The sequence below is a fragment of the Glandiceps talaboti genome, chromosome 2 (genome assembly GCF_964340395.1).
Source record: "Glandiceps talaboti chromosome 2, keGlaTala1.1, whole genome shotgun sequence".
Taxonomy (NCBI): Eukaryota; Metazoa; Hemichordata; class Enteropneusta; family Spengelidae; genus Glandiceps; species Glandiceps talaboti.
In genome coordinates, this window is record NC_135550.1 from 18,159,549 (window position 1) to 18,303,727 (window position 144,179).

General features: G+C 35.4%; 6 protein-coding genes across 8 annotated transcripts; 3 read left to right on the plus strand and 3 right to left on the minus strand.

The window, feature by feature from the left end:
* Nucleotides 1-3,359: 3,359 nt before the first annotated feature.
* On the minus strand, nucleotides 3,360-26,805 carry LOC144449103 (E3 ubiquitin-protein ligase TRIM9-like). The gene is made up of 7 exons (XM_078139565.1): nucleotides 26,003-26,805; nucleotides 15,793-15,888; nucleotides 14,792-15,025; nucleotides 11,438-11,594; nucleotides 9,549-9,688; nucleotides 8,702-8,840; nucleotides 3,360-6,915 (listed from the first exon to the last, which is right to left on the minus strand). Exons 1-7 carry the CDS (start codon nucleotides 26,750-26,752, stop codon nucleotides 6,389-6,391), a joined length of 2,043 nt encoding a protein of 680 aa, XP_077995691.1. The 5' UTR covers nucleotides 26,753-26,805; the 3' UTR covers nucleotides 3,360-6,388.
* Nucleotides 26,806-27,337: 532 nt separating this feature from the next.
* Nucleotides 27,338-34,907, plus strand: LOC144451280 (L-2-hydroxyglutarate dehydrogenase, mitochondrial-like). Its single transcript, XM_078142086.1, has 10 exons — nucleotides 27,338-27,629; nucleotides 27,851-27,975; nucleotides 28,335-28,486; nucleotides 28,860-28,991; nucleotides 29,338-29,500; nucleotides 30,190-30,224; nucleotides 30,686-30,850; nucleotides 31,531-31,688; nucleotides 32,024-32,155; nucleotides 33,165-34,907. Exons 1-10 carry the CDS (start codon nucleotides 27,493-27,495, stop codon nucleotides 33,358-33,360), a joined length of 1,395 nt encoding a protein of 464 aa, XP_077998212.1. The 5' UTR covers nucleotides 27,338-27,492; the 3' UTR covers nucleotides 33,361-34,907.
* A 1,112-nt stretch (nucleotides 34,908-36,019) lies between these two features.
* On the minus strand, nucleotides 36,020-83,316 carry LOC144453857 (uncharacterized). 3 transcript variants are annotated; one of them, XM_078145230.1, is made up of 13 exons: nucleotides 83,211-83,316; nucleotides 68,478-68,639; nucleotides 67,687-67,714; nucleotides 65,374-65,493; nucleotides 60,549-60,763; nucleotides 59,104-59,208; nucleotides 57,973-58,038; nucleotides 54,797-54,889; nucleotides 54,282-54,407; nucleotides 53,447-53,589; nucleotides 41,997-48,257; nucleotides 40,271-40,600; nucleotides 36,020-38,086 (listed from the first exon to the last, which is right to left on the minus strand). In XM_078145230.1, the coding sequence occupies exons 2-12, from the start codon at nucleotides 68,532-68,534 to the stop codon at nucleotides 40,525-40,527; spliced, it is 7,290 nt and encodes a 2,429-aa protein (XP_078001356.1). In that variant the 5' UTR covers nucleotides 68,535-68,639; nucleotides 83,211-83,316; the 3' UTR covers nucleotides 36,020-38,086; nucleotides 40,271-40,524. The 3 variants fall into 3 exon arrangements, with proteins under 3 accessions (XP_078001356.1, XP_078001355.1, XP_078001357.1); XM_078145229.1 differs by lacking the exon at nucleotides 83,211-83,316 and adding an exon at nucleotides 69,205-69,488; XM_078145231.1 differs by lacking the exons at nucleotides 36,020-38,086; nucleotides 40,271-40,600; nucleotides 83,211-83,316 and adding exons at nucleotides 41,119-41,160; nucleotides 69,205-69,488.
* A 1,943-nt stretch (nucleotides 83,317-85,259) lies between these two features.
* On the minus strand, nucleotides 85,260-91,938 carry LOC144451432 (vesicle transport through interaction with t-SNAREs homolog 1B-like). Its single transcript, XM_078142273.1, has 7 exons — nucleotides 91,738-91,938; nucleotides 90,960-91,018; nucleotides 90,051-90,161; nucleotides 89,011-89,088; nucleotides 88,191-88,364; nucleotides 87,783-87,844; nucleotides 85,260-86,455 (listed from the first exon to the last, which is right to left on the minus strand). Exons 1-7 carry the CDS (start codon nucleotides 91,835-91,837, stop codon nucleotides 86,368-86,370), a joined length of 672 nt encoding a protein of 223 aa, XP_077998399.1. The 5' UTR covers nucleotides 91,838-91,938; the 3' UTR covers nucleotides 85,260-86,367.
* Nucleotides 91,939-100,336: 8,398 nt separating this feature from the next.
* On the plus strand, nucleotides 100,337-101,355 carry LOC144445064 (uncharacterized). The gene is made up of 2 exons (XM_078134617.1): nucleotides 100,337-100,965; nucleotides 101,122-101,355. The coding sequence occupies exons 1-2, from the start codon at nucleotides 100,339-100,341 to the stop codon at nucleotides 101,353-101,355; spliced, it is 861 nt and encodes a 286-aa protein (XP_077990743.1). The 5' UTR covers nucleotides 100,337-100,338.
* A 36,361-nt stretch (nucleotides 101,356-137,716) lies between these two features.
* LOC144453842 (uncharacterized) lies at nucleotides 137,717-139,926 on the plus strand. The gene is made up of 3 exons (XM_078145209.1): nucleotides 137,717-137,796; nucleotides 138,561-138,671; nucleotides 138,982-139,926. Exons 1-3 carry the CDS (start codon nucleotides 137,725-137,727, stop codon nucleotides 139,159-139,161), a joined length of 363 nt encoding a protein of 120 aa, XP_078001335.1. The 5' UTR covers nucleotides 137,717-137,724; the 3' UTR covers nucleotides 139,162-139,926.
* Nucleotides 139,927-144,179: the final 4,253 nt, after the last annotated feature.

The following is a 144,179-nucleotide window of genomic DNA, read 5'->3' on the forward strand; positions in this document are numbered from 1 at the left end:
ATTGTATGAAGGAATGTGAAGACGACGCCTTCTCCTGGATAATCATATTTCACAGCTTAACACCGACTAATGGTTTATCATTGACAAGTATATGGCAAACTAAGCATAATAAAGTTTCAAAAGACACACATACACATATACACACAAACGTAGACAGACGGACAGACAGCCAGGCAGTACAGACAGACATACATACATACATACATACATACACACGCGCGCGCTTACGAGCACATATACGACGCGACATACATACACACATATGTGCACAAAGACTACTAATTCAAACTGTACAACAAGCAAACATTGTACAACAACAAAAATTATTTTATTTATTTTCTTAGTAAAAGCTATTAGTACTTTTTATGGTTTAAATTATAAAATATTATATACAATGGTGATTTATCTCTGGTTGTTGTGGTCAACATTCATTTCCATAAAATGATTAATTTAGTATTTCCCCAAATATCATTAATTACCAACATTTTAAATAATATATCATAAACGTATAATGACGTCCAATGTATCTGAATGTATTAAAGATTATTAAGTGATACATCATCAGTCAACAGAGAACCTATTTGTCTGAGAGTTAAAAGGTTAGTAAGTAACGACGTTTTACATGTATGCAATATTAAAGTTATCAATCTAAAACAAACTAATATCATGGTAATTACTTTATGTAATACGTGATATGCATAGTAAACATTCCTCGTCATATTATAACCCAACCAAAATTTTCAATGGAGAATATAAACTGTAATACATTGAGTGGTGATTTTAGAGGTGATGCTAACGTAACGTTGCTTTTCTACAGGACTCCGTCACCAAGGGAAGTGGTGGGAGTGGGGATATGGTGGGGGTGGGGTGGGGTGGGGTGGGGTGGGGTGTGGCTAGAACGAGAACATCTCTACTCCTTTTTCAGACATGAGCAATAGCAAATGACCTACCACTATAAAGATGAGTTTTCAGGCAGGATTCAAGCCGCTGAATAGTCTAGTGAAACCCTTGTCCGACTCCTGGACCCCTTTTCGTCAAAACAAATGCAAAAAGTACAACGTTTACATGTAAGGCTCGAACGACCAAAAAGTAAACCCCATGGACAATACAAGCCTACATAGCTTCTCACCAGAGTATCTCCCTCCCCCGAGTGGACCATGGCACCAAGACAATTAATTAATTAATTCATTCATTCATTCGTTCGTTCGTTCGTTCGTTCATGCATTCATTCGTTCGTTCATTCGTTCATGCATTTGTTAATTCATTCATTCATTCATTTGTTCATATGTTCATTCGTTCATTCATTCATTCGTTCATTCATTCGTTCATTCATTCATTCATTTGTACATTCATTCATTCATTCATTCATTCATTCATTCGTTCATCCATCCATCCATCCATCCATCCATCCATCCATCCATCCATCCATTCATTCATCCATCCATCCATCCATCCATCCATCCATTCATTCATTCATTCATTCATTCATTCATTCATTCATTCATTCATTCATTCATTCATTCATTCATTCATTCATTCATTCATTCATTACTTCATCAGAACTTTTACAAATTTAACGTGTCATTGTATTTTTCGTGTTGACTGCGTAATTTCACCTTTCGACAAAATACGGCATCGTGACATATTAAACTATGTAGGACACTTGTCCAGTATGATCCTTGCGGGTAAACTAAGTTTATTGATAGGGTTTTGTCTGAAATATCAAACATTAAACTATATGCCAAGTGTTACATCGTTATGCTCATGTAAGCAATTTGATTTTTATGTCTAAAAAATATGACAGCCTATCTATTGTGAGGATTTGTGAATTCACCAAGGTCACTTTTACATGTTATCCATGGGTAATATAAGAACGGCACGCACATACTCAAGCACGCATGCACGCACGCACAATTCCTGTATACAAATATGGGGCATATGTGGTAAGAAAAGTACTACATACCAAATATCTCTTTGAATATTTTGTTTGCATATAAACAGGGAAGTGGTATTTTGATTGATTTGGTGTCATGTGTTGCTCATGTTAATCTGTGTTGATCTATTTGTTGTTGTTGACTTGTTCATGTTGTCATTCCACCGGCATTAAAATTTTACTATTCTTGGTAAAAGTTTTATAATAATGCCACTTTTTAAAATGTTGCATAGTGTAGAACTTGTTATGCATATACAGTAAGTGTTCAGCAATTTTTTCCCCTTGTGAAAAGTCTCTGTGATGGTTTGCCACAAGAGGGCGCTAGACTGAAAAATTCTCAACTTGTTTTGCCTTCATTTGAGAGCTTGAGAATGATCATCATTAATTCTTACTGGTGAAAAAAAAAATTTTAAATTTCAATTCAAAAGGACTTTTGCCCTTGTGTGATGACTGGTCCATTTCTGGTAAATGTTGATTAAACTCAGAGAATACTTTATGTATAGTATAAATAATAATACAAAATCTAGTACTTTCTCACACTATGCTCAAAGGGATTTTACAATTATGTTCCTGGCATAGGCCAATAACAGCTGCCTCTAGAAGAGCATAGGACTAAAGCTAGCATACAGCAACCTAAATATCCTATCCTGTCTTGTGTCATTCAGTTTTGTTGTAGTTCATATCTTTACCCCACTCACAAACAAATTGTAGCAACGAGGCTCAACAAATTTCACACAGATTTCAGTCTGACCATTTGACCATCGTGACTCTACAATCTATTTTGACACATGTATTATGTTAAAGGTTAATCAACATTAGAAATACAACACACACACACACACACACACAGACTCATGCATATACACACATACTTACACATCACACACATCATACGCACACACGCACACACACACGCACACACAAACACATGCACACACACACATCAGAGAAATCTACTTGTCAGTATCAATGCTTTCAATTCTTTACTGTCAGACTTTTAAAGAAAAAGGTACATCTTCTCAAAAAACATTTACTGCATGCAGCCTATGGCATAGTACTCTTTGAGCCATGCAGTACTTATATACTAATCTAGTCTACTTAGAAATGTGACTATCGTAAAATGACAATATACACAATGCTACAGATTACTAATTTCACTTGTTCTGCACAAATCTAAACACTTGCTATATCTCCCTACTGTGTTTTTAACAGGCAGAGCTATAGACACAAGGTATGCTAGGTGTATCCAATGGTGTGTGTGTGTGTGTGTGTGTGTGATGGGGGGGGGGGGTTAAGTTCAGGTTCAACTAAACACAAGGTATGCTGGGAGTATGTTATTACATGTGTGTGTTTATGTGTGTAGGCAGCTCAATACTGAGAACATACAATGTGTGTGTGTGTGTGTGTCTGTGTGTGTCTGTGTGTGTATGTATGTGTGTGTGTGTGTGTGTGCCCATGAGTGAGGTACACTCGTTTTATGCATTACAGAAAAAATACATGAAGCATTTACTTCATCTAAATATTAACTTGGCTCTACCACTGAAAAGCTGTGTAAATTGCAACAAAGCTTGCAAGGATTCAAGTAAAAATCAAGATCTCAGTAAAATTTCTCATTTAAATCCAGACAGTGCATCATTCAGGTAAATCACATAAAACAGCCTTACAATTTTTTTTTTGTTAAACAAAGTGCACAGTCAAGTTATAAGGACCTAACAAGAAATAATCACCATACTTTATTTACTCTGTCCTTCATAATATTTCATAACATTTCTTATTTCACTTCCTCAAAATTAATTAATTTGTTCCAAAATTGTCGTAAATCAAATTTCCACAAGTTATGGTACACATGTAGATGAAAACTGAAAGCCTACAGGTGGGTGAATAGGTGGAAAGCTAAAGATATGATAGAAACAACTTTACATTCCTCTCAAACAGCTCATGTTCTGCATATAGCCTTCATTTTTCTGTGCAAATACACAGGATTTAATGAAGGAATGTGCCGTCAATATTTCAAGTCAACAACTCAAGTTAGTGTGAATATTTATACCAATCTGGCATAAAAGTGTGACATGATCTTAAATGTTGTAGGAAATTCCTCATCATCCCTTTCCCCCCATAATTTACCACAATATTTCTATAAACATTTCAAAAAAAATATGCTGCATGTCAGAGGATTTGACCCTAGTATAAATCAGTAGAAGTTATTTTGAAAAAAGACAATATTTTGTAACGGCTGCAAATAATTTTGATTACAATGCGTTTGTTTCTAAATTATAAAGATCATGTACACATATTCACCAATGTTAAAATAATTTTTGTCTGGAAGTTGGCATAATTTCTTTAATTTCAATTTTTTTTTATCAAAACGGGTCTCAAACCAGATTTAATACTTTTCACGGATTGTATCATAAATTTCATGTTATTCACTTAGCAATTTCCATGTTTCTGGCATTATTTGCTATCAGTACCATTACTTTAAATTTTTTAGCTGTCATGCAATTCACACACAGATGCCTTGGAGTACCATAATACAATAAAAAACTGGTCAATACCAAAAAGAATGCCCACACAAAATTTTGTTTCCAAGAAGAATTTTACATGATTTACAAAATGTTTCCCCCCCCAAGTGTAACCTGACGTCATGCAAATAAAGTGAACAGTGATTTAAACTTGGGAAGAGGGAAGAGTAAGAGCTTACTGTAGTCTACAGGTTTATCAAACGATAATAAGTCTTACATTGCTATTTATTTCTCCATTCAGGCATTTCAGGTAAGTTTAAAACAGACAGAATACAGCAATATAATGAACAGCTGAGTTGAGATTCAATGCCATGGATAACACTAGACTACAGAGGGCAGTAGCTATGGTTAATACAGTATTTTTAGTTGAGATTCAATGCCATGGATAACACTAGATTACAGAGGGCAGTGACCATTGTTAATACAGTATTTCAGGTTTGAATTTGAGACTCTAAATAATCTGAGATAAATATTGTAAATCCTTGGAGAGTGTAGTACCGTTGAAAAATAGATGTGTAAAAAGACTGGTCAAGAACCACGAAATGTCAATCTTATTTTGGACTTGTCACCTGCAAATACAAGTACAATAGTTTCTTGTATACTAAAATGTAGCCAATGTACAAAAAACGAGTGTTTTATTTGCATAGCTTTGCTGCAATGTAAGGTAAATTAGTTTTCTCCTCTAGTTATCCACCAGGTTTTAAAACACCAACAATATCTCATACCCCAAAGTTAAGTTGCAGAAAAATGCAAGTGTCTATTTACTATATTTGCAGAGGTCGGGCTGATAGGAATATCAATATGCATAGGTAGATGCGGGAAATAATGTTGCAATGTGAAGAAAAATGCTTGGATTCCTTCCAAGTATAAGCAAAGCACCCATGGAGTAAGTTTTGTGTGATGGATGATAATTCACCTCATAATATGAACACTAAAAGTGCTGATTTTTCATAATTCTTGAGCTATACAAAAATAAGTCAACCACACAAACTCTTTCACGTCAAACCATTCCTTACACATCTTATATATGAATGAAACAGTTACGTTGGGGTGAGGGTGGGGATTTTCATGGGTTTCCATGGTTTCCTCAGAGTTGGACATTACATCAGAAAGAAACAAACTGCTGGGAATTCAAATAAGGAGAGTGTTTACAAAAATAAGTTCATACCCCATGTACTGTGAGACAGTAATGATAAAAAATATCTGTCTTTGATTATTTTTGTGTTTTTCTTGATAAAATAATCTCCATGGAAATCTTTGTTTGAGTGGGTCACAGTGTGATAAAAATGGTTTGTTTGTCTTTTTAAACAGTACATCAATCCTTATACTGATCATAGATACAGATACAGATGAATAGAATAAGTAACGTTGACTTTGTCTGTTCCTGGATCTAGGAATGAGACAAATTTCATTCCTAGACATGGTTAGTGTGGGTTATTGATTAGAGTAAAAACACCCCCAATGATCCCCACCAACTGTGTTTACTGATACTTGAGAAGTTGATTGTCAGTGTCCAGGTTTATGATGATACAGGAACAGATAATTCAATATTGTGAGTAACTTTCATCGATATAAATGAACTGATCTGAGTGTCATGATAATCTATATCAGAGGCATCCACTGTTACAGTTATTTTGTGTCAGTGATCTTGTTTTGTTTACCTATTAACTTCATCTTTGTGTGAAGTGTTTCCTAAGTTCACTTCATACAAGTCAAGTCAATGCTATTCATGCCACAGTTGTATCTTTGCATGAAGTCCTTCCTAAATTCACTTCATACAAGTCAATGCTATTTATTCCACAGTTGTAGATGGGATTCCTAGGAATTACTGATCCAAATCGAACAAGGGTAATTGTGGTGTCCATGTCATCATTGTAGAATGATGGTCAGAATTCTAATTAGTATTTGAAAGTGATTAATAACACTTCTATTTCTGTCACTCTTCTTCCTCCGTGTCTGTTTCCACTGGGATTTCTAATCCAGAATGAACAGTCACTTGTACATTTCTATTCAGACTAATAGCAGGAAAGAAAACACCATGTAAATCTCGGAAAGTAATTGGTCCGTGGGGTTTATCATTCAAGTAAAAACACAACGTGTGTTTCTCAAGATCAAGAAGGACTCCTACGACTGATTTCACCCCAATACCACCCTCTGTACGATCTGAATGCTCATTGTTGTGAATAAACCAACTTCTTGAATTGTCAATGTAAATAGACCACGACTTGTCATCTTTCCCTAACATTGTATCTTTGGCTACGTCGTAACGAGCAATGCCAAATGCTGGATCGGGGTGGTTGTCATAGCGATCAATCACTATTTCCCAATAGTGCACACCCCTGGAGAAGCCTACGTTTCCAATGACAACCCTGTCGTCATAACTGTTGCACGTCACCGTCATGTTATCGTTGTTAAAGATGATGTCAGGATGGGCTGTGGACGGCTCCAAGGAAAACCACGCCACTGGAAAGTCAAACAACAAAAAATATGCACATGAGAAAAAGTACACCTAACATATCGATATACATTTTGTGTACCCTACACGGGTTTGTAACCAACACAAAATTGTGCTAAGTAAGATATGGGTTAGCAAAGTAAGTATACGTTTAAGGTTACGTTGATACAATTATTGTCAGTGGATTTATCCAATGGAAAGCTGGGCTTACCCAGTAGTATTTCCAAGCTATAATTTCAATAAAATTCCTATGAACAGAATGAAAGTGCTCGTTATATTTTTGTAACCAGCTAAGGTCAGCGAACTTTTTTTGCTAAAATACCATCATGACATCACCACACTGATGAAGTAATGGATATTTTAATGGAATTCCCCAATAAATGTCTACTTCGGAGTACGAGACCAAGACTGGCTTAATGGAATTATAATAGATATACACCATTATACTTCCAAGCTACTGACATCATATTTGCATTTCATCATTTCAATTTACCTGTCAAACGATACATCTCCTCGGTAAATATCACTTTGAAGTATGTTGTAATTCCAATATCTATTCTTTACTCTTCATTGACATTACATTTTGACTTTCTAACATTCAAATTGAAATCATACTTTGACCTTTGACCTCTATGGTGATTGGGAGAATGCAACATTTTCAGATTCTTAGACTATTTGCTGTAGGTTATTCTGTCAGTCATTAGATACAATGGTTCATGATGCATCTCTAGAGACAAGCTATTACAATGTAATGACATCCCTGTTGGTTTAATAAATCAACTAAATAGCTTTGATTTAAAGAATTCATGAAATGAAGTAAAACTCATTTCTAATTATCGTATGCCTATTCAAAGAAAGATAATCACACTTTTTGTCAATAAAGAGTATTTATATATCAAAAATACATGTAATAATAGTAGAGTATATTTTGTTTGACATAGTGTATGCAATGATAATGAGAAGTGATACATATAATGATCTAAGGTTGTGGGTTGGATGGGTGGGTGGTGGTATGTATGTTTTTACACAAACAAAATGTCAATATTGATTGGTTGGGGTGGGGTGGGGGTTAAAGGCAGGATGGTAGTAACAATACTGTACAACAAAATAATGTTATGTTTTTTTTTGAAATTTTGGTGGGGTGAGAAGGATGGTGTTATGTATGTTAGTACACAAACAAATATGAATTTTGGTTCAGGTTTGGAGGAGGGGAAGAGGGGGGGGGGGGGGCCACTGTGATAAGAAGTGAGTTTGTGAGTTGGTAGTAACAGAACCATACAACAAAATAATGAAATGTCTTTCTGGAATTAAATTCAGACTTGCTTTCGACATTTCCATCAACAGTATCACCAGAATAATAAATTGAAAGAAACGAGCCAGGAATAAAATACAGTGTTATCTCATTCAATGGTTTAGTTAGTATATTCTACAGGGAGCCTGATCAATTCACATCGCAGACAGACTGTCTCTGGCAACAGCTTCAAACATTTTCAATTTTGTAAAATAAATGAAACACTAAGCAATGAGTTCTACTGGTATAAAGTAGTGAAAATTAGACTATGGGACTGCTGGAATTGAAAAAAAACAGCAGCAAATTATGCTGTCTAGACAAATGAACATATTTGCTTGAATGATTACTGATATCATTCCCCTTGAGCGTTTCTGGCTACCGACTTGGTTTACCATAACCATGCATAAAAAATTACTATCCACGTACGTATGTAATTAAATACTGGAGTTCAGGGCCATGTGAAATGTGACAACTACATACAGCAAATTAATAAATTTCTGTACCTTCTGCTGTTTGTAGACACACAGTTTCACTGTATGCGCCTTCACCAGCATGATTGTATGCTTTCACTCTGCAATTGTACATACTATCAAAATGCAGACCATCAACTGTACACACTGTCTCTCGACCACAGTACACTTCCTGCAGAAAAAAAAAAATCCCATCGAACTCATCTATCTTTAAATTGTACATGATTTATGAGATACCAAATAGATTGGTACATAAATGAAGGCTATTATTCCCTTATAGTAGTATCATTATCTATTGTATTCTCATAAAGGGATGACATATTCCTTCTACAAAGAATACTGTGTGACTGGTCATTAACGTTCAGGTAATGTTGATGAAATCTCATCTCATCCATATGTGATTTGTTTTTCTAAAAGCAAAAATCAAATGCTGTCGGCTATAACTATACTCCACAACACATGCTGCTAACAGACTTTTTCATGTTGTTTCATACAAAAGATGATAAAATGACAAAGACAATAAGGAGAGAATACAAGTTGACACAGGCTATTGCACTATCTATCAATTTCACACAAATTACCACAGCTCAGATACACATTTTCGCCCCAGCCTTTCTATAAAAATTGTGTGTGAGATTGGTTGGTGTTACAGTGGCAAACATGGAATCATCAGACATAGCTGGCAAGTTTACAATAGCCAAATACTGTATTTTACAGTTTGGCGCATTTATAACACATTTTCGACAACCCTTTCATTTCTAAGCATCACCATGACTACAGTAAAGGTAGCGTTTCTATTTTCAGAATTTCTAGTAATAAATTACTGGTCAAATATTTATTACTCATACTAACTGTCAAGGTCAATTTAGTTTAAACTTACTCTGAATTCCCCTTGGCAACCATCATCTAATTCCAACACAAAACCTTCCACCCAACTGATAGGATCGGGTTGCCAGGCGATGGTCACACTGTTATTTTCAGCACTGCATTGATCTGTCAGAATAACTGGTGGTCCAGGTGCTATTGGTTCAAAGAAATGAAAAAGGAACATATTTCAATTCTTCTACTTGATGAATAGTGTTATCCTAGTTGCAATGTTTCAAACTGGTTGGTATGACAGTTTAAACATACGATATGGTGTTCTTGTCTGTGTGATTGTTAAAACATACAAATAATGTACACGTATATTGTATTCCTGTCTGTCAAAACTGACAAAATACATCATCCCCCCCCCCCCCCCGCCACCTGCTTGCGGTCAAGTTTATCATAGCATCACTACAATATTTTCAAACAATTTCCTTTAATTTGGCCACAAAATCAAAATCACACTTGTCACTGTAAAAATCATTGTAATATGTTTGTAATAGTTTATTTTTAATATTTAATATATAAAATTGTGATTGCCATTTTAAATTGATATCATGCATTTGTAATATTGTCGCAATTATCATGAAATACTGGGGATAATTAAAAACCAATAATGGTACATTTACAGGTCATCATATGCTAATTTTTGCTACTCGTTAGATTAAATAACAGTTTCATGTAATATGCATCATTAACTATCAGTTGAATGTTTTGATCCAAAAAATTCTATCATTCGAGAGTTTCTCATAAATAAATAAACAAACACATCAGGATGACAATTTAATATTCCACAAATGCAAGTCATTGTAAAACCCCCCCCCCACCACCACCACCACCATCACCACCACCCACACACACACCTTTCCAGTTCATAAATAACATGCTATGACTAATTATTAATATTCAACGGACTATTTATAAATTAGTCAGTATACATAATTATTTCTTAATTATTTCATGACACAGCAAAGTTGACAAGGCCGGCTAACTGAATAGCTGTCATCTATACAATGACCTGACTCTAACTACTGATTGGTGTAATGTGTAATGTGTATATAACTACAACTCATAAAGATATGGTGACTGAGTGTTCGCAGTCTTGTATGTAAAACCAGTTCATTTTCTGCAAGCTGGCTGGCAGCTAATTAGTTTGAATGTTTGAATGAAACAGCTGGCAAAATAAATAGTTCAGCAGCCCTACATAATGACATCAACCATGTGTACAGCTAGGCCAGGATACCCTAACAAAGTGGCTATCAAAAAAGACACATCTTCACAAAATAATAATTTGGCTTGTACAAATAGCAAGACCTGACTTGTTGTACATAAGACAAATTTTAGCTTTTCTGGGTTGATTCTTTGATATCAAAAACCAAATAAAATTCGCAACAATATCTGATTTTAAAAAAATTTCTTTCGTAAACCTAAATTTGGATTATTTCTGAGAATAATCTATAATTCACTGAAATATTATGGTAGTGAGTATATTTTAACTACATTTTTTTAGAAGCCCAACAGATATTTCTTAAGCCCAAATGTTAGAATCCCTGGTTGTGGATTACCACTTATTAGTGAAGCCATGTTAAGATAACATAGGTCTATTTTATTATTCTGGACCAAGTCTGTCTGTACTGCTATTTTTTCACACTAAAATTTTCATCCGATGCCAAATTTGTGATTGTATGGTGTAAATTGACTGCATATATCAAAAGAATTTCTCTTAGAAATCTACAAATAACTTCCTGCTGAACCTAAAGCCTTTCAATATACCAGAGTACTCAGGTGATGATGATATTTTAAACCATTGTACTAACTGTTACATAAAATCTACCCTATAGCTATTAATCAGGATAACGCATACATCATTACTTCTACTAATTCCAGTAGATCTATTGTTCATACCTTTCATTTGAATGAAGTTAAGCTGTTCAATGGCCTGTATGGCTGACGTATTATCTAAGGTAAGATCATATTCTGCGACTACGTGATGTTCTAACAGCATCTCTTTCTTCCAAGACTTCTCAGTTGATTGAATTCTTTTCAACAGCGAGTTGGCAACCTGTCATAGAAAACAAACGAAACAGACAAGTCTTATTAGTCAGACTCATTCTTTTACTTACGACATAAAAAGTTGTCTTTGATCAAGACACTCCCAGGGGTGTTATCCTGTAAAAGTCTCTTTGTGTCTCTTTGTGTCATTGTGTGAGAACAACAGAAACACTGACAACAATAGCATTTTACTCTTAAAGGGGTAAACAAAGGTCTGGCATTTAACATTAAAGGGACACGTTTCATACATAACTTTAGGGATTTTCAGTGATCACTTTTGTTTCATACTGAGGTATAATATTATTCATTCCAAATGTTAAATGTCTTTTTTGTGTGTTAATTCCGAACTCATAACAAAAATAATTTATCTAGTATACTTCGGCTAAATCACTTGGCCTTCTTCAGCTGTCTGAGTGAGTTAGCCAAAATATACTAGGTAAAATATGATTCCAGAGCAAAGAAACAATGTTCTTTGGTTGCATGTTGAATGGTGTGTAGCATCTCGGTACAGTTCTAACTGGATACAGTAAGTGGATATAATATACAATTGAAATGATGACATAATATCTTAGTTACCAATAAATTCAAAACATACAAGTCTCTTTGTACACATCATTTCATCACCTCTAGCATACAGTGCATGTTTCGATTCTACACAAGTTTAATGTCTATCATGTCATTAGTGTAATTTTATTCACAAATATAGGTCTTCACTATACCTGGTCATTGACCTATTTCATTGCACTCAGTTATAACACAGACATGTCACGTATGTTAGGGCCGGTCATTTTAAACTGACTGTGGGGAGCTGTGTCTTGGAGTTGCTTAGACTGACCCCCACCCCCAGCTCTAATGACCAACCCCCAAATTAAGATGTCAAATTCCCCACATATCTTTAGGAAATCTCTGAAACAATATTTAGTAGAGCAGTACAGGTGATTAAATTGTAAACCTACAGATGTATAGACTTTTCATTTATTGTATTAGACTTTTCATGTAGTAAAAATGATTTTTGTGTGTACATGTATATATGTATATGTATATGTATATGTATATGTGATATATTTTTTTTTTCTCCCAGTTATGTTTTCAGTCATCTTAATGACTGAACCCTCTTAATGTTTTCATTCGCAATATACAATGTCGGGGATCAGGCTAGACTAGCTGTAAGCTATTTCTTGACTCCCCATTTACCCTTCTCTCTTTTGATTTTTTTTTGTTACCAATATTTTGTAATCAATTTTATACGCTTATTATTATATTATTATTATTTTCCAAATGCCTCCCCCCCCCCCACCCCTCCATGCATATTTATAACATACCATCGTCTTTGTATGTAAAGTGTGTCTTTGTATGTAAAGTGTACTCAGTCTTACTATAATGATGTTACTATACATGTAACACCATATGAATGTAATTGAATTTAATACATGTATAGTACAATTTTCATAATTTCCTAAGGTACACTCAGTACACAGCATAATTCGACAGGAGACAATTTCCATGCAGTTAATACAACTCTTTCTACAAAAAATAGTCTTTACAAATGTAGCATATGTTAACAAAAAGCAACATAAACTAATTTCTGATAATGCTACCTATGGTACATATACTTGTTTGTGGTATTATACACTGCAGTAAAACATGACATAACAAACATGTGTGGAATCCAGTACAACTCTCAGTGCAGTGTATTAACACCAATTGTACATAATGGCTTCCGTTAATACATTCAGATGTAGTCAATACCATGATGCTTCTAAAATTTCATTTAGAACAAGTTTTTATCTTGAGAAAGACAAATTGATTAAACCACAAATGGCCAGTTCAAACATCAGTTAAAACTGCTGTGTTTGCTGATCAATATACACCCTGTGTGTGGTGCATTCAATGAACTTCAACAAAATGACAGAAAGCTAATCCTAACCTAATATACAACTCTTGATTTTTTCCAAAGTGACCCACCCACATTTCAAGTAGTGTTACCCCCCTCCCCACTTCAAACGGTGTTTTCAAAATGACCCCATCAAAACCATCACCCCCCCCCCCCTCTTCCCCATATGTGCAAAGATGGAAACAGATAAGTAGAGAGACTGGATCACTAGGACAATAGAGCCCAAAGCAACTCACTTTAACTGACAGAGAATATTTGCAGAAATGTAAAAAAAAAAAAAATACCGATAGTAATGAAAGACATTGACTATTAAACATTTCATGCATTTCACTGTTTGACATCAATTTCACATTTGGCTTTTGATTTAATGGTATGTCTGTCTTAGAAACTACTTTTTTTTCTTATGTTGGCCAACTTAACCTTACATAAGTACTTTAAAGTATTTACAAGGAATTACAAATCCTCTACACACACTAAACACGCTGACTAATTCATGTCACCTCCAGGCTACAATTTGTGGTCAAATCTTGTCATACCACATTGTTTAGCAGCATTAAAACAATTCAGTAGGGGTCTACAAAAACATTACATTTATCTGCAATATTCCCCAGTAATTCTGACGTCTGTTTTCTTTGAGCAATATCATTTCATTTCAGAGACATAACATTGAAATGGTTGGGATTGATAACACAAAAGAATAACAAATGATGTGCTGTAGTCTGAACCCCCTGGGGGGTCTTCTTTCTCAATCTGAGAAAAATCCCTCTCCAACTAGAATGCTAAAAATTCTCTTAGCTGTCATTGCAAATAATCTGTCTGTGTGTTCGTTCAGAAAATGAAATTAACAGGATTAATTAATGAAATAGGATATCTTGAAAATTAGACAATGAGTGTGGTAATTGACCAATTAAGTGTCAATGATATCAGCAGTTCTGGTAAGAGTAAACATGGTTAAGTTTTGTACAAATATTTTCTGATAATACTGGTCTGTTAATTGATGGGCAAAAACTAAGACTATAAACACTGCAGAAGCCTAAAACTTAAAAGGGTGGCAAGCTATTTTATGGATGATGATAATAATCATACACTTTGACAACTGGCTCAGTCTCATTCATTCAATATTCAGTAAAGTAAACATTGTTCAGTTTGATAAAAATGATCAGCACTCATGAGTGATATTTGTTCAAGCCTCCAGCTGTACGTCAGGTGAGCAAAGATCACTGGCGTCGCACAACGTTTATTTTCACATGACATGACTGCTTTGATCGGTGGCGCCAAATTCATGTTTATTTTAACACAAAATGACAGCTTACCAGAAGAAATGAAGCAGGGTCTGTTTCCTTCATAACCTCTATACTGTATTCCAGTAGCCCTGTGGTTTGTCTCACTTTACTGGTACATTCGCTGATGTGATCTTTCACCATCTTCACTTTGAAGTCTCTTTCATGTGCTACGTCACTTAGGAGTTGTTCTTTCCTCTGCTTTATAGCTTCTATTAACTGGTCACACTGAGCTACTAAACTGGCTTCAAATTCAACAGTGCTCGTCTGGGGATGTGGATAAACAAAATTTGACAAGGTTCAGGGCTAACAAGTTGACCACTACATTTCATAATGTTTCAGGGCTAACAAGTTGACCACTACATTTCATAATGTTTCAGGGCTAACAATTTGACCACTACATTTCATAATGTTTCAGGGCTAACAAGTTGACCACTACATTTCATAATGTTTCAGGGCTAACAAGTTGACCACTACATTTCATAATGTTTCAGGGCTAACAAGTTGACCACTACATTTCATAATGTTTAGTAACAATTCAGAATGTATCAGTTTGGCTGTCACTACTGACAATCCACAAAACATACACACATACGTAAGCACTTATTGTGACTGTTTTATAAGTAATGTTTACTTCTATTTTTACCAGACTAATAGTAGTAACAAAGCCAGCTCTTTGTATGTTTTGCCTAGCACTTGTGTGAAAGGTTTGGTAGTGTCAACACAATTATAGTTCAGCCTAACGGACTGCACTATGCACATCTAAAATGATGTATGTCTACTGTATATATTGTACATTATCACATTTAACAATCTTCATAACATTTTAACACTTTCATTTTCAAGTTATAATAAACTACTATCAGGTTGAATTTCTGAGTTGTCTTCAATGGATCTTTTTTTTTTTTTGAGGAAAGTGTAAAATTTGAAATGCGAAAGACCTAGACATTGTTATTGTAGATCACTGATAAAACATTACATGTATCAAAATTAAACAGTTGTAATTGTGTGTTTGCATAATTTTTGCAACCTACCTGTATGTCGTCAATCACTTTCCTCAACTCTGAGATGAAATCTTTAGCTTTCCTAGCTTTGTCGGACAGAGAGGTCAAGGCCTGGGATAAGTCCGTCTAGGGAAAAGAAAAGCAAAAATTTTCAAATAAACTTGATTTGAAAAATGTACAGAATATCAACGTGTGAACAGAATAAATATCAGGAACAAACATGATTGTGTACATTCACAAAATTGAGATTACAATTACATTGTAAAAAAAAAAAAAAGGATGATTTACAAATATTGGGTGAGTGTACTTGGATCAAATTTACGCTGGAAACCAGATCATGTTTAGCACACAGCTCAAACATTCTGACACCTTACATAAATAACATTCATAAAATTGAGGTTATAGAAAAAATTTGGAAAATTTACAAACATCTGCATTGTGTACTGAAAACTGTTCAGATCAAATCTAATCTGGAAGGCAGATGTTTAGTAAACTGCTGAAAACATTTACAAAATTTGACACCAAACTGTACAACATATATATTTCTGTAATCTGGATTTCATTAATGCTGAGGGTACCGTAATTGTGCAAAGTACTACTGCTACTTACTACCTCAGCCATCACAGACAGTCATTCAAAAAAAAATCTTAAGAATTTGGTTTTAGAGCAAAATGTGTATTTAACGTAAAATGAAGAAAACATACTAGCGCCATAGAAATATTAGTAATGACAAATATGAATATATCACACTTCTTGGTAAGTTGTATAGATAGCTGTATAGGAACACCTTTCTCACGTTTTCATCCATTTGTATGTAATTCTTGAATCAGAAAACTGCATTTCTTTGTCCATTATGTTTAGTTATTGTTAGCTATAAATTTTCGGCTGTGGCATATCTATGAAATTTAATGAGCCTGGCCTGGTCTTGTTTATAAATCCATTAGCACAGTGGGATGCTATGAGCATTTGCTGTGAAAATTTGTCATGCAGTTTAGTGCAATATCTACTAGGCTTCTGTCACCAAAGTTTTGTTTTATGTACTGATCATTTTTAGTAGGAGTCTACTGGAATTACTACTGTAATAGTACCACACTGGGATAGTCAACTGAGCTGTCAAAACTAAATTTACTGTTTTGAGATCTGATACCCTGCACAGCATCAGATTAACAGCCTAGCTGCCTATCGGGTCCCGCTGGGATATCCCAGCTGACAAAGACAAGCAGCAGATGACAGTAAAGCACACACCATAAACATAAGCTAGTTAAATTCAACCTTGGTAGGTCCAGGGATGACATGAAATAATGTTTACATAACCTCAAAATATGGCTGAAACATCTCTCCTATATCACCATGGAGGGAACAAGGCATGACATTAATAGTATACCATGCAGACTGACATGACTCTCGATTTTCACTCATGAACTACTTTACACAAATTCAAAAATAATCAATTTTCAATGTAGGGTAAAAATTATCAGGCAAGAAAATACATGTGCATCTATCACATCAACATTGGTATCTCAGTTTTATGACACAAATGAAGTCCACTGTATTTTTCCTGTTAAAAAACTGAATATTGGTTCCTAAAGTATACCCTTTTCAGCTGTAAGAACAGGAAGAAGGGACAGGGAGAAGACTTTATGGAGTTAAATTTAAATTATTATTAGTCCCTGAACCTAAAGTAGAAGTACAAATAACATACGTATATGTAGTTTAATTTATCAACAGACTCAAATAGAAATACCATTTAAATTAGTACTTCCCTAAGACATACACATACCATCAGTTGGGATGCAAAGATTTGAAATTCTAGTATCAAGTATAGTGTTCTATCTGAACAAGGTATAAAAAACTGTGCCAAGCCCTTGCCTTGTGTCATTTCTGAACATTCTCTTGATATAACCTAGCTATACATGTAGATGTAACCCAAATCACACCCATCAAGTCCCCATTTTTATGAAAATAGTGTCAAAACAGCCACCAAATCTATGAATTACACTCTTCCAGGTATCCAACAGAAGCAAGGGGTCTTTCATCATTGAGAAATTTCCAATGGAGAATATACTGGTATAGAGCTCAGTGTGTAAAATGGAAAGAAAAAAAACGCCAATATTGGAATTTGTAGTCCTGATAATTAAATTTCATAGTTTTAATACACAAGCTTTATAAATTATAGCAGTTCAGAATTTGACATTTATTATGACACTGAAACAACCTGCAGTATTTCACTGCAACACAGATCACATCAAACCTGCAGCATTTCACTGCAACACAGACGACATCAAAGTGAGTGACAGTCAGCATCAACAAAATAGACATTTTGACTAAGTAAGTTTAGTCAAAGTAAGCATAAAATTACCATATCATTAAGACTGTCTGTTCTCTATGCAGACTGCCATTTCCTTTGACATGGTCTATATTGCAGTAAAAATGTGTGGATCTGTGTGAATCCACTCCAAGATTTTATGACAAGGACTGCGAGTAATGTATGTATGAGTCATCAGCTGAAACCAGACAAAAGGGACCTGCGTTAAACAAAAGTACCATCTTTTCTTTGTAACCTAATGTATCCTGTATTCAATCCATCACCATAAAACATATGACATTCAATCATGAAGTAATGAAATGTTATGGATGCAGAAGTTCTGTATTTCCAAAGAAATACGACACTCGTCATTCCAATTTAAGGTGTTTTTTGTTTAAAAATACTGTACACATCTCTTCTATAATGTTTCTTTCTAGGTATTAATAGAGACAGCAAGGTCATCTGTTAAAGATACAAAACACCAAACTTAGTTTTTAGGTTTATTTTATTGTCATGTATTTGTAATATCCTTGTGCTATCCTCTTTTTTTTTTTAAAGAAAAGAAAAATTACAAATAAATGTCTTGAAAAGGGGCAAAGGTTTAACCTCAGCAAATTACGGGGAATCTGGTAGAACTCGCATAGATATCTATACATTCATTGTACCATAATGTTGTTGGGGAACCCTGGTAACAGAGGGGAGGGGGGGGGGGTCTAGTAAAACTTGTAAAGATACATGTATATCTATACATTCATTGTACATTGTACTATAATTTTGGAGGGTAACCCTGGTAACAGAGTGGGGGAATCAAGTAAAACTACTTGCATAGATTCCCATACCTTTATTCATAATTTAGATGGGGAACCTGGATAAAATATCTAGGGAATTCATGTAGATTACACCTACTTACAGGCCATTACAAAAACCGTCACATTATGAGAATTTCAAAGTTCCTGCATGCATGTCAATCATTCCTGAACAATCCGGAAGACAGCACATTTGGGTGGTAGTAATTAGTGGAAGTATCTCGGGAATGCCTCAAGTGACATTCTCCCATAATTATTACAACTGGGACTACTACAATAAGAATTTCTACTCAATCCATAGAAAATGACAAGTGTTATCAATATCAATCCAAAATGTCATTAATTTGTGAAGGAGAGACTTGATAGGTGAGTTGAAGTCTCATTTCGAAATGGATTTAAGAAATACAATACAGACATTGCGCTGAAAACCAACATACACTATTTAATAACGGTGGAAATCACAAATTATTGGCAAGTGGAAAATACCTGTAGATACAAAGGAGTATTTGAAATAACGATAACACAATAGTAATGGTTTCCATGGATACTATTCTTGAAGTCTGTCAGATCAGGCCAATTCTGAATGGATTCTTACAATGTTCACGCTCCCTTACATATCATACCTATTCAAAGACTCCTGGTTTCTTTCTATATCGAGATCCCTTTTTATAAAGTACTGTAAGAAAACATAGATTCCATGCTACTCTCTAGGACTCAGCCCTTCAGATGAGATGAAACCTAATGCAACCTTCCAGTACAAAGATATACATACAATCTCCATATGGCATCATGAAATTAACAATTTGGGGCCCGACTGATTTTCTCGAGCTCTTTCCTTTTCAAGTGCAAAGTAGACATTGATTCTGGAATGCCAGCGGTTACTCAGGTAGATATTACCTAATCACAGATCCCTGCATGATACCTTACAAGTCACACACTAGTCAGACATTGGCCGTATTACAGACATGTCAAACCTGCTTCCAAACCACCAAACGTAATTAAATGACAAGGTATATATATATATATGTATGCAGGGTTCATCTTAAATCACAGTTTGACTAATTTTCCTTATTATATTTTTACGTTAATAATGCCATGCTGTAATACATGCTGAGAGAGTTAAATGTGAAATCAGACTACTAGTCACGCAATGCCAAATTTGAAAGTAAATGACATCGGTGACTTTAAGAACTGAAGGTCAAAAGCTCTCTATGACATGTCACTTTCAAATATTACATTTACTTATTAAAAAGTGAAAACATGAATTTTGTCACTCATAATTTGACTCATTGAGAGCCCAGATAATCATTTCATCAAGATAACTTAGTTATCATCAACACCACCTCTTTGTGTAATAAATGAGCTACTTTATCTTGTTTGAAGTGAGCGGTGAAAATGTAGTGTGCTGACATCTTAAGATGACCCTAAATAATCTAAACTTGCCACTAAAATGATAAAAAACACAGAGAGTTATAATTTGCATTTCATCCCCGGACTCCTCAAGTCTTGAATAATCATAAATTGTACTGTGTGTATGAGTCATTCTTTATTTCACAAGGACAGTTGTATCCAGGAGGGAAAACATATACATGTACCATTGATTCATAATGCATGAGGTATTTCACGATGGCGCCAGTCATGTCTTCAGGATTTTCAAATTCAATATCTGTCTGTCATTCACGCAAATATGGACTTTATGAGGATGTAAATCCATCACTTGTAAATTTAATCGTCTTTTAATTAATTCAAAAGTAATTTCCTGTAGGATTACAGTGCTAAGTATTTAACAGATGAGCCATTCTGTTCTTGAAGTCTGTGTTTTATCAAAGTTAAGTGTGTTACTTTGGTCAGTTGTTAAACATAAAAATTAAACATTTAAAAATTGCCCAATAATAGCCTCCAAAATTTAATAAAAATCTATGGGGAGTATGCACCATTATATTTCAAAGGTAACAGACTATGCAGTGTTTTCCGCGACACTTTTTGCAGCTATTTTGGAAGAGCAAGTTTGTCCTCTAATGTATAAAGAAAAGTTCATAGTGAGTGACCTCTATTTTGATATTATTATTTAGATTGTATTTTACTCACAAGATATATCCTATATCAAAATGACAAGCGGAAATTGTTCCATCAAAGTTTTCCTGATAGCATGTGACCTAGTTTGAACTTAATGTCCTGTGCTAGTAGCCGTGCTAGGACACCCCGCTGACCATTCTGAATATATGTATGTTGACAACTTGTGCCAACACACAGCAACCCTTCAGTATCCTGAGCCATCCTGAATAATCAGGAATGTACGTAAAGTGCACATTTTACATGATGAATGATCAATTCTAATCATAATTTGCAAATTTTCATGTTACATCAATTTGTGTTCTTCATGAGAAAAGAACATTTTTTCCATTTTTTCCCCCAAAACTGTAGATAATTGCCTAATGCAATTCCCACAGGACTTGTTGGATCAAGAAAGTGTCGGAGTTTTACTATATGTATAAACTTACAATACATACATACTGCAGCTATTTACACAGACGGTCACAGTTTTTGAACGTTTTGAAAGCTTTGGCCTTGCTCTTTTAACACTCTGATTTGAATACTTTGTGAGCCGACACAATAACACTTCCTTTCATCAAACAAACCCCTTTTAAAACTTATATGATACTGGTGAAACCCTATATACAATGTGTCTACTTCATTATTCATATATATATAATAACGGTGTTTATTAATGTAAACATTGAGAAATACAAATTGAAACATAATGCAATCTATGGGTGATCTCTAATCAGTTTATTTCTGAGATTGAAGATTTGTTTCTCTTTGTAATGGATTTTATGTTATTTATTCATAAAGCGTCAGTGCAATTATTTTTAATTATCCCTTGCAGGCAAGGAGATTGCGCTGACTGAGTTTGAATTCTATAGAAATACATGCATATGCACTTTTGAAGGATACATGTTCTACCCACCTGGGGGAAGAAAATTTATCAAGCCACAAATGCCTTAGTTTGTTTTATCCCACAAAAGGGAACCACATCTCTCTACATTATACCAGTCATCACACTTTTTAAACAGACTTCCTACTGTACTGGATTCTGTATCCTGAGGGCTACAACAACCTTGGGACAGATAAACTTTCAGTCGTTTTACAAACCATTGATAATGGTGAAGATGGTTTAGAGGCTTGAAAAACATAGCAGTGAATGAACTATTAATTGTCTGAATTTAACAAAACACACACACACACACACACATACACACACACATATGATACATACACACAATTAGTATACATACATACATTGTACATACTGTGATACATAAACACAAATGGGAACTGGATGATCTTAACAAAACTCAACTCAAAGGGTTTCCAAAAGCTCTGACTAGCTTTTGACCTGTTAAAGGAGCATCATCAGGTCACTACTGTGATACCATGACATTGATACATACATACATACATACATACATACATACGCACACACGTGTGTATACATACGTACACATGATACCCATTTTTATCCTTAATACATTTCCCCACACCATTTCCCATGTTAATACTGACAACTGTGCCAGTGTTGTGACATATGTAACTTAGTGATTGCCGATATCAGTGCTTTCAAAACTGACACAACACAATTAATGTTAAATCAAAGCTTTAGTATGTGTGTATAATCATTTCATCTTACATGCAAATGCTTGGGCATGACAATATAGCAGTTTAGGGAAAAAGTGTTGATGATCATGAATGAGTTAATCTTTATCTGAAAACTGTGACAACAATGAGTGTACCAAGGAGACTTAATTTTACCAAGTTTTCATACATACCCTTGATCACTTCCTTGCCTCATACAAAACTTTGAAAATGAATGCCTTAGGTTAATCATAGACAGTAGTTAAATGTACTAATGACTAGTACTGACAAAAACAGAAAGGATTTACCTTTTAATTCTGTGACCATCAAAAGCTAATGCCCGTTGTAGTTTTATTAATTCAAGGGTAATTTTCCCCCCAAAGGCTATGTTTTAATATTTACTTCCACCAGATGTTTGCATTTCTGCACCATTGCCTCTTTACTATGGTTAAAAATTGAAGGAAAAAAAATCACAGATGGCATTGCGACTTTGTTTTGTGTCTTTTTCTCCTGTTTTCAGCAAAGGCTATTCTGTACATCCTGTATAAACAATGACACATCAATAAGGTGACAAAGACATAGCCAAGTACAGGCCAATCTAATCAATACCAGGTTACAATACACTAAACACAATTAACGACTAATTCATGCTTTCACATGCCGTAATATGTACAAACAAATGACACAGTTTTCTTTACTCTCATAATACCACGTTCATGCACCTATATCACACAAAAGTAAAACTTGACAAACATATTCAAAAAAACCCTTTTACCATATTGATTATTTGACATGTAATTTAATACAATGATTAAAATCATACATTGGTGGTGCCACTTAGTCCCAGTTACTATATATTTCCTTTAGTCATCCTTTCATGGCCAATTATCATTCACATTTAATTACTGATAAAAATCTATGGGAATCACCGATTGGAGAGTCATCATTGGTGTTAATAGTCCCCTGATACCACCAACTCTGACAAACTTCACTGAAAAGTATATTTTTTGGTTGGAATAACACAATATGGCATGTATTTACTCAGGGATGAATGGATGGCTTTTGGTTGTGACAAGTGGAAGTATGGTTATTTGTGTGAGTGAATATGAAAGGAAATAATAGTAGATTTAGTAACCATTAACCCACTGCAAAGCATGTAATATGTAACTGATCTCTCTAAATCTACTCAATGCTACTGTTCAACTCAGGCTGAAAGTAATCCACGAACAGTTTGACATACTGTACCAAGTGTACATTCACACTCAAATCACTGAGTCTGTATACATATAGTGACTAAACAGACACTGCATTTGATTTCACAAGCAAACTAATTATAATATTTAAATTACATGATTGAAGTATATGTCAAGAATATTTTAAGACTAATTATTTCACACAGAATATATATACTTTGTTCTCTAAGTAGTGATATATGTGAGACAGCCTTCACTTCAGTCGAGAATTCAATTCCAGGCTGTCTTGTGTGATATAGACACCAGACTATGAATACCAGCTGTTTACTGGAGACGAATGAAACACATTTCTGAGAAAATGTATTTGAATAAAAATATGACCAGATCCATCCAAAAATTAAAACTTCAAGTGTTTTGGTATTTATTTCTTAATCTGTGATATTTCACAGATGGATTAAAGTGAGGACCTCCTTGTCAGAAATGTTGGCCAATACATGCAATATGCATAATGTATGGTCTGTGATGTCAAAGCTGTTCTGACCCAGACAGGGAGACACTCAACTCATCATGTCATGTTATACACACCCCATACTAAGACCCTTGGCCAGGAAACTCATTAATTATATAAATATCTGCCAAGAGCAGCTCCTGAATCAAACAAATGTTGGCTTATGCCTGGTTTGTGTGATATTTTCATTGTAGTTATGTAATGAGAAACTGGGCTTATATATACTAGTAGTATATTTTTAGACGAGCAAAATCCTGATAAAAATTCAATTACTTCATCTACAAATTACACTAAATGTATGGTGATTGGGCTTGTAATATCATTACAAAATAATCTCTCTACAAGGGGTTGAGAAACTTTCACTGGTGAAATGTCAAAGTATATTTATATCAACATGACAGGACAAGTGTTGTTTGCTTTACACGTATTGACATCTGCCACCATTTGTATAGCATTCAAGCACAGGATATTACTCATATTGAGTGGATGGCCTTACTAGCCTATACACACTTTGGTTGCTAGCCCCTAACATAGACAGTTTCAACAAATTTTTTCTTTAGTCTTCTTTGCGTATGATTTGTTACTGCCATGACAAGAGCAACCATTGAGAACACACTCATTTTTTTCTAGAGCACTATAAGTATAAGTATAAATACAGAGTCCTTGACACACAACATTAATAATCATGTCAGCTAAGATGTAAATTTTTTATGTGTGATGTTACAGTCAACTGCGAGGGATGTGGTATTGTGTAGTATTTTTATATGACCTCATTCAAGTGGAATGTGCTAGTGCCACTAGTACCTGCACTCAGGCAAGTATATGATGATTCACACTAGCACAACAAAACACAAAGTCATACAATTTTTGATGTAAACTCCGACCATTGAAATTTCATTGTGATTTCGCTCCTTCAACCAAATGCTTCACACATATTCGTGCTACTTTTAGCAAAGCCGTATTGTGACGTGAATTAAGCCCACTAGTTGAAGCAAGTACAGTGCCCACTGTTTGACCTTCCTGACCCCAGCACAATGCCCATCTACTTAAGACTTTATTGGTATGCACTTCACACCAGTGCTGCGATTTATACCTCTCTACCCATCATCACTTCTACTGCTTGCAACATCACACACTCTCCCTGGAGCACTTTACACAAGACTACAAAGTATTGAAAGAATCTGTCTATGGCCAACAGATGGTTATTTCTTATAAACAAATCCACTGACCCCAAAAACTGTTAGTCATTTGGACCATGGACTGAGTAACCAACTTTATTATTATGTACTCTTCAACTTTCATCAGACGAAAAGTAAACTCCTTTTATTAATCTTTCATAGATATACAGTGAGACAACATTTCAGTGCTTAAACACTGTTCTACCAGTGGAACCTGTTGCAAGATTACGTACACAGAAAAACAAACAAAAAAGGGACAAACTAGCACAAAAAATTACAGAGGCACAGTGTACTTTAAAAAGATATCCAATTACATTACCAGACAACATTCTTAAGATCTGGGTTCGGAGCCGATCTTAGATAGGGATAGATTGTTCCATAGAACATCACCACTGAAGTGAAATGCCTGTTTCCCATATTCAGTTTTAACTGTAGGGATGCTACCTGATCATTTCTGTGAGGTAACTATGTGTAATACCTGTTACGAATTTGTAGACGAGTGTTGCCAGCTGACGCTTCCATCTAAAATATCCGTTACAATATGAATAATATTTACCGTTATATTATAAATATAATATTTGTATTTCACACAAAATTTACACATAAAATTGTTTTACCTTCAGAGTTTTTGCCATTGCTCCTAGTGCTTTCACATCATGGTTATAGTGTTTACCATCTTCAAGACATTGATAACAAACTGGCACTCGACAGACGACACAGAACATGCTGAGGGTTTCTTCAACATGTTCACCACACGTACTGAGTCTGTTGCCTTTCGATTTGCCACCACCAGGCAGGCTTGATTTTCCCGAAGCTGAATTGGGAGATACAAGATTGTGTTTGGCTAAAGGTCCGCGGCTTGGGTGACAACTTTCCCGACATTTCTCGCAATAAAACACCTCACACTGTTCACAATAAACAGACGCTTCCATTGGGTTACGTTCACAGAGCTGACATTTCACTTGTAAATTTCTGCTTTCACTGTACCGTGTTACAATCGATTCCAAAGTTCGGTTTTTGGGTAAACCGTTAATTCCCTTCTCTCTCAAGAAAATGTTTCTGTTACATACAGGACAAGAAATTTTCAGACACAGGCTTTCTGAGTGAGGAAAGAGTTGATTGCGAGAATTGGCTGTACCACAGTAATTTACACTCACACCACTATCCGTTTCACAGCTATACAAACTGAAGCGATCAGATTCAGGACACTCGGGAAACGTAGACAAATCATCGGCTTGAACAGACAGTGGTTGTCCGTAACTCTGGAGGCTTTGAGCACACGTTACACACAGACTGTGAGAACATGACAGAACTACCGGATCGTTGTATAGGCCCTGGCACACTGGGCAGCGAAGTTCTTCCTCCATAACTAACTTTGATCGTGTCGACGTTACAACTTGCCTACCGTACCGTCTGCCGCGCTTTGTGTCACCTTTCCATCGCTTTCATGCATTTTGTGAATGACCTGACGACCCTTTCAATATAGAATAATCCATTACGCCTATAGGGGTGTCATACATATTGTAACTTGTTTTCTTACTTACAATTTGAGCTTGCCGACATAAAATAATCATGTTTTTATGTCTTTGTATATATTGAGGGTTTAAGTATTGACTAAGGGAAAGCTTTGGCATTTTAGTTTTAGTATTTTGCTTCCAAATATTCCAATAACAAATTGATACATCTACTGTATAATGGTATAAACCAGACCCGCCATGTTCATACAATTTTATATGTAAATCATTTAGCTGAATTAATAGTAGTCTAAAAATGTATGAACCAAACTTACAACATCCACCAACTAGAGAGTATACATATAACAATATAGAGTATCGATATTTGTGGGTAGTAGCGTGCGTTTCTTTAACATTTATCGAAGTAAATTGTAACAACGTGCGAATGTAAAAACATGAACCGAGCTAGGAGGTCCATCAGCTGGGTCTGTGAACACTTCGGTGCGTGTTCAGGGTGCATGATGTTTGTTTCTCTGATCAACATCCGATCCACTTGAAAATGAATGCATAGCACAATTGCGGTTTAGATCTGTCGCACCAGCATATATTAGTGCCTTTAATTTGCATGCATTCCAGTCAGTAAGGTACCAATCATGATGAGTTCGGTGGGTGTGTTCCATTGTGTTCGTCGGTCACTCAGGGTCAAGCAGTCCTTCAGATGTCTTCCTCTTCTTCACTCAAAACTTACGAGTAGTACTCAAAAATATGGAGAGCGCCCCCTCTCGACAAGGTAAGAAAGTTAATAGCTTTCAAGAAAGTACCGTTTTCCACACAACTTGTTTATTTGAATTCGGATGAAAAATTGATATTGGTAATTTTACACATGCATGGAAATGTTTCTGTCAATAAAATATGGATAAACAGAAATAGACAAACTTATAAAGAAAACTTTTTTTTTTAAAAAAAGGTGATTTTATCTGTAATATCCATGTTTTAATATTCTATTTTCAGTTCAACATCTGGTTATGATATTTGTATTGTTGGAGGAGGAATAATCGGCATGGCAACAGCAAGAGAACTAATACTTCGACATCCAACACTAAAATTTATTGTTGTTGAGAAAGAAAATGTCCTTGGTAAGTTTTGACTACAAATCATACTGTCCAACTTTCTGTAAGAAGGTATCAACAAAAACATACATTTATATCTGTTTTGATTACCTGATTGATTTACAAAATACAACATTCAACTTTTGGGTCAAACATCTGTTGTTTTGTCCCAATCTTGACCCCAGACATATTTGTCTGTCTGCCTGCCTGGCTGCCTGGCTGGCTCTATGTTTGTTTGTCTGCTTGTCCATCTGTCTGTCTGTCTGCCTGTCCATCTTTGGTCTCTCAGTATCATCAATAAGACAAAGACAAAGAGTACACCATTCCAAAACTGTTCCCACGTTCAGTGTTCATCTGGTTTATTTTCATTTTGTTGTGGACTGCAGCTGCCCATCAGAGTGGCCATAACAGTGGCGTCATTCATGCCGGTATCTACTACCAACCAGGGTCACTAAAAGCTAAGCTATGTGTGGAAGGATTGCAACTTGCTTACAAGTATTGTGATGAAAATAACGTACCTTACAAGAAATGTGGCAAGGTGAGAATCAAAAAGATATCTCAAGTCTATGCACTGGCAAAGGTTAAGATACACTGGAGTTAATATTTATAGTACAAACAAACAAACATAAACAAATAAATAAATGAATGAATAAATAAATAACTAAACACAAACACGCACCCACACACTTACATACTCACAAACACACACACACACACACACACACACACACACACACACACATTCACACACACAAGCACATACATTTGATTATCAAGTACCTCGTTTCCTATAGTTTCCAAATTATAACAAGCTCCTATACAGTGTCACCATTCATGGCTTGACTTTCATGAAAGCCAATGTTGTGTCAGAACTGATTCTAATCTGTAATCACTACTCATTCTGTTGACAGCTTATTGTTGCTTTAAATCCTGAACAAGCCGCAAGACTTGATGGTTTGTATAAAAGAGGACTAGAGAACGAGGTGCCAGGCTTGAAGTTGATTGGTCCAAAAGAAATCAAAGAAAGGGAACCATATTGTAGGGTATGTGTGTTTTGTCACTCTTTTCTCATCAGTATACTCAATATGGACAAGAAGTCTATACACCACACAGAAGTCTTCAAACGTCATTGTTTGTGTAGGTTTGATGTAATGAAACAAGGCCTTTGAAAATATTGGTATGATTTTTGGTTCATAACTGAAGTGCATGCTCCCCCCACACCCCCCCCCCCCCCCACACACACCAAATTATTGAGTTCTGACATTCATAATATGAAGGGTCTACATGCATAATAAGAAAATGCTCTGTCTTACATCCATGGGGGGGGGGGGGCATGATATCTTAAAAAGCTTTTCCTCTGTGTAACATATACACTGTGTCTATTGATAGGGTTTAAAGGCAATAGATTCACCAAATACTGGTATTGTAGACTGGGGTGAAGTCACCAGGTCGTATGGTAAAAATTTCAAAGATATGGGAGGCAGTATAACTCTTGGAGCTGAAGTAAAAGGATTTAGTATGACAAGAGAAAGTCCAACTGATTCTAAAGAAGGTAATAGAATCAAAGTATTGCAATGAAGTGATGTCAAATGAAGGCTGTAATGACTATGATGACAGTTTTTCATCAAAGTTAGAGTTTAGTTGTATAACTATCCAATGTTATGATGTCAGTCATAGTTTTTTCTATTGGAGAACATTATATTGAGAAACATAGAGTGGTGGAGAAAGTAGTTGTATCACAGAAAAGTAGAATAAGATAAATATATGCAACCAGAAGACAACATTATACATGTAACAGATATTTTGTATTATTCATTTCTGCAAGATATGCCCAAAGCTGTCTTTTCTCTTTGCATTGTAAAATGCTGTTTGTTTGGCACAGTCGAGATCATTTTTTACTGTGTGTGTGCTCAATGTATATTTGAATAATCACTCAGTTACACTATATGAAAGTCTGACTTCACAATAAAATCAAATAAAAGTTTCAAGTACTTTTAGATGATATAGTGTGATGTACTGTAAGTTATCTGGAACATATAAACCAGTTCATGAAGTATTATACAAGGATAAGGTAGAGTGAGGGATTCATCTTTGGTGGCACTCTTACTAACCATAAGATAAACACCTTTGTAATGAGAGACAGGAGTGTACATAAAAAGGAATCTGTCAGTCTAGCAGAAAGTATGAAATCAAGATTTCAAGAAAATAATTTGAAGGTTTTTTTTTACTGTTGATTAATAGGTATGAAATATCCTGTCACAGTCACTACAAACAAGGTGAGTCAAGAAATATTTTAATAGTTAGTAAGATATGCCGTGACGGAGCACCCTCACACATTCAACCACTTTCAGGCTGATGACAGCACAATGTAAGACAGATTGAATTCAGCTAATATGGAGTAAAGTTAACATTAAAGTAGGAATACTAGTTTTAGTGCCTGGTGGATAGCATTGGTTATGTACAATCTACTCTCAGCACAATTTTTCCTTCCTGAATTTACCTCACTATTGTTTCTGTATGTATGTATATTTACTGACAAATGTACAAATTTATGTGTTTGAATCAGAAAATTTTCTCACATAAATATAAAGAAAAGTCTTGGAGTGTGTTTCTTTTACTTATTTCATATTTCAAACCCAATTCAACACAATGTTGACATGTTTTTCTCCAATGTCCAATAAAAAAAATACAACTAAAAAGACACAAATCCAACTAATGTTTTGTCTCTTGTTTATAGGGTAATATCCAGTGTAAATATGCTGTCGCTTGTGGTGGCTTACATTCAGATCGTCTGGCTGAAATGTCTGGTCGTAGTTCAGTACCTAGAATTGTTCCCTTCAGAGGAGAATATTTACTCTTGAAACCAGAGAAAAATTATCTTGTTAATGGTAACATATATCCTGTAAGTTCAGCTTTCAAATATTGTACACTTGAATCTTGAATCAAATTTATAAACTGGAATGACAGTGTAGTAGGCACTGTGGACTCGGTTTGGATTAGGACTAAAAATTTAGATGTGAAAAAACAGTTGTCTGGTAGAGCTGTAGAAAAAGTTGGCCTTGTACAAAAGAGTATATCCTATATAATTTTTATGGCTCTACTGATATGACAGCCTAGGATTTAACCAAAATCCTTTAAGGATGTCTTCAAACCTAGGAAAAATGTTTTGTTTTGAATTTTTGTGATGCAAGATTTTCATTAAAAAGAGAATGAATACAGCTTTATTGGCCGACAACATTCAGTGCAAGGAGATACTCACTCAGTTTGGACTCTGTCACTCCCTTTGCATGACTGGTATGATACCAGTGGTATCATTTATTTTGTTCCGTATTATGTGTTGTGGAGTTTCATTAGCAATGTGGAATTTTTTGTTGTGGGCCAAAATGATAAAAACTGGGTTTTCTTGTGAGTCACCACATAGTTATTGGGATATGCAAACTGCCAAATTTTGGTGCATCACAATAAAGTAATGTGTCAGTGGCACATCAGATCAACAGGTGAGTGTTGAGTTTAGATTTTTGCTATCTAGTTTGTAGACACCTATGATCTTTATACAATATCTTGTTTATTTTCCCAATTCAGGTACCTGACCCAAGATTTCCATTCCTGGGAGTTCATTTTACACCTCGTATTGATGGATCTATATGGCTTGGTCCTAATGCAGTGTTAGCTTTCAAACGTGAAGGCTATACATACACAGATTTCAGTCCATCTGATTTAGCTGATGCTCTCACTTTTAGGTGAGGTCACTTTTTTCAGTGTTTGTTTGTTTGTAAGACCTTGTTTCCAGAATAGCATTACGCAAAAACATTGGATAGCCACTTGTGATAGTTTGATGTGGATAGTCACTATACATCATCCTCTGTTCATACTGTGCATACTGGACTTTGAATAATAACCATCAATTGTAAATTTGTCATAATTTGAGAGTATTCGAAATTTAAATCTCTACTTTTGTGATACTCAATCACCTAGCTGTTGATATGGTTGATAGAAAACATACATGAAACGTTGACTCTAGTGTTTTACAAGTCTTAGCTTGTCTGACCTTCAATATTTTGGTTTTTTTGTTCAGTGGTCTACGGAAACTGGTCTTTAAACATTTTTCCTATGGCCTTGGAGAGATGTACAGAGGACTAAATATTAATGCCCAAGTCAAGATTTTACAGAAATTTGTTCCTGAGCTGAAACTGAGTGATGTCACAAGGTAAAGTAATAGAATTAGTTAGAACATATGACCAGGGTTGTGTAAAACTACAAAATATAAAAGAGCTGTTTGTTCCAAAATTAAATAAAGGATTTGGCATCAGTCTCAGACTGTAATTTTTGCCTCTCTACTAGCAAACATGGGTGTCAATAAATGTGTCACATTCCTGTTTAGTTACCTTCAGTCATTTTTGTATGAATTGTCTCAAAAGGACACTCTACATAGAAAAATGAGGGTTTAAATCACACACTGGTAGAACATGAAGCAGACAACAAAATGTGGTTAAACTTGAAAACTCAGAGTTCCTAAAAAAATATTTCATCTGAAATGAAGTTAGCAGAACCTTTTACCAAATTTTAACATGCAACATTGGGAAATGATGAAAGTTTTCATAGGAGGCAATAGTAACACTCAATACAACTTTAAATGGCCCTCACTTCTGGTTCAAAGCTGCCTTTGAACAGCACCCCTAGTGGCCAAACTATATAATCTTTTGTCTTTCTCATAACCATACTTACAAGAAATCTTAGCATTGAGTCTGACTCCTTTGATAGAAAAGTAAAGCCATTCTCATATTGTATCTTACACAAGATTACAATCAAGCTATTGTTTCAGAAGTTCTATGTCAAATAGGTAATTAGTATTCACGTCTTGTTGACAGCCTATAATACGCTGGAATGAACGTTCTTAGAAAGTTTGCACTCTCTAAATGAGATCCTCAGTGGTAATACAGTATAACCAACAGTAATGGCATATTCTGCAAATATCTATACATTAATTCTTTTTTAAAAAATGGTAGTCACATGAGAGTCTTAACGCAACACAACAAACAAAATTCTGTCCTGCCCATTCAACATTTTGGCGTTGTCATCGCATAATAAATTATTTATCATACAACTTACAAGATAATTATGTTCAATATTCTGTTATGTAATCCTTAGATATGGTTTTAAATTATTGTGGTTTCATTATTTTACTACAACACTCTTTGTCTTCGATACTTCATTAGGGGACCAGCTGGTGTTAGGGCACAAGCGTTGGACACAGATGGCAGCCTGGTTGATGATTTCATATTTGACATAGGCAAGAAAGGAATTGGTAGTAGAGTACTGCATGTCAGGAATGCCCCTTCACCTGCAGCGACATCGTCATTAGCAATCGCCAAAATGGTTGCTGATAATATCGAAAACACATTTGATCTGTAAGCTGATATAAATCTAGAAATGGCCGACACTTCTATGGTTGTCTAGGTAATTATATGACACGAAGCCTCTGTAGCAGGAATGATGTTCAGTTTGCAGCCCGTGTGGAAAGAATGGTTGTCAGGACAACCATCCTGTCGACTATGGAGGCTCTGTGAAAAAGAAAGATGGATGTTTATCTTCTGCTTCATATAGTACTACTGCAGCCAGTGTATGACCAATTATTGTATGCAATTAGTAAAAAAATGTTTTGTCTACATACTGAAAATATACTCGGATGATAGTCTGTGTATCCAAACAATAGTAGTTTTTGCATAATAAAAAGCCTTCTAGCAGTACTATAGCTTGAAATAAATGTAAATTAGACAATGAAATGAGAAGAGTAGATAAATTATTAAATCTGAACTAGTTGTATAGAAATCCAATCCAAACTTGAAAACCAGCTGATATTTTGGGATTAAACCTTGATTTATAGCCCATATTATGAACTAGAATGGGCTGTTGAAGAAAAAAACATGACACTGTGTTAGTGGTGCCATACCATGTTAATTATGAAAAGCGCCCTCATAGTCCATTTGTGACACTGCAACTGTGCAATCTATGTAATGTATGACAATGCTAGACTCTGACAGCCTCACCACTTTTGCTACTTTCGCCATTTGTAGATAGTCTTATGTAACCGTTGAGGGCTAGATTGGACTTGTAGTTTATAGTTCATACTGATAAAGTTTATAAAATAATAATGGAAAAATGTGGACCACAGATGGTCATATTAAATAAATTTATAGAGATAATGAAGTGTCTCTTTTTCTATACCTTCAATTAAGACTATCACAGCTGCACTAACCCCTCTACCTCATTCAGCTGAACATGTTAATATTTTGGTACTCCAGTTACAAAGTTGTTTGTTTCTGTTAAGTAATAACATCTCAGCTACCATGACAACACACCAAGAGACATGCATGTTCAGAGTGCAGCCATTTTTACAGTCTAAGTATAGCGCCCTCATTTGGGATTGTGAGAAATTTTTATCAAGGGTGTACTTTAAAGATGAAGTTGTATGTATATGGACTGTTGCTGTAATAGTATCAAATTTCCTATTTGTTTGGGAAAGTGGAAAATTTAGGACAACTTGGCAGCTCATGTGATAGTAGGTTACATTTCAAATGGTAGTTTCACAATTATGGTAAATACTGGGTTTAAAGTAAGAGCAGAGCTAAGCAACACTCGATAGTTATAGATGTATACTTACAGAGTGGACAATTAAAATTTGCTATGCACTTTACAAATATAGTAAGTAAATAATATATTCAAATTTTCTACTTCATGAATACTATGCATGAAAGCTTGGAGAGATTAGACAGGGTAAAATGGAATGGTTAATCATTTCCGAGTTTAGTCTACATACTTGGATTATGTCATCCCTATGTAGATCATTGTTTTACACTTGATAAAGTGACCAATAAAATTTCTGATTGAATAATATAAATAACGTAGTTGTTTGAGCATTAACTGGCCAGACTTGACAAAACATTTACATATTCAGAAAGGATGGAAACACAGTTCTTGAATTGAAGGTGATGCTGATTGCATCTTTACTGCATTTCTTATGCTAAGGAAATCAAGAGAAGTCATTTCTATTAACCGTAAAACAGAGCAATGAATATTGGCAAGTTTGGCTCAGAAGTAGCGTGAAAGTTATTTTTTACGTATATGATGACATGTGGGGTTGCGAGTGGTTACATATGCGGAACCAATGACAAGATCTTTCAGACTAGCTCAGAAGATACCTGCTATATGCCGAGTGAGGCATTATGGGAAGTCAACAAATTTAGGAGTTTCGCAATTGTTTCAAGAGTGGTTTAGTTCCCAACTTTCTTTGTTTCCCAGAATGCCTCATTCTAGTGTACAACATACCTCTTCTAAGCAATATTTGATCACTCTTTTCAGTCCGTAGTGCAGGATTTGGTGACAATGACTATTGTGTGTTCCCCCAAGCACAAAGAAGTGCAGCAGCAAAGATAAAATCAGCCTTGCCTTGTTTACATCATACATATTTCAACAACCAACAAAAAATACACCAGAGTTACCACTACTTCAATACATACATTTACATAATATATACTGCAAAAATTGTATACATTTGCAAATTTATTTCATGTGCAGATAATAATTTGAAGAGCTCAGTAACCCAGGTAACGTCAGAACTAAACAGGAATATACAGAATAAACTGGTAATAGGTGTCATTTTTTTGCCAGCGTTTTCTACCCCATCAAAGGGTTCTGGAGATTCATTTCATGATTTCACATCATATAAATTTCATATGATTGCCAAAACCACCAAATTGAAAGAAGTTGCTTCACATTCATTGTCAAAGCAGAGGTCCAGCGTTGCCTCAAGGGCGTTAGCAAATATGCATATGTATTAGATGAACAATTAACATGACTTTATCTTAAGGTATGAATATTTATTTGAAGGTAATAAGTACTAAGGAGTCATGAATATTTATGTGATGTACATTCATGAAATGATTCTCCAGAACTCTTAAGTTTATGAAATGCCTTTACTTCGTGGAATGGCATTCCTATACCCACAGAACAAACACCATAGCACACGAGACAGTTCAACTTTTTAAAACAATTTTATTTGTTAAATTGGCTGGAGTATGAAACAGCAGTAAAAGCCCTTTACAAGGCACAGATTGGCATAGCAGTTGAAGATTACAACAGGATATTTACACTGTAAAAAAAATACAGCTCTGTCTTAAACCATACTGATACTTTGCTGATTGCCTTTCTGACAGCTTTCACTACTGTAGGTTTTATCAAATCATCGTTATTATTATCAACCTAAAAACTGGGACTATTCACGAGGTGGAATTTGGTCACTGAACTAAAAAAAAAAAAAATAAGAGCCACAGAAACTCAACTGAAGAAAAAGTAATGCTGAGAAAGGTTGAATGGAAAATAACCAACAAAATCAAGTACAAATGTAATGTTGAGAATCTAAAAGAAAATGAAAACTACATGAAATGTTTTTGGTGGGGTAAAATAATGGAGCATTATATTCCAAATAAAACTTACAAAATGTAAAAGATATGAGGCAGTTGTTGATATCTTGATACACTATACAAGTCAACAACGTCATATCAAAAATCATCTAGATCATTTATTCTCTCTAATCTGTAGATATCTTCATCCTTGTTTTCATTCCCATAGTGATTGATGCATTTACACCTCCTATGATCTGACATGCATATGCACGTCTACTCAGTATCAATGCAGCCAGCTGATTACACATCAACATATTGACATGCCAGGGGAACTAAAAACTGCAGTAAATATAATATGTCTTGGTGGATATGTTCAGAATGACAGACTGCCCTAAAAAATATATACGTCGGCAATATGTAAATTTCATTTCACCCTTGTCACTTGCAGACTTTTAAGCGAAATCTACAAAACAATGAGGTGGATTATATGAATGATACACAAAAGTGCAATGGTGGGTGCAATTTGTACAGATGGCCGTATGACTAGACGGATGGATGAATGGTTTGATATTGTCTGGAGATTCAAAAAAAAAATAAATAACAGTTGAACATGACAACTGCTAACTTGTCAGTCAATAAAATCTTAATTATAACACCTGCTATAGACACTTGTTTACAAATAAATAAACCATGCATTTTTTATAAGTTATTAAAATATTAATGACTTTACCATTTGTAAAAATTACTAAAACTACAAATGTCTGATGTGTTGAATCTTTTTTGTCCAACGACCAGCACCTGAATTAGCATAAATAGCTTAAGATTCCACTTAAAATGAAAAAAAAAAAAGTATCCAGAGTTGGAAATCCACAAAATCCAACTAACTAACTGTACTTCATTAGTCATCTTGACCAATCATTTTCATTCTTACATTTGCTTCTCAGTTGCCAAACAGTTCAATGGCCAATCATCTTCAATCTTAAATTTCCTTCTGTTGCCATAACTGTTCAATGGCCAATCATCTTCTACCATTACGAAGTTCTTAAATACTTAGTATTCAAATTATATAATTACAGAAATTAACAGTTTTTCTGTCTATCTGTTTATTTGGACACATCAGTGTCTATTTCATGAGTTCCGAGAGTGTTGGCCACAGTGAGTTTATAAAAAAACAAATACATTCTTGTAGCAGATAGCTGTCTCTCACTCTCTGAGGCTTTGAACCCAGAGACTATAAATACCAGCCACTTAAACTACTGAATCAATGAGATCACTTAATTGGTGAAGGGTTGTTCCAGTCCTGATCTGATGGGTGAGAGGAGTGTCCTTCCAGCCTAAATCTAATGGATGGGTCCTTCCTGTCCTGAGCTGAAGGAAGGGAAGAGAGCTGTTCCAATCCTGATCTGATGGGTGAGAGGAGTGTCCTTCAAGTCCTTATCTAATGGATGTGTCCTTCCAGCCGTGATCTGATGGAAGTGAGGAGGGTTGTTCCTGTCATGATCCGATGGGTGAGGGACCTTCCAGTTCTGATTTTATGGGTGGGAGGAGCATGCTTCCAGTCAAGATCTGTTGGCAGGGAGGAGGGTCCTTCCAGTTGTGTGTGGCAGTATGTAGTCATCTTGTAAATAATCAATGGATGATACGATTTCAACACCAATTATGGTGGCACGGACACAAGTCTCGTTGGTTTCTTGTCACATTTGTTCAGATTATAAAAGACATTCAGTATGGATGTCCTGATGGAAGGAAATACATAGACAGATATTAAATTACATTTGAAAGTAGAAGAACATGCCTTATACAAACATATTGACGAGATAACAACTATAAATTACTTGGACAAAGTAGTAAATATAATTTATGAAGTGCTAAAAATAATTAGTATTATCGAAACAGGCACATTTATCATTTAACTAGCTCTCCAGGGGGCTTACTGGAAATGAATGAACAAATAATGAAACTAATGTACATTATAAATATTTTTTTTCTGTAGGGATGCTCATTCAAACCATATTTGTTTCAACAATCACGGGCTGGCTGCAATTCAACATGGTAATCTCCATTACCCACCTCTAAATCATCATGATTTAATCATCTCCATCACACCCCATCCCACATTCACCTCCAAATCATCTCCATCACACCCCATCCCACATTCACCTACAAATCATCTCCATCCCACATTCACCTCCAAATCATCTCCATTCCCACACCCATTTCCAAATCACCTCCATCCCAATCCCATCCCAATAACCACCACAGCCTAACAACCCCATTTCCCCAAATCCACCCTGCAACAACCCAATCTCCAAATCTGCAAATCACTCCCATCCCATCTCCCAATCTACACCTTCCACATCCTCATCCCAATCCCACCTTCAAATCTATTCCCACCACATAACATACATTTTTGTATTACTATGATACATGTAAAAGTAAATGACAGTTCATAGTTGACCTTGAAGCGAGACAGCAGAGCAATGTCAAGGTTACATATATGTCATTCAGTAGACAAACATAAACCATCAACACCTAAACTAGAGAATAAGGTTTCATACCAAGGTTTACAGTTATTTTACAGGTTCATACTAACATACTGCTGGCTGTTAATATCATGGGACATTTGAGGTCACCACCCTCACAATCAGGCATGTCTCCTGATAGAAATATTGTATGTATGTGATAGCACTGAAATGTCACTATCGTGTGACAGTTACAATCACTGCACAGATCATTTGTAGATCACAAGGATCAAGGGGGGGGGGGATACACTCTATTTTGTGACAATACCATTATTCAAATGATCAAATGGAAAAAAAACATGATACTTTATTTGATTGTTTTAATATCCAGTGTATAAAAGAGACAAGATGTCACTATTAACAGATAAAATGACACTGATTGTCATGGACAAAAACTGGAATCTTTGTTGACTGCTATTAAATTTTTAGTTACAAGTACTTATAATTGTCTGAGGTTCATTATTTCATCGTTGATAGAGGTTTCCAACTCTATTTACAAGCTGTTCTTTTTTCATTGTAGATATTTCTATTATTAATCTTCCTGGTAATGTTAAGTGCCACTGGGCTTTTTAAAGATGTGTATAAATGCCTAAATTACATTACAACCGACCATAGTCATGTTATGATCAATTCCATTATGTTATATTACAAATTTCATCACATTACACATTACTTTATTATCTTATGTCACATTACATTTCCTTGTAAGTTATCACATCACATCATATCTGATCACATCACATCAGCCATGCTACACTAGCCATACCATGGCACGACACATCACACCACACCACACGACACCACACCATGCCGCACCAGCCATGCCATGCCAGGCCATGCCAGGCCACATTACACCACACCACACCACACCAGCCACATTACATCATGTATCACATCACCAGTGTTTAAATACAGTAATAACACAAAAATAAGAAACGTTAGCAGGAAATGTGGGATGATGAAAGACTAGAATCCTTCTGCCGTCCTTGAGAGGTTATCATGCTGTATTTGATGATAAATTAGGACATTTGATGACAGATCTAGTCTATGATCATGATGACAAAGTAGGTAGGATCATTAAACAGCTGATCCATCTCATATTTTTTGTCAATTTTTCTTTGATAGTTGCGGTACATGCAGTTTCCAAGCTATGTTGTATAGCTTCAGTCTTGCAATGATACATCTCATGGATTCATCAAAATGAAATAGGAGCAATTATTTCATGATTTATTCTGTGATATTTGTTGACTCCAGATCAAGCAATATATTACCAGGTCAGTGACGAAGTGTTTGGCTGTCAGTTGATTAATAGGTAACAAGTGTTCCATAGTGGGTTAATGGTTAAACTAAGGGGTGAACGTCCAAGGCGATCTTTGTGCTAGAAATGAACATCCTTACCTTTAATCTAGGTCTCTATCACTCCACTATGATTGGTTAAAGTTGTCTCAATTTGTCCATTATCAAAATATACAAATAATCAGCATCCTAAATGACAGCAGTTATTGATGTGGGTTTTATTTCTTGATTATTGAATACAGATTTGTATAAGGTCGTCTGTGGATATCAGCTGAGCACTGTCTACAGCTTGGGGCTTTAACAGCTACGTACATAACATCTTTGTTATGCTTTCATCTAGTGGCTCTGATTTGCGGTTAACTTGTCGTCGTCTGTGTTAATTGTTCATGTTCTCGTGGCGATGCTATGTGAGCTGGCCGAAACCGCCGCCGTCTGCAACAAAAAAATTGAATGCAGTTTGTAAACCAACCTTTGCTATAGTATTCAACATATTGTCATGAGAGTCAATAATTCACTAATTAGTTGTTGAGAATACCACAATAGACAGGATGTGAAAGGGTAGTTGCAAGGGAGTGTATTATTTTAGGAAAGATGATGCCAAACTATAGAACAAGCATGCCTATAAATGTTTCTTCCAGAATTTGTCTTTCATCTTCCCCTTGATGATGATTAAATCACCATCTCATTAATAACCAAATATTTTAGATCATGCACAAAAAAACAACACAGCAGAATGTTATATACAAATCACCATAGAAAAATACAACCTGATGAAAGCTACAAGACAAGTGCAGGTGTGGTTCTACCATCTTATAGTACATGCTACAAAATGTGCATATTGTTTGCTGGCATATCCTGTGACAAACCCAAAATACCCACTATGTTCACCTCTGTATGTTAACATAAGTCATAGTTTACCTAAGACGTGACATCAGCAGCGCTAAAACAGCCTCAATTTATGATACTAGTTACTAGTTGGATCACTGCCAGCCCTACGGCATTGAAAGGTTACAGGAGGGTCAAATATTGGGATATCAGACAAGAATTCCTGTGGTCATTTTAAGTTATTACCCTTCCTAACATCCTTGTACCATAAAAGTTGGGTATTTTTCAAAATGTAATACTCAACAAGTTGTACTGAATGTGGTAGGGTACATGACACAGATTGCAATGGTAAATCCAAGAAAACTGTACAATGTTTTTATATGGTAATGAATACTCCACTATCAGATCTTCCATGTATTGGTGGCTATAGCCTTGCCAGCTTTCAACATTTCCTGAACATTGCATATCGAATATTCAAACAAAACTTGATAGTTGTTCATGGAAAATATCATTATCATTGTTATTATACTCAACATGTTATTATTCTTATTACTACTTTATTAAATATTGTTCAGGAGAACATGCACACAAGACATTCACAGATTGTTCCAATGAAAAGTTTTGAATACTCTACATGTACTTCATGAATGAAATTCATGGCAGATGTTAAGATCATCATGTAAAGTGTAATTTGCCTGCAGAAACCTATTAATTTGTGTCTCTTTCTGCATACAGAAGTATAATTTGATACTACTTTTCTTGACATTTCAACATGATAAATTGCTTTAGGGAAAAAAATAGGCCCTTGTGTTTTTTTTTGTTATCCGCTGGTCTGAAACCAAACTCTGTTCCCTTTTGGATATGAATAAATCAAAAACTGACAAACTGTAAATTGGAGGAATGTGTTCAGACAGCATCAACATGTATATTTTTGATATTAAAGTTTACTCCCAACCAAAGATCAAATCAAACATAAGATGCCACGATAAATCCCAGACCTTACCTTGCAGCTATACACCTTGGAGCTTGCCCAGGTGGGGGTCTTGGTGCCATGGAGTTTGGTGCTGCTGTTGACATTTGACTGTCATCATCTTTAGGTGTGGAAGTATGTTCACTAGGCATGGATAAGTTGGACAGCGGATCTTCTTGTGATGACCTTAGTGACCTAGGAGACGACCTTGGTGAACGTGGTGACCCAGATGCACTCTCATTGAAAGGTGACACGGCTCGAGTTCCTCGAGTGAAGATTCTAGACCTGTAAGACATTTCTCTAGGTGATGTCTCAAAGGGACTAGGCGATGTCTCGATGGGATCCAGTTGTTCAAAGTCCTGGGCTGTGTCAACAATACCATCATCTGTTGATGGTCTTCTCCTTCTGCTCCTTTTTCTTCTCATCAAAGGTGAAGTCATTGGACTTCCTGCTGATTGAGGAATTTCCAACGTATCCATGCCTTGGCTAAAACTCTCAACACTAAGTTTGTTGGGACTTGTTGGTGATGGTATTTCACCTTCTTTTGGAGGTAACTCAATTTGGTCACCATCAAGAGTACGTCTACGCCATCTTTTTCTTTGTCCTGGCTTAGGTGAAGCAGAAGGACTTCGTTCTGGCATCAGTTCTACTTCAGGTTCTTGTTTGATTGGCGAGTCAGGATGGGTTTCTTGCTCTATGCCTTCATTCTGGGGGCTCTTTCTCCTGCTTGGTACAATAATTCGTGTTCTTCTATGAGGAGATATTGGTTGGCGTGGTCGAGAGGGACTTCTAACTGGACTTGTAGCATGTTCACTCCTTCTTGTCCTCCCAATTCTTGGTGACCTTGGTTGATCTTGACTCAATGCAGAATGCCTGAGGCCATCATCACCAATAACATCCGTCATTTCTTCTACTTTTCCTTTTTCACTTTTCAGTGATTTTTCTTCTTCCTTCACATTTGTTGGGCTGGTCACAGGTGATAATTCTTCAGAATCTTTTCTTGATTGTCTCCTTCTGCGTCTCTCTCTCCTCCTCTGTGACTGCCGCTCTTCTTCTTGCTCTTTCTTTTCATCGGCATCTTCCTTGACTGCAGCCTGGTCGATAGCCGTCTCATTTGCACCTTCTTCAGACTTACTGGACTGTTGTCCAGGTACACTTCTGTCACTTGACAATGATCTCCTTTGCCTTCGATTTCTTCTTCTTTCATCTCTCCTGACTAAGGCTTCCTTCCTGTCATCATGCACTCCTGACACACTTACACTTTGCTCTGTTTTCTCTGAGGGTACCTGTTGTTGCATTGGTGCTGTATCAGTCCTTACATCTTCTTTAGAGGGTTGTGATGGAGGCTCAGTGGAAGGTTTTTTAGTTTCAGTTTCAGTAACAGGCATTTTTTCTTTTTCATATTTATTCACTAGACGTTTGCTATGTAATGCTATTTCCTCAACTGTCAGTTTACTACTTAATGCTAAGGCATGACTCATCTCCCTTTCATCACATTTCTCAATGTCTTCTTCTGTCATTACTTCATTCTGTTCTGCAACCTGAAAGAGGGCTTTCCGACAAGGCTTTGAGACAACTTGTTCCTGTGAGTTCAAATTCATATTCCCAGTCTGTGCAGAAAGGACAGTGTCAACTTCACCACCAATGTCACTTACTCTATTCTTTGTCATCAAGTCTGTCTCATTTCCCTGTACACTTTCTCCTTGGTTTGCCACTGTACCTGACAGTCTTTCTGACTCAAGCATAGAAGTTACACTTTCGGTTTGATCTCCTTCGATCTTCTTCTCTTCTACCTTCCTTCTCTGCCTTTCTCGTTTTCTATGGCCCCTTCTTTTCACTCGTTTCTCACTTTCATCTTTCTCTGTTTGCTTTTCAGAGACTGTCACGTTAGACTGTTGAACTGGGTCTACACTCATTTCTAGTTTACTGGAAACTTCATCCAAGACTTTTTCCGTATCTCTCTTATCACTTATGGTGTCTGATGGTTTTGTGTTATCACTGCGGGGTTTCCTTTTTGAGAAGAATGTCTTAAGATCACTATATTTATCTTCAGGCTGACTTGACTCGCCATCTGATTTGTATTCTTTACTATGTAAATGTTTTAGTGCATCAGGAGATTCAGTTAATGAATAGTGTTCTACTTTGTTACTTATTGATACTTCGCTTGCCTCACTTGGCTGCCTATCATCATCAACAAATCTCCCCTCAGTTCTCCTTTTGCTGAGCATTCTAGATTTCTCACTTGGGCTTGGAGGCTTTGTAAGACCCCCTGCAGGAATAAAAGGGATTCCACCTTTGCCAACTTTGAAAGAAGTTGGTATATTAGCAGGAAAAGGCAGTTTTCTCAGCTCTCTTTTCCTCTGTCTTTGTGAAGTATCTTTTCTGTCTTCCCTACTACGACCATGTGATTTTTTGTGTTTTTGTTCAACAGCACCAGTTTCTGATTTCATTTCGATAACATCCTCAGTCTTTGCATTATTTTCTGCAATTTGGTCATGTCTATTATCTGAGGTATCTTTTGCAAGGAGTTTTGAGACGTTATCTACTGTGGGCATACGTGTTGGCTGTGCATCTTTTGGTAGGACATCTAATGCACCTGAAGGCTCCGGTAAGAAATCATGGTGAAAATTCTTGGCCACTGGAGAGGGTGGAATAGAGTCATCATGGAAGATCTTCATTCCTATTGAATCTTGTCCTCCATCAATGACAGCACTGGGTAACTGACTGTGGGTTGCACACTGAGAATCTGAGGTTTTCCCTCCTGACAAATCTCGCATATGATCATCTTTATGGTAGGAATCTAACTCAGTGGTACTAGTGGCAAATCTCACAGCTTTCTCTTCATGTCCAGTGTCACCCTTTTCATCAAACTCTTCTGGTTTTGTCTCAGTGGCGATTCCAGAATGATGTGTCGTTGGCAGTTTGGAGGCATTCTGTTCATCGACAGATAACAAAGATTTTGATTTGGATTGTGTGGCAGTTACAGTCATCATTGGATCAATGGTGACAGCATCATCATCCATCATAACCGTTGTCACAACTGCTAAGGTTGATGGTTGCCAGTCACTGACTGCATGTACTCCATCCTTATGATATGCTACAGCTACATCACTACTACTCTTACTTAGGTCATCCTCAGGAATAGAAACTGAAGATGGAAGCTTGGCAGTAACATTGAAAAAGTGATCTTCTTTGGTTGGTACATCTTTTATGTCATCTTGTGCTGGTGGACTAAAAGCAGTGAATTCAACAGCTGTTTCAGTAGTTTCAAATTTTGTAGGAACAGATGGTAATTTCCTGTTCCTCTTCCTTTCTCTTTGTTTTCCATATTTTTCTCTAAGTTTTGGCACAGGTGGCAATTGTCTACCGGATCGACTTGAGCGATCTGATCTGCTGAAATCCCTACTAGATGCCGAGCTTTGACTGAGTTGATCCATCTCAGAAGAGCTCTTATCAATCAGAGCATATTTCACTTTTATCTGTCTGTCACTGAGTTCATCTTCTGATTTCATTTTTGTTTCTGTCTCTGGACCTTTCCCACCTGATGGCTCTACAGACATGGCGAATATATCTTCCATTTCTTGCCGTGGTGAAACACTAGATGACTGACTTGTCAATCCACTGGGTCTAGCAGTCTGAACTGTAAGACCTCGTGTTAGTGATGGCCTTCTCTCCATATCATTAAACGTCCATTTTGTTGAATCACGAGTCTCCTCCACTGCCTCTTTCCCAGATGTTTGCTTTGAGACTGTTTTATACGGATCTTTGATCCCATCTGTATTTGTTTCCAATTCCCTGTTACTGTGCTGTTCTCCTACAGCGTCTATTACATTCCCTATGTTTTTGTTTATAGAACTATATTTATTATCTTTGGCCAGCTGATCAGATACAGCTTCTTTACCATCCAAACACTTCTTTTCTGAATCTGAGGTAATCATAGCACCAGGAAGTTCTGTCCCAGGAACTACACTTGGTGTTGAAACAACATCTTTGGTGTGGTTAACTGCAGAGTCTTCTACACGTTTATCTATTGCGTGATGCCTGTGAAGTGATTCTCCTTCAAACGAAGACCTAGTCGGCCTGTAAGTCCTAGCCCTGAGTAATAATTTAGAAGCTTCATCATCATGACTTGCCTCAATATCTGGCTCTTGGCCAGCTAATATACGTTCCATAAGGTCTCTGCTTGAGGTCTTTTTGCTGTGCAATTGCCTTTCTAATCTCTCTGCTACTTCTTCTTCAGTTTCCATAGGCCAATCTGCTGGTACAGCTTTGTTTTCACGTTTAGTTTTAGCAGTGAGTAATCTCTCCATTGCTTCCCTATCATCATGTATTTGCTTAGCTGTAAGCTCCAAGCGTAAGTTGCTTGTAATTTCCTCCTCTGCATCATTACAGGCAAAATCTTTAGTCCTATTTATTTCTTTTTCATCATGAATGCTAGTTTGTTTCATGGCATTGTCTGGAATCTCTCCCTGTGCCATAATATTGTCTGTATCAAACTTTTCAGCACCATGTTCAGTAGTAAGTTTTTCACTTGGCAAATTTTGCCTTTCAACAGTTTCAAGAAGCTCTGCTTCATTTAATTTTTCATCAAAAGATTTTCTTTTCATCAAATCGCATGCAATATGTTCTTGTGGTTCTGGTATTTCAAATTGTTCAGTTTCCTTTATAGGCTGTTCTTGAACAGATACTCGTTGTTCATCTTCCTCCTCCCTATATTGGTAATCAGGTGTTTTGATGATCACTTCCTGCACATGATCAAGTTCTTCAATATCAGCATCTGGAAGCCTTGAATCAACAACAACGTCTTCTTGTTTGGCACTTTCTGGAAGCTCTTTCACATCCTGTAAAGACTGTTTCCTCCTTTGTTGTACATCATCGTCACTATTTTCAGTAATATGTAATGGTTCTTGATAATCAATGATATTCCTCTGTACAACTTCTTCCTCAACTGGCAAGACAGCTTCAGGTTCTTGTGTAAATTCCTTGTTCTTGTAACCTTCTTCATCTTCTTGTCGACTGCTGTCTTCTTTCTTCACTTTGAGTGGTACTTCATCCACATCTTCAATTGAAATACGTCTTGGTGGATGCCAAAGTTGAGTATCTTCAACATGTGGGGGTTGCCATAACACTATATCCTCTTGTTTCCTACCGTATACATCATTTATTGCACACACATTAACCTGTTGCTTCTCTTCTTGGTAAAAATATGGCTCTTCTTCCTGATCAGGGTCTTTGGCAGAATTCAGTAATATCAAATTGTCAACGTGTTCTTCCCCGCCATGTGCTGAAGACTGTCTTTCATTTTCCTGAGGCAAACCTGTTCCACTAGGAGGCATGCCAATATGCTCATGTGTTTCAAAGTGTATATTTTCTTCTAGATGCATATCGGGGTCCCTATAATCAAAGTTTTGATCAACATAGCCATTTTCTACTGGCTCATTTGATTCTTTTTCTTCTTCTAACATTGGTGCATATTGTTCAAGATGAATATCTTTTTCATTTAGTACTGATAAAGATCCTGGTACAGAAGGCCTATCATCAAGAACTCCATTTTCTACAGAAACATGCTCTTTTGCAGCACCTGATACAGAAGAAGATGGCAAAGTTCTCTTTCCACTAGGAACTGGTGGTCGACCAGCGACACCATTTTGCACACTGTTTAATTTGATTGCCAATGCATCTTCATCTAATGTTCCTCCCATAGCTCCTAAAACCTGTACATTGACATCATCTTGTACAGACATTTCTTTCTCACTATACATTTGTCCTAACTGATCTCGGAAAGTTACAAAACTCATTTCTCCCTCCAATATTGCATGACTATCGTGAAATCTCATCCGTTTTGGTTTCCTCTTTCGAGCACCTTTCCGGCGTTTGACCTTTTCCTCTGCAAGTATAGGCTTCCTCACAAATGGAAGTTTCAATTCTTGGATTCCTGGTTCCACAATTTCTTGTTGTTGTTGAACAGCTTCCTCAACTTCCTCTTCCTCTTCCTCTTCTTCATCTTCTTCCTCCTCCTCCTCTTCTTCTTCCTCCTCCTCCTCTTCCTCCTCCTTCTCTACGTTCTCAATTTCTTCCACATACATTCCTCTCTTCAATTCTATTTCTTCAACCATTTGCTGTTGTATCAGTTCTTCAATACGTTCAACAGTCTCTTTTTCAAACTCATTTTGTAAGGAAGGTTTCTGTTCTGGCTGGTTGATGCCAACATGACCCGGTTTAAGGTTCTCCTGTTCACTGAAGTTCTCATCCAGTACAACATCGGTGTTTGCGGGTTGTAAATCTGCCAGTGGTCTGCAACAAGAGGAAACAAGAAATAGCAGAAATTAGTTCATGCAGCTTTGCTTTGTGTATACTGCATTATACTGCATTATTTTTCAAATTAATTTACACCAGGGTCATTTCATTTGAGGGCAAAGGTAGAGAAATCATTCAATTACATGAACTAACTTTAATGCTGAACATCACTTTTGATATCAAAGTATACTAAAGGGACGGAGTAAATACCCTATACTAGTGACACTTGTCAAATTATCAACACATTACCATAGTAATCATAATAAACAAAAATTCACACATAGATACAGAAACCAGAACTACCAACTATTATCACAGAGTTCACTTTGAAAACAGAGTGATCATTTGTCAAGGTCGCAAGAAACCTGAGTAATGGTGGTAGGGCTCTTTCAAACTGTTAATACGAAATTTTAATATTTTCAAGGTCAAACATCAAGGTCATTGAAAAGAACAGCCCTGTACGCAAAACAACAGTGCCAGGATACTTTATCAAGGTCAAGGTCACAAGAAAACATGCATGTTGGGTAATAGTGCCAGGGCTCTTTCAAAGAGTGATATATGTTAAATGACATGGCAATGTAATTGTTGACAAGGTCAACCTCAAGGTCAAGGTCATTGGAAAAGATTGACCCTGCATGCAAAGTAATAGAAACGTGGTACCAGAGCCATTTAGAGTGTGATAAGTATGAAACGATGTAACAATTTGAATGTTGCCAAGGGCAAGGTCAAGGTCATCAGAACAGACAGCCCCCCCTCCCAATGTAGAGTAGTAATAACTTATTTGCTTGGCCTCAGTAACATATATGAAATGACATGAGTGTTTGTCAATGTCAAGGTCACTCAAAAGAACTACCCTCCATGAATAAAAACACCAAGACCCATTCAAACAGTGATGTTGTCATGGTCACTAGAAAGGCTAGCCCTGAATCCAGAGTACCAAAACCCTTTCAAATACTTCAACTTTGCATTGTGTCTGTGATGTACATGTATGTGAAATAGATTCACTATCTGTATATTTGTCAAAGTGAAGGTCATGGTTGTTGGAAAGAACCCCCACCCCCCACCCCCCACCCCCACCCCCTTGCTGAGTATTGGGACTTTTTCAAACAATGTGTGACATACTTTTGCAATTTACATGTTTGTGAAGGTAAATGTTGTTACAAGACAGTATAACATTGAGTGCAGAATACAAACACTTTGAACTTGTATGACCTTAGTGACATGGATGAAATGATGGGACTTCAAATTTGAACTAGATGGCCATAGCATACAAAATGTACATCAAGTTTACCTGTGGAAGGGAAGAGCAAGGGTCAAATTCAATATTCTGAACATAAATTTTATTTTATTCATAATAATGTTGGTCCAGACAGTTATCATTAGTGTCTACCTACAATATTACAAAATTATACATATTGTTCATTTTCTAATGAAACATGTCTGGACTTATAATTCATGAACATGAAACTAATGTGCTAATATTCAAAATTGTATTTGTCAATGTTAGATAAAAGTTGGCAAAAATGATATATTACTTAACGTTTGTGGTATGCAAGAAATGGTTTCATTTTGACAGTTGACCTTACGTATCGTGGACAAGGTCACATTGAAAGACCAAAGTTAGGTCTAATATAATGATGTCGATCTATACTGAGAGTGAAGACACTTGAAGTGAATATGTAGATATTTCAAGTTTGAAAGATATTCTGCAAGTTTTCAAAAAATGGCCACAATTGGGCAGAAAATTGGCCAGGTCACAAAAAGAAAGTCATGTGTATGTACATCTGGCCTTATAGTCTCTCATCTTCTGTCAGATTTTATTGACTTGGTCAGCACATGGAAGACAAGGTGGAAAGAAGAACATAGCTCATTGCTGAAGTCCCTTCCAAACAGTGCCCATTGCTGGTTCAAAATTTGTCATCACCATTGCTGGTTCAAAATTATTTGTCGTTTACTACAATAGCAAACCAGTATAAACTGAAGGAAAGATGATCATAGCTCATTGCGGAAGTCCCTTCCAAACAGTACTTATTGCTGGTTCAAAATCTGTTGTCATCGCCATTGCTGATTCAAAATTTGTTGTCATCACCATTGCTGGTTCAAAATTTGTTGTCATCATCATTACTGGTTCAAAATTTGTTGTCATCATCATTGATGGTTCAAAATTTGTTGTCGTTTAGCGAACACGCATAAACTGATGGAAAGATGATCATAGCTCATTGCTGAAGTCCCTTCCAAACAGCAGCCATTGCGGATTCAAAATCTGTTGTCATCACCACTAAACTGTAAAACTGGTTTTCAATCAAGTTGACTTTGCAGTGGTGTATTTCCATTATTTGTTATTCTTGTAACAAGATAGCACAGTCTCATATTCTTATATTTTGAGTAGTGTTAGTGAACAAGTTCACTCAAGGTCAAGGTAAAGTTGAATACTAGTACTCTCATTAGAAAGTTCATTGATGATGTACATATAGATAATGAGTAATTTATAAGGCCTAGAGAGCAACTTCCTATTCAGTATTTAGGCTTTGTATATTGTATAGACCAATAGGAGTGCTTCAAACCTATGACATGAATAACTTGCCATACATAGCTATCTTTCTTTGCATTTTCAGCCTCATTTAGTTCAAAAGGTCTACTTGTGTCAACAGTTTATGTGTTATACATGGTAATGGAGTCATCAAACTCTCTCTAACTCAAATAGTCTGTGCATCTGTCAGTGTAAATAAATAAGTTCATCATGAGAGGACAGTCTAAATATCTGTCAAGAATAATTGTTTTTTTAAGGTCAAAGTTTTCCTTAAATTCCAGTTCTCATGTTGTTATTTCACTGTATTTGCAGATGCATGCTTGAGTTGAATTTGGCAGACACTTTTAAACTTCAGTTGGCCTGATGGTGAATCAATAATTGACAATCACTTTGAAGATGCGAGTCTTGTTGCGATCAGAAACTGTGCAAGTGAAATCCTGAGAATTAGTAGTCCTCCTGGATAAAATGGTATTCTGATGATGAATCCATGTGATCAATTTTGGTAGGAAGAAAATTTTCCTGACAGACTGGATATCAACAACACACTGCATTGAGAATTGTTCAAAGGCTATTCCCAGAGGAAAACATCATGCCTTCATCAATAACTTGGTGGGAGATACATGTATGAAGAACTTCCCAAAGATGGATACTTTAGAAATGGGCCACTGCAATACATGTACGGCAGTCCGCAGATTATTCTCATTTGATTGCTTTGTGTTTGAACAAGAAAGATACATGGTTTAATCAATAAGAAAAGGAAAAGAGATGAATATCAGCAACATTCCATCCTTTTTTACCACAGTAAAAGGGAAGGTATTGTGGTTATGTTGTCTGTCTGTCTGTCTGTCTGTCTGTCTGTGTCATCTTTTTCTCAACATTTGGTAAACAGATGTGAGGAAATTAGCATAATTACTAAAATTAACATATTCAGAGATGGGTAGTTAATAGATGTCCCTCATTGAAATGCTTTTTTTGCCATATATCCACACTGTAACCCTTAGCAGCTCTCTTAACAGCACTCATTATAATGATACATATGTGTGTGTACCTTATGGGATGCTTTCAGATCAAATCTGGTTTAATTAATATTATTGTGTACTTCAATGCTAAAACCAAAGTTTAACTGAGAGTCAAGTATTACTGTAAGCTACTAATTCACTGACTGGTAGCCTTGCCCTTTCACCCACAGAAATCTTTGAGAACTAATATTTTTTTATTGTTGAGGAAACTTCTCTGTATGATAAAGTACAAACAGATGTTAAAAAGATTGACTTCTTAATGGGGGAGCAAAGGTTATGTTGATTCTATCTTTTAATAGCTATATTTCTTTATGCTTTGGGGACTCATGCACAAATCATTTTTATGAATCTGGAGCATTATTTGGTCAAAAGTTCAAGAGGTGTGAAGCTCCTGATTTTTCTTATTTTCCATACTGCCTCCCCATATAAAAAGATTCTTCTATGCTAGATATGCCATTTTTTTTATAGCTAATATCTTAGAGAGGTCGTGTGATGTAGGATATGAGAGAAATAACTTTTCTGGATCCCCTAAAACATAATAACATGTTAAGATAAAATCAGCCTCATTTTAGTCACCTTTTATATCTACTTAACCTACCAGAGGCAAGACTCAGGACATACATGTAACCTCATCTGCTTACAACATATTATATATATATATATATGATTTCATCTCTATTGTTAGGCCACTGAACACAATACATCTGACAACAATAAACCCCTGGTGTTAAACTTTGTAACCTGTATAATTACATGTTCACCATCTCAGTAGGGTTACATAAACAAGACATTGGACTCCAATAAACCCCCTACTGAGATAATATAGAAAGACTTTTCATTTCCCACACAACTTCGTTTTAACTGTGATACACTTTATCAAATCAATATGTGTTGAAAAAATTTCCCATCTCAAACGCCCCAAGATACATCCTCTCAAAGTAAATAACACACAGTATGGCCTATACTAGTGGAGGTACTACATATTATCTGTGAGTCAGGATATGTGTATGTATTGGTGTGTCCAACATTTTGTAAGTCACACATTGATATTAAGCTTTGGTAATTTTTAGAAGGTACAATGCATACATTAGAATAACTGTCATATTCCTAGAAGTCCATCCCTGGTGATTTGTGATTCACTTCCAAAAGTTTCTATTGACTCAGTGAAAAGAAATTCACATTCACATTTTGAAACCTACAGTCCATAAATATTCATTCTTACATAATCTTTGTTTTTAAATAAATTATTTTATAAAAGTATTCTTTTGGGACCATTTCAATTCAAACACAGCCATAAAATTGTTACAATGTTTCATTTCTCTAAAAAATTAATATTTGATCCCACTTCTCTCAGTACCAAAGTTTTAATTCAAATGTTGACTTTTTATTACATTTATGAGTCTACAAACAGAAACATATACCCATTACCTAATAACCAACCTTTGTCTACTTTATTGTGCGAACTATAAAATCTTCTTTTTATATGGGTACTGTTATGTTATGTTATATGTTATGTTATTATTTATTAAGGTGCTCTATGTGGACTTATTTAAATTATACAATGCTTAAATAAAATTTACAAACAAAAAAGCCATATCCGGCCTTTGTACTAAACTATTATTATATACTAAACTTACCCTTGTTGTACTTTGGGTGGAGTTGTTGAAGTGCCAGTTGTTGTTGTGATTGAGCCATCTCCATATCCTTTCTCCCAGTCATAAGGGTCTGCCTCTTTGATCCCTTTGCGATTCATGCAGTGTTCTAACAATGACTGTAAATACTAGATAAACAGAAAATAACATGCGATAGAGTTAGTGTCATTAGTTATTGTTTCTTGATTAGGGCAATCTGGTGCCATTAAGATTCCTATTCATTGATTCAAACTTCTCCCAGACAATACACATACAACTATGTACTACTCCCAGACAATACACATACAACTATGTACTACTCCCAGACAATACACATACAACTATGTACTACTCCCAGACAATACACATACAACTATGTACTACTCCCAGACAATACACATACAACTATGTACTACTCCCAGACAATACACATACAACTATGTACTACTCCCAGACAATACACATACAACTATGTACTACTCCCAGACAATACACATACAACTATGTACTACTCCCAGACAATACACATACAACTATGTACTATTCCCAGACAATACACATACAACTATGTACTACTCCCAGACAATTACACATACAACTATGTACTACTCCCAGACAGTACACATACAACTATGTACTACTCCCAGATAATACACATACAAATGTACAACTATGTACTACTCCCAGACAATACACATACAACTATGTACTACTCCCAGACAATACACATACAACTATGTACTACTCCCAGACAATACACATACAACTATGTACTACTCCCAGACAATACACATACAACTATGTACTACTCCCAGACAATACACATACACATACAACTCACCCTATAATCTGGTTTATCTTCATATCGTACTAACTGGATATGGTCTAGAAATGGCTTGAACTCAGACGGAAGATGTTTCAATAATAATCTATGGTCATACTTTTCTTTCATATTTCCCACTTGCTCCTGTAAGTGAAAAGAAGTCATTTAGTACACGTACAATAAAATAGTTTGAGTCTATCGAACAATCAGTAATTGTCAATGACTCTTTCTAGGAAGCACCATAACAGGAAATAAAAACAGTTCTGGAGAGTAATTTTCTGATTTCAATCATGTATATTATGTGATTGATGAGAAACCCTAAGTTGCAACTTGTTCCTCACTCATTGTTCAGGTTAGCTCTCTGCCATGGATTCACATTGCCTCATGGGAATCAGCAGACATACATTATGTGATAGCTGAACATAAACATATTCATGACTGCTGCATGCTTTTACATGTTCGGTCGGAGAAAAAGAAGACACACATCATTCTTGAAACAGTGACACAATATTAACTGAGTGAAGTTTAAATACCTTGTCTTTGATCTTCCTCCAGGGAAGTTGACCCACCACAAACTCTACCAACATGTAGAAGAGTGACCACAAATCATCATGCCGACCCATCTCCTGTAATATCATCACAGAACAACAACAATCAGCAATTTGATATCATTGTACACTACATGTACATATCCATGTAGAGCCAAAATGCGCTAATCAAACATTGCTGATAGAAATATTATGATTTTATGAATTCATATCATACCAGCCACTCTCACATTATTGTACTTTAATCTATAGCTGTCTTGAACAAACCTACTTGAGTCCAATCCTAGCCAAGTACTATGGTACCAGTAATCATCAAACTACAGTTAGGTGATTGCATATTAATACAAGTCATAGGTTATTGCCCCCCCCCCCCCCCCCCTCCACCAAACACACACCTTCATTTCAGAAACACACATCCACTTGTGTCAAAACCAGAAGCTATCTTGTACCCCATAACTATAGATACATTAACAAGATTGACCCAGAAAACACATCAAATTTGTTGCAATACCAAGAAGTGACTCTTTAGACAACACTATCTGAGTTGACAGTACTGATGTATAATATTTACTGATTCATCTTACAGTAATTTAGTGACATATTTTGTAATAACAATAATTCAATAATTGGTCTTAATTCCTGTCATATACTGATAAAGAGGGGGAATATAATCCCATATTATATCTAACCATGCCTTTTCCTTCACAACATGAAGAGAGAAAGGAAATGAAAAAGTGTTACGACTGGCTCTGACCAATTTCCTATAGCCATTAGATAGAAATAGTCTGGATTCAATTTCAGATATTGAGTCATGCCCATTGCTGGCCTATCAGACATTGTAGTTGTTCCAAGTTATTGAGGGCAACAACCTGAGCTATACCACTATGTGATATCTAATGACTTTTAGATAATATTATAGGTATATTATACAGCTCTGTCTATGAGCCATTACTTTGTATGTCATTGTACTCTGCTGTAGAAGAGTGTATCATATAAGAAAGTATGTATGTAGATTTTGGTGGACATTGCGTTGATACATAATTTATCCAATTAAATTAATTTCCTTCCTAATTTTCATAACAAGATTATAACTAAATACATTCTGTTAAATGTGCCATAGTGGCCATTAGCCTTTGGAAAATGAAAAAAAAAAAAATAGCATTTAATTAATTAATGGTTAATATCTTAATTTTTCCCAAACAAACTAACCACTATCACATGCTATTACCCTACAAGGTCCTTATGTGATTAAAAGTGAGTAACATTGAGATAAACCTGAATTTTTAAAAATTATTTGTCAGAAAAATGTTTTTAGAATGTTTTGGAAGTAAAACTACCGGGAATGTTACATCGGACTTTCGAATTCAACTTTTTTCAGGGTTCAAAAATAAATCTACAGTAATGTAATGGACAGCATTAGGAATGTGATATTTGGCGGCTACAAGCTGTATACATATGGAAGTTAGTACTTAAGGTTATCTTATTCCATTTATGGAAGCAACTATGTAACAGTCACGTAGGTGGCTCATCAAAATAACACATTTGTTATGAGTTATGCTACATACTGTGGTTGAGGTCGTGCAGGTCGAACTAAAAAGTACTATGAATATAACAAGAAATAAAACATTATATTTTAATAGCTTTTAGAGTATAAGTCACAGCTGTTACAGAGTGTAGGTAGATGGGGCATCATGTGATATGTCACTGTCGATGTCAGGCAATGTTGTACAGTGTGGGTGGATAGGAGGCATGTGACATGTCAGGCAATGTTGTAGAGAGTACAGTGTGGGTGGGTGGATGGGGGCATTATGTGACATGTCAGGCAATGTTCTAGAGAGTACAGTGTGGGTGGGTGGATGGGGGCATTATGTGACATGTCAGGCAATGTTCTACAGAGTACAGTGTGGGTGGGTGGATGGGGGCATTATGTGACATGTCAGGCAATGTTCTAGAGAGTACAGTGTGGGTGGGTGGATGGGGGCATTATGTGACATGTCAGGCAATGTTCTACAGAGTACAGTGTGGGTGGGTGGATGGGGGCATTATGTGACATGTCAGGCAATGTTCTACAGAGTGTGGGTTGATAGGAGGCATTATGTGACATGTCAGGCAATGTTCTACAGAGTACAGTGTGGGTGGGTGGATAAAGGGCATTATGTGCTATGTCAGGTAATGTCTACCGAGTGTGATATAAGAATCATGTGAAATACCAGTCAATAATACACAGTTTTAGAAAGACACAAGATAATATCAGGAACTATGGAAATACATCTAGAAAACTAAATGTAAATGATTTATGTGAATAACTACATGTACATGTACAGAGGTTACTACAAACATGTCAGCTAAAAAAACACCACAATTATACCTAAACTAGTATAGGGTTCATACATCTATCACTATTTTTTTTGCACGAGTTTACAACTTGTACCATCCTGACCCAAACATCCAACTTTTTGCAGTCAACTTTAAATGTCCTTTTCTGAGAGAATTTTGCAGCATGGTACACATTTCACCAACAGTCTATTATTTGACCTATCACATTTTTATAACATCGGATAACAGAATTTTCAGAATTATAATGGTGATCATTTCACTCAAGCACTTTTCCAAGACTGGAAACAATTTGAGTGTCTCAGTCCAGATAGCATATTCTAGTCACTGACAAATGGAAAACTAATAATTCATACTGATTGTGGGTAAAATGGAAATTGTTGAAAATAAAAGCTGGAATGGACAACCAAACAAGCAATAAAATATGTGTTTTATGGCCTGTCTGTGGTCTTCTGGTCTCTGTATTACAGGTCAGAATGGTTAGCTTGGAATCTTTAAGTTATTGGTTTCAGTCTCACTGCTGCCACTTGTTTATCAAAGGTTAGAGTACTCAGATAAGATTGTGTTCGGGTCAATAAAGCTGCATAAATGGGGACCTGTTAGGATCAGGGATTTCTATTTGAAGGATTCAATGTCATGCACATACACGTATAGGGACTGCAATGTACTGTATACTCATAAGAGAGTTGAAGAAGTACAAATGGTATGTGGCTGGGGTGCTTTGAGTACAGTAAGTGGAATGACTAAACTGATAATTTGCATTATTGATTTCCCTCTTTATACTAGAAAACAGTGGCAGTGCAATGTAAAGCATTAAGACTACTTGCCCTGTTTTTGTGTGCATTGATGGAGGCATAGCGAACAGTTCCTCGGAAACCAGCTGCTGCACGTGGCTGTAATCAAGGAATATAAACACATGTTAATTTAGTTATACATTCTAAAAATACATCACAGCTAGCTAACTATTTTCATATCACCAGTTATGAAATTACTACTGTGCTACTGTAGTAGTTTCCAATGACTAAAGGGTGTGTGATGAAAATATTCATAGAAAAATTACAAATAGTAATAAACACAATTAGTTGCTTGAGTCTTTACTATCTCTCTGCACAATATTCAATTTTTACAAAATATGTAATCAATAATGTTGACATGACGATAATAATAAAATATTCCACATTTCAAAATTTTAGTCTTGTGTAACTAGGGCGACATAACATAAAGATGTGAACATATAAACATATTAATTGAACAAAAAATCCCTTGCACAAAATATGACCGAATGTTGTCAGGTCATTCACACATTACAATTCTATACTAAAGTGTACAAGTTATGAACTCACAAACCTGTAATATATATATAGTATATCTTTTAGCAGAATGTAAATATTTGATGTCATACTTCAGTGTCCTTGTCAAACCTATGACATTATCAACATTATTTCACTTATCAATATTTCATGGTAAAATTACCACCCAGAAGTATAGATTAGATTTCATAATTCATATATAATACAAAAAAGTCCATATAAGTTTCACAGTTCAAGATATAGAGTCTTAATATACAGATGTGAAGACAAACAGACACATGGACAGCTATACATACATGTAAAAAAAAATACAATAAAAGTTTGGTAGATACTCACAGCTCTAACAAGACAATTACATATACACACAGACAGAGACAGAAGACAGATAGACAGACAGATAGACAGACAGACAGACAGACAGACAGACAGACAGACAGACAGAATGACAGACTGATTGACTGACTGACAGACAGAAAGACTGACTGACAGACAGAGAGACTGTGATAGATGGACAGACAGACAGACAAGTGGAGAAAGGTTGACCCTGTACAAACGGACAGCTACACATACATATACATTTAACTAACAAACAAACAAACAAACAAACAAACAAACAAATAAACAGAAAAAAATACAAATAATACTTACAGCTCTAACAAGTCCAAGAGAATTTGTATATTGCCTTGCTAAACCAAAGTCTAACATGTAAACCTTACGATTGGTACTTGTATGGCGGCCCATTGCAAAGTTGGACTGTAAACAAAATTTAATTCACCCTTTAAAACTTACATTAATTATCTAATGAAATATAAATTTAATACTTCTAGTATCATTAGAAGGGCTTACATTTCTCTCATCATGCTATTATACAAAGGGAACTTACTTTTATGGACTAAAAGTACAGTAACCCTGCATTCCTATCAAATACAGGAATATCATTTCTTATCTCTATAAACAGGTTATTTAGGAATACTATTCTCATTTCAGGTTTATTGTTCAGAGACATAATAATACATATTTTTCATTCCATTTATGACCTTTCCTTTGTTATATTTATAGTAACAACTAATGCATGATGTCATAGATACGGTACTGTGCTATTGTAACAATTTTATTTATTATTTTCAGAATGCAAAGTAATCGTTGTGAAACCGGGTTTTATCAACATTCCTTGATATGGAAATTCTATTCAAAAATGATATGTTTTTCATCTACATTGTGTTCCCATGACAATAGATATTATGTCATCGAATAAAAAGGTCTATTCACTGTGTCAAAAATGTTTTGGGGGGAAGTGAATCCTAAAGTCTTGTTGGGATGTACTACAATGGGATAAAGCACACCCCTGATGATGCTGATGAAACATCAGCAAAAATTCTGAATTTGCTTCCAAAATTTTCCTTATCTCTGTGAACGGAAATTTCCATTTGATACAATGAACCTAAAGTTGATGACATTTGATTCTAATACATATTACGTTGTTATCACTTTTAGTTCACACCATGTGGGGTCAGTGTTTGAGTTGATGATTAAATGTTTATGATGGTTTCCTAGCAACTACACAACATCACTTTCAAAACACACATATTTTTTTTCTAGCTTTCTAGCTAATTGAATTTTCACCAGCCAGCAGAGACACTTATCAAGGTTCTCCCCAGAAACCCCACAAATCAATCATAGAGCCATGAATATTGTACAACAAATAATACAATAGTAGGTCAATTATTCATAGGATGGAACAAGGATGCTACAAAGGTTTGAAAAAAAGAATATGTTATCATGTCAATTAATTTCTACTGCATTCATGGGATGGCACCCAGTGGTTGGAGCCCACCACTCTATAAAGGCTTGGGTGAACCCTGAACTATCATTTACATAACAAGAATACACTGCCATGTAAATTAATTTCTACTGCATCCATATAGGATGGAACCTAGAGGTTGGAACCATCACTCTATAAAGGCTTGGGTGAACCCTGAACCTCAATTTACATGACAAGAATACACTGCCATGTAAATTAATTTCTACTGCATTCATAGGATGGAAGTCACTACTCTACATATAGAAAGGCTGATAGAGAACACTACACTTACCGGTTTGATATCCCTGTGTAGGAAACCCACATCATGAATGTTTTCAATACCCTTCAGAAGCTGCAGTCCAAGACGCAGTGTAGTACTAATAGTAAAAGCACCTTTTGGTTGGCTGCGTCTGAGTTCTGCAAGATTCTGGCCCTGCAGTGACATGACCACATAGTTAAACTGGTCATTCCGTCCACATCCAACAAACCGACATACATGGTCTTTTCCTGACAACAAACAAACAAACAAACATGTCATACATGTTACAATTAAATCAATTACCTTAAAATGTATCTATCTCTAAGAAAATGTAATATGTGATAGATAACAGCCATTTCATCATACAATAATAGATATTCAAAGAAGATTTATACATTAATGTACTTAAGCTCTGCATGCACAACCCTACATGAAGGAGTGAGGGGATTCTTTTTTACAGTATGGAATTTGAAAGAAGGAAAATGTGAATACACAGTCACAGACACTGGATATTTGGCAAATGGAGAAGGTTGAGGCTATAATGTATAAAAGAGATGTAAGTGTAGGTCTTGAAAGAGTGACGAAAGTATGTCTCCTCTCACTGAGTCCCAGTATCGGAGAACAAAATGTTCCACATTCTTTGGTATCGGTATAATGTATTCTATGTGGTAAACAGTAATCTCTCACTTTTTTTTAAGAATTAAATACACATTTTTACAGACTTGTCTGGGAAAAATTATTCAAATTACAATCATGCAGAGTTTCCATTGCTTGTTTTTTTATATTACTCATAATAGAAGTATATCTAAATACTATGACAAAACACAGCATGGGGTGCATTTCACCATATGTATGTAACTGTACCATTATACCAGTCAAGGTTAAGGAACACCACTGACATCAACATTATACTCATATTACAAATATTTCCCTAACCAAGACAGTGGGATGCAGATTTCTGTTTAGAAATGAATTTTTTTTTTTTTTGAATGTCAATATAAGATGTACATTTTGAAGTGGTCATTTTCTTCTGTATTAAAATGCATACATTTTCAAAATATCTGTACACAAATACACAAAGTGGTTGCATATGAGAACTGATGTCAATAACTTGTCATCTTTAATTCATGAGTATAGTTAGCTGGTACTGTCCACAATAGGTTGAAACAGTTGTATGATTGACCTTCTATTTGTTGGTATTCTTCCAAACTGAGATACCATGTATGACGGTTGTTTATTTCTTGACAAATGTTACAACACACTGGCATATTAAAACAATGCAGGCCAATAATCCTCTGTTTATGTATTGCTTAATAATTATTTTCAGTGGACAACTTTTAGGAATTTATCGCTGGCGACAACCCTGTTGCTCGTGCATCTAGACTGTCTCAGTAGCAGTAATGGTTTTGTTTTGAAACCTGATCCGTCAGAAATGACATCTGACATTTCATATCACCGTATGAGCACTGCTATGGCAAGGTTAGTTTTGTGAGAGGCAAACAGTCAGTGTGTATACTCAAGTAAAGACAGCATGTGATGTCCATGTCTGTCTCATGTGATCTTGCATCATTTCATGTTGCATTTCACATGAATGGGACACTGATTCAGAATTACTTGAATCTAATTAACACTGTCGGATACACACAAAAATCTTGTAAAAACTGTTCCATGGTTATTTACTCTCATAGATGACAACTTTTAATTTCCCTATTGTAGATCGCACCCTTTCAGCAATAATCCATAGTGATGGCAGCTGTCATCCAATAAATTTTACTGGATATGTTCAGGAACAGCTGTAGAAAATACACTTAAATTGAGTACACAGTGGCCTTGTTAATAATGGTATCATACATGACATATTTTTTCTAGAAATTCTAATTTTTCATACACACTCCTTTTTTTTTTTCAATACAGCATTTTACTCTATGTTATACACATGTTGCTTGCACACCTACTCTTGATGTGAGGATTGAAATTGAACACCTTTGCCATTAGAGATCAAATGAAAGGCAAACAGAATGATATGTCATAGGTTATAAAATGTCGTGACATCCTTGGAAACTACTGTGCAAGAGGTTGACTCTGAGCAATATGCCCTGGTCATAAACAACAACATGATACCACAAAACACCCGATTAAAATGAAACTCATATGCTGGTTCCCTGTAATCAAAAATAAGAAGGATAGAAGTGAGAGGAAGTAATGACATGAGATCAACCAGACAAGTTAACTACAAAACCATACAACCGGAAGACATCCATGTAGAGTTTCTTCATCCTTCTATATATACAGTGTCAAATCAACATCATAATTATCCTATCCCACTGCTTGTCTCCATGGCTACACTGCCTTTAAATCAAAACATTTCTCTGAGCCACACACATGCAATACAATCAGTGTAACATTAGTCTTAGAGTGGTTGGGGCTGGTGGGTTGTTCTGGGAATTCCTTTCATTTTTACAACATCAATTTACACATGGTTTTAATCCTGTTTTTTTTTTCCCAACTTGTAGATTTTTGTGTACAAACAAATGCTCCCACCCAACCCTCCCCATAGAAAGAGATTTAAACTCTCAATAGACCTGTGTCACAGTAACCATACATTTTACAACATAATACAATAGTAATTACAATATACGAGAAACTACACCAGTTTATCTGATCATTTGCCCATTTATGTAGTGTTTACCTGAAGGTTCCCCAACAACATGCCTTCACTGCCAATATGACATGACGCTGACGTTAGTGACAAACAGCAATGTCTAGTGACACACAAACACCTAGTGATCACTATTTATGTGGTGACGCATTTTTAAAACAATATATATAAATTTTGTCATTTTATAGAGGGGCATGCTGTTCCCCAAACTTAGCATAAAGACCAACATGTGTAACTTTTTAAACTAAAATGGTCTATCAAGGCAGCTGTAATTAAATCTTTGAAATGATAAAGGACTACTTTGTTCATAATATGCCATGTATGTTACAGATTACAGTCACTTCTATGTTGATGCACCTTTGAACTAGTCTACCCAAAGGTCTATCATATCAAGTTATCCATGTAATAGTTATGGGTATATCTTTGAAATGAGAGAAAATCAAGGACTACATCATGTCATTCAGCCCTAATCAGGTTTCTCTTGACAGGGACTGAGGGTGGTACGACACATTGTATCTTACAGACTACAGTCACTTCGGTGTTGATGCACCTTTGAACTAGTCTACCCAAAGGTCTATCATATCAAGTCATCCATGTAATAGTTACGGGTATATCTTTGAAATGAGCGAAAATCAAGGACTACATCATGTCGTTCAGCCCTAATCAGGTTTCTCTTGACAGGGACTGAGGGTGGTACCACACGTTGTATCTTACAGACTATAGTCAAGTCACTTTGGTGTTGATGCACCTTTGAATGAGTCTACCCAAAAGGTCTATCATATCAAGTCATCCTTGTAGCTATATCTTTGAAATGAGCACAGATAAAGGACTACATCATGTCATTCAGCCCTAATCAGGTTTCCCTTGACAGGGACTGAGAATGATATGACACATTGTATCTTACAGACTGTATACACTACTTCTATATTCATACACCTTTGAACTAGTGTATCCAAACGTCTACGTGACTTCAGCGACATGAACTCCCAGCAAGGCACCACTGCCAGCCAATGATATCCTTATCACTGACAGACATCCAGAACAGACTTCCTTCTCCAATCTACCCATGCCCAATCCCCTGTGGTCATGTTACTCATTCATTATTACAAACAAAGTTAAAACACATAAACAAATATTGGAGTTCAAGGAAGTACAGCTACATTGTATGCCACGCCATACAAATAATGCACAAAGAATATATCTTGCAAAATAAAATTCTTGCTGTGGGCTAGTCATGTTTGGTGTTGAAAACAGAGGCCAAAATGAGATGCAGTTGAGTGATATTTGAAAAGATATATTAGTTACAGATCATTATCATCAATGGTACAACAATCAAAAGAGGACACCAACAAGTCTTTTCGTTGTATCGGTAAATTTTCAACAACAAAAATACAGAAGACATTTTCACACTGAAATTGTAATCTTTCATGTTTCCTAAGTTATTTAAAACTGAGCTCTTTCTTTTGAAGGAAAACCAGGGATTTAAAATCAAACGTTTTATGATACAAAAAAGATCAAGGGGTACAAATATGTATCTCACTTTTGGCAGAAAAAGATGTGAAATACACTTGGACATGTTCCTTTTCCTGTCAAAATGTTTGGTCTTGTGAGTGAAGAGTTTTGAGTGGTTCTCAGCCCCATTAGTATTATAGCAGTGTACAAGCTACATACAGACAAGACATTCTAAGGGTTGAGTAGCCCCAGCACCCTTAGTATTATGGTAATGTATAAACTACATACAGGCAAGTCATTCTACGGTTAAGCAGTTCATACAAAATCCTTAACCTCTTGCATGTCGAGGTATATACATATTGAGTATTTACGCCATGTGCCAGCCAATCTCCACCCTGGTCATTCTATTGTTTATGACAGTATGTATCTACGTAAAATCTGTCAAAACATTCAGCATTGTTATTATTTCCCCATTTTCTTTCTTAGATTATGTTTATACTTGTATAGATATATTATTCTCCAATACTTTTCTTCATTCAGGTGGAAAATATTTGTTCATACAGGTTTTGTAAATACTCATCTTTGACTAAAATCCATTGTTGTAATCAGTTGCAATGTGATTCACTCATATTTTCCTCGGCTGAATGCAGAAAAATATATGGGGAATAATATCAAACTGTCATATATACATATAGACATGAGAACTAACAAATTCCATAAGAATTACATCTCTACGCTGACTTTTACCTTGCAATTTCTTGAGGACAGCCACCTCCATTTTAAGCACCTGTTTGGGTTGTACGGCTGATTCACATTTAACAGCCACATGTTCTCCAGTTAGTAAATCCAGAGTTTCATAGATTTCACCTGAAATAGGGATAACAAAACAGGTCAGACAGAAAACAGTAGTAGTAGTAGTAGTAGTAGTAGTAGTAGTAATAGTAGTAGTAGTAGTAGTAGTAGTAGTAGTAGTAGTAGTGGTAGTAGTAGTAGTAGTAGTAGTAGTAGTAGTAGTAGTAGTAGTAGTAGTAGTAGTAGTAGTAGTAGTGGTGGTGGTAGTGGTGGTGGTGGTGGTGGTGGTGGTAGTAGTAGTAGTAGTGGTGGTGGTAGTAGTGGTAGTAGTAGTAGTAGTGGTGGTGGTGGTGGTAGTGGTGGTAGTAGTAGTAGTAGTGGTGGTAGTAGTGGTAGTAGTAGTGGTGGTAGTAGTGGTAGTAGTAGTAGTAGTAGTAGTAGTAGTAGTAGTAGTAGTAGTAGAGTAGTAGTGGTGTTGGTAGTAGTGGTAGTAGTGGTGGTGGTGGTGGTGGTGGTGGTGGTGGTGGTGGTGGTAGTAGTAGTAGTAGTAGTAGTAGTAGTAGTACAGGAATCCATAAATGACATTCTGAACACAGATGATGAAATATGTCAGAGATAAAAACAATAGACTAAGAATACACAACATACTCTCGTTCCACTAGGGTTGCACATACATAGACACACCTACACACAAATAACACCCAACAAATTGAAGTTAATACAGGTATAAAACATGTATGCTCTATTTTATGGCATCAAAAAATTGTCCAATAATTGGCATCACAAGTTACTGTTCAGAAATGAGATAAACATAACATCATGACATAAACTCACTTCTTTGACAAAGTACAGTGTGGATATTAATAGGCAATGTCAGACGTAAAACTACATGCACATGGTATGTAACCAGAAGCAAAACAGAAAGTGTACGACACATGATACCATCAAATGACATCAGATGAGTGAACATCATCAACAGTTTATATCCAGCAAACAAAACAGGATTTATTATATACAGCCATGTACAACTACTGACACTGAGGCATTGACAAACAGAATCTGTACTGTAGAAACAGGGAAAGTAAACCACTGAATTCGATTAATAACACTTGGCACAGCAGGTTGGAACAGCAGAGACTTGTATTATATACCATGGTTTACTAAGAACAGTTTTGTGGCCTCTTTATGTGTACATAAAATGTTAGGATTTCAAATTTGTTTGTGAATGTGAACTACATTGTATTATGTAAAGAGGCCATACAGCTGTTCTTATCAAATGATGGAATGTAATATAAGTCACTGTACTTCCAACATGCTGTGGCAAGTGTTATTAATCCAATTCAGTTGTTTACTTCCCTGCTTGTAACAGGTTCCATTCATCAGTGCTTCAGTGTCGGCAGTTGTACTACCCATAAAGCCTACCACCAAACAAGCAACACAATAGTGTAGTAGTACACCATCATTATATAACAGTATAACACTGAACCAATAACCTGGTGCATATGGTATACCACCAGACAAACAGCAGAGTGTATGCATAGTATATCACCTGTGGCACTAGTATACCACCTTTAGTACCAGCAGATGTATGGTGTACCACCAGACAAACAGCAGTGTATGCATAGTATACCACCTGTGGTACCAGCAGATGTATGGTGTACCACAAGACAAACAACACAGTGTATGCATAGTATACCATCAGCAGATATATGGTGTACCACCAGACAAACAGCAGTGTATGCATAGTATACCACCTGTGGTACCAGCAGATGTATGGTGTACCACCAGACAAACGGTACAGTGTATGCATAGTATACCACCAGCAGGTATATGGTGTACCACCAGACAAAAGGCACGGTGTATGCACAGTATACCACCAGTAATGAGTATACCGTGTATGGTGTACCACCAGACACACAGTGTATGCATCGATGATAGTATACATGTACCAGCAGGGTATTGTGTACTACCAGACAAACAGCACAATCTATGCACAGTTATACCAGCAAGTGTATGGCATACCATACCAAAATGTCCCTACTGTAATAATGTGGTAATATGCTACATTTAAATCATCATCTCTTGCAACAAACATGTATGGGTTCCACTTCTAACTCAGTGGCATTTAAAAATTTGTAATTTTTGAATTTCTGGTTTGTCAGTACCTACGGTAACACTATTTTAGGGATAAATAAAGATATTGTTAACAAATGACAACAAAAAGTTTTGAATCATACATAAACAACAAAGAATCAAATAAATACTTACCAAAGCCTCCACCACCTATCTTGCCCACCTGTGTATTAATAACAGTTACATCTCATTAGTCAAGCAACTAACAGTTGAAGGACAGTGTATAGTTATTGTTTACAGACTTTAGTATTCCTTGGATAAGTAGTTGAAAATTACACTCATTTTGGGACTCATTTACTACAATCCGGGTTGTTTAGATATGACCATGTTTTGAATTGATTTGCTGTCTGACACCTATTTATTGCCTTGAAAAAAAAAATTGCACTAATTTCAAAATTTGTTGTGTTTTAATGAACAATGGAGAATTTGTCAGACCACAAATCCATGTGACTTCTTTTTCCTACTTTTTGTTGATATGTCTAGGAAAGTGTTATTGTCTCTGATAGTATTCAAGAAACAGAAGGTTGGTTTTTTATCTTATATATAATATATGGTCCATATATATATCTATCGTACATGTGGCTCCTATTACATTTATCGTACATACTACATGTAGCTCCTACTACTTCAATTTTGGCTCGGTGTCAACTTGGTTGTTGACAAATCATATACAAAATGTAGATGCAACAATCAGAACTAACAGGTTTGAAATAAAATTTAGAAAATCATCAGGAATTTAGGTTAACTGATACAGGCTGACTTACATGTATATCAAGCATAACTAAACTTTGAAATATCAATGATGGTTGACTTACATTATAGCTAGACTTTGACAAACAGAGTACTCTCAAGGGCAGACAGCATCTGTTTATCTACTAGAACGATGAAACCTTATCAGGCATGAAACTACTTGGCTGTATACTCACAACTTTCCATCTGTCTTTGACCAATGCACCAGCTTGCAAGAGATCTCCTTCAGACATGTCTACTACCTACTAGTCAGGCCTACTCTATCCAGCACAATTACGTCTTCTTGTTGCGTCTTCTGCTGCCGCTGTTGTTGCAACCATGGAGAGCTCATGCTCATCCTATAAGCAGCAAATAGAGATAAATACCTCATTATTGTACATTAACATTTATAGCGCCTGTCAAACATACTTTTTTACACTTGTAGCTATTGAACTTTAATGACGTATATCTTTTATAGCAAATATAAACAGCTGTCCATCATTTGTGACAATACTGCGTCAACATACAGAAAACAAGAGGAGTTTGGACATGATGACAACTATGATGCAGTGCGCCTCGGAATCAGTATGGCGCATTGTTTCTATAATAGTGTAATGATACCCATCATGCCATTGAGATGACTGACTGAGAAGGTTCAAATATTCTGCAGATACCGGCTGACTCTTTTCATCTTTCGTCATTGGTAAAATTACAGCAGCTAGCCAACACAAGACAGCAGCTCAGAACAACAAATCCCAGTTGTGTCCTATGTTACATTACCAGCTCCAGTATTACATATTACTAGCGATACTCTTACTCACAAAGAACTGTGTATCCAACCAGCTGGTATCCCTAGAAAGCCATGGCTCTATCTATCTATCCCCCTGGAAGCTAAGTCATGCATGCATTTACACAAATACTCACATCAGAGTTGTTATAATTGGAAATCTTCTACTGTTACATACTGCCTGTAACAATAGTATGTATTAGGTGAAACCTTTCAACTGTAGTCCTGGTCAATATTAATATACACACACGAAGAGTCACAAGGTTTTCTTTAAAATGTCACAGGATTTGCAGCATCACTTCAAATAATTTACCATGGAAACCACAATGTGTTTAGACAGTCTTAATGACTTATAAAATGCAGTTGGAACTCAGCAAGAAGTCCTGATGAAATGTAAAGTGAAATGACTGAATGTTGTCAGACACCAAAACACATTCTGGTCTTCGCTATCGCATCTGCTCTGTTATATTCCTTTCCAAGCTGACTCACTTCCGCCAACAATCAGCTGGGATATGACCTTTTCCGTAATTACTCACGAGATGCCACCTCTGATTTGACAGTTTCAGTTCCAACGTCATTGAAATGAGTGGCAATGAAGGATACTCATAATGAGTGTCTCACATACCATCAACAAACCAAGACAAGTTTTTAGAGATATGACGTAACCTATACTACGTCCTTGTTTACAAAGACAACAGCTGACTAGTATTGTCATATATCCATGAAATGTATCAACTGGTGGTACGTGACGGACACAGCTATCATGCAAGCACGATTACAACTCCCTAAATCAGATGAGGATTGTTCATTTTGGGGATGGAACTAACGTAACCTAAGTGTTCACTTTCAAAGTAACGACATGACCGCATGACGGATATTTACAGCTGACCACTTACATGTCATGAAGGTCTGATATTTTATAAGCTGGATTAACTTTGGAGACTGGCGGATAGATAAAACTCAACTTTGCGTTCTCCGCTATCACTTTTCATTTAATGCACAAGATTTGTGCAAGTTCTTTGACCAGCTATTTTTTTTTCTTGATATCTTTTGTACATTTATATCTCACATGATTACCTAATTTTTATTTTGATATCGAAAAGAGGCACTAGATTGCTGTTATGGGTGTTTCAGGCTCATATATAACAGGAGTGAAGTACAAATGTATCTATTCTACCACACAACCAAACCTATAGTGCCAGACAATGATCTGCACAGATGTCACTTGGTTTGAGTTTCCATAGCCATATTTGAAATACAACCAGACCCTGTCCAGTGTGGTAATAATAGCCCATTTCTGTACAAGTATTACTTCCATCATAAAATTATGACAAATTGACACAACTTATAAATAACTTTTCTGAAATATAATCCCTGCAGTATACATCAATTGTTTTCACACGCACAGATACATTATATATACATGTACACGTACGTATACTGACTGCAGAGTGGGTGTTTTTGCAGCTACATAAGATGCAGTCAGCAAGCAATTCAAATTGTTTCACAGCTATGTAGTCAGCCAGCAGGTCAACATTATTTCCACAGTCTGAAACTGAAATGCAGTGGACAACTCAACATTGCATACCTTTATACATAAACATTGACTAATAAAAACTGTAGCTACCATCTCTATAGCGTACAGGACATTCTACATTTAGAAAGACAGCAATAACAAAACAGAGAACAACCTAGAACAATTTGTGAATTTGCAAAATGTCAAAAAATGCAGAGTTCTGTTTATAACCAATGTTGTTGTACGGCACAAGTGCCATAATAAAAAGAAAACATGTTTATGTTTTCTTATGCCATTAATTTTTCTTGACATTGCATTTCTTACCACAGCTAATGACGGGTGGATTAAGAAACACTTATGCAATAATTTTTTGTAAGCTTGCAATCATTTCAAATATTCATAAGCATCATACATGTACGTATATATGATAAATCAAGGACAAATATTAGAATATGGATGTAGAATATAATTTTACAGACAGGCCTCCTTGTAGTACACGTTTTAAGTGTATCAAATATCAGTAAATTAAATTCGAAAGTACAGCTGAAAGTTCAAAAGGCAAAGAAAGTGCAACAAACATACCATGAAGTTTGTGATCCATCTCCTTGCCTCCATCACAACCTACACTAGCACACACCAGTACTTGTACCCTCAATTCCTGTTTTATGACTGACATTGAGAACAGCTTAAGTCTCTTTTATGGCTGACATTGAGCAAAGTGTGATGGGAGCTTGTCTACAACATCAGCTATGATCAATAACCCCATATGATTACACATTAGTAACATTTGTCAAGGCTGGAGAAAACTTCAAAGGAAAGAAGTGCATATTTGTTGTCAGAGTTTCTATGCCCTAGAATGTCACACAAGATATATGATATAGCTGCTACGTCCATTATTATTGAATACACAGTGAAGGTGAACCTTGCATGTCACGTTTTATCGATTAAAGTACAGCAGAACATTATCTCTTTCACCTAGTGGTATGTCAACACTAATCAAACGCAGACCTTTTTTTTTTTCAATCCATCCATTACCTCTACTAGTACTCATCTCATAGTCTTCATGGAATCCAATGACTACATAGTACCTTTTACAGACTACAGACCAGGCTGAATGAAGGTAATGACCTCGGGTAATGACCACACCACTATTGTATGACTACATACATTTGTATATATCTTTTTATTACATTGTAAACCTGTTGAACATCAGAAACAAACTCTCGCTAATTTACTGAAAGTGATACAAACCGAACAGCTACCAAAAAGTGATAGAAACCAAACAGCTACCAAAAAGTGATAGAAACTAAACAGATATCAACAGTGATAGAAACCTAACAGCTACCAAAAGTGATGGGAAGCAAATAGATAATATACACAGTATCACAAAACCAAATGACCAGTGTCTGATTGTACAAAGTATTAACACACAGTTCATGTCCTGGGGGTTCATGTACCCAGACAGTAATACAATATATATGCTATGCAGGTTAAACTGTTGAGTCAAACTGAAAACATTAGACTTACACCAATGACTATATATTCTAACAGTAACCAACTTCCTTATGTAACTCAGACCACTATATATATAGTGGTCTGAGTATGTACGTAGATTTGTTCTTCAGCATTCTAATTAACAGTTCAATATGTATGTTTTGTCAAATTTAGTCATTTGTCATAGACTTAAAATGAATGTACTACTAATACATGAGTAGAAATGGAAATGCATAGCATTCGTCAAATTTGATCACAATAAATTGTTTTATATAATAACTGCAAGCAGCAATAAATATCATTCATATATCAAACACGAATGTAAAATAACCTTTTTTTTGGCATTACATTCTCTCAATTGCAGTTTGATCACCTTTCTAAAATTTCATTCTGACAATACACAAAAAACCTAAATCTGTCATTGTATATTTATTTACAAGTAATGGTCACTCAAGTTCATTACTTTACATATATGTCTTCTGCAAACAATAGTAAAATCATAGGTTAGTTTTTTGGGGTTTTTTTTTATAGAAATATTTCAGACAAGATTGACTGTCAAATTGATAGTCTTCACGCCAAGTCTTTCATTATCAGTCTATTTTGGTTCACTTCATGTGTTTGCATGACTGTGATGTGTGGGGCGTTTCAAGTCTGTACACCATTTCCTATCAATTTTATCTTGTTTTCAAACCTGCAAATTGCATCCCCAGACAGAAAGACCTTGGAGTGCATTGTGGATGATTATAGTAGTGATTCGATCTACCAAATCACTACTACTAAATAAATCCTATGGGACAAGAAAGACATATAGGAATAATTGTAATTATGTGTCTAAATATTCACTGGGTACAATGTACAACTAACAGCTGTATTTGGTCATGTGATACTTTCATATCAGAAAACCATTTAGGGTATCAAACATTGTTGGCTATATCAATGTACTGTCTACGTCAGCTGGTGGGGGTCAAAGTTCAAATCCTCATGTTTTAGTTTGCCTTTTGGTATGTCTGTTAGTTTCACACATGAAGTTGATACTCTTTATTTATAAGAATCTGAAATCAATACACTATACATAGCATTGTATTTTTAATCATATGTATAATCATTATTAATGTGTTCAAGAAAACCTGAATATAATAGTGAGAAATGACTTCATAGTATGTTACACAACCACACATATGTATTAGTTTTCCCCTAATACATATATGGTAATACAAGTGTAGCAATGTAAACCTAGATTTTTTTGGTATATACCACCAAATTTTGTGATTTGACAGTCTTCAGCTTGTTCTCGAAGACAAAGTCTGTGATATAGTGGCCATAACAAGTCTATCACAGGCAATGTACGGTAGTCTGTGATATAGTGACCATAACAAGTATCGAGGCTAGCCTGAACAATGCCATACTAAACACATTAATGCAAGTGAAACATTCCACATGCATTCTGTAATTAAATATCACTTATTACTAAATCGCACCAGTTCAATTTATTATAGAAGGAATTCCAATAGGTATCATCATGGAATGAGAATACAGTATTACCAACTGCATGGCACTCTGTTCTATTCAAATCTGTTATTTGAAATCCTACCACAGCCATTATCATTTACATGGACAGTACTTGACCTGAAGAGGGATAAAAAATACAGCTTCTCCACCAGTATCTACATGTACCACACTACATTACATAGCACTCAAATCTGTCATGATAAAAATACAGCTTTTTCACCAGTCCCTACTAATTGTAGTAATACATAGTACTCTGTCTATAATTTCTATGCTATACGGTGTCAATGAAAATACAGCTTTCCAACCAGGTCAAGAACTCATAATTTTTGAGAAAATATATCATATTTGTGTGTCATGTATTAAATAGATATCAACATAAATAATACATAGATATTTACTGCACATCATGTTTGTATATATCTAGGTGATAAAATATAAAATATTACATGATATTTCATTAGGTCACTTCATGCAGTCTGGAAACCACCACAATAAATATGAGCTCAATGAATTAAAACATGCAAAGGATGTCATATCACTCATGTTATACAAGCCAGGGTTTGATTAGTGACTAATATTCATAGAAGGTAACAATTCAACTAATCTTGCATATAAATACGTTCGTTTGCATACAATAAAACTCTGAAGTACAATTCTGGGAAATAACAAGTCTCATTTGCATACAGCAATGAAGTGCTATGTTGTAAATGAATTGTTTCATTTGAACATGTCTGCTAAATTGATTCAGGACCAGTTAAACTGCATGAGGGAACAAGAGAATTGACTTTGGTCTGATTTTTGTAGTCAACACAAGGCTTACATTAAAGCAGTTTACTGCATAAATACAAGTAATTACTATATCGTGTCCAGTCTGCACATGTATCTCTGCTTTGGTCCCCATATACACATATTCCCTGTGTTTACATCTGATTAATGTGTTTTCCCAAATTTGCTTAAAAATCAATTTCTGGATGTATACAATCCTAAACTTTTCATACATTTGTTTACTTTTAAAAAGTTATGCAATTTTATTGTGTTATAAAGACAAACGTGGACTGTGTTGTTTCCACATTATTTTATATGAAAAAACACATAGTAGTAGTGACTAGTACTATTGTTTTATCGATTGGAAATTCTAAATACCAATTTCTCATCAATATGGCTTCTTTATTTTAAGACTTTTTCAAAACATATTAATATGACAATTATTAAAAGAAAGGAATAAATGTGACAAATCTACTAACTATTATGAAGTAAAGCAACATGACAATGCTTGATCATTGAAATTGGTGAAATTTTAGTTGATGGTAATTACTAAATCAGATGACTATTTGAAAGGGTTATAAAAATATTGAATTATCAAGGGATTTCAATTATGCTTTCTTCAGTTTTTCAGAGACACTAGGGGAGTTTGTTATTGTGGAAGTAGCAATCCTCCCACCCCCACGTTGGCTTATTTATTTGATGACAACCAACAACGCATTGGTCAATGCTGTGAGTCTTTACATGAGCCTAAACTCAAGATCCCAGGGTCCATAATTTTGTTGTACTGTATATAACTACAACTTCTCAAAAGTGGCTGCAATAAAAGAGGACCTTTATGATGGATCAGTAAGTAGGGTATGCTGCATACACAACATCTAACTCATGGATTTTTCATGAAGGAAAACAGACTTAATATCACTGTTCAATATATAATTTAAGATGAGGTTATAAGGACAAGAATTTATCATCAAAATGAAAAGGGCTGTCACATGTAAAACGCTGGCACAAGTGAAATGAGTCTTTACAGAACAGTAGACAGCAGGTACCTACATGTAGCCTGTCTACTCAGTGGATCTGTGACTACACTATACTCTGTCATTCACTATCCACAATGAACACACATAGCAGAGTCACGGATCAAGCAAGTATACATAACAGGCTAGCACATACATATATATGCACCAAGTTCAAACTGCACATTTCTCCTCTCTATATCAAACCAGATGGATAAATGTAGAAACACAGTGTACAATTAGATACAATTAGATATATTTCCAAAACTGTGAAACTGACACTCAGGGGCAATCTGTTAGTGCTCTCATGAAATCAGTTTTATGGCTTGCAAAGTAATGGCTTGTTTATAAACTTGATGTAACATAAGTAATTCTAGAGACATTATTAACAACATTATAGGACATACAAGTAATGGGTCAGGCACTGTACAAAATCATTGCCATGTCAATATCTATTGTAGATTTTCCAGATGCTTCTAACCATTTTTGCATTGCAATTAGGTTTTGCATGCAGATGCAGTATTACAGGACTTTGTTCTGATTCAACTGATGCATGATGTCAAGCAAGTGAAAACAGTACATCTCACACAAGTAACAACTTCTAGATACAGACAAGAACAAGTGATAAGCATAACAGTCAAATAGTGGTGACGTTCTCTAGCACATTAATATTACCGGAGTACAAATCTGACCATACATGTATTTTCTGACTCAATTGTGATGCCATCCTGTCAGGTACCATGGAGAAAACAATTGGATGTTATACCCTGATATTTTTCTTCGTTCGGCCATCAAGGGAAATACCAGAGACCTAAGGGGCCCTTGTCACTACGACTCGCTAGACTCATAATGACAACCCGTAGGTCACGAGTATTTTCCGGCTGTATGACGAAAAATATTGGGGAATAATATAATTTCCCCATTGCCAGTAATGTACAAAAAAATTGTGGAATGTAATGGCAATTTTAAGCCTTTTGACTCATATTCGAACACAGCAGAACCAGTAACGTAGACAATCGTTGTGACATAGACACATGTTGTTGTAATGTAAAACGATCAGAGTATATATTCCTTTTTTTTTGAACCTGGCTCGTTCATAGTATAAATATCTCTCATCTACAAATTGTAGGCAAAAATTACCATGGTACCTACATTGCAGCCTTGATCTTTCAGACTGGTGGATGTCATCTAATGTCTCTTCCACAGATGCTTTGATTTACAACTGTATGCTTTCAATATTTTACATTAATAGTCATAAAGTTTTAGCCAGACAACTGGCACCATTGCATACTGGGTTATCTACCTGCTGTGTCAGATGATGTCAGTGCAGTATGCCCTCTTAGCCAATTTGATGCACCACTGACGTACACAATTACCCGTGACGCACTAAAAATATGGTGTTCCCCTATCTCTTACTATGTGGCAGAGTCACAAGAAATCCAAGTTTTTATAACACTGACCCACAACAACAAAATTTGGCTATCATTAGAGGGCACACTGTGTCAGTGACATACATGTAATCACATGATCTGAATATTAATGAAGCGGCATCAGTAGACAGGATGAGCCAATCACAAAAGGGATAAATTTTATGGTGGGTTGAAAGTTGATTTTAGGTTTGAATAACAAACCGTTAGCAAAAGTCTAAGCACCTGAGGAGGAGGGTGTTAGTCAAAATCTGCCAATGCAATGGATCTAGGCTACCAAGTATACATCTGAATATGAAAAGACTACATTGAATCATTGTCCCAGCATTGCTTTTTTAAAGACGTTTCCCAATATTCTAAAAAAGCATATTGTTAGACGACATGTATCTGTACTTTTGACACAAGGGACAGGTAGCTACCACATTTGTAAAAAAAAAAACTGGGGCAAGATTCAATATGCAAATGCACATATAAAAGAAATCAACATCTGGTGAAACTGACTGTGATCAGATTTTCATAGTACACCAGATGTGTTAGTAGCTGATATAGTACATAACTGTCATGAGAATCATCAATATTATCACTCCTCTGACAACATTCTTTCTAAACTTTTCCTGTCATAAACACTTTATGTCAAGTCTGCCTATATTATTATAATCCTGGACAAATAAATAACGCATATGGAGGAGTCATAACATGATGACTACATGGTGAACTGACTTGGACTTTTGAGCTGAGCTAGAAATATGACAAGAGACAAACAAGAACAAATTGTTGTTATTTCTAAAGATAAACTGAATTCAAATGAACTACATGAACTAAATGTAAAATGCATTTCTTCCTAGGATGACATATTCTATCCCATCATATATATTTGTTTACCCCGAAATAGTTTGGAAATGACAGAAGTACAGTGACCTATCTTTGGAAGTGGTATGTACACACACACACACACACACACACATGAAGAGGGATACATATAAACGATGCCGTTCTGGTCTAAAGCATCTTACCTAAACAAAGTTTAAGACGTTAATGGTGTGTAACAGCTGATAAAGCAGGTCGAATGTACCCTGGTCGATTCCTAGCTAACTTCCATCATAGTATGTCAAGATAGACTTGTCAACAACCTTGCCTGCTTGCCCTCATCAATTTGGAGTGTACTGTAAAGCTTGACGTTCTCCTCCCCGTCTTACCACACACAAGTTATCTAGGACAAAAGTCATTACCACTCTTCCATAATCAAAGTGACATAAATACATTCAAAAAACTATCAAGGGTATCAGTGCTGCAACGATTTGTTGAGTGACTTACATTGTAATTTATGAAGACTTCCCACAGTTTACTTATAGAATCAGTGCCAGAGGAGTCAGAGTTCATATCCCTTGGCGGTTTGCTTTTTTACATGGTCTTCAGTTGAAATATTTGACTTGCAACTGTAGGAGGGCCGACATAAACTGAACATTTGAAATGCAAAATATGCCGACTTTGTCTAATTCCGAATTGGACTATCCTGGATTGTGGTCTGGAATGGAGACGGTTTCTTCTTTGATTTCTGGTCGGCGTTGGCATCACATAGTTGATTCTATAAACGGTGACGAATCACATCTGCACTCAGGCAGTTTCAGATGTATATGATAAACTGCCTTGATGCCAAAAGTAAACGAATACTCTATACAAATCCATAAACTTCCAAATCTGTGTTATTCATGGAGTTGAACACGATCCCACAACATGATTAATTACGCTCAATATGGAATCCATATATCATTGGAAAATATTCCCTATTTTCATCACCACAATGCACATTAATGATTTATTTGCATTTCTCAGCCTCATTTTATATATCTATTCTGAACCTCTTGACCTTTAAAGAGCGCATCCAAAAATATACCTTTTTTAAAATAGACATAGTTGAAATGAAATATATGCCCGACTCTTGAAGATTTTACGTCTTGGTTGACTAGTCACTCAATCTTGCCTGTATGAGATTGGAATGAAAGCTGAGCTGTGTCACTACACAGTGTACATCTATACACTTCAATACTCTGATCTGCCACTACTAATTAGTGTCACATGAATGCGCACAACAGAATGTATCATACAAATTATTGGACTTGGATCAAAACATTTGTTTTGTGGACACTGACCCCTTAAATAAATCAAGTTTTGATGCGTTAGTAACTGCCTTGAACTTTCCAAGTACAGAATTGAAGTTGAGGGTCATCTCTTACGTACATATGTTCGTTACTGCTCATAATAGTGTTTAACACTCAGGCCATAAGCAGTACATTGTATGTATGGTAGAGTGTGAAATGTCACAGCAACAGTCAGATACTGCGACAAGACATCTACGTTCATTTATGTCAAGATAGCTGGAGTATTCTGAATACTTAGGATCACTTCAGGATGCTTGTTTTGTTCGTAAGTGTTTACAGACGTTTTCTCTCTTAAGTATACTAAATCGATAAATTACAATCTACGTGATGTATGCAGTGTGTGAAATTACAGAAAAATTAGAGTTGGTCATAAAGAACTTACAGGTAGCAAAGTCCGTCTGTCCTTATGGGAAATTGTTGGTCTTTACTGATGGAGTTTATGACCTGATCCGAGAGCTAACCCCCCCCCCCCCCTCCCCCGATCAAATGATTTTGAACATTAACATCATTTAACATAATAAAATAAAATAAGATAGTACAATGAATTGTTAAAAATCCACAAATAATTGATTCCATCTAATATAGTTTCACCATAAACCTTATTTTTTAATTTGTTCCTGTAACTATTATTACTCTAGTTTCTATACTTACAGTGGCTTGTTTGAGCTTCAAATGTTTATGACAGAAAACCCAATGAAACAATTTATTTTTGTTAGCGAATGCAGTAATGATTCTATTCTATTCTATAATTATAATCTCTTGTTACTCATTATGTATTATATATTTAAATACAAATACAAAGATTAAGCAATTCAACCAACCAACCACATGTCCTGACATACAATGATACAAACACTGCTGTATGCTATGTTACTGCTAATTTGATATCAACAATGATCTCACTTGCGATTGGTTAGTTTGACTAACTAACAAGTGAGTAAGCTACCACAAGGTCAAATTTGCGTTGGTAAAATTTGGGTATATGGTATCACTGAATAAATGACGTTATTAATTTCAATCAGTCATAAGGGCCAACAAGTTGCTGTACACTGCACACTTGATTACTCAGTATTCTGGAAATGAAATAGAGAGGATTTTGATATACATTTTCATCAACAAAGAAAAGACTATATGATATTACATACAAGTCATGTACAGTACATGTATGTTCCACTACTTGCATCAGTGTTCATAATGTAGTATGGTGGTACCTGTATTTTCACTGCAGTGCAATTTGCATACCTCTATTTAATGAGCACATGATCGTTACATGTACATGAAATAATGTAAACATTTGGTAGTAATTTTAACAAACATTTGTAGCAGTAGCATAAACATAATTATGTAATAATAGAAGAACTCCATGATGCATGACAGCCAATGTTGGTACATTGTAGTTGGTGGTATTTGTATGAGTGCTTGTTTGTGGTGTTTTCTACTGTACTATAACGCACTCGTGAAAGTACGACTGTAGATAACACCACAATGACACCTGCGCTTAGGTTTAACTGGGTACTGTCATATCATATCATCATTATCACCATTAATTTGTGCTCTGTTATGATAAGGAAAATTCTTGGTGATACTTTATAAGTTGACCTTTGTAAAGGAAAACATCTGATCATACTCCATACAGGATCTCAAAAAAAAAAAAAAAAATATAGCGAGACAACATTATCACAAATAGCTTTATAACTTTATAGCTTTTCATTGAGAATTGTGATAAGTTTACAATCCACGTTGCCCACATTTCAACACACAGAACTACATAAAATGAAAAAATGAAGAAATATTAAAGTTGCGCAACTTTTAAAATGTATACGCACATGTAATTTCTGAAGTAATAATAAATATCTGTGAGATATGTCACCATTCTCACATTTAGTATTCATGGATACACACACACATACACACACACACACGCACGCGTGCATGCGCTACTCAGTAGTACATATAGTGTACTATTATTAATACACAAATAATTGAGCTAATAATCTAAATCAGACTACTGTCTTCATGTGACACTTTGTTTTGACAGCGTTTCAAATCATTTCTGACCTTAATCTGACCTTCCTTCTCAAGAGGCACAACTGCTGTTATCATGTGTAGATAAGTTGAAAGTTTTCCACATATGGGAATCATCAAAACAAACCCTGCCAAATGGTAAGAATGACTGGTACTAGAAAACTGAACAGCAAAAAAAAAAATTACCTCGTACAATTTATCAGCTTCATCCATCATTGAAATACTTTTGTTTACGTCTAACAATAAATCTTTATGTTCAATCTTTTCACAGATGCTGATTTTGCCATCTGTGTTACATTTCATATCTTGTTTCTGACTTTACATTAGTTAACATTAGGTTGTCTGAAAATTCTGACTTTCTAAATGCCTTCAATCATACTTAAATCTTAAATCATTTTCAAAAATGTGATTGTTACAAAATGATGGATCGTTCTGTTTCTTGGATGTCAACAAAATTGGCATATTCAAGCTCACATGGAACATAAGTTGATAACATAATATGATGAGAAGGATCCTGTACGTCAAGTAGTTTACAAACTAAGTGCGGTTAAGTAGGTGAAATCTATATTTGTCATATAACCAGGGTTCCCAATAAAAATTAAAGAACAAGACACTGATATTGTAGCTTGTCAAATTCATAACAGGGAAGTACAAAAAAAATTCAGACATATAAAGAGTAACTAACAGTCCCAGTCCTGTCAACTTTGCCACTGAATCACCAACAAGCCAATGCACTATCTAGAAACAAAGTACATTTATAATTACACTGATAGTATATCTCTTGACACTTCTATTTACATTAAGTCACATTTAAATAACTCTGCTACTAGAAGCACTCTCACAGGGAATGTTCAAATTACTTGGTAAATAAAAAACACTTCATTAGTGGGTATAGATGTAGCTGTTTACATTTCAAAACAATAATAATCCTGGCTTATTAAAACTATCCTTTCAAACTTTGACACCTACCTCATGATATGAACACTATTAATCTACAAGACCACACTTCTGAATATTTAGTAACTGTTGTGACCTTTGACTTAAAATAGTGATACTTGATATGTTGCTATGCAACCACAATATCAATCACAGTGTCACAGATTTTTTTATTTTATTTTTTTACAAACAGCACATATTTCATCTAATGTGATGAAAGTACATGGAGAAGCCCTTCAACTGGATAATAACTGTTATTCTATCTAATCACCAAACCCCCCAAAATTACTCATCAGATTGGAGTGACTCACACATACTCATTTGAAACTGGGTCATTTTTTGAAAAGGGCAAACCTCACTGTTTGTGATAAATTTATTACTAACTCAGTATTTCTATATTTGAATATTTTATGTACACAGGTAAACATTTGGACATGAAAATATCCCTCAAACGTTGAGACTGGATCATATTCCATATATGAATAAATGCCAATGATATGATATAATGGCTAGATTCCATGGAAAACTAAAACTGTATCATGTTTAATAGTGATGTCATAGTTTTACCATACAAAAATAGCACCCTGTATCGACTAATGCCTTCGTCATTACTTAGGATGTAATCTGAGTAATTTCACTCCAGTCGGACCTTTTGACTCCAAAATTTTGAAAATTACAAGGACTGCATTTGCTGGAACGAAAGCACCACAGGAATTTGAATCCACGGGGAACATAAATGCATTGCCTACAAGTACAATCGACAACCTAGAATCGTTTATAAACACAACTCAATAAGGAGACCCAACTCCTATTTTATATCAGGAAAGAGTCACTAAGTTAGTTACCAAAAAAAACATAGCCAAAGGCAAAGAAGTGAACCGAAGCTTCATTTTTCTCACGTCATGTAGGGTGATAGTAATAATTATTACGATTTGCCTGTTACTGTCGACGGCTGATGACGGTTACGCGACTCCCACTCACGTAGGTGCCATAATAATGGTTAAGAAAAACTTACCGTAAAATCGTGCCCCGATCGACCCTAGATCTTCAGAATTTACACCCCCATCGTCAACAACTTAACACATCACTCTGCCTGAGTAATACTGCCAGACTAAAATGGGTCCGGGGAAGACGTGAACGCGTAAAACGCAGAGTTCACCGCATCCGCTGTTCAGTCTGTTACCGGAATGTTTGGTATGTGATGTTTTCGTATCAAGACTTGAATTATGCGTTTGACAGATGTGAAAACTAAATTGGGTATCAATATCTCCAATGGCTTGACGAAAGAAGAATCCTTACCTTATATTTTACTGTTGTTTAGGTGATTTACATAGCTGCAGACACATATTACATGTAAACATCACTCGAAACCGCTACACTACACCGCTGGAACCGCCATCTTGAATTTCTGGCTACCTAACCGACATGCATTACGCCAAACTTCCGTCAGCTAAAGGGTTACTTCCGAGACTGCCAGCTGATCTAATCAAAACATTGACGTTATATTTTTTTCGGCGTTCGTAAGATTTCGCTTTTACTGATAACCCATTTTTAATGTATCATGTCATGTCATTAATACAGCGCGAAGATCCATATAAAATATAATGCTTCCAAGCATACTTGCAATATTCACATTGAATGTCGGCTAAATACCATGTACTACTACTACTACTACAATTTATATCACAATGTGCATTTGGGCCATGAGGAATGTAATTTGTTCTAAAAAAATATAACGTTTTCCTTTGATATCCTAATTATAGCAGACATATCTATTTTTCATTTTTTGAGGAGTAATTATTTCATTTCATTATTTCAACTTAAAAATAAGTTACAAACCCTCAAAAACTTGAAATAAATGCATGTGTGTATTTACCTAGTTGTTCTTTGTGCCCAAGATTAGAAAAAGAAATTGGCCACACTTAATTACCAGTGTCTGCAATATGCAAGGAATAGCTTGACTTGATAATTGACCATGAAACAAAAGCTTACACCTGATAATATAGGGGGTAGACACTTGAATGGAATCTCTATGTATTATAGTTTTTGACGGTAAATATGATTTTTAACTGAAAATATGGTCACCATTCAGTAAAATAGTGAGCTGAGTACAAAGAGTAAATCGTCTATATTTTGTCTTTTGTATTTACCTGGAAACATGATTTCTAAGAAATTGGCAGAAAACAAACACAAGAAAGTTTGTGATATTCAAGACCATGGATTTTGGTACACTGAGTAAATATAATATTGATTTTTAAGTACAAATATGACCGTCATTCAGTCAAATTTGCATATGTCATAAAACAAAGTGATGTGTATATGTCCCATATGATATGCCACCTTTGTGCCAGGTTTGACTGAAATTAGATACTGTACGTCAGAGAAATGAGGAATTACAATGGTCAGACAAGCAAAAGGACAAATGTATGAAGCCCACTGTAGTAGCCCCTCCTTCAGTAGCTAAAAAAAGTTGCTTTGTCATTGCCCCTCCCCCTCCTAATACTTTATCTTGTATTGGTGGTATTTGGCCATACCTTGTACGTAAGTACAAGTGGGCCAAAGATGATGATTCATATTCAACTCTAGGGGGCGCTGTTGATGAATCATGGACACACCCTACTGTGACTAGACAGTTTTCAGATCAGTAAACTTTCTTTTCAGAATGACATCAAGGAGTAGATACATCGTTACTATTGCTCCTACACAATTAAAATTCATTCAAATACAGGTAAAAGTATAATTGAATCAAAGATGCAGAGTGGGTCGTAATTGATATTTCATTGAAAAATTATTGCAACCAAAGCTTGAAAAGGAGGTTGTAACATGAACAATTTCAGAAAAAGAATACTAAATTCCCCCATAAAGCCAATCAAGCTACACTACACCACCTACCTGACCTTATAAACATACAAATGTGTTTATTTTACTGTGACGACTCATAATGTTTGTACTTTAATTTCAAAGTTGTGTGATCACAAAGCCAGCACCAAATATTTACCAAGGTCCTATGACTTTGCTTAGAAAGGCAATTTTTCGGTCATTTTATTTTGCAATTATCAAGTACGGTCATAAATGGATTTGATTTCTTTCAATAAAATTATTCACTTTTTAAACTTAAAATTGAGTTAATACAACAATTAATATTAACTCTCTCTATGCAGGTATGAAATTATAAATGCTATCATACTGTATGAAGACTGCTCAAATTTCCAAATATTACTGACAGAAACCAAATAAATTGCTTCGTACATTTAACAGACACTCAGAATAAAAATTATAAAAAACAATTTGGACCACAACAAAGATACATTCTTTTCTGACCCATAAGGCCAATTTTATTTCCAATATTTACATCAAGACTGTGGTTGTACATGGCATACATAGCTTGGATAAAGATTATGACACAAAGGGTATCTATCCCACCTTCAAGGACTTACTTTAGACTTTTGTATTTCATATAAAAACAGGTGCTGACAAAGTTTATTTAGAAGAGAAATCAACATTTATTCTTTTTATTGCATTCCCTCCTTCTGAACAATATTGAATATTAACTTTCAACAGTCAACATGCAATCCACACTGAGCATGCTCAGATGCAAATGACTGTGGGATGGATTGTCATACCTAATCCGGGATAATCAGAAGGGTGGTCCTCTTGCCTGGTCTGGGTAACCAAGACTGTGGTAACAAAATATGTGACAAGATTGGTTACAACCGTGATTGATGTTGATCAATGGCAGGCCAAGTTTCCCATAATGCAAAATTTCAAGATGGTGGATTTGTAAATTTACTATTACTGACAGAAACTGGTATTTCCTCGTCCAAAAATTATGATCACGGCATCATTTCTTGGTACAGTCTACCTCTTGTTACACACATATCAGTATATAGGCTCGCATGTCATCATAATAACTTAAGGTTAGAGAGAGACGATTCTTTTAATTCTTAGGACTACATAGCCATATTACATCATTCAATATCCTGACATTATCTACAAATCTATTGTTTCATCTCCCCATGTAAATGGACAAAATAGGATACTCTTAAAATCTTCAATCAAATTCAATGCCTGAGTTCCATTATCTTTGAAGAAATTGAGTAGAATGGTATTACATAGAAAAATGATTGCTGTGAATTCAATGTAATATCTTATAGAATTCACACATCATTTCATTTTCATTCTCTTCTGTTTGCAATATCAGTGTCAACACAGATTTTACTATCAAAATTGCTCCAGTTTAAATAGTTCCTTGTAAGAGATTTCTGTCATCAAATCTCTACACTTTGGCAAAGTCTGATTATTCTAAGAACTCCATCTTCTTTGAGTAATTTTTAAGGATGGCAAAAAAGACTTGAATTCTTGGAGTACTTTGTAACCATTCCTTCATGTCCAGCGTTCAAAGTTCATAATAGTTTATGTTGTATGACTTTACAATGTTGTCATGACAACTAAATCCTTAGCGCAACTTCAAGTACAAAACAGCACCCAGTATTCCCAATTCTAAAAGTATGATCATTCCGAGTAGAAGTTTGTTTGTCATTAACCTGTAATAACAGAACATAACATTAGACAACATAAAACACATGTTATATTTTTAACCTGAAACAGAACATAACATCAGACAATGTAAAACACATATATTTTTTATCGCTGCATAGGCTATAGATGTACAAGCCTTCAAATCTGCACTGAATGCTACCAATACTAGGGTTCCATAGTACTTTGTTTGTATTGCTCCACACATGACCCTTGAGTCTTTGATGGTAACCAGTATTGGTGCTTGTATGTCAATGATACAGATACAGATACAAATTATACAGACACAGACAGACAGTCACAGACACATACACAGATACAGATACAGACACAGATACAGACACAGACACAGACACAGCTACAGATACAGAGACACAGTCACAGACACAGACACAGACACAGACACAGACACAGACACAGATACAGACAGATACAGATACAGACACAGCTACAGATACAGAGACACACAGAGTCACAGACACAGACACAGACAGACACAGACACAGATACAGACACAGACACAGACACAGATACAGACAGATACAGATACAGATACAGATACAGAGACACACAGAGTCACAGACACAGACACAGACACAGACACAGATACAGACAGATACAGATACAGATAGGCCAATTTGTGACATTGTGTTAATCTGTAACAGCTACAACAGAAAATGCTCACCAGAAGATTGTATACATTTATATTGTAAGCCACTTTTTGGGGAAGTTGAGTTTTCTGTTTTACATGCTAGGCAAAAACACTATTACGATAACCGTTTATTTGCCATAGAAAGAATGAATTTGTCACAGTATGCCATACATATACAGAAATTGACAAACTAGAGAAATTGCACAACACATCTGTATAGAGTACAATTGAGAGTTCTATGGCCAGAAAACAGGGAAAAGCTAAAGTGTAGCTTTGAAAAAATATGTTTCCCGAGTTTGGAACTTTACAATTCGTAGTACAATGAGAAATAATGAGGGCTTTCTAAAAGAAGAATGTAAAATATCAATACAATTGTTCTACAGTAACTATGAAGTACGGAATAATTACAAAATACCGTATTTACACAAGAAAAAAAAATTAGTTCAGTTAAAAGATATAAAACAGGTGGAAGGAAACATATAATAAAACTATACATATACTTTGGAATGTTGCAACATCTGGTATAGTTTGATGCATCCCAAAATTTGATAAGACTGGTAATGTCTACAAAACATACCAGGATTGTGATTTTTTTTTTATAAACATATTATTGTCTACATCATACATGATAGTTTCTATATTCTAGCATGTAATGAGGAAACTAGTGTATAGAGTCAACATACCTCCTTCCCATGGAATTCAATATTTTTCTACTGCGACTGAGATCCTGGTCCATACCATGTACCTGTAAAATCACACAAATAAACTTTTTTATTCTACTAATACAACTTTCTCAAATCAAGTAGTCACAAAATATGTACAATTCAATTACTCAGGAAGACCCTCACATAAAACATAAAGTATTGAACTCCTGTCTGAGATCAATGTTCTTACATGTAGTAGTTGTTCTCCTTCTTCCTCTTTCATTTATATTTCTATTCTTTGCTCTTTTATGTACCTTGTTCCTCTCCTGGCAGTCAAATGTCACGGAATATTATTGTACTAATGTTGAAAGTACATTCTTTGCTAACTGCAATACCATTTCTTTTCTTTACAACTTGTTCCCCTAACTCGCCTGTCATTCTACCTACCCTGTCCCTTGTCCTAACAAGTTGTTCTTTTTGTTCCCCTAACTCATCTATTATTTCTATTCCCACAGCATCTGTTTCTGCAGCCACTCTGTGTGATCTCTCAATGCTTTCTGATGCTCTGCCAAGAGTTTCGGTCCCTTGTAGAAGTCTAGCTCTCTGTGACGCTTGTATTGCCTGAAAGAAAGAATACAAGCAAATTGTAAATGTACAAAAAAAAAAGAAGTGTATTCCAGCTATAGAAATCAAAGTCATCTGTGATGATGTCTTTGAAATGTTACTATTTAGGAGGAGAGCTTGTGGCAATGGCTAGATAATTTGAGAATTTTAATTATGTTACTTTTGTAATTGTCATGAAAATCACCAACAAGTGAAAACTACTTACTATCACAGAGATTTATCTATTGTCATCAAATGCAACAAGTCAACTAACACAAAGTGTACAATTGTACTTATTTTTATTGTTGCACAATAGACTTAATAGCACTTTCCCATACTGTGCTAAAAAAATTATTACCCCTGGCATGGACCTAATAGGTACAACGGCCCTTTATACTTCTTCAACTACCTGGGAGCATACAATCCAGCGAAGTCTCTAAGTGCATATACAGTAATAAAGCATTCACACTGCAACCTCTATCCTACCAGGTCCTCAATTATTGAGTTGACTGAGGCACAGTCATGGTTCAAACCATGGTAAGGCTCAAAGCTGCAACCTGTAGACTCCCAGCCTGTCACTCTAACTATTCAACCATCATGACTCCGCTAACAGATGTAAATGTGGCCAGTCAGCAGAAACTGTGTGGTAAAAACGAATACTTACTGCTACATCACTACCACTATCATATATACCAGTTGACAGTAATGCATCTCTACTGCCAGCCCCACTTGGCATTTGTCTCTGAAATGACACATAAATAAAATGGTTCAAGTATGAAACTTACTCAAATTTCATGAAAAAGCCTGCTCATGGTGTTAAACTAGTCAAAGACTTAAGTCATTTTAATACTGAATAACTACTCATACTTCTTTGTTCAACTGATTACTTGAGCGAGAAAAAATTGACATTGGAAAACACTAAATTATCACTTTATCAAAGTATGAATACATTGCACTACCTGGTCTCTCGCAAGGTTCCTTATTTCTGTGTTAAGACTTGATCAATACTTTGTGTGAAATGTCTTACTTCAAACAAGATTATTTGTAAAGGAGATGAAGATTTGATTAACATTGATTCAGCTTAAAAATTGCCGAAAGACTGTGCATATCATACACATTTTATGTTCCCCAAGAAGAGATAAGAAACTGGCTTCCCACAGACCGTTCACTGCAAATATAAACAGCACTACCCAACCCCAACTGATAGACAGACACATACAGCATCCTTGCTTGGAACATTAGATTGCATGCTAAGATTTTGACACATACATGTACAAATTGAAACTAGCAAGAATTTGAGTCTGCTTACATGGTTCCCCATGGTGACATGTGTGTACACAACTACACATACAGTGCCTGCTTGTCAGCAGGAGTGTGGTGTTGTTTATATTTGTAATGAGTGGTCTGCAGGAAGCCTGTTTCTTTTCTATCTAAAGTGTTCTTGGGGAACATAAAATGTGTATGATATGCACAGTCCTTTGACAAAACTTCGATTTTTAAGCTGTATAATAATTAAAGATGAAGGTACCTTGTTGTGGTCAATGTCTTCATTCTTGAAGTTGGACATCATTTTGTTCAAATCAGTCAGGTGATCACATTAATAAGGTCACCTGATATCAGAGACACTTGTTTATCACAACACAAAAAGAAAATGACAAGACATTTTTTTCAAGCATGTGATAAAATGTACTAAAAGTCACTCACCAATTCTCTTTGGAGTTTTTCTAGATCTCTTCGATAATTTCTAACTTTGCTTAGCAGCTGTATACGATAACTTCCAGGGGCTGGTTTTAATTCTTCTTCCAGTTCTTGCAGCTATGGCAGAAATCAGAAATCAAAAACGACTATTTCATGATCACTTTCAGTCACACTAGATTCAGTAGGATGCAAGTCTACAGTGTCAGGATCCTTGCTAAGTCATGGTTGTAGTCATGACAATGGACTAAAAACCTTACTCAGGGTCTGCTCAATCTGATTAAAATCTGATGTTAGATAGGCTGGTTTTCCTGTATTTACCTTTATTCCATCGTTATTGCGTCTTTTACGTTAGTTTTTTATTTTCCTGGACGAACGCCTTTCCAAAGGCCTTTGGAAAAGCGTTCGTCCAGGAAAATAAAAAACTAACGTAAAAGACGCAATAACGATGGAATAAAGGTAAATACAGGAAAACCAGCCTATCTAACATCAGATTTTAATCAGATTGGGGTCTGCTGTACTGTTGTGACACATAAAATTATTACACAATACTGATGAATAACTCACAGCTTGTATAACCATTCCAATAGTTGTACAAGTCACTACAAATTAGACTATACTGTATTGGATGATATGTTGGGAATGACATGAAGTTTTCGTTAAATTCAAGGTGTGGACAAACACAAAAGCAATGGACTTACTGAACATGGTACACTTGAGGATCATGTCCTACTGTAATTTCTGTGCATTCTCTTCATAATTTTTTTTAAAAAGTCACATCAAACAGGTCCAATTTTTGTATCAAAACAATATCAAAGAAATCATTAGATTCTAAATATTCCCTGGGACAAAATAGTACTATGAACAACACTAAGAAGCAGCAAAGTCCTTGATGCTCTGATTGATTAGTGATCTTACCACGATGTATGCACTTTCAAACTGTCTTTCTGCTTGCCTGATCAATCTTTTTCTTTCTTCTACAAGAATAAAACAAATAAATCAATAAATCAATCAATAATAAATATTATACTGCACCTTCATGTACAACCTATTCTATCCTACTTGTATACATGTATCCATAATTCCATTTATTAGTGGTAATGACAAAATAACTTCTAATTTTCACTCTTTGACAAATAGTTTACCTATATTGATAGGCATTATGTCTGGCTGATTTGCATTACAACCAACTGTAAGTAAGGAATATACAACAAGGTGCAACATGGTATTAATGTGGATACACCATCGATACATTATATATACAACAATCATGGAAGTATCATTGAATACAACTGATTATCTTGATGGTGTTTGCATGATACAATATAGGTTAGCACGGTAACAGGTAACTTGGCTTGGACCCCTTGCCATTTCAACCCCTGTCATCTCCCCCCTTTAATTATCTTGAACACCCCCCCCCCCCCCAATCCTGGTAATCTTGAACGCCCCCCCCCCCCCCACAGTTTATCATCTATTTAATATAACGTGTATTCTTTCCTATCATGATTTTCAGTTGTATTAAACTGAGGATACGGGTGGTAAACTAAACAAAATTCTACAGTTGGATATTTTACATTTTCATATAATAAGGGGTGAACCAACAGAAACAAAATATATCATTCAATAACGATTCGTCGATCTCATCATCATGATCATGTGACATTTCAAACGACCGACATTGTTTAGTTTCACTCACCTCCACTACATAGTGGTATTTTGTCATGAATGGTAGTCCTAAGTGACGCATACAAGGATCGAAATTCATCTTCGTGACTCTCAAATTGTTCAGAAGACATTATGAACTAGGTTTACACGATAATTTGGTAGAGAAGCAACGCACAGACCACTTCCTGGTCCCAAATCATGAGGACGATGTTGTACTTTTACACAGGCTAGATATTTGCATACGGTCAGAGTTCAATCACGTCAAATGGCGGCGCTATTTTGCGTGTTTCTTCGAGATATGCGCAAACACAACAGACCACCGGGACCTGTATTACATATATTGGACAGTGGGGAAGATCTTCTCCACAGTCTATGCTAAAACATGTAGAAGATAGCTTTTTCTTTCCAGAAAGGTAAGGGACAAAACGTTGGTTACTGAATAAACTCACAGCAAAGGGAGATGTCATTGAGTACCTCTTTGTCTGGGCGCTAGCGCCCTCAGTATATTATGACTTTCAGTCGCCTTGATATCCCAAGGTGTCTAGCAGCTAGACTACCTGTACATAGGAAGGGAAAACAACGTGCCCCTATTGCAGCCGTCTTGTAACCTCATCTAGACTTAGGAAGTCGCACGTCAGGGAATCTTCATTAAATTGGTCGTGGGGGACCTGGAAACAGAATAAATAAGGGGGTCACTTTCAAGTTACAAATCGGTCCTCAGGGCGCCGGGGACATATTTTAGAAAATGGAATTATAAAGGGAAGATCACAATTTACTTTGACTCATTTTTTAATATCTAAATTTGCATTATTTTGTGATTTTGACATGATCCCCGGCACTGTTGCCACCGGTTCCTAATCTTACTGCTAGCACACCCCACCGCTGCCACCATTCTAAAGTAATAACACATCAAGTGAAGTGAATTAACAAAAAGTTGTGGTCATAGGGGCGTGTAGTACTTAGATTGTGGTTTTCCTTGTCTATAAAGGGATAAATATAACAACGTTTTGGCTAGAATATATTCCCTACACTTTATACAGTTGTAGTAGCATGGCCAAGTTCGTGTGATGATATTTTCCTTAGGAAAACAATAATCTAAGCAATAATACATGCCTCTGGGGTTTTGGTGCAAGGTGTTGACCTCGGTGTTGAGGTTGTCACTTGTACGCTCATCTAGTGTAGTCTTTGGGAGTGAGAAGACGACTTCGACTTCATACTGGTTAGCAGTGACAGAGTACGAGGAATGACAGAAATAAGCGTAGTCGTCAGCACAGGGACATTTTCCTTGGCAATTGATGATGACGTATTTTGGCAGAATTCCAATTTAATATGGCAATGGATGAACGAATACCTATTACCATATACCCTCCACCAACGTTGGTGGAGGATCTATGCCCCGGGGTCTATGCTGTTACATATTGATAATATTTTAGCCTCTGTAATATAATCACATTTGTCATTTTTTCGTCCTAGGGATTTTATTACTAGACGATGATGTTTTAGTTCCATACAGGACATTTTCCCAGGTGTGGTGCATACTCATCATTCATTGGCATAGAAGCAAAGGACACCATGACAACCACAGGCACTCGAATCAATGTGTGATTTAGAAAAACAAATGTATGTAAATAAGACTTATTTACATATTTTTTTCTACACATTGATTTGAATGCCTGTGATGACAACGGTGATAATATAAATATTTATTGATTCAAATCTTACCATCCTTATATCGCGATCCGGGCAAGTGCACCTGTTAGATGTCAGAGACTCAAGACGCAGAGACTTTATAAAATATTGTGTTAGCGCCCTCAGCGACAGAATTTTACATTTCTAAAGAGGCTAGGCATACATCATGTGGTCGATCGAAAAATTGTGTATGACTACATTTAACGTATAGCAGCAATTATTGCAGCGTTTAGTTTTTGAATCAGAGGTTTTGTTTTTGTTCTTGAGGTGTTTATCGTTCCTGGGGTTTGACTCAAAACTACTAACAATAGAAAGCTCAAAAACAAAAAGCTCAAAATCAAAACACACACCTGTGTACATGGTGCAGGTACGTGCATGCAATTCTTCATTCGGTCGGGAATTTCTTACAAGACTAGACTAGCTAAGCTGCTTTCTACATATATTATGAAATATCAACAACCACTTTATTTTGTGTGCCTCTCAAGTGAGGTAATAGGAAAAAGGCAATTGCTTTTCTGTATTCAATTTCGCCAAAATGTCAACAACAACAACAACAACAACAACAACAACAAACAACAACAACTGCCATAATTTGATATTTTATTCGATACTCTGACCCCTGAAAATTATTGATTTTCAAAAACGATACATGATTTTGTTAAAACATACAATACACATGCACAACGATCGTCACACATCAACCCTATTACAAATAAGATTGCTATCAGATCGACTGACCTAAAAAAACCGGCCGTCTAAAACATCACAAATAATAGTAAAGAGTTTGACTTCGTCTATAGTTTTTGACTGAATATTAACGCACTATGAACCCATTGTATCAGATATCTGGAGAAGCAATCATAAATGAAGGTAATAGTTTTTACTTTTTCGGAAAATTTAAAATGCTACATATACAAATGCGTGCAGTGGATACGATCCATTTAATATCCAAGTTTATTCTAAATGATAAATTTCGGACATAGTTCTTCCTTGCCCTATTCATTCGCCAATATCAAAACTAAGATTAAACAAATGATAAAGTAATATGATCACAATAAAATAACGATTTTCCAGGGTCATTCTATCAAAGAATTATTTAACTTCGATGTAAGACTCGACGACCATAGCGTCTATTGTAAGTTCAATTTTTAAGAGCTAGCTACGTGTGACAAATACGGAGGCTTAATGAGGACATAGGAGTTGTTTTTTAAAACCATGTGAGTAGTTTTTTTTACCATGTGAGTAGTTTTTTTTTTTACCATGGGAGTAGTTACAAATATTTCAAAACCCATCTATTTATTGCGTTTGTGCTTCACAGGCCCGTTCTTTAAAGAAAATGTAAATTTAAAAGAAAAGAACGAACGGTAAATTTAGCGTTTTGGCACCGAGTCGTGAATAGATGGATGGAGTTTCAGTTATGTGTTTGCTATTAAATGATGAAAAATCAGTAAATAAAAACGAACATGACAACTGATCATTGTATTATTAACATTCAATACATGTTGTTGTACTTGCTATTCATTTCATAATTTTCTAGAAAACATAATATTCGTTTAATAGTTTGTATCAATTTTCCACCTCGAATCTTCAAGGACAAGTTGACTGTATTGTTACAGCACTCCCGCATTTTACTTTATCTGGTGTTTCTTCACTACAGACGTCAACCGTGCCATTACTGTCGACCGAAATTAAGATATCCGGACATGAGACGGCGACACTAGACACAGTACACGAGTCGACATAATTTAGACATCCCGGATCCATTGGGCCGTACCTCAGTTCGTAGTACTCCAGGTCTTTCTCGGCGACGGTTAGATTTAGCTCACAGTCGTTTAATGCCGATTGGCATGCGTCAAAATCAGAATTACACAATGACTTGTTGCCCTGACATGCCGTCAGAATGGTTTGACATTTTGTGTGATCAGAGGTACAAAGATTCAGGTCGTTCGATGTATCTGTGGACAAATGGAATGTGTACAAGTCATCAACACTTGGGTAACAAAATGGAACATGTATTAGGAGTGAGATCAATAGTTCAATGTTGGATTTTAAAGAATGTTATTCTCTTAGTTGTGTAGATAGATAGATAGATAAATAGATAGATAGATAGATAGATAGATAGATAGATAGATAGATAGATAGATAGATAGATAGATAGATAGATAGATAGATAGATAGATAGACAGACAGACTGATTAGATGGATAGCTAGATGGATAGACACATGTAGATAGACTGGCGTAGATAGGTAGCTAGATGGATAGATAGATAGATAGATAGATAGATAGATAGATAGATAGATAGATAGATAGATAGATAGATAGATAGATAGATAGATAGATAGATAGATAGATAGATAGATAGATAGATAGATAGATAGATAGATAGATAGATAGATAGATAGATAGATAGATAGATAGACATACAAATATATGTAGGTTGGTATTGAGCTAAATGGATAAATACACGTATAAATAAAATTAGATATGTACTGGGCCAGATGGATATATACATATGTAGATAGACTGATGTAGATAGGTAGCTAGGTGGATAGATGAAATTATCAAATTAACCAGGTACACAATGAAATTCAATGTTGGGAGGACATTTCTTGAGCCGGACGATAAGATACAGCAATCTTGTAAGATATTTGTCGAGTCTCAGTACGTTCTATTTCCGGTTTTTTAGCTGGCTTCCACTGACAGAGTGTGTACGTATATGATTATATGAAAAAAACCCCTCACCGTTGAGTTTGTCACTAATAACAACACCAACAATAAGTCCGATCACCATGCCTCCTGTGACAAAACCGAGAATGAACGACAACCACCACCAACTCTGCTTGCATACCCAGAGTGGATCACCTTTCGGAGGATAGTCATTTTTACTCATAGGATCATCAACTTTATCGACTCCATTGTCAAACTTTAGAAGAAGAAAAATAGCAAGACGAAAAACATGAATTTCAAGAGCTACGGTGTTTTTTTAGTTTGGACAAATATTGCAAAATTACTTTATACCCGGAAGTATACTATTTAAAAATATATGTACTAGTACATAATACCCAGCAAAATAAAACAATCACATTTTTCCACTACCTGGAGATTAGCCCATTAGAGTGATTTATTTAAAGTTCTTCGGGCAAAACATGATCTGAGGCTGAACTTTCATCCCTTCCAAGTACCTAAAGGTCGGTACATGTAGACTAACAAAGAAACACATACATACATACATACATACATACATACACACATACATACATACATACATACATACATACATACATACATACATACATACATACATACATACATACATACATACATACGATGATGCGCATACATCACGCACTCAGACAGATTGACAGACAGACAGACAGACAGACAGACAGACAGACAGACAGACAGACAGACACATACACACACACAAACAAACAAACAAACAAACAAACAAACAAACAAACAAGCAAGCAAACAAACAGACAGACACAAACTTTCAGAATTAATAAAGGTGCTGAATTATACCTTTTCCTCATCAACAGTCTTTTGTGATGATTGTTTGTTTGGGTCATCTTTCTTTATATCTCTGTCATCATTCTGCTTCGTCGATTCTGTGTGCTTTTTGTTATTCTCTTTATCAGAATTTCGTTGAACAGTAGTGGCGTATCCGTTTGAAGTTTGTTGCGTATTTGTAGTTTGAGCACCTTCATAATGAGTCTGCTGTTCTGGCGGACTTTGTTTTCGTACGTCGATTTCACTCAGGTACACAGAGTCACCATTCTCCACTTGGTTAGATTTGGTTGATTTTGGACGTTGTTGGGAACTGGTTAATTTTGCTCGTTTTGTAGAGGACATTTTAAACCAGTGTTGAAACGTTTACTTCTGCGATGTTATGAACTTCGGTTTACCCCAATGTAAGGACAGTCGAGTGAGTTGTGCTAATTAAGGAGCAATGTATTTCACTGTCGTGGTTACGGGTATGCGGTTTCCAAGGAACGGTAGGCATGAGTGTTGCGACGTTGTACCCCATGTTGTCGAAAAACAAAGCTCGCATTGATGACGTTATAGGTGACCGTCGTATTATCCTGCGCATTGCACTGATGAAAGACAAGAGGCAATCTTTTTAATTTTGTTGTTTCTTTTGTGTATGTGTGTGGAAGATGAGTATTGTCTTACACAACACTAGGATCACACCCCTACCTTCAGTTATACACTGCATGTTGAAGATAACCATGGCAGATATTACTTATAGAATATAACATACAACAAAGTTATTGTCAAATTTACAATCTAATGTCACGGAATGACTTTGCTATTTATCTGTACTTTGTGCGCCCAACCTCTCATTTTGGTGACAAGTTTGATCTTAGCAACTGATAAGTTCTTGACAACAATTGAAAAACAAAGAGCTACAAAAGACAGTTAATCGTCTCTAAACAAACAAGACAAACATCTTTACCGAAAAAAATATCTATCTCAGACCTACGAATTTCTGTTTAAAAGTCATTCTAGATCTTTCTAATTCAACGTTTCCTTTCCATCAATCATTAGGCTGGAGTCAGAATTTACGGCAGGGGGGGGGGTGCCTGGGAAGAAATTATTTTGGTCAAAACAAATTTCGCCTCCCCTTCGCGCTCTCAAAAAACCGAAATGAACCCAAGAATTTCCGTAGCCCCCCCTCTCGGCTACATATATTTTAATGCGTAATGATACAGTACCCCCCCCCGCCCCTCGCTCAACTGCAGAGTTGTACAGTATGGTGCACTACATTAAACTAACAGTGGAAATCAACTTCAGCGTTCATACATAACAATGGGAGATTTCTTTACAAATATATGTGGGCTTTGCGAAAACGGTCTCACATTGGGCTGTACTTCCAGATACTTAGTACGCAGGGTTTTATCTTTCAATCTTCTGGGCAGAAACAGCATCCCCCGTGATAGCTAGTGGAGAGGGTGTGGGAGAGGGTTTCCATGTTTGTCATAAAATTAATCATAGTCATCATTACTGAGGTTAATATTTTCCTGGAGATGTATTGGAACGAAAATAAGTTTTTTTTTTTAAATATTAGTTTCTAACCAATCAAATTGTGTTGAAATGTAACCGTTATGATCACATCACGGGTACAAAATCAAACTAAACAAAAACTAACTAAATTTTGCTTACAGGTAAATATCAAGGACTATGTCACGTGGATGGATGGGTGTAGTTCCATTGGTTGGTCCACGTATATGTAACCACTCGCTACCCACTACATTGACCAATCTGATTAAAGTCTGACGCTAGATGTCTTTATTTATCTCTATTTCCATCGTTTTTCCGATGGGAAGGCGGCGATAACCCGGAACAAAATAAACGACACAAAACTATGGAAATAGAGGTACTAATCTATACTACTTTTGATCAGTGATTTTCCTACAAAATAAACAGATGTATCTTGTCGTTTATGACATGATATGGCACGAACGATAGCATACGAGTATAGCTATAAACTACGTGTCCTTTGATGCTATTTACATGTTGTAGTTTACGTAGGCAACAGTTTTCGCTCCGAAATTCCTATTTCCCGTGATGCTTTGCCTGGTGAACTCTCACTCTGTTGACATTGTCAGAAATCAATACATACTTGCAGTTCATGGGAAACCAGTTACCGAACGCCATTCTTATAAAGGTACGTAGGTATGAATATCCAATCATTGGTTGCCATGGTAAATTTTACAAGATCTATGTCACTCTTTTCAGATTTTACCATTTTAAGAAACAATAGTAACAGGATGTTTCGCAATTTGAAGGATTTGTAGAAACTGAGGGTGTGCATAATAAATGGCCCCACCATGATACAAAATTTTAATTTTCCATTTTCTATCTTTAATCACAACTATTGTATGTGATGTGAATGTTTACTGATAGAGAACTTGTGTATCTAACATCGACGGAGAAACTATTCGTTATTGATAAAACCACGTTTGAATCAACAATTAATGTGTTCAAGTTGTTGGCAAGAAAGGCAAGACACAAATATCAAGATCTACCATCAACGAGTCACACAAATCTGTCTTTATTAATTGCCTGACCACGTCTCTTTATTTACCATGGCAACCACAATTTTAATAAATCAGTAAGAATAACGGAAAGGTAATACTAATTTCTCAATATCCGCACGGTTTACATATATCATGTATTACTGTTTTCGTCTCCAGGTTCTTATTCTGTTTTCGAATTATCGCTGACAGATCGATATTTGGCTTTTATTAGAAGTACAATAAATAATGGACGTGTTCACTTCTCCTATCGATTTTCAAACGTATGCAAATGAAAAGAGAAAGGGGTTAATTTCATCGAAGAAAGTCGGCCATTCACAAACAGATGTGTGAGTTTCACAGGCCAGCAAAATGGGGTCATCATTTGTGTAAATATTATGGGCAATGATAAATATACTTCGTTTGGGACTGCATAAAGTCATGGTTTACGCATATAAAAATTACAAGTTGCGTGGATTCGCCGGAGGGTACATAGTAACACTGATAGTGAGGGTATGTATGCCAGGATGACTTTTGTTGAGAATACACCGATGAAGATGTTTTGTTGTGAAATTGTACAATTTATTTCTAACTTTTAATTTCAGTAAACGACATTTTGTACTGCCGATGAATGGCCAAGGTTTTGTGATCGTTCGATATTTTAGGAAGGAACATGGCGTACAACCTTGACTACAGAGATGAGACGAGGAAAGAGTTGACGGAAATTGAAAAGGCAAGAGCCCGTCAGGATGCCAGTAAATTTCCAAATATCAGTGACAGTTATCAATATAGTGAACAACTTGTCAAAGACACTTGTTTAGCTTTACATGGTATCATAGTTCAAGACATCAAACTTGGCAAAAAGGAACTGTTGAAGGATAATCGCTTCATCCAAGGTCGAATGTATGAGATTATCACATATCTAATGGGTAGGCAGGAGAAAGATGTCGACCAGGTTCAGCTTGAGTATGAACATCCCAAATTGCAATATTTGAAGGAGAAAACGATTGTCAAGCCCAAAGTTGACATCATGTTTGCGAAAGTGAGACCCCAAAAGATACCAATCACAGCCATCATGGTACGTAAATCAAGTAGTGGATATGAGCCAGATGAACGTGGCGTGCGATCCGATATGGCAAGGTTAGCTTTTCTTATCCTGGAACGAGGATGTCGATGGGCCTTCTACATTTGGACTGGTTCTGTCGAGGAACTGCAATGGATGGATATGTCCAAACATGTCCCTGTAGATTTGAAGAACAGAGACGCAGTGCTGACTAGAGACGCGGAGTTGTTACCAAACGTCGGAAAACCACTACCCGGATCATTCACCAAGACGATGATCATGAATAGAATCAGTAAAGAACTGTGTCTGAGAGTTTACAGAATTGAACCAGAAATGACATTCTGGAACGAGTACGTTGACGACGTTGACCGGCTGAAGCAATTCTATAGTGGGTATAAAATGAAAGCACCAGGCTACGGTACATGGGATGTCTCTGAACAAATCCAAGATATTAGGAGGCAGTTGATAAAAGTCAGAGATTATGTTGAGGTGAGATAATGTTTTTAAAAAGTTCAGACTGCCACAAACTGTTTTATTGTTTGAGTTTCAGAACTTTAATATTTCTTCCTGCAACAAAACATCTGGGCCATTTTTTTCCAGTTTTAAAAAAATATTATTTTATTTCCTTTTTTTTCTATCTGACAGGCTGATTTAATAGCCCACGCACGAGCTATGTTGATGGTCACTAAGGTGTTGTTTATTGATATGGTTACCGTGAAAGACCTGAATTCCAGAGAAATCGACGAATCTGACTATCTCAAGGAACATCTAACTTTCCTCAGAGAGAGGATAAAAGAAGCCATTCAAGCAGAGCAGGAAAGTTCATCCTCATCATCGGAAGAAGACTATGATGATGACAGATCCCATTCTAGATACTGAGATATTTGAACAGTAGACTTTCAAATTACAAATCTTTGCTTATATTACAGTGGTACCGGAGAAAATGATAATTGGTCATTTTGGCGGTAAATAATCATGGCATATTACTTCTGTTGTAATTCAGTTGTAATAATAAAGTGAAACGTGTCATAATTGTTGTTTCTGACAAGCTTAAATGCAAAATGTGGTATTGACTGGACGTAATTGGTCACGCTGAAGGAAGGGGTAGGCTAGCGACACTTAATCTGGATGTCCCCTATAATATAAGTGAAGCATTGATTGTACGAAACAGTCAAATACTTCACATGGCATGTCCTGCAACTAGTGTGGAAGGTATTGCATGTATGTGTGTGAATATTTGCATAAATAGTAGTTACATTATTTCAAATCCTAAGGCCTCAGCCTAGCGCAAAAATAATTTACATTACAGTATAAAAAAAGTAAATATCATTCTTCCAATATAATAAAATATGGATTATATTGCATTTCGATGTTGTTGTTGGTTTCACATTTCAACAGAGAGGGCGCCCAGCTCGTTCAAAAACACAGCAATATTAAAGGGGTATAAAAGGGGTGTCATTGCTTATGCAATGTCGGAGTTGCAGAATAGTTGGACGCAATTTGTCACGGAAAACGCGCTTTCGTCAGAATGGGAATTTCAAATTTCAAAATTTTAATTTCTATTTTGTCATAATTGGAAACGAATCTTCGTTCTTTGTCGTGGTGGAAGTAAAGGGAACTATCATGGCAGTTTAAGACACTTGTTTGTCAATATTTCAATTTCTGTATAATGGGGAACAATATTTTGAATGCACAGTTTACCTCTGTTTCTGTAATACACCAATAAAGGTGTTCTGTTATAACTTAATTACTATATGCCTGATGGGGGTTACATATATTTCCTTGAATGTGTGCAGCACGTGCTACACGTGGTTTATCTTTAAAGACCAGGAATTCCTGTATTTGTTATAAAGAAAATGTGTAAACAAGTTGACAACCATATCCTTCATTCGGTTATCTTATGAGCAATAGTTGAGGAGGAGGAGGGGTGGTGGTGGTATTGAGGCTTGTAACCAATGCAGTCATTGTGGCTGGAGTTTTACTATACTGTAACGACAACATTAATTTCATTATAACTTGTTTTTGGAACAATGTATGAAAATATTTTCTAATCAGAACCTCTTTTTCAGAGAACAACTGAAAGAGATAATATTAACTAGCCCCCTTCTGAAGATATATAATGACGATCAGGGTGGTATGGTGTCAAGATTGCTTCCTTTATATATTTGTCTGTCTGTCTGTCTGACTGTCTGACTGTCTGTCTGTCTGTCTGTCTGTCTGTCTGTCTGTCTGTCTGTCCGTCCGTCCGTCCGTCCGTCCGTCCGTCCGTCCGTCTCTGTCCCGTCTGTCTGCCAGCCTATCTTTCTGTCAGCCTATCTCTCTGTATGACAACGTTCTGCAACAAGTCCTTTATCCCAGTGTATGCAGGCACGCGTAAACCACAGACCCTCCGTGTATAAAACAGTGTAAAATTGTAAGCTTAGTTTACGCTAAACTGCAGCACTTTGATATAAGCCGTCTGAAATTATTCAGTTTTCACATGGCTGAACAAATTATCAAGTCTGATGTACTTGGCTCGTTTTGCTAAACCCACTAGTTCATATACAAGGGGTCGAAAACAAAAATTCAGTCTGCGTTCGCATCGAACAGCGTGGACTCGCCCTCAACCGTCGTAGTTGTGCAAGCTTTGTAAAGAATATTCGAATATTTGTGTCGAACATTTCTACATAGTTTAATCATCACAAATCAAGTAAACACTGTAGTCCTGACTATAGTGTTTGACCTTCACAGTTTTCAATGCAGACATCTCACAACTTTCAAGACGAGAATGTCCATATTACAAGTTTTGGCATCATTTCTGTTTATATATTTCTGGTTATTTGCAGCAGGTAAGTAATGAAAACCGAACGAATACTACGAAAAACTTTGAAGGTGATACTTGGCATATCTATGCAATTTCATTTTCCCTTTTTCACAATCCGTCCAAAAAAGACGCACACCAATTGACAGCTGCAGGTTTTACTTGGATCAATGATAATCATAAAAAAATACACACATCAAATGTGTTGGTTTGATCTCAAACTACTACTATGAAGTGCATGTTATTTGTTGATAACATGATACATCACGCCATGATCACAATGTAAGCTCTTACCCATACAAGGTTCCTGCCCCCTCCCCCATGTTGAATTTGAATTATTTGCATGATATCAGAGTTCATTTGGGTAAGAAGTAAATCATGTAAATTTCTGCTCTGAAACAAAACACTTTTCTTTGAGCGTCCCTAGTTACTTGATATTTGTTCGAAGTGTGGGACCGAAGACGCGCATGTGTGAAACGGACGACTTTTGAAGTTGAAAACCTAGGGTACGTGACAGTATATTTTGACACTGCTGTCATACAAAACACTATGATGTAGAAAACAGTACGCAACACAGGAGCTAATTTTGAAGAAAACAAACAAACAAACAAACAAAATATAATTTTGATCGTAGTAAAGTGTCACAAATCTTTGTTCTCAGCATTTCAAGAAACCACACTGGCAAGCGTCCATGGTCTCGAAATAACACCAATGGAAACAAAACAAATTTCGGATTCATGGTCGAACGATCTTGGAGAAATTAATCAATTCGCAAGAAAAGCGATGTTAGTAGAAGATGGAGAAACCTATTCTCTTAACTGGTGTTTTCAGTGTATAGAACAAACAAGTAATCAAGCATGTAATACGGTAAGAAGTAGAATTGAAAGAGTTGTCGTTGATGGCGCTTTATTTGACGTCATTGCTCCATACATGAATGCTTTACGACGGACAGAGCGCCAACAACGACACATCTCATGAAACAACTGCAAAATGTGCATTGGAATAGAACATATACAACTATGTGTGTATACATATGTGAACGCTTTCTCTGTTGCTGATAGGTAGCAAATTCTTTAATAGTTACATATGTGAACTGCATGTCTATCGTGTATAAATTACAATCTATCTCAGAAAACTGTTTCTAAATTTAGTATCATTCAACAATGATTTATAAATAAAATGTACAATGTTTACAAGTTCTGCAAGTTCTTTATGTCTGTAGGGTGATGATGGCGGTGTTAGTACCGTTATTTGTGATGGCATGACGGACCCTGTGTGTTTCACCGATATCAGATTTAACTCGAGAGGGAACGGTTACAGAATCGAAGAAAAAGGGTGTATTGAACGGGTACGTTGTGTTGGCTTTTAACAAACGATCTCACACAATGGATGTACTGCGAAAGTATAGTTGGTGTTACATTTAATTAGGCCATACGACTTTTGCGATTAATGGCCGGCGTACATAAACTAGAAATGTATGATTGTGTGTATATGTCTGCATAATAGAAAAATCGCTGGGAGTAATTCCTAGCACACAAAAAAAATAAGAAAAAGAGGAAATAAGCAATGTAAAGTTTGTAAGGGGCTGAGGAAGTTATGGCCGTTCTGTCGACATTGCTCTGTGTCAGAGGTAATAATGGTACAGTACTCATGACTATGAACATCCGTGGTGAAAGGGGCTTTTTAAATGTGTACCGTTATTATTACTATGACGATGAGAACATATGCCAAAATCATTGTAATAGAAGGATCAGATCAGATAATTTCCGACTAAACTCTTTCATAGAGAAATACGGTCATTTAATTGCATGTATCTGTGTCATCATTGTTGTAGTTTTTGCACCCAGTCATTGCTAAGCAGAGAACGTATAAACGTGATTGGGACTACTAGTATTTAAACTTTCTATACCCTTTACTTTAATTTGTAGTAACGCTGTGTTTATATCCATGTCAACACAGGTTACGAAATCATTAAAATATTTCTTTGCCCTCGCGAAATATTCCCATGATTTAAATGTTCAATTTGGCTCAAAATAGTTAGCAGGTTTATTAAGTCTGATTTAAAAAAAAAATAGAAATACAACACATACTATTCTCTCGGTCATCATAAAACGTACTTTCAAAGTGGTAGTCACCTGTTGAATGTCAACTATTTTGCAAGGTTTGTCACCATTACATTCTCTGATGCGAATGAAGTTACCCATGGAGGGACCACACTGCAAAAAGGTGCACGCTTACTAGTATATGCATGCTCAATTTGTTAAAATCACTGACATAACTGAAATTCTACGTTTACAGACTTCTTGTACCAGCATAACAGACGAGCTATTAACAGATCCGGTTCACAATGCTTGCTTCCAAACATCACCATCGGCAAAACTAGGTTTACTGTGTCACTACTGCTGTCCGGATGACGGGTCGGGATGTAATGAACTGGTGGTGCCTTCACCAATCGAGGTTCCTTCACCAAATGAATGGGACGAAGTTATTGATCTTCGTGGTGTTATACAATGTTATGATTGTAAGAATGAACGAAGCAATGACGCCTGCAATGAGGTATTTATGCTTAGAGTGGAGTCATGATGGTAGGAGGTTAGAATAAATTGCTTGGAATATGCAAGTTATTGGTTCAGGCCACGCTGCTGCCATTTATTTCCGAACTGCTATGCATCATTGGACAAGATTTGAAACACAACTCTGTCCCGGGCAACCCATTTGTATAATAGGGGACCTGGTAGGACAGGGGTTGCTATGTGAATGGTTTAATCCCATTCACTTACAGAGGGTACATGGGAGTTAGGGAAGTTATATACGGTCGCTGTGAAGATATGGGTCTATGTCGGGGTAATGATATGATCTATGGTCACGACAATCATTGTGGAAGCTTTATAAATGTGTACCTTAATTATTATTAAATGATCACGTGATAGTTTATAATTACAAGTACTGGAATGGCAGTAATATGAGTAAAGACTATCTAAATAGACATTCTCTGTCTCCCCCCCCCCCCAAATAAAGTTCTTGATCTTGAGATCGTGTATATTGTCTTGCTATGGTGGCCCCTTTGTGCTATCGGTAACTTTAAAAAAAAAAATTTCGACAAAATTCAAGCTAAAATTTTGATCTCAATGGCACATATTGGCCATTGTCGTCATGAGATACATCATCATACATATCTAAATTTTATGAACATTTTACTTCCTAGGATTCTGGAGTTCCCCAAACATCCTACTGTAAGTTGACGATGGAAGACCCAACCTGTTTTTTACGTCTACGTTTTAATTTTCGAGGAACTGGGTATAAGATAGAAAGGAAAGGTTGCATTGAACGGGTAAGGCTTGCAAACTTTTGAAATCTAAGTCCTAAAGTGAATCAATAGAATGATGTGTCAATGTAGTTGCTCAGTAAACTACAGCCCGGTGGAGTCCATTAGTGTGGTCTGCAGAAGCGCCACCAATGACCAATTCTTACAATCTAGTTAGTCAATGGTACAGAGACACTGCACTATTTACTTAACCATAAACTAAACCTGGTTTTACAATATTTTTTCTCTAAATTCATTTCCACATGTATTCACAGACCGACTGTTACAGTACCGAGGAAGACATGTGGGCTTGTTACCAAGGTAACCATCAACCTGTTGTCGGAGCAACATGCACATACTGCTGTCCTGCAAATGAGACGAGTTCTGGGTGCAACATGGCATTTCCTGAGTATGTCCAAATACCGGCAAAGAATGATTGGAAGGGTAGTGATGATCCAGAGCGATTTCCACAGTGTGAACCTCAAGGGAGAGGTTACGGTTTACATCAATCGGTCTCAACATTCATATTGTTGATAGAAGTAGCAGTTTATCTGTTCTATACGATGGAACTTTAGATATTTGACAAAACACTATTAAAGAAATCATAATTCCATGATATTGTGTGGTCACACTGATCTCTCAAACAACAGTATGTGGTAATTACCCACTGACGATATATGTGTCTTAGACAGTGCTTTAAAGATACCCGTGGTTTGTAATACGACGAGATGTGGTCACAAATTCAATGTTTGAGAATATATGCTTGTGAACGAGGATGACTTGTTACTCCCAGTATTCATGGTATTAGAACATACAAGGCTATAGATGGATGAAAGGGTTGGGTTTCGGTTTCTAGTGCATGTAAGTTGTAGTCTGAAGTTATGCTATTCCTTCATTTCATATGTACCACAGATTCCTAAAACCTAGCATAATGTATACGTTACATGAATGATCGTGTTGGAACGCTTTCAACCAAGTTTTGACGACTTTTAAGAATTCACTCAGATGATAACATAATTTCACATAATACAGTGTGCCTACTCCATAGGACAGCGGGAGATAATGAAATATATTGAAAAAAACGAGCGATAGAAGGGGGGGGGGGGTTAACCTGTATTTTTTATTTTAGTATGTAGATGACTTGCTACAATATTTCCTATTACTAAGTTTAAATGTGCATTATATTTAGCATGCCACCAAATCGACATCCGCTATCAAAGTAAAACAAATTAAAGTGTTTATGGGATAAATGGAGTGCGATTCATGTAAAAAAAATAACACACACACACACACATCATATCCCCCGGATGCATATTTATTTCATAGTATTGAGGTAAAATAAAATTTAGTTAGTTCAAAGCCCTATATTATACACATATTTCAATACTTTGATGTTTTTAATTTAAAGTTATGCTGTCCTATATCTTTGTAGAAACTTAGTGATGCGTGTATACCACTTTATAGTTTTATCCATTGACCTTGAGGTCATCCATCAGCATGAGTTTATTGTATATTTAATCTATCATTTAGAATAGAGTAGTCATGCAAATATAGATGTATTAAATTATATATATATTCCACACAAAACCATGGCGGTAACTGTTGATGTGCTAATATACATGTTATCACTTATACATTCATACTATCAATACATATTTATGAATTATAAAATAATATTATACTGCACGGCTTTATATTTGCCTTTATCCCATAAATATTTATTTTATCAATTACCTACAAAGTATGCTACACTTTACTTAATTGTTTAAATAGTAAGGGACAATAGGAAACCCTGGCCGTAGATGGCGTAAGCTACTTGAGAATACTACTACCGGGGGTAGTGAACGGTTTGCCTGTGTGGTGGTCCAAGTGAAAACATTTCATGACACGATATGAACTCTGTGTGTTTTCGAATCCAGACCAGCAACAATTAACACTCAAAACACATCCAAACTTCGTTTTTAGACCAACGTCAAAAATTTGAATGAATACAACTGTCTCTCTGTGTTACCAATAAAAAACTAAATGAATGGAAATTTATGTATTCACTGATTAGCTAGGTTGTAAGTCGTTAGCTGTGGTGTCTTATAATAAGGGTAATGGCACCAAATATATGTGAATATATCTCAGCAATTGATTACGTGTGTACATATATTCATTAATTACAGAGTGACAGATTCTTGCCCGTATTTTATCGACGTAGTGTTTATTTTTAGAATCTGAAACTTATATTTTGCTCGCATTGTCAACACGTTGATGATAATAAAAAATGATCTATGCAAGAAATTTGACAGTTTTTCATGTTTAATTTAGTCAGCCCAGAAAATGTAAAATAACATTTGATTAATTTCATAGAAATGTGCAGCCTTTATGATTATAGTGTTTCTGGAACTTAATTACCGACATTTATTGAACCGTGTGTGTAGTCATCTACAAACATTTTCAAAGGACTTGCCGTTTATGTATGGTCTAGTCTGGGAACTAGACAGAATGGTCTGGGAAAAAACGTAAAATTAGGGTTTTGAAACTTCACTTCCTTGCTTTGCTCAACCTCATTTGATAAAATCGCCCTTTCCAGCCATGTGATAGTTATCTATGGTGTAGATAATAAATTATGGAGAACCACTGAAGACAATGGAAAGAACTACTACTAAAGGAGGAGAGGGATGTGTGATTACAATGAGGAGATTCTCGTCTGAACGACCTGATAACTATTCAGTGAATTTGGTGGTACGTCATTTACAGAGCTAAATTGAGAAAGAAGTATAAAGAAGTGAAATTTACATCAAAAGTGTATTCACATCACTTTATCGGATTTATCGGCATATACGTCTTCGGGCAGTTATTCACCTAGATAACCATATACTATACTTACACGTATAACCGAGTTACAAATGAACACAGTTCAGATTTTATAAATATATATAACAGGGTGTTTTCTCATATATTATTATAGATCAAGTTTAATTAATCAATACTAGCCATTGAAACCAATTCGAAATACTACATTAGTATTCTCTATGTTAAGAATACATCAATGAACCATTAACAAAGTCATTTGTATTGGTGGCCGTGGCTTCTCTTTATAGCTCATAACGATTGGGCATACTATTGTTACTACTTAGAATGCAATCTGCTTCGCATACAAAACTAAAAGTATGACTAAAAACCAGTGTAATTCAGTCACAATGCCGTAATACTATATTAATGCATCGACTTCAGAGTGTCATGTTACTGGAACACGTGTACAAACTTACCGATAGCTTTCTGTTGTGTCAAACCGATTGCCAATCTGATTAAAATCCGATGTAGATGTCGGCTAATCATTCATTGCTATTTTACCTTCGTTATTTTGCTTGAATTGACCTTCGTAGTACATGTACATGACTGTTTACGTGTTTAGCCTGATCGCCTCCTCTAGAGAATGTACTGCGAAGGTCAATTCAAGCAAAATAACGAAGGTAAAATAGCAATGAATGATTAGCCGACATCTACATCGGATTTTAATCAGATTGACCGATTGCATGAAGTGCAACTAGCTTGTGACAGTACTTTTGGAAAGTAATCAATGGCTCCCCAAGCGAAATTTAAATGCCAATACGATGATTGCCACAGATTGCAATAACGATTGAAAGCTGATGAAGGAAAAGAATTTGAAATCACTTTGTACTTTTACATTTTCTCTGATTTCTGAAATAAGATTGGTATATGGTCTTAACCCATTTCTATTCTATTCTATTCTATTCTATTCTATTCTATTCTATTCTATTCTATTCTATTCTATTCTATTCTATTCTATTGTGTTGTGTTTAGTTTTGAAATAAAGTGAGATCTTTGTACCTTTTCAGAGATTTGAAATGAATAAAGATAAGTTGATTTATCCGAAACTGAAATAAGGATGAAGTTGTGAAAATGTTACAGTATTAAGAATAACTTAAAATTTTGACTAGACAAGATATGAAGAGACATTGAAAATCAATTTTGAATCTTTATAAATATGTATCAGTATTTTATTTTGGTGGGTGAGGGGGGTGAGGGGGAGGGGGTGAGCTACACAACCTATAGGTAATTCGTTCGGCATCAACCATCGCCCCAGCTTCACTTGTTGTATGTTTGTTGAACTTGTCTCTTTTTAGAGCAGATGTCATGGATATCAGTACGTCAGAAGTCTAAAGTATGGGCTTAGTGTTATACTCTCAGATAATCCCAGTCTTGCATCGTGAAACTTTGCCAACGTCTTACATCAGGAAAGTCGTACTAGTAGGGATTCGTGTAAGTACGTCGTGTAAGTGTAATGTAAGGTCAGACATTGAGTCGAATAAGTCAAATATGCATAATAACCATTTATCGTAGAATTTCCACTGAGAACATATTATAGTGATTTTTATAATATGGTCTTTAAAAGTCTTGAATCAAATAAATGAACATGGCTAGTCAGATATTACCATAGACTGTCTCCATCTGCATTGTCTGTTACCTAAGCTAAATCTGTTCTCACAATGCTACACGTCACAGTCTTATTTCGTTGTGTCATCATCATCTACGCTGTAAATAAATGACACGATTTCAAATTGATTTATTGATGAGTCAGAATGTACCACGGATTGACATGGATTCCTACTCTCAAGTAGGTTGCTTTATGTGATCATTGACTAAGTTTTTCTTTTCAGTTTAATAGAACTGGATTATTAAGTTCCACTTTTACCTACACCCATATACTTCCATACCGGCTTTGAACTGCAGGCGCGACAGTTTAGAATATGTCAGATATGTGTAAGTAAGGTTTCGTTTTATAATTTTTTTATTGTTAAAACTCATGACTTTGTCCCTACCCGTACTCTGGTTTAATAAATTCAAACTTGTTCTGCACGAAAATACTAATCCTAGCTTATAACCCGAGTCCTAAAATTGTCTTCAGGGACATGTTTTGATGACAATGTCTTATTTTGATAAATAGACAATTGTCACATTATTCATGAAAATTGCTTGATACACGGAACACGTAATTCATTTGTAAATAATTACGTAACATTCATAATTATATATCATTAAAAAGAATAGTAAGCATATAACATCTTATTACGTATTATGTTTTTAAATTTCAAAATCAATATTTCACATTTTTTAGTAGAAAGTGCGTTTCACTCGAAGTGCGAAAGTGTTAAGTGGGGTTAAATTTAAACCTAAAAAACTATAGCCAAGATACATCCCGTGCACCTGAAAAAAAAACGTGGCTCCTAGTAAATATATCAAGTATAAAAAAATAATGAGACTGACACACGGTCAAAAAAAAGTGTTCAGTACTCTCGGCGATGACCTGTTGCTATAGTAACGCACAATACTACTGAATGCCATTCTTACTTTAAGACAGATAGTGAAAGGCTTTAACTTTCTCACCGCTTCCATAATTGTATTTTCTGCAAACGGAAGTACAAGCCTAAACGGTTTGAGTGAATATTTCCCTATGACAACGAAGGTGTGCAATTCTCGTATCATCTCACGATATTTCACCGACTGTCGTCGTCCAAGCTGGAAGGAATCTGCCAGTCTCAATAGCCGTTTGGATGTGTTGATGTACTGAAGTACTATTTCTCAGAGAGTATACGTAGAAAGGTAAGAAAACCTGATTTCGTATCAATATGGTAAATTCAATGCGTGTGATAGGAAGTAAATACTGATAACTTATGCAGATTGAGGTAAATTTGAATGCTTTCCTTTTATTTAAAAGGAGTAAAATATTACTTCTCCCACTGTCGCTCATCGTTATCAACCCCACCCGTACACACTCCCCCATCTTCTGTAACTTTCAGTTACTAAAAATAAACACTACATCGATAAAATGACGCTGTGTTCTAAGTTGTAGTGACTCAATAACTTCTTGTGTTCGAATTTCAACGAGTTATGTTTGTGCAAGGAACCGGGACCTATAAATATTGAATTATGGAAAAACTGGAAAAGGAACAATTCTTTTATGCAAAAAAAAGGTTGGATCATAGTGCTTTATTTACAGTTGTTACTCAAATTGAAATTAGTCGACTTACTGTCCTACTTTTAATACTTACATGTAAACTGTGTTGTTAGCATATGAGTAATTTGGCCATCAACCATTTAATTACTATGCATAAATATACGTCTGAGTACATCGCCAGTCTAGTCACAGAAGGACTAAGCCATAAGGTATTACTTACCCGGCAACATTTTTAAATGGTAGTACTTGAATTTGACATTGAGAATGGTGTGAATCTTATTGATACTTAGAACCCATACCTACAATGTACAATGCACGTATGATAACTAGTTGACTATAAAAAAATGTTTTAGCGTCAATAAAATATGATCAGGGATGTGAACTATTTTCAAGATACAAAGCGTGTAAAAGAAGTCACATTAATTATTCTATAGAATGCTACAGGTAAAATTTATGAATTTTTGTGTTTTTAGAAGGAAGGTGAATTTCTTTGAAATGAACATAATTTGGGTTTTCTTACTGTATTTTACATCCATCCATCAAAACATCTTATATTTGTCTACTTCCTTAATCAATCTTGCAATATTAATAATATATTGATAGATCGTCTGCTGTTTGTTGTCTTTGAAAAAACTCCAGCTGCCCATAGTGAATTGAATATTTCACACATTTTTTATGTTCATTTTTACTGACAGGTACACAGTTGAACGGTTCACCATGCTTTAATATGTTAGTTACACGTTTGTAAGTTGGTATATGTATGTATGTATGTATGTATGTATGTATGTATGTATGTATGTATGTATGTATGTATGTATGTGTGTGTGCGTGCATGTATGTATGTATGTATGTATGTATGTATGTATGTATGTATGTATGTATGTATGCGTGCGTGTGTGTGTGTGTGTATGTATGTATGTATGTATGTATGTATGTATGTATGTATGTCTACTAATAAAAAAAACTGTGAAACGATATATACCAATTTTGTGTTTTTAACTCAATGAATTGGCAATATATGAAAACAATGCGAAAAGTTTAGTTTGAGAAGAGTTTCCTTGCACTCAATCTTAAGAAACGAAGGAGGTGCATGATCAGGGGACGGAATGTTGCGCGAGTCGTCAGCCAGGCGGGAAGGATTATTGTTTCAAAGCAGAAACAACTCTCCGAACTCTACCATCAGTCATTGAAACGAAAAGCTATTCAAATTTTCAAGGATCAATCACACCCACTACATTCTCAGTTCCAAACTCTACCGTCAGGTCTGCGACTCAAAGTTCCCCTTGTAAGGAAAAATTGCTACAGAAATGCTTTCATTCCATCAGCTATTTCCATTTTAAACTCTGGATTCACTGAAATGTAATGACTGTGAATTTTAGTCTTTGCATATATTTGATAAATCTACGCAGTATTATTGTACATTTGTCTGTTTGGATATATGGTATCTGTTTTATTTGACAAGTATATAGGGATTTCTAAGATACCAAAAGGAAATTTTCCATTATACATTATGTATGTTTTAATTTAAAGGACAATCAAGACTTTGGATTGAATTAAGTTATTGTAAATTCAGGACGTGACTAGTAAACAAACTAGGCAAACAGAAGTAATCACTACATTGAGTCTACGCATGCGTCTGTCGATATTGAAAACTCATATTCTATTTAATTTTATCTCGGGCTATGAGCCTTTTAAATAGTGTATATATTTTTGATGTTGATCTGTTCTCTAGTTTTTGTGTTTTTAAAACCCAAGTGTCCACTGTTCTTTTATCTCTTGCTGATAAGCCTGTCGTTGTTGAATGTATGTGATGTCGGTCAGACGGTTGTTTCGTTTTTAGATATGTTTGTTCTCTTTCCTTTCTTAGTTTTTTTATCATGTCATGTTCATTTGTTCTGTACATTTTGATTGACTGCCTCCAGTTATTGGGCTCTGCCTGTTGGATGTCAGTATAAATAAATAAATAAAATATTCATAAATAGGTTGATTGCATGTATTTATCTTGCGATTAAACTCATATGTTTTCCCAATTTGTTTACAGATCACTTCCTGTACGTACTAACAATTGACACATTTTAAATTTGTGTTGTTGTTATGTTATTGTTGTAATCAGTATTATAATAGTTTTATGAATCCAACATCAATACTCATTTGTAGTTCATTTTGACATAAAACGTTGCGGAAAACTGTACGCACGGTGACGAAAATCATAAATAACGAATCATAGATTTTTTGTTTCCTCAAATTTAAACAGATAGACCTTACTGTCCTTTTAAAAACATTTCAAGCATTGTGACAATATATTGATCTTTCATTGAATTTGTTGTACGATAAGGTTATCAATAGTCAAACACATTTTATTTTCACACGGCTTCTGATATGCATGGATTGCTCAAGAAATTAGTAATGAGAACGTATTTCTGGACAATATCACTGTAACAGTTAGTGTTTCTGATGTTTGCAAGCAACTCTGGGCTGGACAGTTGAGAGAAAAACCCAAAATTACGTACTCACAGTATATTTAAAAGTGTACTTGAACCTGAAAGGTATTTATCTTTGAATTGTAGTCATACACTTATTCAGGCTTTGACACGTTTCAGATGTTCGTCTTTGCCTTTGGCCATAGAACAGAAACGGCATCATGGTATTGATTATCATAATAGATTCGATTGTATACTATTTGTAACTTAGGGATGTCGAAGATGAGTACCACTTTCTTTTACAATTCTGGTCATAAGACCTTAGCATTTGGCTGTTTTCTGCAACAATTTACTCTAAAACAGAAGACATCAAGGGTTCCGTCAATGAGAGTTGATGCAGACACAAGTTGGTGTGGTTTCGACTGGAGTGTTTGTTTTGTCGCCTGGAACTGACGCATCTTTTGATGTGTCCTGTTTTAGAGTAAATTGTTGCACAAAACGGCAAATGCTAAGGTCTTTTGACCAGGATTGTGTGTGTTTCGAACAAGGATTGTGTGTGTTTCGAACAAGAATTGTGTGTGTCTCAAACACCCAAATGCTAAGGTTATATGACAAAAAGTGTAATTTGTCCAGTTTATGGTCAACTTAGAAACCAACTCTCACCAATCAATATTCACAACCAACCCAATTACAATAAGTTTAAAATTATAATGAGTACAGCTAATTCAGATATTTTGCTCAATTTGTGTAAATATGTGTACAGAGCTATGGAGATGAGAATTTTCAAAGTAAACACTATGTAATATATTTTTCTCACTTTTACTATCTGTGAAACAGAAACGTATTTTTCACTATTTTGTAAACTTTGCATATGAAACACATAAACGTATATATATATATATATATATATATATATATATATATATATATATATATATATATATATATATATATATATATATATATAGTTTTGTATATATATATATGAACTATTACGCTCTGCCACTGCGGTATAGAGCACTGTCTTAGCAGATTGATACTCACCGAGTTATATATATATATATATATATATATTCCTGATAAGGTTATATCATAATTTTCTCAAGTAAACTGTAACTGTTACAATACAATTCACCTGACATACAACAAGATACAAGATACAAGAAAACTTTATTATCTCAGGTACAGAAATTGAGGTGGACAATACAATGACTTAATTGGTAACTATGGTAACCACAGTATCAAATACTGCAATAACTGACAGTGGACAATACAATGACGCAATCTGTACCTATGGCAACTCTACATTATCAAATACTGCAACTGACAATGGACAATACAGTGACGTAATCTGTAACTATGGCAACTCTACAGTATCAAATATCATAACAAGTGAAAGTGCATTCGATACGGTCGATGTGCCTACAATATGGAATATGTCAGTGATAACAGAAAGTCTACAAGATTGTAAAGATACAACACATTGTTATTGTCTCCATTTTGTACTTTTAATTTGACTGTCTTTATAAAACCAAAGATAGCGAATACATCGATCAGAGAAAAAACACTGGACAATTCTCAGCAGTCATTTCATCTATAATCAAATTGATAGTATCAATTGAAGAAAAATATCGCACACGTGTATCGGTAATTTGATTTTTTTTAAAAAGTACTTCGCACTAACAATTTATTTGCCGTTTCGATGCTAATAGACGTTTCTTTAAGAGATGTTAATTTGATAAATATTGGCAAACAGGTAACGATTCTATTGAACGTACGGTGATTGTAGTGTATCATACAATAGTAAAAGAAGGCATGAAACTTAACACCTAAGTAATTAGGTGTTCACCTCCTTTCGTTTACCTTATGGCATTTCATGAGTCTGACAGTATCTCAACCCCAACATTATAAACGTGATGTACTTTAAGCATTCGCGATCTCTATACTTTTCCAAATTTCATAGAACCGTGTGCACTGTTAAAGAAGTAATTGGAGTCTCATATATCGCATACTATCTATTTTAGATAAGCAAATCAACAGCTTGTTAGCATCACCTAGTACATCACATGTTATCGATCTCTGTTCCCAGTTTTCCTTCTCTCTGATTAAAATACGAATTGACGCCGAAGGCACACATAGTGATATTATTGGAAAGGTTTGTTAGACATATATCCCGGATGTAATTTATGAAAAGAAGATCCATGTAAAACGTTACGCCGGTGTAGATGTGTCTTTTGTACCGTGACGATGCAATCATTCTGGAAGACTGACAACATCAACAAAGATGTATGCCAAACATACAGTATTACTTTGACTTTTTACACAAATTATATATTTTGTATAGCTATTTTCCTGAACGCGATGGAATTATTGATGTGTAGAGACAGATGTTAAGTACTTCGACTTTCCCACTTCTGTTTAGAAACCCTGTCACCGATTATTTGGACTACAAGAAATATATTAAAAGAATTGATGTTTTAATATTCGGGGTGATATGATGATGTATGTGTTCTGACTGTCGACCGGGTTCTCCTACAGTTCGTTGTGTGCTACATAAACTCCCACGGTTTGCTGGGGGAAAAAATCGATGTTTGAAATTACTCATGTTACGGTTTATACACTTTTACCATTCCACTATTGAATTGGTATGTCATTGCCAACTACTTTAGTAAAAACAACTGTCATTTGGTCGGCAAAGAAATGTTGATATTTGCCCGGGCCTTGATATTATCGTCTGCTCATCATAGTAAATTACATTTTATTGTTACCTGGATGACATATCATAAATACCACCATTGAATGAACGGGATATAAATAGTGAATACAGATGTTATCCTTGTCTATAAACTTTTCGTTGTAACAAGAATCGTGTGTTTCCTTTCAAAATATTACCAATTTACACCATACTTATGACACTTGAGAAAATTCTATAAAGCGAATAAGACAAACGAGGGTCTATTGTAAAACAAATCCGAACCAAAAATCTAATAAAGTTATTTAAGTTGACAAGGAACAATGAGATACAAAACACAAACAGCACGAGCTCGAGAGTAAATCTAATATCTGTCCTCGGGTACTTTGATGTGTGCGTTTGATATTGGACCACGTCCACCTTGTATACATACAACAAATCGATATTTCGACACACAATCGATATTTTGAACTTGAAAGAAAGCATACTGGATCATCTCGATGCTACATCATCTGTCAATAAATATTCCATATCGAAGGCTTTCAACAACTCTTTCCCGAAGGTACCTGTTTAACGAAAGCCTTTGGTGACAGTTGGAAATGAAAGTCTGATTAGATCTAGTAAAATACACGTTACACGTAAATATCAGCATGTGCAGATATATGTAGAGACTTGATTACTTTGGTGACTGTACATACTTTGTACAAAGACCATACACAAACAGGATAATGGCTTATTATACTCACTATTTACCCCCCTTGGGGGGAAAACGACTTTATATAGTAATATAACGATTGTATGTTTTCTTTTTCACTTTTGTCGTCCATGTACTAGATATTGAGTGTCGGATAAGAATTAATCCAGTACAGTATGATAATCAATATTTGTGTGTCACTATGTAAAGCTTATACAATACAGCGCATTGCAGATTATTGGTTACTATTGATACAACCACAGGTAGCAGAAACCAATAAGAAACTACACATGCTACACTTGTTTTAGTGATGTGTATGTATGTATGTATGTATGTATGTATGTATGTATGTATGTATGTATGTATGTATGTGTGTGTGTGTGTCAGTGTATGTGTCAGTTTCAGTGTATGTGTATGTGTGTATATAGACTGGGACACGATATCTCAAAAAACTACTATGATATAAATCCTAATGAAATATTGCTACAAATCTTTCTTATGGTATAATGGCAAGCACTGATACATTTTTTGTACACATTCTATGTACATTCATTCATCTATTTTGAGTCTGCTGATTGAAAGGTTTAAAGGTAAAACGTTGCATTCCATATCGTCTCGATCGATGTTGTATGATACATGTACATATTGTGCATTATTGGCCGACTGCCTTAAATACGAAAGCAATTTCAACGTAATCGATGTTACACCCAAGTCCAGGGAAGCAATATACATTAGCATTTTTAATAATGAAATATACTTATCAAGTTTGTACAATGTATACAACTGTAAGCAAGAAACAATCTAAATAAGCAAACTTTCAAATCGATTATTTGGAGTTGAATTACTGTGTATGACGTGTTTTCGACATTTCGATCAAACTGTACAATGCGATCATTCTATTGATTTGGTTGTTAGCACTATAGAAATATTCAATTTGAAGATAAGTGAAAAACGATTTGATTTGATTTACTTTATTTAATGTTTATCGTTTAACAATGTCTACATATTTTAAAGGAAAAAAACAATCAGCTTAGGAGACTTATAGACTTCCTCTGATTTTGGCATCCCAACTTATATTTTGATTTACTTTATTTAATATTTACCATTATCTCACGTCTACAGTGTTTAATCACAAACATTACAGACTATTTCATTGACTGTGGAAGCATACACAGTGACATAAGTAACCATTTCCCTACTTTTGCAATTATCAATAACTTTGACCACATCTTCAAATGTAATACCTCATTTCATCAAGTCTGATCTTTCACATTATAACCGTGATGACTTTCTTTCTGATCTGAGCAATGTCTCCTGGCAGCCTGTTTATGATTGTATCGACCCAAACGACGAGTATCAAGTTATTTACAATCTGCTTTACTTTGAAACATGTTTCAATTAAGCAGTTTAAAGCAAAATATGTCTCGATTAGCAAACCTTGGTTATCTAAAGGTTCAATTGAAGTATACTATAAAACAAAACACCGACTATTCTCCAAATTGAAACAATTCTCCAAACAACGTCGACATTAGGAACAAGTATAAACAATATCGTAATCTGCTAACAAAGCTACTTACATGTAAGTCGCCAAAGAAAAGATACTATCATATGAAAATACAGTCTGCCAACGAAAAAATTTATTAATCACACTTGAAAACTATCAACGAAATCTTAAACAGGAATAGTAACGAAGCGACTATACTAAGACAAATCAATGAATCTGACAGTACAGATAAGCTCTTAACAGACAAAAATGATATTGCTGAAAAATTCAATGAATTCTTTACTGAAATAGGCCCCTCACTTGCTTCAAAAATAACTTCCCTTGTTGATTTCAATTGTTACCTATATGATAGCTATCCCAACATCATGTTCTTCCGCCCAGTATTTGAAAGTGACATTATTGTAAAAATAAAAAGTATGGATCCTCATAAAGCTATGGGATATGATAATATTCATCCTAAATTTATCATTGACGCCGTCCATATTATTTCCTATCCTCCAACACACGTTATTAACAATTCTATTTCCCATGGTATATTTCCCGACCCCCTTAAATTTGCCAAAATTACTCCAATTTATATTTTAAAATAAGGATCGGCCCTTGATGTTAGTAATTATAGACCAATTTCAATTTCGCCAGCCTTCAGCAAAATATTTGAATAAGTAGTAAACGAACGATTAGTTTCATTGATTGATAAGTACAACATTCTTCTGAGTACCGAATACGGTTTTAAGTAACATTTTAGTACAAAACTTGCCCTTGTTGACCTGATTTCCGATATTACAGATAAAAAGGACAAAAGTTTCACTACCCTTAGTATTTTCATCGACCTGAAAAAAAAGCATTTGATACAATCGACCACGATATTATCCTTCAAAAACTTTCTTATTATGGCATTAGAGGTGTTCCACTCCTTTGGTTTCATAGTTATGTTGAAAATCGTCATCATGTCGTAAACATAGACGGTATTACGTCGAATCCAAAACAAGTGAAGTGTGGGGTACCTCAAAGATCTACACTGGGACCAATTCTCTTCCTTATACATTTAACAATATCAACCAATCTACTGACGCCTTCAATTTCTGTTTGTTTTGCTGATGATATTAATCTCTTTAAATCCATGAAAACTAACAATATCAATCTTAATGACATGAATGTTTATTTTGATAATGTTAATCAATGGTGCAATGCTAACAAACTAACAATTAATGTGGATAAAACAAATTACGTGATTATTAAAACACTTCAAAGAATTTCTCATATAATCGGACACTTGAGTGTTGGCAACACATCTATTGAAGGCGTGTCTTCAGCTACTTACCTTTGTATATCTATTAAATCCCACATACAGAAAGTAAAAAATGCATATAAGTCAGTCTCATATCAAAATTTCGCCCCTATGTTCCAAAGTCAATTCTTATCCTCGTGTATAACACCCTAATTTTACCCCATCTAAGCTACTGCATTGGAATTTGGGGTTACACTTATCCCACCCGACACTTGAACCACTCTTACTCTTGCAAAAGAAAATCGCTCGGCTTGTAACCTTTTCTGACTATTACTCTCAATCCACTCCTCTTTTCCACAAACTTAAAATCTTAGACATCAACAAACTCTGTAAACTTCAGACATGTATATTTATCTTTGACCTTAGAAATAACCATTATTATCATAACCTAAATCATTACATCCCTGATCAGCTATCCCATAGCTACCCAACAAGATCAGCCATCAATGGAAACATTCCAATTCCGCGAGTACACCACGCGATTTGTCAATTTAATCTTAAATACGATGTGAAACACTGGAACTCCTTCCCCATTACAGAAAAGAATAGTAATTGTTCATATCTTTTTTATGTTTGCACGCTGTTAATGTTTGTATCATTTTATTTATTAGTCAGGATCATGGACTAGATTAGTCCCTAGTGGACTATATCCACGGTCCTCACAAGAAACATACTATCATTAATTAGTCAGGATCATGGACTAGATTAGTCCCTAGTGGACTATATCCACGGTCCTCACCAGAAACATACTATCATTTATTAGTCAGGATCATGGACTAGATTAGTCCCTAGTGGACTATATCCATGGTCCTCACCAGAAACATACTATCATTAATTAGTCAGGATCATGGACTAGATTAGTCCCTAGTGGACTATATCCACGGTCCTCACCAGAAACATACTATCATTTATTATTCGGGATCATGGACTAGATTAGTCCCTAGTGGACTATATCCATGGTCCTCACCAGAAACATACTATCATTTATTAGTTAGGATCATGGACTAGATTAGTCCCTAGTGGACTATATCCACGGTCCTCACCAGAAACATACTATCATTTATTAGTTAGGATCATGGAATAGATTAGTCCCTAGTAGACTATATCCATGGTCCTCACCAGAATCATACTATCATTTATTGTAAATATCTATTGTAGGTACTGTGTTATTAACTATTGTATATATTTAAGTGTTTTATGTCATGTTCTCATTTTTTTCTGCTGAATTAATGGAAAACGCAATCAGCGTAGACTTATAGAACACACTTAAAATGAGGTGAGGTGAAAGAAGCAAATCGCTCGTCTTTCTTACTCTGATTTTGGCATTCAATTTTTTTCAAACCTTATTATAATGAAATTAATATGTTTTTATTTTGTCAGGATTACATTCAATGTTTTGTTTATTCTACATCAATGGAGAGTTCCGTCTCGATGACTAAAGCAGAAGAAATACAACATCGATCGTAAGCTAGTATGTACAAAACAGAGTGGGAAAATACATTACTGTATATCGTGGTTTTCCCCGAGGGGTAAATCATTAACACTGAGTCTCATAAGCCGTTGTCCTATTGAAAGTATCGACTTCTACTCAGTACTCCGAAGCCACTTTAAAGAATGAAACACAAACATGAATATAGTACTTCCATTAGTATTTACCGTTGAGATGATTTAAAGATTCGTCAAGTCCTATTGTCAAGGTAACTTACTGGTAAATGTTAAATGTTACAGATCTAAGTGACCATGTTATTCCGAAGTAACATCGAAGTAATCAGAAAAGAGTAAAAAACTACATTGAGTAGCGCCATTTCTTGTAGATTAATTTGCATTTAGTGGTGTTCTTCATCGGCCATTGATCGATATTTGGTAAATTGCAGTAATCATCTAACGCAAAAATTTGGCGAAATTTTAATCTAGTCTAGACAAAATAGTTAGCAACAAAATAGTTAGCAACAAAGTTGGTAATTGACCCAAACAAGGTAAAAACTCTAAGAGTTGGACGACGGGTTTCATGGAATCACTGATTCTATCAAGATGTACAATTTAACGATTTCTTAAGAGTATCGAGGAAATATGTATCAATAGTGAAGTGTTGCAGGAACAATGCAAACGTTTACGACAAGTCATGAGCGATTTCTCTTTATATGTCCAAAGCGATGGATTATTAAGTTCATTAGTGTAATATACCAATGAACTCATTAACCCATTACTTGTTACATTCATATTATGAAGACACATACCAGTTATTTCAATTAGCTAATTAGGAAATAGGCTTCTGTCATCCATGGCACTCCTTTGTCCAGGAGTAAATGATTTATTATTAAAACCTTTAGCAACAATCTAGTCATGGTCGTAAAATATATTCTATGGTATATAACCATTTTTAACATTAGTCAAATGACCCATTATTTGAGACACAAATGGAGACATCATTTGTTGTGTCTTTGAGTGAACAAGATACTGAGTAATTGTGGAACAAGTCTCTCTGGTGAGTGTACATCAGGAAGATAATACCGTCACAATCATTTATATCTGCACTAGCAGCAACTGGAACATTTTTTATTCATCAAATAACCAAATATATACTCACTAAAAATTGGTCATTTACTTATAAAAAGACATTGTATCTGTCAATATTATCTGTAGGTATTGTGGTGGAAGACTTAAATCTTGAACGAAAGCTTGGTTTTGAATCTGTCACCATGTGAAAACGACACGTTGTACTGCGGTATCATTTTTCGAACAGACATCACAATATATTCACTGAAAATTGATAAAATACCATTAATTAGAAATTGTACACGTTAATCAGTGGTCGATACTATCAAAAACTAGACGAAAACACGTTGAAATCGTGATCGCCATTGAGGGCGCTGATTTTTGGGTGCGGACCTAAAATCTATTTGATTTGATTTTATCATGTATACAGCTACAGAAAATAGGTTTACCCAAAGATGATACAATACTGTTCATGATGTATGATATTACGAGTAAGTTATTGTACCTAACAAAACATTTTTCACAAATACTTTCCAGCAGCTTTAATTTCATTGCTCCATTTCTTCCCTTACTTGATATAGACTTCTCTTTTTCCCGTAGTTTCTCAGGAAAGTCGATATTCTTTCGATGACTCGTTTTCCTTCCAAGACAACGTCATCATGTGTGCATTTCACAATTAGTACATTTTCTATAACATCGTCAATGATCCATATCCATGTTTATATCCATAGTTTAATAAATAATGAGCCAGAAAATTAAGTCTAGTTGGAGTACATATATTTATCATTAACATGGTTTACGGTTGTCATATATTCATCATAGTTTCTACGCTTATTACCTTTCCCCAATAAAAAATTAATTGTAAATATGAAAGTATTATGAAAAAAAGAATAGTGTCTCCATGGTGCGAAAAAAATGAACTTCTGCAAGGTAGATAAACTTTTAGATAAATAGGAATACATGTAGTTTACATTGTGCTGTGTTGTGTTGTGTTGTGTTGTGTTGTGTTGTGTTGTGTTGTGTTGTGTTGTGCTGTGCTGTGCAGTGCTGTGCTGTATTGTGTTGTGTTGTGCTGTGCAGGTCTGATAAAGGGTTGTCTGATATAGGTCTTGACAAGTTTGTCTGATACAGTCGGTAAAAAGTAGGCCCTGGTTCAATTCTTAAGCTAATAACAGAACATGTCTCCGTGACAAATTACGTCTAACGGTAAGATTTCTTAACACATCGATCTCGTTTCTTTGATGTAGAATAGGTTACAAGGATGGGATAGTAAAGACAGTCAGTCATATACATACCTAATATACAAAATACTGTAATTTACCATCTTATTAGTTTACATATCTTGCTAACTTGTTCAGTCAGTTTTTGTTCGAATTTGTCATATACAGTGTGATTTGTGTCAATGTCCGATCGGTAAAACTGGTGAATATTATTGAAACAAGACACAGCCATTACGAGCTTGTACAACTTGAGGAGGAAATAGGGTAAAAAGTATTGCAAAATAACAGTACCTTGTTTACAGTTTAGTTTTATTTTGACTATTTTTTCTTTTTGAAAAACAGTCATCTTGAAAAGTCTACACCAATACCAAGAAAACGGAGAATTTCGATGGCGCTCTCTATTCAGTACCCAATGAGATGCTAAAAGTTCACCCCGGGGATAGCTGTTAGATAATTTCATTAAGAGCATGACAAGTACAACTAAGTTGTACAGTAGAATTTCCCATAGCTCTTTATAACTGAATTATAGTATGGAGAATCAAACAAACAAACCCTACTATAGGGTTTTGCAATCAAGGATATTATTCCACCTCAAAATCCAACATATTTCAAATATGATGCATTGTAAAACACATCACACATGACTTGGTTGTTTGTCATTTCCCGTGGTATCATAAAGGTGTTGTGAGCTAAGCAGCTAAGCAAATTTCAAGAGGTTGACTGGATTTATATATCAATACAACGGAGAAATTGGTTGCAAAAATGAAACACTTTCATTACGTCAACACGGTCGTTATCAGGACAGCGTGATGAAGTAAGTTAATTTTAAGAATGGAACATACCATTACTGGGCAAGGGTAAGCCTGTTATCTCAAATGACATAAACTTAATAGTAATTGTTTTTGTTGTTTATGGTACACTTCATTTAATGCACACGAAATAATGGACTAGTCCGAAACAGACGTCTCGTAATATCGTACTCCGTGAACAGTATTGCATCACATGTGGGCAAATGTTTCTTTATACACGATAAATAAAATAAAATAAAATTGATTTTTGGGGTCCGCACTCAAAAATCGGCGCCCTCGATGGCGATCACGATTTCAACCTGTATCATAGACGATATATTTCTTGATATAAACGACTGCTTTGTATTTGATCAATACACCATAGTAGTCTACAACAATCACCCAAAAGTACACAATTTGGAGTGTTATTTGCATGACATCTCTAAAATTGTCAGTCGCATAGTAGATGTACTCTCTCTCGATGTTCAGAAGCATGAAACACCTAATCTTCAGATTCATATGGGACAAAATAATCAAATGTAGGATAAAACATGTAAATCTTGTAGTTTTAGTGTGTGTGTGTGTGTGTGTGTGTGTGTGTGTCTGTGTGTGTCTGTGTGTGTATGTGTGTGTATATGTGTGTATGTATGTGTGTGTATGTGTGTGTATGCGTGTATATATGTGTGTATGTGTGTGTGTATATATGTGTGTATGGGGGTGTTTAACCATTTTAGTTCTCATCCTACAAACATGATTTTACTTTTAATGGAATCTGTTTTGTACTCTTAAATGCAAATAGTTCTAAAGAGTGTCGTCAAATCGAGATATGTGAAAGAATTTTAATAGTAACTGTAATAGTAAATGCATGGCATTAACATAAATTAAAGTGTCAGTAAAAGAGCATTATTCTCACTACATACTGGCTTTAAAGTTGTATCCATATTACATACTGACTTTAAGTTGTATACATAGTACTTCATACTACTACATACTGATTTGAAATTAATTGTACTGTCTGAAACATTATCAATTTTGTCTAATTAAATTAGGAAGGGGTGGAATTGGAGGTCTGAGGCCTAACTAAAAAGAATTTTTATCCTACATTGAACTGGGTGATCTCGAACCTAACTAAGCTCAAATAAATTAATACATAAATGACTGAAATGCACTTCAAGTTTGGGTGATAAAGTCATCAGATTCTTAACAAAGAATGGCACTTTAACGGTCATATTTGCTGAAAGAGAACCATTACAAGACAAAGTGAGATAAAACGAATTTCTCCAAAACCTACCAGGCAGACAGGAAAAAACAAACACAGAAAAAAACCCACAATGCTAGCACATGTCATGTAAAATTCACTTTTCTTTTGATTCATTTTCTGTTGTACCTAAATGTACAACACTGAAGAAATGTAAATGTCAAAGTTCAAAGTTTGAGTGCCTTAAACAACTATTTAGATATATGTGTAGTTCATCTGAAGACATTGAACGGTCCTTCAACGAGGAAGTTGTGTTGATACTGTTTAACACACAATAAATAATGAACTCGTCCAAAACAACGTGATAGATTAATTTGATAAAATGATAAAATGAATGATAAATGGACAGTTGGGTTTTTTACATTAATGAACCATCATACTTGGATATTCACGATTAATTTTTTATTTGAAGTCTTACCGAAAAATATACAGGTATTTGAATTAATTGAGGACTTTTTATGCCAATATTAGACAGAGAAAGAGATACTCATATAAGTATAAGTGTCTCACTGGAGAGAACAGTACTCGATGCAATATTAGTAGAAGAGCATTACAGACTTATAACATCCTTATATATATATATATATATATATATATATATATATATATATATATATATATATATATATAGTTTGTCTTGTAATGGTTCTCTATAAACTATTACGCTCTGCCACTGCGGTATAGAGCACTGTCTTATAGCAGATTGATACTCACCGAGTTATATATATATATATATATATATATATATATATATATATATATATATATATATATATATATATGTATACTTAATTTAAAGGATGTTATAAGTCGTTACTCAGAGTTTCATACTTCCTCAGCGATCATCAGACACTGAGTAATGACTTTTAACATCCTCATAGTATTCTTTTGAATTAAGTCTATAATGCTCTGCTACTAATATTGCATCGAACACTGTTCTCTCCAGTGAGACACTTATACTTATATGAGTATATATATAACATATATACTTAATTCAAAAGAATAAGGATGTAATAAGTCGTTACACAGAGTTTCACGCTTCGAGCACTCTGAGTATTACATCCTTATTCTTTTGAATTAAGTTTATTATGCTTTGCTACTAATATTTGCATCGAGCACTGTTCTCTCCAGCGAGACACTTACATTCATATGTATGCATGTATATATATATATTCATATGTATGCATGTATATATGTATATATATATATATATATATATATATATATATATATATATATATATATGTATATATAATGTATATATATAATGTATATATATATATATATATATCGTTGATCGTTGGTTTACTGGAGGCTTGTTTAGTTTCACGTCTTTGGAAGTATTTGCAATGACTCAATATCCTTATACACAGTAATATAACGAGGTAACCATTATATTTTTGACAGTAAACATATACATCTAGCTCTAAAGTACCAAAGGACAGGATGCGATGACTTTCCCTTATCCAGTTGACGCCTGGGGTTATCCTTCTACCGTATTTTGACATTTCCTCTCGTTTGTAGACATGGTTACAGTGATTTTATAAATACCCGGTGTTGTTCAAACATATGCATGTCCTTGAATTCAGGATGCGTATGTTGTTTAGCGAAAGGAAATGAGTTGAGTCTTTCTGTTGAAAACAACTTTTTAAATTCAAAAATCAATCCCATGTTGCTGTATTCTTAAATACAAGAGAATGAAAACCAATAGGCTGTAGTTGAAAGCGCGCATTTGTGCATGTCGAACGACGAGTGTGTTGTTCTACTGAAAAAAACAATGAAAGGTGTTACTTGAACCTCAAACCGATTCTTTGAAATGTAAAGATTTCACAAGAATTAAACCGTTTTATGTATTTTTTGTGAATATATTGAGAAAATATGTGTTATACTAGTATTCTATATACACGGGTCACTTTATTGTACTCAATGGTCATAATCTGATAACAAAAATTGATCAGATTATTGGTTTCCAGTGCTTGACATTTATGTCAAAGTCTACGACACAGAAAGATGCCAACGGTTTGATCTCATCATGGAAGTATAACCCACCTCATCATCTCCATTTACGACAGAGAGACGTATTGGTTTATTATTGTATACGGTAAAAGTTAAATTATATCGATTTCGCTATTAGCTTTCGAATTAATGCATTACTGTCATTTTTTGAACTGAAATATTGAGAAATGAAAGGGTAATTGCAACTCATATAACTCTGTACCCACTAATAAATGTTACCAGTTTACAATAACATAGTACATTTAGTACATCAGTTTTCCTCAGGGGTACATTTTCCCTTCAAGTTGACCTCTCAATGTAGCAAATATTATTTCATTAGATTTTCATTCAATATGATGAATTATTAAATTAAATGCTGAAAATTTCATAATTATAAATTACTTTTCGGTCACAGAATACTGATTGAATTAATTTCCCTTTTTATTACCAATATACCACTTCTCCTGTCTACTATGATACGACAGAGATTTGTATTCCACACCATGGTTTAATAAGAACACTGTCAGTTTTCTCTTTACATGTACATGAAATGCCTGGGATTTCCATCATGCTGCGCCAAGTGTTATTAATCCAATTCAGTTGCCACTTTCCCTGTTTGTAACAGGTTCCGTTCGTCCACAGTCTGATGTCGGCAGTTGTATATCCATCTCTATGAACCGACTACTTTAAGTTAGTTTTTCAACAGATTAACTTTCATTTTTTCAATTCCAATCAAAATTATTTCAAATATTAATACAGTTAGAAGATATTACTAAATCATTTGCATATAAGCTTAATGAAAGAAATAATCCAAAAATATCATTAGAAAAAGATTTAGTTCCGTTGCCACCCAAAAGTTTTCAATCATTTTCGTCTGTTCATTTGTGAATTAAATAAAACATTCATGCTAAACACACATCCCTGGTTGGTCAATCTGATTCAAATAGTCTGATATTATATTTCTGTCACTAACATTCTACTCGAGCGTAAAAAAATGTGAATTGCTTTCTTTATTTGGTATAATTTGTCATTGATTCCTTCTTAAACCATGCAGTATATGCGAAAACCCGAGTTCTGTCTACAAAATTAAAAAGGGTTCTCATTAAAATCTATGATGAAGAGACAAAGTAGCTTATTTCCTCTACCTGACAGTTGTACCAATAGACCAGCTGGGGAAATAACTTTGTCAACAATTGCATTGCACAACTTAAGTAGGAAAGACAACAGAACTCAGAGTATCAGAACATCTTGCCCTGCTGACTTACTGTTTTGGGGCTCACTGATTGCCTTTTAAATTCTCACCGTATTGCCTTTAAAATGTTATCATCTGTGATTGTACAGAACATCAGAACCCATGTTTATCGCTGTTTGCCGACTAGTGTATGTTTATTAGTAACACCATTCGCAGTTGACACACACACACACACACACACACACACACACACACACACACACACACACACACACACATTTTAACTATGAATTTTGATTCATTTTTACCCCCCCCGTAAGGGTACGGGAGGTATTAAAAGGGGAATGTCTGTCTGTCTGTCTGTCTGTCTGTCTGTCTGTCTGTCTGTCTGTCTGTCTGTCTGTCTGTCTGTCTGTGTCATCATTTTCTAAAAATCGGCTAGCTTAATTGTAATGAAATTTTGGATATATAATCTTTAGGGTAATAGCTAGACCTGATTAGGTTTTCAGCCAGATCTGTTAATGTTTAATTAGAGAAATTTGCATATTAATGAAATCAACTAATTACGCAATATCTTAAGACTGCATACTTCAATTTCAACATAATTTAGTACATACGTTAACCATAAGAAAACACATATGTCCTATCAAGTTTGTTGATGAACCGTACAGTGTTAATGAATAATTTGCATAATTAATTATTTTTGGTAATTAGGCTATATCTTAAGATTACATACTTTAATTCCAATATAATTCAGTACACATTAACCATAATAATCACATATGTCCTGTAAAGCTTGTTGGTGTACCTTTCAGTGTTAATGAATAATTTGCATAATTAATGATTCTTGGTAATTAGGCTATATCTTACGACTGCATACTTCAATTTCAATACAATTCAGTACATACATTAACCATAACAAATTGTGTATGTTCTATAAAGTTAGTTGATGTACCTTACAGTGTTAATGAATACTTTGCATAATTAATGATTTTCGGTAATTAGGCTATATCTTAAGACTGCATACTTCAATTTCAATACAATTTAGTACATACGTTAACCATAACAAAGCGGATATGTCCTATAAAATCTTTTATATAGCTTAGTTTTAATGATTTTAGGTAACTAGGTTGTATCTTAAAAATGCAAGCTTCAAATTTCGTATAATATGATACGTACATCAACCATAATAATACGCACCTGTCCTATGAATAATGAACGATATTCAGTAATTAAGAAGTATCATACACTCTTACAAACATTAACCTAAGAAAGCACGCTTGTCCAAAAAACAAAGCCTGTTACCATAGTTTTTTAGTTTAATGAGTTATTTGCATAATTAGTGATTCCCTTACGGGAGGCATTCAGTTTAAATCTGGTTTCATAATGATATGAATAACTCATAATATTCTACATAATACAATGTTTTATAACACAAGTGAATTTAGACTTCTTTTGCATGCTTGTAGTCCTACAGTTGACATCCCAATGTAACAATAACGACAACAATTACAACAATTACAAGGTTAATGAAAATAACTCAGTTCTAGTTTCTAAAAAAAGACTTACAGTTGTCTATTTCTTCTGTACAGGTTTATGTGTTGAATGTAGTAAATTTATAGAATGTATAAGTTCAAGTTCCTCTGGTCTTGCCTGGTAACCTTGGCAATAATGCAGTGTTTGTATCATCACACGACTTGTACGACTCCAACACCGATAACGGAAACATCAGGGGAACCTGGACCTTCAGGGGAACCCTCTGGTGAGCCCGAGTCCGAAGCTGAAGGTGAACCAGGCAGCGAACCAACAGGAGAAAGTGAAGTCACGTCTGCACCGAAAGGCGAATCTGATAGCGAACCCAGTACTTCATCAGAGCCCAGTGCAGCAGAGATTCTTGTTCCGTCAGTGTCGGGAATGTTAGTATTCATCGGTGGTAAGTAACTTTCAATCTTCAATACCCCAAAGGGGGCCGTACTGGGAAGCTTCGCGTAGAACTCCAAATCCAAAGTGTTGTCATGCCATATTTTATGAATAAAGAGACTCTTTCTCATGCCAAAGCCTAACGTCTGGTATATTCTGACAGGGTCTTGAATTTGTAGTACCGTATTGCCATCTACGTCTATGGCGGTTGCATCCCTGGACTTATAGATGTATAATATAGATCATTCACTTCTTCACCTTACAGTCAATGGAAATACGCATAGTTTCCAAATGTTTGATAATTATATCAACAACTTAGTGTGCTGGTATATTGGAACATCCTGACTTCAGACAAACCTTGACAGTTCATGATATCAAACTGTCGATGTTCTTCTAACAATTTTCTTACAGGGGTTGGATTTGCCATTGGCATCACGGAAAAAAGGAAGAGGCAGCGAAAGATAGAACGAAAGCAGTCAAGGTGGGCACGTGACAACGAATCCTTTGATCATGATGGGAAATACAGGCGCACTAAATATGATTGTGAGTGAAATTAAACATTTTATAGTGGCAGTCAGACGACGGTTGTTTTTTTTCCTTCAATCACAAGTAAAGGAAACTAAAAATAGAAGAAATAAAGTTACAATTATCATAAAATAAACACATGTAATTTCCCTTTGAAGAAATTTTTTTCCCACTCCATTCATTATACAAGACAGTGCATATTTTTCAGTCGATGTAACGACATATGCACATATAGTACCGTGGTTTCGTGACCTGTAGTTTTCCGGGTTAGTTTTACAATGACCTTCCGCTCTAAAAATTGTAATGACTAATATATGGAAAAATAATGTCTTTATAAAATATGAAATTGATGTTGCAGTCCAATATTGTCACTTCTATAGTAATATCATAAAGTAAATAAACATGACATTGAATATCATAAATGGATTTTTCAAATGTTAAGTTGTCGAATATAGGGGGCGATAGTTTTGTTACCATTGTATGTTCTTGTTTTATAGTTTTGACGGATGAAGACATCGAAGCAATAGAGGGTTTAGAAGACATGTTTAATCAGCCTGTCAAGTTAATTAAATTAATATTACCTACACTCATAGCTCTGATGTTTGCCCCAGCTCTCCTATTCTTGTACAACCCACTCAAGAACATATTTTGGCCAGATCGTGATGATGCGCCGGAGATAAACAAAGCCATAGGTATAGGTCAAACAATATGTATATTTGTTTGTATTGTATTGTATCTTTGTTGTTTGTTTATTCGTTTGTTTGCTTGTTTCAGTGCTTGTTTGTTGTTTGGTTGTTTATGTGTGTGTTTCTGTGTGTCTCTCTAAAAAAAATTGGTCTTACTTGTAAGTTTGTCTTAGAGTTCCGATACTAGGTGCAGCATAGATAACATGTACCTGGCAGGTGATTACAAAAAGTTGTAAGGGCATAGTTGAATGACCTGTAATGAAGTATAATATTGTGTTCAATCAATGAGACTATTCAAACAAATCGTGTTTGTAGACAAAATGACAATTCCCTGTATGTATGTATGTATGTATGTATGTATGTATGTATGTATGTATGTATGTATGTATGTATAGCACCTCTAGTCATCTAGAACAATGGAGAGTTCTCAGTAACCTCTTTTCTGATATGAATGTTTGTAATTTTACGTTATGTTTGATATGACGTCATGTTGTGATACTAGTATTAAGTCGTGTTTGTAATATTACATCGTTTTTGAAATACGTCATATTTCATGCATGGCTCAATTCTATATCAAAATCATCATTGAGCGCAGATATTAAACTGCGCATTATTTTACTTTTAACATATGCATCAAAGGACTCCAAAAGTGAACGATATTAGGTAGATAGATGACGTAGCACAAGTACGACATTAAGTAGGCATTTACATCCATCATTCCAATTCATTGAAATCCTGAATAAGGGAAAATATCCAGGTTTCCAATCTGTATTCATATTAACGATGATAAAACACAGCTGGAAACAGTATTGTAAATATATGATCAATAAATACTAAAAACATCTTGAAAAACATGGAATGAAAGCATCAGTCATTTCCGTCATTTTGTACAAACACGTCTTACCTGTTCACCCGATCTCGAATATTATTTTTTGTGTGTGTGTTAGAAAGATGACGCAGGATCTTTTTCAACCTCTAGCACTGCACTGCATTGTCTTCACTGTAATATGCCACCTGAGCACACCCATTAATTAGGATATCTACAGTCATGGCAACGACGACGACACTTGTTTACAAACAGAGAATTTCTTTCATGACGGAAGTTATTCAAGTATTGGAGCTGAGAATATGCCAATTGAGAGGAGGAAAAGGAGAGGCAGAGAAACATGAAGATTTTTTATTGTTTTACTTTTTTTTTAATCGATCGACCGATCCATAGTTGCCATGAAAAAGTAATGAGAAACATAAAAAAGATAGGTTTACCCTAAAATTACATGACTGTTTTTTTTTGCATTTATCCCATTTACACAATTGTCTGATACATTTTTTTTCAGCTAGTTTTCTCGCACCGTCAGGATTCGTCTACGCGTAAGTCATAACCATTCTAGTTTAATGATTTTTACACCATCTGACCGGGCCAGCTGTCCTCTTGAGCTTCATTCATGTCGTGTGGATTTACAGGTTTTTTCCCATAGTCTGAAAATCGGATTTTGTTATATTTTATTTTTCAAGGCATTTGTGTTTGAGTAATGGCCAATTTCAGTATCCAATCGATCATGAATGTTAAGTTGAATGGTTCAACTTGAATGCCCGGGAATGAAACGTCTGCCTGAACTATACTGTTGTGTATATACTCACAATAACTTATGAGCTAATATTCTCTTCCTGGATGATCACGTTATTAGGCATTTTTGAATATCATAAATACCTAATAACGTCATTATTTTGTATTTAATATGGTCATCCGCTAACTATAGAATATTATTGTACTGGAATAGAATATTAGCTCACAAGTGACTGTGTAGATACCGTATATTATGATCACGTGTACGTTTTTCTTTCCGTTTTGATTCAAGTTGTATATATCTGGTTAATTACATGTAACTGTGTAGTATCTGTTAAGTTTTAAGTGTCGTGGGAAATAGCGTAGATACACTAGTTCGGGATCTCCTTTTTAATTCTGTTTTTTTTTCTTGTTGCAATTGGATGAAGTTGTGTCTGGTGAATAATAATTTGTGTGTGAGGATTCTAAGATTTGATCAATATAATGTACGTACACCTGTGTTTTGTTTTCTTTTGCATTGTACAGGATCTCGTTTGGATTCTCATTACAAGGTGCTTTACAGAAACAAGTATCAATTGAGAAGACCTTGACATCCGAAGTTAGTATTTTGGATCAAATCATGGTACTAGTAGGACACATGACATTGGTGACACCAGGACAGAAGATGAAGGTTAGCTCGACCTTGATAAATTTTGCTATTCGTCTGACAAATTTGAATCAGAATAAGAATAATAACCGATTTTGAAGGATTCTGTTGAATTGTTAAGTCTGGTACATGGGTTATCTAAGTGTATGCTTGTACCATTTATCAATGTGTACAGGTCACTAGCACTGATGGTGACTCTTAAATATTTTATGTCAAATGTGAGAAAACATTTAATCTCCATTGACGCCATTAATGCCGATGGAGCAGGGTTTGCAGAAGGCATGAATTGATAGATGTACTCTGTTAGAAGTTGTACTAATTGTGTTTCATGTATATTTCAAGTAATGTTGGTGAATAACGACATGTCATTTGTCTATTTTGTGATAACAAGGTATTCAAGATCGTGAAGATAGAGGCCATTTCGATCATGTTACAAGTGCAGGGTATTCAAACCTGCAGTGTCAGAGATTTCACTTCGAAAACAGCTCCAGGCCAAGTTTGGAAAGTAAGTATTTGATCTAATAGATGTACAACATAACATTAACAAATTCAGTTTTATACTATACAAAATTTCTATGAAATCTTTCTTCAAAGGTAAAAAAGCATTTGTTTTCCAATAGGGCTTTTCTTATTATATTACCTAGCTCCTATTTAATAAATACGGCAGTACTTGAAAGTGTAATTTACAACGAAACGAGCCTTTGGGTTCAATATAAAATGTATCGTATGTGTAATTCATAATAACCCATGTAAGAAATTTGAATGTTTTCTGCTAGATACATGCAATTACCAATGTATGGGGCCTTAAGACATACTTCTTTCAGGATATCCTGATTGAAATTTGAAGATGTATATACTCATACAGGCAAACTGATCTCCTGTAAATCGATAATTTCAAGCTTTACGGCAAATGAACAATCATCTAGACCAAGTAGATTGCGATCTTCATTACAATCCACTCACATTCATTGGCAATCAAGTAATGAAATGTACCTGCAAAATGAAAGGAACTCGACCTATCTCTTCTTAAGATTTCAACTCATTTTGCCTTTACGACAATCACAAATGAAATGCCTGTCTGTCTCCATATCTCATCTTTTGATGTTAAAGCGTTTCATTATATTTTTACAAATTGCCATCTGTAAGTCGACATATTTAACATCAGAAATACATCTTTGAGTATGTACTAACGGTTAATTATCTGTTTCCAGCAATGAATTGCGAAGAGTTCGGATGATATCAGCTAAATCTTCCATTCCAATTTCCGACTAGTAACTATACAATAGTGACCTTCACAACACAGTGATAGAATTTGTCGATTATACATCAGAAGGTCTCACATAATAACCATGGGATTTTGTCATTAGACGTTGTATAATATCACCTGTGGCCCGTTGAGTTGATCTTCTAGTTTGTCATATAAATTATGACAAAGTTTTGATTGATTAGAATTGATTTGTTTAGCTTAATGTCCACTAAGAAATTGCCCCGAGTTACAGTATAAGAAGAGTGTGGTGTTGGTCTTTTATCAAAGATTGGCAATGGTCATTATAAATACTCTTTATTATTATTATTTATGGAAAATTAAAAAAATCATGTGAGAATTCGTGGTGTTTTATTTCAGATTATACAGATTTTGAGGGTTTGTGATGTCCACAAAGATTGGACTATCGACAGAGTTATAGTGGCAAGTATCATAATTCAATTCCATGTAGGACAAACGCGTACAAACATGTCAAAGACTGTGTTTTAACTTGTATTACCCGTCCACGTTTGGTGGGTGATCGCATCCTTCACACTACAAGGAGGCAATAACTCACCGAAAAACATACATTAAAGAAAAATGACAATATACTAAGGAATACATGTAGCGGTAAATAAAACAATCTAGCTGTTTTCCAACATCAGATGTTTAATCAGATTGCCTATCAAGATCTAGCTACTAGCTGTTGATTGCATTGTGTACACTGGCTTGATGAATGTTTGTAAACAACACTAATAAACCGTCAGGACTATTTAATTGTTTGTAAACTAATTGTAAAGATATGAGATATTGACATGGTTTGATTACTGTGTGATCTGACATGCTTTTAACGATAAAACAACATAACGTCAAAAACAATAATAAGAAAAAGATGGAAAATAGTTCCCGTAACTACTTATACACACTGGGTCTTTTAATGTTTTAATCTGGTTGTGATTTACCCTATGTACAGCCTAAATTAGTCGACCATATGATGAAAATTAACACTGCTAGCTTGGGAAGACATAATATGATGGAAGAAAAGATGCACCCTGTTAGGTGGATATTTCTTGAAATGCTAAGTTTTACAGCATTCTTTGGAGTTATGTTGATAAAGGTACGCATTAGCATTATCAATGTCCAATGTCTAAATCATTGCAGAAATCAATAACGGAGTAGCTAATCACTTAATTATGACGTCATTAGTAAATGTTTGCTGCAGTATGACATGATCTTACCTGTTAAAATCTTGACATAAACCAAATACATTGTAACATATCTACCAATCATTCAGTTATGACGTCATCAGTAGGTTCTCTTAGACGTCATCATCACTGTTCAAATCTTGACAGAAACCAATAGCCAATCTGATTAAAATCCGATGTAGATGTTGGCCAATCGTTCATTGTTATTTTACCTCGGTATTTTTGCTTGAATTGACCTTCGTGATACATGTTTACGTTTTCCTCTTGATGGCTGTGGCGGCCTTCCAGACGAAAACGTAAACATGTATCACAAAGGTCAATTCACTAAAAAATACCGAGGTGAAATAACAATGAACGATTAGCCGAAATCTGCATCGGTTTTAATCAGATTGCAATAACGTATCGACCCATCATTTTAATGATGATGTAATATCATTTTAACGATTTAAAACATGAAAGTGGTCTATATGACGCATCATATCAATTCCGAAATTCTATTCATGTAGTGTTGTAGATATTACTATTATACGTTTCATATACTTTATCAAGTTATCGTGTCATTGGTAGGCTAACATATATAATGATAACAAAACAACAACCATGACTTTTATGATATCCTAGCGAATGAGAATCCGTACAGTTCAAATCTCAATCTACCATTCTGTTTATTTGTCAGGCCCAATCCTACCGTTTGCAGTTAACGTTTTGTATAATGACGGTATTTTCTATCAGTGCACTGTGCTATATTGTTGCTGATTTGGACTCCCCCTACTCTGGCTTTTTTAGAGTAAGTTTTCTTTTTCATATCCCAGTATGTCGTATTGTATTGTATTGTATTGTATTGTATTGTATTGTATTGTATCGTATCGTATCGTATCGTATCGTATCGTATCGTGTCGTGTCATGTTATGTCATGTCATGTCATGTCATGTCATCATATCATATCATATCATATATGATATATCATAATCATATCATATCATATCAGATCAGATCATATCATATCATATAACATTATGTCTTGCCATGTCATATGATCAAATTACTTCCATTTTCGCCTAAATAATAATTCAGAGTCTAAATATTTCTACTTATAGGTCAATATAACAGCTCTAGTTGACATCGTCACCAAAGCTGAACAGATGTACATCATGGAGACAGAGAACGAACATGCACGCAAAAATAGCGCCATCTCACAACACTCTGCAATTAATACAAAGGATAAATTGGAGGTTCAAGATCTTGACATCAACCACCCATGTAGTATTGAAACGTGATAAACACGGGCTAAAAAATAGGAAAGTGCTAAAACGGGAAAGGAAATATACAAGAAAATGAGCTTAGGAATGAACAGAATTTACGACGGAGAAAATGTGGGCCTCGAAAATAAAATTGGGGGATGTGAAGGGATAAATTCTTGGGCATATATTGGAAAGGAGGGGAGTTAGAACATTTCCGCTTGCCTGGTAATGGGAGCTGCGAAAAAAAAATCGACACTAATATATCTCTTTTCTTTTTATGAAGTAGACGTGATAATATAAACCTGACAAAACAGATTGTAATATACTGATTAGTAAATAAAATCAACACCCAAAGTGTTAACAGTGCAAATACAAACATTCACTCATTATGCACAGATATTGTTTTTGGGACCAAACTCATAAATAATTTAGCATTTATCCACAGTTGTTTAAACATTGTAATTATTACAATTATGGCAATGGGTTAAAAAAGCAAACAACTTTGTAACTGTATATTGTCGAAACTAAATTGTTTTTAGCCATGAGGCTGATTGGGTGTGGAAAACAGTGATTTTTACTCTCTGAATAGCCAACCAACTATCACGTCGTATCCTAAATAAGTGTGTAATACCTACACATATTTACATATTATATACTGCCTTCGTCAAACATTTGGTCTCAGTTATACCAAGTAAAGTGTTGAGAAAAAATTGACTATTTAAAGTTTGTGTATTTGCATTCGATGGGCAATAAGTATTTGAATTGAGAACACACATAGTACGTTAAATATGTCACACTTGTTGCGTTGCACCAACTTTATACTGATAATTACTGTCTTTTTGTCATGTTCTTTAAAAGCAAGTTTTGGATATAAATAAGTTAAAAACTGTAAACCCAACATTTGTAATAATACGTTTGAACTTTCAACAGGGACAATTAGACTTATGCACATGTATCACTTTCAAAACTAATAAAGAATGAATTGAAGCCATTTGCATCTGACTTTTAGTGATTTTATTCTGAAGAAAAAAAAATAAATGTTTTTTCGTTTGTTTTCATAAACATAACTAAGCCTGAGCCTCCTGTGATCCCACCCCACACCGTATGCTATGCCACCCCAAACAATCCCACCCACACCATGATACCCTACGCAACATCAAACCATCCCACCCCACACCATACCATGACACCCTACGCCACATCAAACCATCCCACCCCACACCATACCATCCTACGCCACATCAAACCATCCCACCCCACACCATACCATAAGACCATACACTGCACTACACAATGCCACACATGCCATCCCCACCCATAAAACCCTATGCCACACATCAAATCACCCCATCCCCACCCTATATAACACAATGCCATCCCATCCTTTATGATAACACCCTATGCCATAGAACACAACGATACACCCCATCAAATTATCCCACCCGTATGATACAACACCCTACACCACATAGCACAATGGCACACCATACCACATCCTATGCAACATACACAATGCCACACATCAAACCATCCTACATTATTCTACATATTTATCAAAATGTTGTAAATACTTCCTGTCATGACACACACACACACACACACACACACAAAACAATAAACAAAGTTTCAAATGTTATCATCGCCAAAGAATAAATTTTAGACAAATTTAAAAGGTTTCTGTCAACAAACAGTATATAAACAATCTACAATTTAGACACCGAAGGACAAAAATAAAGTACATGTGAAATTAAGACAAAATTTCTTGTATTATTTCAATTTGTTCACAAATGCCTGGTAGATATGTCGTCTTGCTCTACCAATCTGCTCTATCCAATTATAGAATTAAGTAGTTGACCGATGTGTGAGGGCACCCTGTCATGGCATACCTTATACACTATGTGCATGGTTGCAAGACTGAAGAACATTTAGACGTACAGCTGATATAAAATGAAGGACGCTGTGACATTACGGATAGAGACACTAGTGCACACAGACACACTTTTCTTTTGTGTTCCTCTATTCAGGATTTGATCTTGTGCAAAATTGTGATATCCTTGGAATCGTTAATTGGAAACGAATGCAATGTTTTGATCTGTTTCCAATTTATTGTTTCAAAGTAGCTCCCAGTATATTGTACTGTCCTATTGATTCTTGGAACCATGAACACTATACTCTCCACTGTTATATCCTTGACTAGTGGGTTTAGTGTTCTTTCCTGATTTTTCCCTTCCTTGTTGACTCTAAAAAAATGTTCTAATAGTTTTAAGAAAAAAAATCTTAAATTACACAAAAAATAGAGTTGCCATGACCCCCAAAATTAAATACACAGAAATGTCAACACGGACACGATCTATTTTTGAAAGGTATGTGATTAGACAGAGTCACACGATATGGTTTGGTTTGCTTAGTCTTACCAGAAGGTATAGCGAATAATGCTTGCCCATGTATTTGATACACAGTAAAATCAAAACACACAACAGTGTATTCATCAGTTGACTACATCTTGTTAGTAGCAAAACAGGAATGGTTATTGGGTAAAAAAAAAACAAGTTTCATACTCACATACATATAGTCAATATTTCACAATATCTGATATATTTCAGGTAGAGAGTAGCTGACAAAATAACAAATTATACTCAAAAAAATATCTTTACAGTTGTTTGTTTATTGTTATAGCAATTCTGTATGTCATGTAGCTAGCCAGGTATTAGAGTTGTATAAATAATAACAGATAGTAGCTGATAAAATATACACAATCTGTACATTCCAAGTTTAAGGTTTGAAAACGACATCCTTATACAGCAGACTTTACCTGTCTATTAGGACTTTCATTTATGATAGTAAACTTAGCACCAGGAACTGGAGTGTGAATCGGATGAAGATTTTACTTTTCTGGTCCAACATGACGACACAAATGGTTTTGTATTTCCTGTAAGGTAAAACAATGAGATAATTCTATTGTTAATTGAATGTGGCAGAGAAGTCATGATGGTCAAACTGTTAGAGAGGACAGCTTGGAATCTACAAGTTAACGATTCAAGCTTTGGCATTGTCGTTTGATTCCGATTGCCTAAAGACTGTGGGCAAGATTTGAACCACCATTGAGCTCCATTCAACCCAACTGTTTCATTGAGAACCTTGTAGGTAAAACGTTCCTTTAAGGATGTCATATATTTATCAAATTGTCATAGAAGACCCACCGTGGCAAAATATAATTTCTTACCTTCATTACATCACAGGAACAGTCATGTTTCTTCCAATATATCTGCATCCTACACTGTTTCCAATGGCAACGGAAAACTGTTTTATCTTCATCCCCCTCTGCATGGTCAATTTACAAGTGATCTAACAAGTGAGCTTTGATTGTAAAGGACAAGTCTCAATTCTTCCACTGTGGAAAAAAAAATTGAAAAAGGTCACAATATGTTAAATTCTGCTCATTGGAAAAAAAACAAAAGATGGCACAGTTTTGCCACTAGGAGTTTTGTTCAGAAGCAAACATACTACTGGTAAGAATGTTTTCCAATTACCTTGCAATTACAGTCATTTAAAAAAATAAAATAAATGTGATAACGCCTAATAATAAAAATTGTGTGGTTACACTCAATTTTAGAATAGGTGGGGTAGGTAGATTTTTTATTTCATTTTATAATATTTTTTTCATGAGTGAGTGTCTAGTTCCGGTTTTCCATTGTTTTCCAAATGGTCTTTGTGTTGTTTATTTCTTCCTATCAGATGTACAACCATTACAGATTTGAAGAACAGTTTTTGAGTGTCTTTTTAAGTTGATGGCAGTTTCTGCTGCATCCACTATTTCTTGTGACACTTGACAATTTTTGTGATTTTATCATTTTTGTCTCGAATACATAATAAAAAGTTTAGGGTCGACAGTGAAAAGCTAGGTGGGGTCGGGTAACCGGAACCAAATAATTATTTTTTTAGGCTTAATATAGTTCACTGGAAAACAAAGATTGCATATTTTAGCCACTAGGAATGCTGTTCCACAGCAAAACATACTAGTAAGTGTGTTATTGAAATACCTTGCAATATTACAGTATATAGTTTAAATATAGTTTAATGACAAAACAAAAGATTGCATATTTTGGCCACTATGAGTTTTATTTAGAAGCAAAAAATACTAAAAGAACTGAGTTTCACGCTTCCTCAACGATCATCAGACACTGAGTAACGACTTTTAACATCCTTATTCTTTTGAATTAAGTCTATAATGCTCTGCTACTAATATTGCATCGAGCACTATTCTCACCAGTGAGACACTTATACTTATATGAGTGTGTGTGTGTATTATATATATATATATATATATATATATATATATATATATATATATATATATATATATATATATATATATATATATATATATATATATATATATATATATATATATATAACTCGGTGAGTATCAATCTGCTAAGACAGTGCTCTATACCGCAGTGGCAGAGCGCAATAGTTTTGGTAGTACTGGAACTCTTTCTTGGTTGTAACTCGGAGTTTCACGCATTGCGCGATCATCAGACAACCAAAACTATATATATATATATATCGTTGGTTTACCAGAGGCTTGTTCAGTTTTCACTTCTTAGGAAGTATTTGCACTGAATCAATATCCTATAGTACACAGTAATATAACGAGGTTACCATTATATTTTTGACAGTAAACATATAGAACTAGCTCTAAAGTACCAAAGGACAGGATGCGATGACTTTCCCTTATCCAGTTGACGCCTGAGGTTATCCTTCTACCGTATTTTGACATTTCCGCTCGTTTGTAGACATGGTTACAGTGATTTTATAAATACCCGATGTTGTTCAAATATGCATGGCCTTAAATTGAGGATGCGTATGTTGTTTAGCGAAAGGAAATGAGTTGAGTCTTTCTGTTGAAAACTATCCTTTTTTATTCAAAAAACAATCCCATGTTGCTGTATTCTTAAATACAAGAGAATGAAAACCAATAGGCTGTAGTTGAAAGCACGCATTTGTGCATGTCGAACGACGAGTGTGTTGTTCTACTGAAGAAAAATAATGAA

Coding starts and splice junctions, on each gene's coding strand:
- LOC144449103 (XM_078139565.1), bottom strand. CDS start 26,752: ATGGAGGAAGAACTTCGCTGCCCAGTGTGCCAGGGCCTATACAACGAT. Junction 15,026..15,792: donor AAGTGATTGACGACATACAG/GTAGGTTGCAAA, acceptor CCACATCCCCAG/ACGAGCACTGTTGAATTTGA. Junction 9,689..11,437: donor TAACTTCATTCAAATGAAAG/GTATGAACAATA, acceptor TTGAACCAATAG/CACCTGGACCACCAGTTATT.
- LOC144451280 (XM_078142086.1), top strand. CDS start 27,493: ATGATGAGTTCGGTGGGTGTGTTCCATTGTGTTCGTCGGTCACTCAGG. Junction 29,501..30,189: donor TCCAACTGATTCTAAAGAAG/GTAATAGAATCA, acceptor GTTGATTAATAG/GTATGAAATATCCTGTCACA. Junction 30,225..30,685: donor TCACAGTCACTACAAACAAG/GTGAGTCAAGAA, acceptor TCTTGTTTATAG/GGTAATATCCAGTGTAAATA.
- LOC144453857 (XM_078145230.1), bottom strand. CDS start 68,534: ATGTCTGAAGGAGATCTCTTGCAAGCTGGTGCATTGGTCAAAGACAGA. Junction 54,408..54,796: donor GGAGGAAGATCAAAGACAAG/GTATTTAAACTT, acceptor TTTCACTTACAG/GAGCAAGTGGGAAATATGAA. Junction 40,601..41,996: donor CCAAGGTGTATAGCTGCAAG/GTAAGGTCTGGG, acceptor TTTTTGTTGCAG/ACGGCGGCGGTTTCGGCCAG.
- LOC144451432 (XM_078142273.1), bottom strand. CDS start 91,837: ATGTCTTCTGAACAATTTGAGAGTCACGAAGATGAATTTCGATCCTTG. Junction 88,365..89,010: donor ATAGTGGTAGTGATGTAGCA/GTAAGTATTCGT, acceptor TCTTTCTTTCAG/GCAATACAAGCGTCACAGAG. Junction 86,456..87,782: donor TTGAATTCCATGGGAAGGAG/GTATGTTGACTC, acceptor CTGTTATTACAG/GTTAATGACAAACAAACTTC.
- LOC144445064 (XM_078134617.1), top strand. CDS start 100,339: ATGGGTAGGCAGGAGAAAGATGTCGACCAGGTTCAGCTTGAGTATGAA. Junction 100,966..101,121: donor AAGTCAGAGATTATGTTGAG/GTGAGATAATGT, acceptor TCTATCTGACAG/GCTGATTTAATAGCCCACGC.
- LOC144453842 (XM_078145209.1), top strand. CDS start 137,725: ATGCACCCTGTTAGGTGGATATTTCTTGAAATGCTAAGTTTTACAGCA. Junction 137,797..138,560: donor TTGGAGTTATGTTGATAAAG/GTACGCATTAGC, acceptor TTTATTTGTCAG/GCCCAATCCTACCGTTTGCA. Junction 138,672..138,981: donor CCTACTCTGGCTTTTTTAGA/GTAAGTTTTCTT, acceptor TTCTACTTATAG/GTCAATATAACAGCTCTAGT.